General features: G+C 49.0%; 1 protein-coding gene and 1 pseudogene across 1 annotated transcript; both read right to left on the bottom strand.

Annotated features, from left to right (window-relative positions):
- Nucleotides 1-6,828: 6,828 nt before the first annotated feature.
- On the bottom strand, nt 6,829-75,434 carry FRMD6 (FERM domain containing 6). The gene is made up of 14 exons (XM_066640512.1): nt 75,385-75,434; nt 40,049-40,287; nt 37,064-37,154; nt 34,677-34,756; nt 32,530-32,606; nt 31,556-31,742; nt 22,833-22,988; nt 19,059-19,124; nt 16,463-16,531; nt 15,840-16,014; nt 12,888-13,223; nt 11,541-11,675; nt 10,117-10,208; nt 6,829-8,090 (listed from the first exon to the last, which is right to left on the bottom strand). Exons 2-14 carry the CDS (start codon nt 40,145-40,147, stop codon nt 7,806-7,808), a joined length of 1,848 nt encoding a protein of 615 aa, XP_066496609.1. The 5' UTR covers nt 40,148-40,287; nt 75,385-75,434; the 3' UTR covers nt 6,829-7,805.
- A 33,234-nt stretch (nt 75,435-108,668) lies between these two features.
- LOC136638315 (5S ribosomal RNA) lies at nt 108,669-108,785 on the bottom strand (annotated as a pseudogene).
- Between the last annotated feature and the right edge of the window lie 3,952 nt (nt 108,786-112,737).

Genomic DNA, 112,737 nt, shown 5'->3' with positions numbered 1-112,737 from the left:
GCAGCTGGAATCACATGGCCTCAGGACCAAAGGAAGATAATGCAGACACTGGAGCATGGGTGCAAAGTGCTGCTGGGTGGGGACTCACTCCCAGTAGAGGATGCCTGAATTGTGTTTGCATAACACAAAGCACAGTTCACACACTTTTGTATTCCTTATATAATTCCAGGATAGAGAGAGCTTCTGCTGGGCCAGGCTCCTGGCCAACTACTGCCATCTAGGGACCAGTGGTAGTATTACAGAAACTCCAGTGGTGCAGCCCAAGAAAGCAATTATCATCATCATAGAATCATAGAGTTGGAAGGGGTCTAATAGGACATCTAGTCCAACCCCCTTCCTTTTCCTGCCTAAGGAAAATCTTCTTAGACCATCTCCAACAGGTGCTTGTCGAGCCTCTGCCTGAATATCTCTAGTGAGGGAGAGTACACCACCTCTCTCGGCAATCTGTTCCATAGCCCAACCGCCCGGACCTTCAGGAACTTTTTCCTGCTGTCTGATCGAAATCTCCTCTCTTGCAGTTTGCACCCATTGGTGCTAGTTTGACTTTCAGAGACAGCTCAGAATAAATTATTCTTCCATATGAGAGCCCTTTAGGTATTTGAAGAGAGCTATCATATCCCCTCCCAGCCTTCATCATCATCACCTTCGTCATCACCATCATCATGATGCAAAAAAGGACAACAGTGATCAGAGAGCTGGAGCACCTTCCTTATGAGGTCTGGGGCTTTAGGACTTGGAATCGAGGTGATTGATGGGGAATGATTGAGGCTTATAAAATAATGCATGTGGAGAGACTTTTTCTCTCTCACACACAACATCAAGGGTGTAGCTGAAAAAGGCCAGAGCTCCAGGACTTCTCCTACAGCAGGGGCAGTGATGTCATCTGCAGGAGCACTGGGGTCACCTGCGGCCCTCGAGGTCTCTCAATGTGGCCCTCAGGGAACCCCCAGTCTCCAATGAGCCTCTGGCCCTCCAGAGATTTGTTGAAGCCCACACTGGCCCGACGCAACTGCTCCCAGCGTGAGGGCCACTGTTTGACCTCTTGTGTGAGCTGTGGGATGTGTTCCTCCACTGCTTGCTGTTTCATGTCTGTGATGCAGTAGCGGCAGCAAAGGAAAGGCCAGCCTTGCTTTGTGCAAGGCCTTTATAGGCCTTGAGCTATTGCAAGACCTTCATTCATTCATTAATTCATTCATTCATATAAGTTCATCTTTAATACATTCATTTATGTAAACTTATGTAAATTTATTCAAATTTTAAATGTAAATTAATTCTTCCCCCCCCCGGCCCCCGACACAGTGTCAGAGAGATGATGTGGCCCTCCTACCAAAAACTTTGGACACCCCTGGCTTAGAGCCTTAGAAATCAATGAAAACTACAGCCTTAGAATTCTCTCTGTCCTACCACAAGATGGCAGCAGACACCGCTTCTCCTCCCCAGAAAAGGCATTTAGCCCAATTCAAGCATGCAAAGTGTGGCATGATATGTGCTTATTATAATGCAACCATCATGGCTCCTTCACTGAGAATCTGGCATTCAAAGCAAATAGGCTTCCACATAGGCAGAGTTGAACCTTTTGTCCACTACCTCCCTGCAGCCCACCCCCCAAATTCTTCTGAAGAAAAATGCATGGGAAAAACTGTGGAGGATTCTGCACTCCCCCTCCAAATTTGCTGCTCAAATATGGTCCCCACCTCCCTCTTTCAACCTGAGAAAAAGAGAGCAAAAAGGTGCAAAAGAGAGTGACTAAGATGATTACGGGGCTGGGGCACCTTCCTTATGAGGAAAGGCTACGGCGTTTGGGCCTCTTCAGCCTAGAAAAGAGACGCCTGAGGGGGGACATGATTGAGACATACAAAATTATGCAGGGGATGGACAGAGTGGATAGGGAGATGCTCTTTACTCTCTCACATAACACCAGAACCAGGGGACATCCACTAAAATTGAGTGTTGGGAGAGTTAGAACAGACAAAAGAAAATATTTCTTTACTCAGCGTGTGGTGGGTCTGTGGAACTCCTTGCCACAGGATGTGGTGCTGGCGTCTAGCCTAGACGCCTTTAAAAGGGGATTGGACACGTTTCTAGAGGAAAAATCCATTATGGGGTACAAGCCATGATGTGTATGCGCAACCTCCTGATTTTAGAAATGGGCTATGTCCGAATGCCAGATGCAGGGGAGGGCACCAGGATGAGGTCTCTTGTTATCTGGTGTGCTCCCTGGGGCATTTGGTGGGCCGCTGTGAGATACAGGAAGCTGGACTAGATGGGCCTATGGCCTGATCCAGTGGGGCTGTTCTTATGTTCTTAACTACAATTCCCAGGAAGCCTTGCAGGTCTCTTGTTATCTGGTGTGCTCCCTGGGGCATTTGGTGGGCCGCTGTGAGATACAGGAAGCTGGACTAGATGGGCCTATGGCCTGATCCAGTGGGGCTGTTCTTATGTTCTTAACTACAATTCCCAGGAGGCCTTGCAGGTCTCTTGTTATCTGGTGTGCTCCCTGGGGCATTTGGTGGGCCACTGTGAGATACAGGAAGCTGGACTAGATGGGCCTATGGCCTGATCCAGTGGGGCTGTTCTTATGTTCTTAACTACAATTCCCAGGAGGCCTTGCAGGTCTCTTATTATCTGGTGTGCTCCCTGGGGCATTTGGTGGGCCGCTCTGAGATACAGGAAGCTGGACTAGATGGGCCTATGGCCTGATCCAGTGGGGCTGTTCTTATGTTCTTAACCTGGTTGCAGCTGCTCCATCTTTCAATGGATGGAATGATCTCAGTTCTACCCTGTTTGAAAGTTCACTACCATAAAGTGACAGAAATGGGCAGATCTTGGAAGAGAAATCCAGAGAAGCAGCAGAGGACCTGGGAATTGATAGTTTCCAGCACTCACCAGTGACTTATGTTGACATGGAACTTGAGAGATGACTGAGAGGGGGCAGGGAGGGCCAGAGGACGAGTCCTGCTGCCAGATGCAGAAAGCCACAGGAGAGGGCATATCTTCCCCCAGGAAACAGCTGCCATCAAAGCACTGGGAAGGGCCACTTACACCATGTGTTGTGACTCCTGGTGTTATTTCTGCACTGCCCCTCCCCTGGCTACACTACTTTGTGAGGGAACCCAGGGCAAAAGCCTCTAGCTTGCCACTCGTGTTCAAGCCTGAGGGGAGCTCTGAACCAGGGACTTGGGGGGCTCAAGCTTCTGATTGTCACATAGACTCCCGAAGGCCCACACACATACCCCACTTGTCACACAGTCCATCTCAACCCTTCTGGCCTGAGCAGAATGGTCCTGGTTTGTGTTCCCTCCACACCACCTGCTCCAACTTGCATTTTCATGGGCCCACTGGCCTGCCACAGGCCCACACTGGTGGTATTTTGAGAACTTTCCTTAACAAACTGTCCAGTGCGGGGAGGGGACGGGACGGACACACCAAAAGATGACTCAAATGAAAACCAGCAGAGACGACAGCAATGGAAATGGTGATTTTTATTGTCATTTCTTTGAACTGTACCGTGAAAGGCATACCACACGCTTTCTGCACCGCAAAACAAAATGGCTGTACTCCCTACAGACCCGGCTCAGGCCCTTGTGCGCCGCCACCCTGCCAGGGAAGAGCCTTTCACAGAAAGGATTAGTCGGCCTGTGTAGCGGAGCGCTCTCGGCCAGAGCCCAGCCCAACATCAACAGCAGCAGGAGCCTGGAGGCACCCAGGCCCACCCACAAGTCCCAAGAAATGCAAATATTCATGTTCATATATAGAAGAAAAAAACAGCTTCATATCATACTGCCTCTTTGTACAATGGTGCATAATACAACAGACTTGCTTCTCATCAACATCCCTGGCAACAGTTCCTGCGTTCTCACTGTGCATGGACCCGGACCATGGCCAATTCCCACGGCGCATGCAGCGGTGCACTAGCAATGGCGTGCTGGCAGCTGCCCCATCAAAAAGAGGCAACGTTGCGCTCTTGCACACAATACAGGCACCCCTGAGATATCTCAACATTTGGCCCACGCTAGAAATGATGGCAGCCGCTCCGTTCGTATACACGGTAGCGTAGCTATAGGATGGTGGTGGTATTATAGGCACCGTTGCATTGCTGTAGCTGCCCAGAACGGCTCCAAAGGCAAGTGGGAGGGGCTGCTTATACAGCGCGTGCAGTGCCTGCAATACTTACCGCCCCCCATAGCTACTCTGCTGGGTACACATATAAATGGGGTAGCTGGTGTAACTTTTACAAGAGGAACATGGGAGGGGGAATGGTGACCTCCACTCTGCTCCCCCACTTGAAACTAGCTGGATGGGGGAGAAGGCAGCCTGAAGCGAGAGGGCATGGGGGAAATAAGGTCAGGGAAGGGGGAGAATTCAGCTCTCCTCACCCAGGCGAGCCTTTTTGCAAGTGAAAGATTAGACCCCCTACCCTCACACTTCACAGATAAATGAGCAAACAATGTGAACATCCACGACCGCCCTGTCATGACTAATTTTGGCCCTTTAAGTGTAAAGCCAGCTATGAACACAAGGCAGCCCTCAAAGGACCTTCACCAGCCATTAAAACCACAGGGAGACCAGGAATGTTGCGCCTAGATACTGCGGGGGTTGATTCAGTCAGAGGCATTTCTTGGAATTTATGTCACGTCAGCTTTTGTGGGTCCAGTGAGACTGTTTGTGAGGCAAACCTGCCAACGCAGAAAACCACCTGGAGTTGTGAAGGCATGCTTTCATCTGCTTGGGAGGGTGTGTGCATGTGTAAAAAATTATACCCATGACTCCACTGCTCCTTTCCTTGCTTAGGTCACTAAGTAGTGGCATGGGACCTTATCTGTACTGGAATCTCTTGCTACGCATAACCACGACAATTAAGGTGGCAAGCACTGTGTGGGTGTGCGTTCATGCCCTCACAACTTGTTCCACAAAAGTCAACATTTTTTCTTAAGGAACATGTTCACAGCATACAGAACATTGACCACGCAGCTACAGTGGGGAGATTAAAAACAATTCCAAAAGTCATGACACCTCAGACCTGCAAATCAGTGCAAACAGCTCCCCAGTATTGCTCCCTCACTGAGCACCTTCGCTGCTACTGTTACTTGAAAGAAGATCTGGTCCATCAGTCAGCGGCCCAGATTCAGGAGGCATATCCAAGTCAACATGCTGGGAATGCTGGTTTTAGCCAAAAGTTTCTGGTTTACCTCAGAAAACACACTTACAACATGGCTGAAGCAGATTTACCATCATGGCTTAAAATGGCCGCTCTCCAATACCATAATTCTTCGCCCAACAGCTAACAATGATTGACCCATTTTGATACCAGAAAAGGAAAAGAAAATGCTCATGCCTCTTTATAAAAATATTAAGCTTTCAGCTTTATAAAATAATATATATCGTAAGAAAGTCTCCAGTTAGAAAAAGACAGTGTATCAAAAATACGGCAATGCTATGGCTGTAAATACAAAATCCCTCAAAAATATCTCTCTCAATCTGTGTTTTTAAAGGCATTGTGCTCTGAGAATATTTGCTTTTATAAATGCTTTCCCCATGTGTTGGCAGAAGGTTTTGTATCACCACAATTCCCTACAGGGGACAATATCCCAACCCATTTAGAAACAAACAAGTTCATGGCTGCTATCCTCCAAAATTCACAGGCTCTAGAATGGCCCCTCTGAAGACAACACAAGCATTCCAGAAGAAAGGGTGGGTCCACATGGAATCCTTCCATGCTCCCTGCGCAGTGTTAACAAATGTGAGTGAGGGCAGAACACTGGCCAGGAACTGGATTGCTCAGAGAGCACGGCCATGGGCTGCTCCAAAGAATGACTAAACAGCACATGTGTTTGCCATTGTCATGTTACCAATTAGGGATCCGCTGGCCATTCCAGCTCTCTGCAGAATGTAGTATCTTATGATACTTTATTTATTGGAGACTACAAATAAATACTGGTGTATATATATATATATAAGGTGGTCAGAAAACACAATGCACACATTACTGTTTAATGTGCGCATCAAATGTTTTGCATGTATTTGTAAAGACACATAAAAGAAGAAGTGGCCCTAAAGCACAGCTGCACAAAGGTAAAGGGCAAAAGCTTTTCTCCACACCTAATGGGGGGGGGGAGGGGGGGGAGATCCTCAACCAACATGCCAAAAGGGAAACAAGGAAGAAGTGGACTGCAGAAAAGACGGTGGTGAACATTTGAGGCACAAGTTTCTGACAGTTCCCCCTCCTGAAGCCAGCTGCGAAGAGGTAAGGCTTACAAAATTCTTTACACCTCACTAAACAGAGAACTGGTGGTCATTCCCAAGTGAGTTTTGGCCTATGGGACATTTGCTGCTTCTGTTGCACTGGCACACACTCAACCCCGCTCTGCAACTCTGAAGGGGTTGAGCCCACATGAACATCGGGGTGGGGACCCCAAGTGTCACATGTGCACTACGCTCCTGAAAAAGGGCCCCATGTTGAAGCATCCTTCACATGTCAGAGGACGGCAGCCAGTGGGAATTTGGATACAGGATCAATGGAAACAGGATCAGTAACAGTTTCAAAAGCCACACTTCATCCTGTTTCTATTGGATCGTGTTGGTACTTGGGGGGGGGGAGCAGGAAACATCTCAAGATAAAGGGAAGCTCCACTTTAAAGAGAAGGAAGAAGAAATACTACTGAAAAGAAAAGAACAGGCATACTTGGACTGCAGGAGCAAGTTCCTTTTTCTAGATAGCAAGAAGGGTGGCCTTCCCCCCCCTCACCACGCGTAAGACGGGCTCTTACACGATTGTCTATATATGTATCAGAAAGAAAAGAAGCAGAGTTAACTTTCTACGGAGGCATTTAAAATAGAAAACAAAACAGAAAACAGGGTCTATGAATTGCAAACATACATTATATACTCTCTCTAAACTTATATAGGTATTTTTATATAACTCTCTCTCTCTCTCTTTCTCTCTCTCACTCACTTAAGGTACTTTGGTCAGCAAATGTTATTGCTACATCCTTACAGACTATTTGTTCTTAAGCTTTTTTTTTTCCCCTACTGAAAGCAAACAAAAAAAAGCTTCCAGACACTTTCCAAATCCCATTCCTTTAACACTGATTTGTTTTTGTAAACTTTACAAAATATCAGATGGGAAATCCTCTGGGATTGTAGTCCATGTGCATGTTCTGGAGAACAGGAAAACAGCAAGATGGACCTATGGCAGCATGACTTGCTCTCGGCCTCCCGCGGCCTTCTCGATAACGCATAACGTCCTTTCTGCTTGTCACGGCCCGCAGCCTCTCTCTTGATGTCATCCATTTTGGATGTGTTCTTTGGCTTGACGCAGTGCAGCAACACACAACAACATTAAACGAAACAGAAAAGCTGAGGCAGAGCAATGTTCTCATATCTATCACACAACAGCAGAAACCAAGGAAGGTGGCAATGGCGATGCAAGAGGCCTCAACATCCATTGCATGGAAGACTTCCAGCCCCTTCCATGAGCGAAGGCAACAAGGTTGTATAGCTTTTAAAAACTCAAAACAAGAGCGAGCGATGAGTGTTCCGAATGGGCCAATGGCAAAGGAGACGGCAACTTCTTCTAAATCCATCCAACCCATTTGTATCAGCCACACATCACAACTCTCCATGCCAGCTCCACTTCTGGGACAGGCATTTGTAAAAGTGCCACAGTCTACAAGGCCTTGATTTTTAGTATCCAAGAGAAAAGACATTTGGGGGGGGGAATCCCTGCATGGCACCAGAAAGAATTCAAGGACAGCATGATGAGTTCTTTAACATCCGGGATTTGGAGGAGCACCCCAGAGGCAGTGTCAAACCACAAACTCTGGAATTTCTTCATGGGCAAGATCCAAAGAGAAATATTTGCTGGCCCGTTTGACGGGGAAAGCATCCTGGATGTTGATGCACTGCTGAGCGAGGCAGCCGTTGCAGTAGAGGCCCTCGTCTGCCAGTCCGTGGCCACACCCAAACGTGTAGCTTTGAGCAGTCTCCTGGCACAGGCTGGCCAGGCGCAGGAAGTCTTTTTGGTAGAGCCGGATGTCGTCCAGGCTCAAGCTGTGTCGGTCGGAAGACGTCTTTGGCTTTCTGCAGACTGACTGTGGGACACAAGAAGACAATATACGGTATTAGATCAGGCCAGATGAATTTCATCTGTCAGGACACTAAGACACAAAGATCAGCACCAGCTCTGACTGCACCACCAGAAGCACCCATTGCTGGACCTTGAGCCATGACACATGATACGACACCCCTACACAGTGGAAAGCACTTCCGGGTAGAAAAGTAGGCAACCTGTATTTTGACTCTTGCTTATCAGAGTTGTACGTTCTCCTGAAGTTGTAAGGCAGAGTCTGGGCTGTACCATTTTAGATTGCATGTAGAGGGCTCAGGTGGATTGCTGTTCACGCAAAATAAACTCCCTGCGCATAGAAAACCAGCATGTCAGGGGAAGGGTAGGCTAGAACTCTTCTCTCCAACATGATTCAGTGGGCAGGACTTGTGTCTAAACCAAAGAACATTTGATCATGTAAGCCCCCACCTACAGTCTGAAGTGGTACAGCCCTGGCACAACCACCTCAAACTAGGGCTATCCCTCTTCTTCCTTTGGCTCAGGGAAGTTTCTAAAAGCAGGTTAAGAACATAAGGTTCCCAAGAGTATCCTCAGCTATCCAGCTTACAGGACAACACGCACACACGCCATGTTGCAGCTCATCTTGGCTTTGTAGAATCTAGAAGAGTGTTTCTCAGTGGGTTGAGACCCACTGATGGGCCATGATGGGTCTGCCTCCAAAAGCCTTATCTGAAGTCCCCAGAGGCTGCTTCTGGGTCGTGCTGGCCTGCAGTCAACTCCCTTGGCCTCTGAGGGCCTTAGAATGCCTCCCAGACACAACCAGAAATCACTTCTTGTTAGCAGAAGCTTCTTTTGGTTTACTTCTGCAACTTCCTGTTGCATCCATTTGCTGCTCTATGCTCTTTTTACGTGACTACTTTTTATCTGACTACTGTTTTTATGATATGTGTTAATATGCTCTTATCTGTTTGTAAATTATGTTTTTTTAATTTAACCTGTTGTAAGCCACCTTGAGTCCCTTTGGGGAGAAAGGCGGGGTAAAAATAAAGTTTATTATCATCATCATCATCATCATCATCATCCAGGAGAGGTTTGGAGGCCACAGAGGCCAAGGGAGAGAATTGCAGACCTATATGACATGGAAGTAGCCTCCAGGGACTCCAAGTAAGGCTTTTGGGGGCAGCATTGAGCATTATGTCGCAACCAACCACAGAGCGGTGCTCAAAAGTTTGGGAGCCACTGGTCTAGAAGCAAGTTACCCCCCCCCCCGTCCAAAGGTGCTTTACACTACGGTCAGAACACTGGACCCTTTAGCACCCTTCATCTGACTGGCAGCAGAGTCCCAAAGACCAAGGAAGAGACTCCCTCAGCACTCCTGTTGATATCGTTCCCCATTCTTTGTAGCACAAAGTGGCTCACACCACCCTACATTCATCAAAGGCAACACGAGACAAAACCCCCACCACTGCAGCATCACGACCAGTATTTTAAAAACAATGCTGAGACCCTAGCCATATAACCTCAGATGCTTTGCAGAAGAGCCAAGTCTTCACCCAATGCAGGTAGGAGAGTAGGGACAGCACTGGGCGCTGAGGAGGAAGAGTGCTAGGGCCACTATAGGAAAGCTTTTAAGGAGAAACGCCAGGAACTTAGTCTCCCCTCCTGCTACAGCCCCTTCCAGAAAAAGGCACGAAACAGAACATCTTCCAGGCTACTTTCAAGTTACTCCATTACAGGTGTACTTGCTAAGCACACAGACGCTGCGTTTTTCTTCTCTCTCTGGCTGCAATGTTTCCCTCCCTGCCCAAAATGCCACATAGGTGGGCCATGTGGGGTGGCGCAAAAGACTCTAAATGAAATAAGTCCAGGAAAGGCAAATGGTTGGTGAGGAAGCATTAAGGGGGCTTCTCTAGCACTAATTTTGCTCCCTGATCTTCTTCAGTCCCCAGGACTACTGCACAACACTGTCACCTCTGAAGATAGGGCTGCTGCTAGCTGCCTGAGATTCTCACCATCCACAATCTTAAATCCACAGGCCACAATTTACAAACCTGAGGCAAGGAATCAATGCTCTGGCCCCGAAGCTTGACGACAGTCTCTGAAGAACTGGAGGAAGAAAGACTCACTTCTTTGACGACTAATCCTGACATTGAGCATAAAGGAAGAATGACAAAAGATGTGGGATTTATTGATCCATTCTTAACAGGGTTGTTTATAGCATGAAAAAAATGCAATCCCTCCACCACCCCTGGAAGGCATTGACAGAACAGGAGATGCGGCAATTCTGTCTGAGCTTGCCTGCTTCCTGGCACGCTGCATGTTGTGTTAAAAAACACAACAGGAATTTCCTTTTGCACGGCAGACATTCAGTGATTTCAGCTCCACAGCTGTGGTCTGAGGGAGACCAGCCCAGGCACCAGTTGATCACCTCAGTGGGAAAGATGCCAAATTGAGATTTTCCCCCCCTTTAAATAGCTTGGCGTGTTTCCACAGGAGTGACAACCAGCCCTGAGGTAATGTTTTGTGTCTGGACTCAAGGACAACCTAGACCTGGAAATCTTTGTGCAGATGTTCAGTATTCATCTTATCTGTTCCCTCAGCAAACACACCAGTTCACACCCTGGTCATCTCTGGCCTTGACCCCTGCTCACCCAAGCTCCCTCACCTCCATCCTGCTGCCAAAATCATTCTCTCTTGCTGCTGTGATCACATCACATACATCCTTAAATCCCTGCACTGGCTTCCTGTCTTCTTCCAGATCCAACACAATTTCCAAGTCCTTCTCTTCAAAGCCTTCCATGACCTTCCTCCACCCCACCGCCCGAATCCCATATCCTGCTCCTCTCCTGCTTACGACCTTCGCCCCTCCAGCTCTCCCACGCTCAGGATTCCTGCACCCTCAAGTAGTCCACCCCTTCTCTGTGGCCTGAAATTCCCTCCTTAATTGCCCAGCCGAGGGGTTCTTTTTTCCCTTCCTTCAGATTCCTCCTTTTCTATAAAACTTGTGATGGTGACAGCCTCTTTATATCTTGCTGAAAATAAGCAGAAAATAAGTCATCCTCTTCTTCCCTGGCAGTAGTCCCCCCCCCCCCAATTAGACTGTGACTCCCCCAGTTCAGGGAATTGTATTCTATTGAGAATCACCATGCATATCAATGATACTATATAAGCAAAACAACATTTTGAAACAATATGTTCCAAGATATTCGATCCCATTTACTGCTTACGATCATTTAAGTATCTAGTTAACCTGAATGCATAAATATTAATTCAGTTAAACAGAGTGCAATGGAGGGTACGCACTTCATTTATGCTTGTTGAGAAATACTAAGTTGGTACATACTGCATCATATTTACCAGTATTTGAAGAATCTTGGTTGCGATATACCCACTCACCCACTTGTATCCCTTTTGTACAGTTTAAATTCACTTTCACCTTCCTTTGCTTTTCTTTTGTTAAGCACTGGGATGTTACCTGAGTGCCCGTTCAACTTCCTGGCCATCAGCATATCCTCAGTGATATAGATGCAGACATCGGGGCTGACGTCATCCAGAGACGTTTCACTCACAGGCTCAATGTCTCGAGGGTCATCCACCAGCATCTCTATTTCTGAGTCAGAGAAAAAGAGAGAGTGAAATGACTACTGCATGGGCATGGAGTCGTCAGGGGTCAGCCAAGTGGCCTGTGGTCAGCCTATGGCCCTACCTGGAAGACCTGTGATGCTGCCTTGATAATGATAGATCTTTCACACCCCAGTTTTTTTCAGATGCTTCAGGGCCAAAATGAGCCTAGATGAGCAGGCACTCTCCCTTTAAAAATACATGCAGGAAGAATGACTCACGGGAGGAGGAGTTTTAGCAGAAAAATGGTCCAAAGGGTTAGGATTAAACATTAGTCCCTCTCTGCCATTCTGTCACTACTGACCATGGCTTCTTGGCTAAACTGCAAAAAAAAAAACCCACTCAGATGGCCTGCATCTTATCTAATTTGGCCTTCCATAATAGCCTACTGGAGTGAGGAAGAAATTCCAGTCTTTTGCAGAGGATCTTGGAAATTCCCTCCACCTTCCTTCCAAAGATGCTGCATTGTCTGGAAACACCCCCTCAGTTCTGGAAACACCCCCTCAGTCACATTCTCCTTGGGCCGAGACAGCAGACAGCGTGGCATCTGAGTGACTGCCATAATTTGGAAGGAATAACTCCGTGCTGTTTGGAGTCCCTGGTCTGTAAAAGCCAACAGTTACATTTTCCAGCCGAAAGGGAGTGAGTGCAAATTGCTGGCTTCTAGAGCCAACAGTTCACTTGAGGAAGTGAGCTTGTCCATGTGAGAAAACAAGACAGGAGAGAAGGAGCTCCTGCAGGATTCAGTTTTACAGGCAGCTTCTCCATACAAAAAAGTTCACAAAGCAGTTTATATGCCCAGCTAAACGAAAACAGAAATGGTGCCCTGCCCCCAAGGGGCTCACAATCTTCAAAAAGACAAAAGAGGAATCATCATCAGCCACCAGGAGTGAAGTCCTGCTGGTGTGAAGATGGAATTTGCTCTCCCCCCCAGTAGGCATACGAGGCCACTACTTTCAAAGGTGCCTCTGTGCTCAGTTGGGAGGGGGGAATCTTGCACTGAGATAGTCCTCCTGTCTTACTGCCAACTAACTTGCAGTGGCTCTACAGGGACTCGGGCAGAGAGGTGCCTTTCCCATCACTACTACCGAATAGCCTTTTTACACTGGAGAGCCCTCCCTGGACTGGATTCAGGAGAACGTTCCGCATCACCAAGGCTGGACCAGCCACAGGCTCAGTGGGAATCCACAGGCAGGGTTACCTTCGTCCTGAGAGTCCTCCTCCAGCCGCTCCTTCTCGCCACTCTCCACCCCGGAGGTGTGAGAGCTGCCATGGCTGGTCATGGAGCTGCAGGCCCTCAGTCGGCGGTGGACGGCGGCTGGCAAAAAGTCGTCCTCTGCGGTCCGGTCCCTGGGCTTGGGGTCTGCCTCGATCCCAGAGGTGTGGGAGCTGCTGTGGCTGGCACTGGAGTGCCGGGAAAGGCGCTTGTGCTTCACACTGCCGGAGCTGCTTCCACTGGCTCGGGAGCGCTTCTCCAGCTGGTCCATGTCGAGGTCCAGGGCATCACTGATGTATGACTCGCGGTACTGCTTCTTCTCTGGGGGGGAGGGGAGACGGGGAGAGAAAAGGCAACTTCTGAAGAGCCTGTTGGCATTTTTTGGGTGACCCCACTGTGGGCTGGTGGGCTTGGGAAGACAGTTCGGTTACACAGAGGCGTAGCCAGGGGTGTGTGTGGCACAGCAAGGATAACAGATGCTGCAACAAGCCATGAAAGCGGCCCCTCCCCCTCACCATCTGAGCCATTCTGGGCAGCGATAGCAACACGGTTGGCTCTGACAGCAAGGGGGAGGGACTGCTTATACTGCGCGTTGTGGAGCCTGCCGTACTTATTGTGCCACACCCCCCTGCTACGCTTCTGCAGCTACGCCACACCGCCAGCACGCAAGGGCCACCGCTGGGTTTCGACATGGTAACCCCAGGTTCAGACTCCCACTCAGCTATTACAGTGGTGAACAGAGGGCCAGATGGGTGCAGCGCATCGCAGTTGGTGACTGGCAGCCATCTCCTTACTCACCGTTTTTACTACTGACATGGGAAAATGCCTTTTTGGGGGGGAAGATAGTTTTTTGCTGCCATGACCCACAGCAAGAGAGCCCAGACAGAAGGCGGCTGGCTGCCTGCAGAAGCCTTCCCCAGTGCCTCCGTTTCAGCTGGCATTTGAGATGATCCGAGAACGCTGGGCCCTCCCCTCCCTGTTGCTGCTGGAGCCCGACCCATAGCAAGAGGGTCTCGCTAAAAAAGGGGGTTCACTCATTATGGGAGCAGGTGTTGTATGCCTCCAAACTTGGCTCTAGGGGGTGCTGGACATCTAACATGGCCTGGCCAGCTCATAAGAGCATTCACAGAGATGCCCCTCTCTTCTGAGGTTGTCTCACTACCCTGTTGGGTCTAAGACATAAACAAAGGAGGGCTGGCTTCGCATTCCAGCCTGACGCATGCCAAGCCCACACCCTTCATGCACTTGGGGAGAAGCAGCTTTCCTCAGTTAAGATGCAAAAGCGTCAAGAATTGAAAAGAAGAAACAGAACATTCCGATGCTCAGTTCACCCACCTCCTGCTCCTCCATTTTACTGGATAAACTGGGGAAAGGTAACCTCTGTTGCTGCCACCACCCAATGCAACGGAACCCAGACCGAAAGGAGACTGCCTCAGGAAAGCCTCTCCCCTAGGTTGCCAGGCAGCCCCAAATCTACAGAATTCCCCTTAAACTCTGAGCCACGGCAGCCTGCTCTCTCAAGTGCATTGAGATTAGACAACTGAAAGGGCAAAAATACAAGAAAGGCTGCAAAATATCAAAGCAAGGATGTTAAAATGCAAGCGGCAAAGAAAGAAAACCCATCGGCTTCAGCGGTTCCCTTCCTCACCCTGCTTATTCATGGCGTTCTCTCTAAGCAGAATGGGCAGCTGAGCCCCCCTGCAGCACAAGTCTGTCTTGGCACCCAAAAGGTTCACTCCAGTAGAGAGAGTTAAGCCTTTCCCCTACTCTGCACCCCTCTCCACCGTTCATCACCCCAGGCACCTTTCTCCCAGCCCAATTCCAACAACATAAATAAGCTGTGCCGGGGCTCCCATTGAGAAGGCAAGAGAGGTGGTGGGTGGATGCTTAACCCACAGATTCTTGACCGGGGTAACCACACCTCTTGGGGGCAAGGGATTCCTTCTCTGAATGATTAAAAAAAATGCCACTGTTGATAGACTATCAACAGGGATTGAGGCATCGTCTTTCTAGTTATCCATATTGGATATCCATATATCTATTAGGATATCCATATCCAAACCAAGCTATTGACATCTTTGAAGTCCTACTGGTACCCAATAGGATTGGTGGTGATGATTTCTACAATCTGGTGAAGAGGGTCTGGGGACAATATTGGGCATATAATCCATTGGGGGTCTGTAATCCTAGAAAGGTTAAGAACCCCTTCCCTTAACCCTTTCTCTTCCTGTCATTTGTCCACTTCACCACCACCTTCACCAATCTACTCTTCCCATCCACAGGGGGAAGACACAAAGCATTTCCCCTGGAGAAAGACAAGCAGCTTAGGAGAAGACCTTGAAGTGAAAACCCTCCAAGGCAAGCTTGCTCTGTGCCCTGCCTGCTTCAGCCCTGAATGTGCACAGAGCTTTGGTTCCCAGACTTTTTAGCACCGGAACCCACTTTTTAAAAACACTCTGTTGGGACCCACCTAGGTTTACCAGACTTTTAAAAAAAGGAGATCTAGAAATGTATTTATTTATAAGTAATAGCAATAAGAAAAAGACTCTCAAACATTTATCTCTCTCTATTTACACATGCTGGCAAACTGCAGGAGATGAGCTCTTTGCAGGGTAAATAGCAGCTACAGGATCTGAATTCTGAATACCCTCAGGGCTTGAAGCAATTAGTTATTTGATCTTTCCATCACCCTTTGGCAACCCACCAAACACCAGGTTTCGACCCACCAGTGGGTCCCAACCCACAGTTTGGGAAACACTGCAAGGGCAAGACTGACTCACTTCCAGGTGACCAGGCCAGGATGAAGGAGGGGAACAGATTCCCCACAACCTGTGTCATGCCGTGAGCTACGCACAGACCAAGTGTTGTCAGCTCATAGTTTGCAGGCTCATTTGCAGGCCAAAGCAAGGAGAGTCCAGCCGAGAGAGGGGCTGCTACCTTCATTCTCCTCCAGTTTTCTGATCTGTCGCAGGACCGGCTGCAGGTTCATGTAGAGGCGGTGGCTGTTGCTCAAGAGCTGCAGAAGGTGCCGGGAGCGCAGGGGGCAGCCGGTGTAGTATGTGAGCTTGCGGGCAGATGGCAAGCCGTCAGGCAGGATCTCAAACCTCTTGCCCTGTGGGGATGAGGAAGGCACAGAAAAGTCAGCCAGCACATGGCCCTTTCCCAAAAAGGTAAGTTTGGGTCTCCTACCTGCACTCTGCCTCTTAGCCAGCGCTTCCTGAGCAAATTCCCAGTACATCCCCAGTTGTCAAACTCTGGCCAGTTCTCTCCATCCTTGCCCACTGCCTCTGACACAAATTACAAGCAGGCATTTAACTCTTCCTCCCTGCCTGCTTCACCCTTCAAGCCCTGGACCCAGTTTGCAATGCTGTTCTGCTATCTGAAGGGTAGCAGTTTTTATTTAAAAAATTTATAACCTGCTTTTCCAATGGCAAAGCAAATGCCTAAGGTAGCTTAGCAAAGAGACAGAACGCCCAGTTCTGCCCCAAGCCCCAGTCGGTTTTGTGCAATTCTGCTCAGGAGAACACAGAAGGGCCAACTTCAGATGCAGCTGAACTCACCACAAACACCAGCTTTCCTACATTGGTCCACGGGAAGTCGTACAGCAGCTGCCTCTCAGTGTTCACGTTCTGAAGGAGGTAAAAAAAAGAGACAGTGCCATTTGCTTGTGAACTCAGTTCGGCTGGAAGGAGTGCAGCTTCTGCACTAAACGCATACCAAGCACACTGAAGCCAACCACGCTGCCTGTCCAGGAACAGAAATGAGAACCTGGGCTTCAGGCTGAGGAGCGCAGCCATTTACATCTTGCTTTCCAACCCACAGACTTCTCCTTATGACAGGACTGCCAAGGTGCTTGTCTCACTGGGCTCTTCAGCTATGGTGCTGCCACAGAGTCATTCAGATTGCCAGTACACCTAGCCCTGCACTGCCCAAAACTGACCTCATTCCCTCACTTGCTACTCTAGATCAGGGGTAAGAACATAAGAACAGCCCCACTGGATCAGGCCATGGGCCCATCTAGTCCAGCTTCCTGTATCTCACAGCGGCCCACCAAATGCCCCAGGGAGCACACCAGATAACAAGAGACCTCATCCTGGTGCCCTCCCCTACATCTGGCATTCTGACATAACCCATTTCTAAAATCAGGAGGTTGCGCATACACATCATGGCTTGTACCCCGAAATGGATTTTTCCTCCAGAAACTTGTCCAATCTCCTTTTAAAGGCATCCAGGCCAGACGCCATCACCACATCCTGTGGCAAGGAGTTCCACAGACCAACCACACGCTGAGTAAAGAAATATTTTCTTTTGTCTGTTCTAACTCTCCCAACACTCAATTTTAGTGGATGTCCCCTGGTTCTGGTGTTATGTGAGAGTGTAAAGAGCATCTCCCTATCCACCCTGTCCATCCCCTGCATAATTTTCTATGTCTCAATCATGTTCCTCCTCAGGCGTCTCTTTTCTAGGCTGAAGAGGCCCAAACGCTGCAGCCTTTGGGTCTCCAGGGTCTCCAAATCCTGGCCTGGGGGCCAGATGTGGCCCGCGGCGAGCATCTATCTGGCCTATAGCCAGCCTCTGATCCCCCGAGTGCTCTGACCCAGTTGACCAAACAGAACCAGAGTTGTGCTTGTGGGGTGGGGGAATGGGGCTCCATTTCAGTGTATATTTCTTGGGCTGTGTTGGTACTTAGAGACATCCTGGACATTTGAGCCCATTCATTCATTTATTCATTCATCTAAGTTCCATCCCTAATGTATTTATTTAAATTTTATATTTAATTTTTTTTCTGGCCCTCGACACTGTGCCAGATATTTGATGTGGCCCTTCGGCCAAAAAGTTTAGAGACCCCTGCTCTAGACCGTTTGCCAGGTTCCACCTGGGCTATTCCTAGTCAAAGCATGTGCTACATCACTGAGCAACTGCCCCTCCCCTGGTAATCTGTCTGGGCAAACAAAAGCTCAAAGCTCAGGCAGCTGGCTGGCCACTGCCCATGCTTAGTTAACACCAGATTAAGTGACCAAGACAAACGGGATGCAGGGGGGAGGGGGAAGAGAGGGGTTTGTGGGTATCAGGAAATTGGAGAGGAAGCAGTGGAGAGACAAACAGAGATGCCTGTGTTGGCTCGGTCATGTCGTGAGAATGGATGATGGCTGGATCCCAAAGGATCTCCTCTATGGAGAACTCATGCAAGGAAAGCGCCCTACAGGTAGACCACAGCTGCGATACAAGGACATCTGCAAGAGGGATCTAAAGGCCTTAGGAGTGGACCTCAACAGGTGGAAAACCCTGGTCTCTGAGCGGCCCGCTTGGAGGCAGGCTGTGCAGCATGGCCTTTCCCAGTTTGAAGAGACACTTTGCCAACCGACTGAGGCAAAGAGGCAAAGAAGGAAGGCCCATAGCCAGGGAGACAGACCAGGGACAGACTGCACTTGCTCCCAGTGTGGAAGGGTTTGTCACTCCCGAATTAGCCTTTTCAGCCACACTAGACGCTGTTCCAGAACCACCTTTCAGAGCGCGATACCAGAGTCTTTCGAGACTGAAGGTTGCCAACAAATGACCAAGAGAACAGTTATCTGTGCAAGCTACTGTACAGAATTATAGTGAGGCTGCCATAGATATTTTGTTCAAATGAATAATTATCTTCTCTCTAGGATTAAGCTCAAGAGAAACTGGTTCTGCCTCTAGGCACCGGAAGTCAGCTGTGCACAGTGCAGACTGGTTTCTGTCAGTGACCTCATGAACCCACTTTCTCTTCCCCTTCCCTACAGCAAAAAATTAAATTGTAGGTGCATGGATTTAGCACACACATACAACTGAGCAGTCAATTTAAAAATTGGCAAGTGGAGCTTTAAAAAATGATATAAAGACAGACAGGCCACCTGAAGTGAGGGACAAGCTGGGACATGCAAGGAGAGACCTCAAGAGTTGGTGAAAATCACTGATAAGCATGTCAGTCAAATACATTGCAAAGAAAGTGGAGACTGTACTCACCCCATGGGAGACAGAACTCCACAATCTCCTTCTGAAGGTCCAGTTACATGCATCCTAAATAACCTCTCTCCACCTTATGTCCCTCATCACAGTGCTACACCCCAAAGACCAGGCATTCCTGAAGATGCTTGCTCCATGCAACACACACGTTTTTTAGTTACACACCTGAAATATCTGTATTCCTCGCGTGGTAATCCCGAGGGTCAGAGAAGCTTCGATTTCCTTCTTGTCCTATGAGAAGGGAATGCCACATGAAACCATTTCCTCACAAAGCCACTGTTCTACAGAGCCCATCAGAACACTAACAGTGGTTTGGACGGGCTGCTTGCAGGAGGGGCTGCTTCTCCCTTGCACCAGAACAGGACTGTGCCCACGTGAGCGAAGCATAAACCTGTGGCAGAGTGGATCACAGCAGCAGGTGTGGAACTGTGCTCTTGCCATACTTGCAGGGGAGGTGTGCATAAACCCTCCCAGGATGGTGGATTCTGCCCTATAAATGACCCACGTGGCCATTCACTAAGCTAGGCCTGCACCTGGTTTTGTAGTCCAGCTGAGTAAAGCTAGCCTGAAGGAGCATGTGCAGGGGACAAGGGAGAAAAGGGGTTAAGCACTCCATTGCTGCATACTTGCTGGCAAGCCCTGCCTATAATAGCAAAACATGGGGACGGGTAGAGCATTTTCCCTGTAATGTGCAGTTCTGAAGTCAGTCACAGGAGCAGTAAGGAAGCCCAGGGACCTCAAGAACTTGCATGGCCAGGGCCAGCTAGGCAGGCAGAGATCAGGGGTCTCAATGTGTGGATGAGACGGTGGTGTAGGGAGGAGGGGTTTAGATTTGTTAGGCACTGGGGAATGTTTTGGGACAAGCAGGGCCTGTACAGGAGGGACGGGCTTCACTTGAACCAGAATGGAACCAGACTGCTGGCGCATAACATTAAAAAGGTGGCAGAGCAGTGTTTAAACTGATCCCTGGGGGAAGGCCGACAGGAGCCGAGGGCCATCTGGTTCGGGACTCCTCATCCCTATGGAATGAAGATGGGGAGGTTAGAGAACAACAAGGCAGGAACATGGTAGGAGTAGGAATTGGGAGCGGAAACATGATGGGATGTGATAGCCCATCCAGCAAAATGAGAGACTGCAAGGATAAAGGAGAGAATAAGCAGCCCATCTTGGGGGACTTTGTATACAAGTGCTTTTATGCGAATGCCCGAAGTCTCCGAGCAAAGATGGGGGAACTGGAATGTCTGGTGACTCAGGAAAACATTGACATAGTGGGCATAACGGAAACCTGGTGGAATGCAGAGAACCATTGGGATACCACAATCCCGGACTATAAACTCTACAGGAGGGGCAGGGGTGGAGGGTGGCCATTTATGTTAAAGAAGGTGTGGAATCCAGCAAAGTAGAGATCGAAGGCGATCCAACACCATAGAATCACTGTGGGTTAAATTACCAGGTTCAAGGAGCGATGTAATAGTGGGGGCATGCTGTCGTCCTCCGGACCAGAAACCGGAAGGGAACTATGAAATGAGGAAACAGATCAGGGAGGTGTCGAGGAGGGACAGGGTTGTAATCATGGGGGACTTCAATTATCCTCACATTGACTGGGTCAATTTGTGTTCTGGTCACGAAAAAGAGACCAGATTTCTTGACATGCTAAATGACTGTGCCTTAGAGCAGCTAGTTATGGAGCCCACCAGAGGACAGGTGATTCTGGATTTAATAGTGTGCGGTACTCAGGACCTGGTTAGTTACTCAGTGTTACTCAATGTTACTAAGCCCTTGGGGAACAGTGATCATACTGCAATCCATTTCGACATGCACAACAGGGGAAGAATACCAGGCAAACTGTCACAAAAACCCTTGACTTCTGAAGAGCGGACTTCCCTCAGATGTGGAGGTGGTTAGAAGGAGGTTGAAAGGGAAGGCAAAGAGAGTCCAAACTCTCCAGCGTGCTGCTTAAAACAACAGTAATAGAGGCCCAGCAGAAGTGTATACCGCAAAGGAAGAATGGCTCCACTAAGTCCCGGAGGGTGCCCGCATGTCTAACGAGTCAAGTTAGAAAGGCCGTAAAGGCCAGACTGCAGGTTTAAATGCCCCCAGCTGGGGAAAAACTTTTTGCAAACAGCAAACAAGTACAGCAGCTCAAGGATGAAGCTACAACTTAGCATTCTCTTGGAAGTATAGTTTTCCATTTGCTGGGAGGTTAAGAAAGGAAAACAAGGTGAGGAAGCATTCAAGAGTGGTCCACCCCTCACAGTCTGCAGTGGTATGGTCCATTCTACCACCTCTTTTTGCTGGATGCCCATCTCTAGAGATGTAGGACTTATCTGGCAGGAAGCTGGGCTAACAGAGGCTGCAGCCAGGGTCTGCTCACAGAGCAAAGCTTAGTAACAACTATAAATGTTTCCCGAGTGAAAAGAAAAGCACGGTGGTTATTCTAAAGCCTCTGAAATGGCCTCCCACTGGAGTTAAGAACAGCTCCTTCCTTGCCGCTGATTCAAAGGCGGGTGAAGAATTTTTTTGTTTGGGTTGAGCTCTAGTTAATTTGTTCCCCTCCTGCTGTAGTTTTTCCCTTTAAATTGCTGTACCATCGTTTAATTCGGTTTTTGAATACTGATGGTTTTATATTGAGTTTTTAACTTGCAAATTGCCTTGAGGTCCTTTTCTGGGATTGCAAACTTCAGTAGTTTGAATGTACATCAGTGCCCTGACAGTGACACTGAACACAAGGGCATGAACATGCTGATGTGACGAGGCCCAACAGCAGAGCTGGTCCAGCCACAGCATTTTCTGGGGGCAGCAATATTTCCAAAGGTGCCAATCAGGCCAGCAGCACATGAGTAACAAATTCATCAAGGAAAAGCATTTGTTCATTAGGATAGCCCAATGAATATGTTTTTATCTGTGAAATTATGTTTTAATTTGTTTTATATGTTGTTAGCCGCCCTGGGTCCCTTTTTGGGAGAAGGGCGGGATAAAAATAAAGTTTTATTATTATTATTATTATTATTATTATTATTATTATTATTATTATGAAGCCTCCATGTTCAGTAGCAGTATACCTTTGCATATCCGTTGCTGGGGACAAGCAACAGGAGAGGGCTCTTGCCTCCTAGAGAGCATCTGGTTGGCCACTGCTAAGCAGAATGCTGACCCTGATGGACCCAGCAGGGCTTCTGTGCTCCTGCCCGAGTAGTATGGGTCAAGAACATGTGCAACCTGGTGGAGGAGGCTGGTGCGTGGTGCAAGGATAGAGCGCGTCCGTTCTCTGCAAAAGAGCTCACTGACACACTGCAAAGTCTTGGGAAGAACGTATTGGGGGGGCTTGTCCTGGAAGGAGCAAGACACCAGGAGTTTGTTCCCAAAGCGTCTAACCCTGGAAGCTTCGTGTGCAGCAAAAGCAGTGCTACTGCTGCTGGGGTGGGTGGGGCCCTTTTGCCCCTCCTGGACTGCCAGCACCTGCCTGACCGTGTCATGTTTGGACACTGGGCCTGGACAGAGCTCTTTGATCACAGAGAGCTGCCATTTAAGGTAGCCAATTATGTTGGGCCTTGCCCTGCCCCAAAGCCACCTCTGCTGAGCTACCATGCAGCCATCTACTCTGAATCACCACCTCCATTTAGAAGAAGCACTGAAAACATTTGCTCATGAAGCCAGAGCCTGCGCATCCCAGCTGCATGGAAACAGATCTGGTGCCAAGCTGTAGAGCAGTCTCTAAAATCCTGGCTGCCAGACCTCCCCCCCTCCCCACAAATGACATAAGAACATCTCCACTTCCGACGAGCGCCATAAAAAGCAGCAGTTTCCCTTTGCTAATACTGCCACACTATCCCATAGGGGATAACGAGTGGGAGACATCTCAAATTTGCATCTCCCAGCCAGAACTGCTCTGCAGCTGTTGCCTCTCATAAAGATGCCTTTGCTTACGCCACGCCATACCTTGTATAACCTGTAATAGTGCACAGCTACGTCGTCCAGCCGCACAGCCTCCTTGATGTACTTGAGATGGGCTTCGGAGGCGGTCAAGGCGCACTGGTCCTTGTGCATGATTGGACTGTGCTTCAAGATGTAGTCCTTCCCTCTCTTAGCAACCACCTGGCAAGAGAGGAGAGATGCACCGGATGTTAGTGTGGGACTGGAATGCCAATCGGCCAGCAGCTGACATTCCACTGTCATTTGATAGGATGCCAATCAATGGCTCAATCACCACCCAGCTAGGGTCCATATGTATCTGCAGCCTGTAAGAACATATGAACATAAGAACAGTCCCGCAGATCAGGCCACAGGCCTATCTAGTCCAGCTTCCTGTATCTCACAGCGGCCCACCAAATGCCCCAGGGAGCACACCTGATAACAAGAGACCTGCATCCTGGTGCCCTCGCTTGCATCTGACATAGCCCATTTCTAAAATCAGGAGGTTGCACATAGTTGCACATACCCATTATGGCTTGTAACCCGTAATGGATTTTTCCTCCAGAAACTTGTCCTGTAACGTTTGCATAATGTGTCAGTGGCAGGATTCTTTTTATTTGACCAAGATCCAGGTCTACAGAGCTTTCGTCCTGAGTACACTTCTGTACTGCAGCGAGTCATGGACTCTTCGCTCACAATAGGAGAGGAAACTGAACGCTTTCCACATGCGCTGTCTCCGACGCATTCTCGGCATCACCCGGCAGGACAAAGTTCCTAACAACACAGTCCTGGAACGTGCTGGAATCCCTAGCATGTATGCTCTGCTGAAACAAGAGACACCTGCATTGGCTCCGTCATGCGACCACACCTGCGATACAAGGACATCTGCAAGAGGGATCTGAAGGCCTTAGGGATGGACCTCAACAAGTGGGAAACCCTGGCCTCTGAGCGGCCCGCTTGGAAGCAGGCTGTGCAGCATGGCCTCTCCCAGTTTGAAGAGACACTTGACCAACAGACTGAGGCAAAGAGGCAAAGAAGGAAGGCCCATAGCCAGGGAGACAGACCAGGGACAGTCTGCACTTGCTCCCAGTGTGTGGAAGGGATTGTCACTCACGGATTGGACTTTTCAGCCACACTAGACGCTGTTCCAGAACCACCTTTCAGAGCGCGATACCATAGTCTATCGAGAGTGAAGGTTGCCAACTGACTATTATCAACTATTGCCAACTGAGCTATTATCCAATAGCTCAGGGCAAGCTTTGAATGTGGAAAGTCTCTGGTTCACTTCCTGGATCCTCCTGTCCAGTTAAAAAAGGAACTTGGCAAAGGGCTGGAAAAGGTCGCTTGATTTTTTTATGCCAATCAGTTCTTGATTTTGCTCATCCTGGAAGAGGCAAGGCCGCCAATGCCAACCCATCTACCTCACAGCCATCAGGACCTGAAACTTTGTTTTCAGATGGAAGTCGCACTTCTCAGGAAGCCAAGTTCTGTATCCAGTATCACAGTCTGTGTTTTCTGCACCCCCAAAGAGTTATAACAGTGCACACCAACACCATCCTTGTGACCAAATGCTCAACCATGGGATGCGAGCTTCTTCTGTGCTGCCTCTCTCCAAGAGACTCAAGACAGCCCAACAAAAAATATAATGCACTATAATGCGGCATCAGCAGAGAACAATGCACAATGCAGAGGGAAGCCTGCTACTCACTGCATTCTGCCACCTGCAATCCAACGGCACAAACCAAACTACAACAATATAAAAGGGATGGACAAAAGCCCAGAGAATGAGGACAGCCCTGCAGCCAAACTAGACACAACGAGAAAGGGGTTCAAGCTGCGTTGCCACCTTAGAGCTGTTGATTCCTTTTCAAAAATTAATCAAGAGCAGTGAATTGGGACTGTGATGCACAGCAAAGGGCATCAAACCTCTCGGTGCAGCTTTCTGGACAATATCATTTTCTTCCTGGAGCAAACAAGCTGGAGGACAGGGGCTGAGGAGGGAATTCCATGCTCAGAGAAAGCCCTCATCCTGGTAACACCCCACTTCCACAGGCAAGGGTGCCCACAAAAGGGCCACCACTGACCATTCGCAGCCTCCATTCACAGGGAAGCAGGCAGTCCTAGGCCACTTTGGGCTTTAGTTTCAAAACCAGCACGTGAGCCCAGGAACAACCTGGGAACCAACGAGGTTCCTTAAGAACCTGTGCAACGTAGTCAGAACAATACTTGGCTGCCATGCTCCGAACCAGCTGAAGTTTCTAAAGACCACGAGAGCACCCATTTGTTGCTGGGTCAACTTCAGGCTTTCCCAAGGTGGCCCCAAGAGCCTAGATACCTTAGGGGGGACCCCCACCCATGCTTTCCCTCCCCCTCGGATTGGCAGCACAGGCCTCGCCCCCAAAAACCCCTTTTGCAGAAGTCAGAACTCTGAGGGCGCAGCAGAGCAGGCCCTTTGACTGGCATCATAAGAACATAAGAACAGCCCCACTGGATCAGGCCAGAGGCCCATCTAGTCCAGCTTCCTGTATCTCACAGCGGCCCACCAAATGCCCCAGGGAGCACACCAGGTAACAAGAAGACCTGCAAGGCCTCCTGGGAATTGTAGTTAAGAACATAAGAACAGCCCCACTGGATCAGGCCATAGGCCCATCTAGTCCAGCTTCCTCTATCTCTCAATGGCCCACCAAATGCCCCAGGGAGCACACCAGATAACAAGAGACCTGCAAGGCCTCCTGGGAATTGTAGTTAAGAACATAAGAACAGCCCCACTGGATCAGGCCATAGGCCCATCTAGTCCAGCTTCCTCTATCTCTCAATGGCCCACCAAATGCCCCAGGGAGCACACCAGATAACAAGAGACCTGCAAGGCTTGCTGGGAATTGTAGTTAAGAACATAAGAACAGCCCCACTGGATCAGGCCATAGGCCCATCTAGTCCAGCTTCCTGTATCTCACAGCGGCCCACCAAATGCCCCAGGGAGCACACCAGACAACAAGAGACCTGCAAGGCTTCCTAGGAATTGTAGATAAGAACATAAGAACAGCCCCACTGGATCAGGCCAGAGGCCCATCTAGTCCAGCTTCCTGTGGCTCACAGCAGCCCACCAAATGCCCCAGGGAGCACACCAGACAACAAGAGACCTCTGCTGTCCTCCCCAGAGAGCTCCTTTGTACAGGAAGTGTGCTGCGCTCCATCTTGGAATGCTCCTTGCTGGCAAGTCAAAACTTTTTACATAGGAAAACTTCTTAAACCGATATAGCAGGATGGCTGAGTGGAGCTTGAATTGAAACATTTAACTGCAGCTGGGTTTAAACTGCTGCTTGTTATATATGTTTTATTTTGACAAAATCGGCTGCTTTAATTCTTGGTCATGACTTTTTTTATCCTGTTTTTCTTCCCTCCAAGGAAGGGCCCCCATATGGCCCCTTCTTCATTATATTCTGTCAACTGCCCTGCAAGGTGAGGGTGATGCGGAGCCCTGCACTTCAGGGCTGAGTGCAGGTTTGGACCGCCAACTTTGGGTGTTTGTTTTTGTTATGAGATACAACATATAAGTTTTACAACAAATATTCACAATTCTCCAGCAATATTAATTTTTGATATCTTACTCTGCATGCGTTTCCATAATGTATTCTCAGGGTGCAATCTGCTTTTTCTCTGCATAAGATTTGGATTTTTGCAAAAGTGGTAGTGGAAGTAAGAGAAATCCGGTGGCGTAGCTGGAGGGGGGAGCACTCAGCCTGGCGGCGGGGGGGGGAAACGGAGCCAGGAATGGCTCCGACGGGAGGGGCCGCTTGTCCACCCTGCTGAGGCTCCCTGCCAGGCTGAGTGCTCCACCCCCCTCCAGCTATGCCACTGGAGAAATTCAATCCCATTCTGCACCACTTCCCTCCTCTTCTGTGGTCCCGTGTCCCACGCTGCTCAGAGACAGGAGAGGCTCTTGCAGCCCAAATCCTAAATGTGGGAAGCATTTCAACTGTGCTTCCATCCAGCCTGCTGTCCACTGGGTTGAAGAAGTTAGGATGATGCTGACGTGCTCACCAGACAGCGTTTTGGCTCTACAATGTTTCAGTGTTTGCGTAACGCTACCTGAAGTCTGAGGCTTTTTACACACACACACACAATGTTAAAACACTCCTGGGAAGAGGGGCTTAAAATGGAAACAGTGACTCAACATTGCTGCGAGCATCTAATCCTCTTACCTGGCAAGTTCGCACTGAGGGTTATCTTGGGAACTTGCAGAACATACAGCAGGAGCTCGAAACAGGTCAGTCATATCCACAAAAAAAGCCACCCTTTTGCTGTAGCCACACCTGAAGGAAGCCCTCAAAGCACACATGGCACTGCCTGATCCTGAGCCAGGCCACTGGTTTATCTGGCTTGGCCTAACCTGCACTGACTGACAGAGGCTTTCCAAGGCCTTAGGCCAGCGTTTTTCAACCGCTGTGCCACGCTGCACTAGTGTGCCGCGAGGCTGCCTCAGGTGTGCCACAAGATCAGAGCAGACAGGCAGCAGCCACGCACGCGGGAGAAGCGGTTGCTTTGAGCCTTGCGCACAGCAGAAGGAAAAGGAGCAGGCAGCCAGCCAGCGAAAGGGCTGGTCGAGGCTGCTTTGCTCCTGCTCTTCAGGGAGAGGAAGGCTGCAACCTGATCCTGATTTACCTGGGAGGAAGCCCCATTGACTATTATGGGGCTTACTTCCGAGCAGACACACCTAAGATTGGGTATTAAGTCCTTGCCTCCTCTGCGTGCTGATTGGGTGACCAGAGAAGCTTGGAGGAGTGAGTGGAGTGAGTCAGAAGCAGGCAAGCAGGTGTGAAGTGAGTGAGTCTGCTGAGGCCACCAGCCTAAGAACTGGCTGGCTCAAAGGGTCCTGGAGAGTCCCTTTTCCTGGCCACAGTTTGCCTGCAACTCCCCAAAGCGACCCTTCCTGCATTGCCTTTAGGGGAAAGGCACTGGGCCCCAATTCTCTCCATACGTACCTGGGAGTAAGCCCCATTGACTATAATGGGGCTTACTTCTGAGCAGACATGCCTAGGATTGGGCTTTTGGTCACACTTGTTTTTTCTTAAATACAGGAGCAGGCAATTGGCACTTCTCCCCACCCCACACCCTCCCACAGGCACTTGACCCCCCCAATCTCATACTTGCAGTCAGCCCCTCTCTTCCTGTCCCTCCCTTCACTCCTCCGCACCTTCCAAAGGTTCAGAATCACTTGCTTCAAGTTCTCTCTTCCCCCCACTCCAGCTGAATCCTGCAGTTGTCTCACTCATGTCTCTTCATTGCCCCTCACCCCACAGCTCTCCTATGCGCTCAGTCTGACCTCTTTGCCAGCACTTTCTCGCATAACACTTTAATTACATTTTTCATCCTTTTCACAATCACCTATCCTTTCCTCTCCAAGCTTCTTGTGAGTTTCTTTGTCATGTAATAATATAATTGTATTCATTATATTAACAATTAATTGTAATGTAGTGATTTAATGTAAGTAAAAAAAACTGGCAGTGTGCCCTGACAATTTTAGTGCCTTGTTGGTGTGCCCTGAGCTGAAAAAGGTTGAAAATGGCTGCCTTGGACAGAGGTCCTACTGAAGAACCTTTTAACTGAAGAAGACACAGATCAAACCTGGAGCCTTCTGCAAGCAAGGCACTGTCTTTTTCACAAATGTATGGTTCAGGGAGCAATGTCTGCCAAATATCCCTTGTTATCAGACTTTGAAAATAAAGGCTGTATGTGCATTCATTTTTCTGAAGCAGAGGACCATGAAAGGGAAAGAGAGAGAGAGAGAGAGAGAGAGAGAGAGAGAGAGAGAGAGAGAGAGAGAGAGGTCAGTGTGCTGCATCCTTCTAAGAAATAAATGCAGGTGAATCAGCTGAGAGAGAGAGGGTTAAGAAGGATTCTCCAGTCAGTGGTAGCAAAGGCAGAGCAGTGAGCAGAAGCTCTTCCATTCGGCCCCAGCAGAAAGTGAGAAAAACCACAAGCTAGAGCAGGGGTGTCCAGAGTTTATGGCAGGAGGGCCACATCGTCTCTCTGATACTGTGTCGGGGGCTGGGGGAAAATAGAATTAATTTACATTTAAAATCTGAATAAATTTACATAAGTTTACATAAATGAATATATTAAAGATGGACTTATATGAATGAATGAAGGTCTTGCAATAGCTCAAGGCCTATAAAAGGCCTTGCACAAAGCAAGGCTGGCCTTTCCTTTGCTGCTGCTACTGCATCACAGACGTGAAACAACAAGCAGTGGAGGGAGCCCTCATCCCACAGCTCTCGCGAAAGGTCAAACAGTCGCCCTCAAGCTGAAAGCAGTTGCGTCGGGCCAGTGTGGGCTCCAACAAATCTCCAGAGGGCCAGAGGCTCATTGGAGACTGGGGGCTCCCTGAAATCCGCATTGAGAGGCCTCGAGGGCTGCAAGTGCCCCCAGGGCCGGGGTTTGGGCACCCCTGAGCTAGAGGAAGAGCCGGAGCAGAGAAGCATGGTTTGAGTTCCTCTTGAGCCTAGAAGAGTCCACAGACAAGGCTCTGCATGTGGGACTGGACAAAGGCTACACAAAGAACAGTATCTGCACATGAACACACAGGCAAGCATTATGTGCTGCCCTGAGTGCTCTGGTTTCAGGGAGGGGGCTTTCCCTGTCCCACCTGGAGAAGCTGCACCCAACGAAGCAGCCGCTCTGCCACCGATGACAAACACCCTTCTCGCGATAAGCAATGAACCGGTTAACTGCTTGCTCCCTTCCCTGCCCCCACTCCACGTTTCCTTGTCACAGGCAAGAGAGATGAATGTCTCAGTCATGCATTCCCCCATGACATCACCTTCTTTTTATAACCATATCTATTCTGGGGAACCCCACAGCTGCATTGATAACCATTTGGACTGAAGGACCTCCAGCCACACACACCCCACAATGTGAAAGAGACCCAGCACAAGTGTCCCACAGGCAAATGCCCCCCTGGGGGGGGGGGGAGGAAAAGCCAAACCAAGGCAGCTCTCAGCTCCTGCTGCCCAACTTGTACCTCAAAGCCAGCACTCTTCTACTAGGTGCACAATCTCTTCCTCCCTGACCTCTAGAGCCCAGTTCACCCAATTTCCCAGAAAGCACTTGCCTGGCATCAGGGACCAGGAACTGCCCACACCCACCCATCTGCCCTGAGAATGCCTGGTGCAGTTTCCTGTTGGCAGCCATCTTGCAGGTACGAAGGGAAACAAGACCTAAGAATCTGGAGGAAAAAGTGGGATGAATGAAGGAGACCAGCCTGCCTTTTAAGATCTGCAGTTCAAGCCTTAACCAGCCCAACTGGAAACACTGGAAACCCAACCTCGCCTTTTGCCCAATGGCCTAGTTTGCCACCATCACCCCCTCTGCAGTATTACTGGTTAGGCATTCACTGGCCTTTGCAGTTCTTGCACAAGCCTTTAGTCCAAGGACATCATCAGCTACTGGCAGTTGCTATTGCCTGCAGTGCTAAGCAAGTGGTGTCAGTCACAGGAAGCCTTTTGGTGAGGTCAGTGATGGTGGACCAGTTTGCCTGAAAGTCAACTGTACAACCACAAGTAAACGTTCCGCCTCAGGGTATGGTCCCAAGAATGTGTTGGGTGTGCACTGTCGGCTCCTGGGGAAATACAATGAACCCTGGCCAACACCATGACACAAAGCGAATGTGCAACTAACTCTGGGCCCACTTCCCAGAAGCCTTTGCAACACACCAGGGTTCCTGAGTAGATGAGTCAATGTGGGAAGGGTTCTTGAAGTAAGGATATTTGGATGCCAATTCTAGATCAAGCATCCAGGCCCTCTGACTGGGCTCCTGGGTCTGGTCTGCCTGCCAAACAGGGCTTACGTCATCCTGTCGATAGGTGGTTGAGTTAATAACCCCCCCCCCCCAAAGCTTTTCCGGCCATTGGGACAGCTGCTGCAAATGCCACTATAATTCATAAAAATGCCGAACTGCATCAAAATCACCTCCCAAAAAGCACAAATCAACACATCCCCCCACTTCACAAAAAGCTCAAAAGAGGTCAGAGATGCAGCAGCCAAGTTTCCAAAAGAAAATCCAACCTGCCCCCAGCCCGGCTGGAAAGCCCCTTTGTCACCCTCTGCATTTTTGCCAGCTGACAGAAACACCCGCCCAGCCAGACTCTGACAGGATGCCTGCCGTCTGGCGTGGCTCAGAGCAAGGCTGCTCTGGATAGCGCTGGCAACGCAGGATTATGGCTGGTGCGCAGGCACTGCAGAGGACATCAATGCTGGGTGTGGTTGGTCTGTGGAACTCCTTGCCAAAGGAAGTGGTGACGGCATCTGGCCTGGATGCCTTTAAAAGGGGATTGGACACGTTTCTGGAGGAAAAATCCTTTATGGGTTACAAGCCATGATGTGTATGTGCAACCTCCTGATTTTAGAAATGGGCTATGTCAGATGGAAGGGAGGGCACCAGGATGAGGTCTCTTGTTATCTGGTGTGCTCCCTGGGGCATTTGGTGGGCCGCTGTGAGATCCAGGAAGCTGGACTAGATGGGCCTGTGGCCTGATCCAGTGGGGCTGTTCTTATGTTCTTAACTACAATTCCCAGGAAGCCTTGCAGGTCTCTTGTGATCTGGTGTGCTCCCTGGGGCATTTGGTGGGCCGCTGTGAGATCCAGGAAGCTGGACTAGATGGGCCTATGGCCTGGTCCAGTGGGGCTATTCTTATGTTCTTATAATGATGCGGCCTCAGGAAGGACGAGGCGGCCACAGGGAGGTCTCCTACCCAAGCTGGGAAGTAGGATCCGGGCTCAAAGTATTTCCCGTAGTGCTTGTTCCTCTTGAAGTTGCCCAAGTCGGCCTGCAGCGCAAAGGCTGCCAGCAGGAAGTAGGCCTCTTCGCGCAGCAGGCACTGGGAGCGCAGGACTTGTTTCCGCAGGTGCCAGTAGTAGTAGTAGCGGGCCGTTCGGTCACTGAGAAGAGGAGGGGGGAGAAACAAAATGAAGTTAACAAACCTTCAGGGCAGGGTGTGAGTCAGCTAAAAAAACAGAGGCCTGGAACCTAGAATTTGCTAGGGGTGGGTGGGGAGGGGACGACTCCCTCACCTGGCCACATTTTGGCTGCAAACGCTCCTGTGTAATCAAGCTGACTCCGCTGTAATTGCATGTTAAAAATGGTATTTAGGGTCCAACCAGACTAGACATTACATGGGATGCATAATGTGACCTTGTGGTTTGCATTTGGCTTTTTGGAAACAGCGCCCCGAGGCCAAGATGGGGTGAAACTGCAAGGGAAGGAGGAGGCTCAAGCATCTGCCCCACTGCAGTGTCCCAATTCCCCACAGGCTACTTCAACTGGGCAAAAAACTTGCACTGGCTTTCACTGGGCAGTTCTCCTTCCCATTAAAACACCCTGCAGATGGTGTGGCTCAGAACCATGGAGAGGACAGAGTCCTAAAGCCTTCTCCCCACACCCCCCAGCCTCTGCTTTGCTCTTGTGGCCTGGAATGGCTCTGAAGGGGGGGGGGGGCGCTTGCACACCATTGTGAGGCTCCCTGCAAAACGTTGCATCCCCTCTGGCTATGCCACTGATCTAACAACTCAAGTGATAACTACTCATTATCTTACAAGGTCCTCTTGGCTGAGGATTTGGCCAAGGGCAACCAAGGCTTGGACAAATGGCATGCCCGTGCATCAATCCCCTTCTCCCCCCTGCACATATGTAAGCCAGATATCTAGACCCCCCACCCCTCAAACCTACTTGATCAGGCGGCCGTTTTCCACATAGTACTGCACTCGGAAGTGAATGATCATTGGAGGACCAAACTGGTCGATGCCCTGCAACCAAAAAGAGAGACAGAGAAAAGATTCAGTCTTCTATTATTATTATTTTATTAATTTATACCCCGCCTTTTTGCCCAACGGGCACACAAGGCGGCTTACAACACCTTAAAAATACAACATTAAAAAACAATTTACAATAATTAAAAAAATCTAAAAACAAACAAACCCCGTGGATTTTCATATAAAAAGCAAGAACACCAGCCAGCCTGTCAACAATTAAAAGCTTTATGAAATAAAAAGGTCTTCAGTTCACGCCGAAACGTTAGCAACGAGGGAGCAGTTCTCAGTTCTAAGGGAAGGGTATTCCACAGTTTGGGGGCCACCACCGAGAAGGCCCTCTTCCTGGCCGCCGCCCCTCTCACATCTCTTAGTGTGCATGAGCAAGGGTGGGAAAGGAGGCACTCTTTCAGAAGAAGAGAATATCAGACATGCTTCATTACAGTGGACACGCTCAATTTTCCTTTACCCAACAGCATCTATGAAGCCCTCTGCCCCAATCCAGCTCAGAACCAAGGCAGAGGCAAAAGGTTACAGCCCCCTCTCCCATTTAAGGCAAGGTGAGTCAAGCCTGTGGAACTACTGATTTGCTGAAGGACCAGGGATGGGTGATGCAGGAGGGAAGGGTGCTGGGAATGGGCTGCTGGATATCCTAATCCAGGAGACTCCTTCTCACCACCCCATCTTGGTTGGCAACCTTCAGTCTTGAAAGACTATGGTGTAAGCCTACAGCACCCGGTATTCCCAGGCGGTCTCCCATCCAAGTACTAACCAGGCCTGATCCTGCTTAGCTTCCGAGATCGGGCATGTGCAGGGTAACAGTGTGCTGTCATAACACCTTTTACAGAAAGATCTGTCTGAGTCTGCTACAAGTAGACATCAGACTAGGTGAATTAATCCACTAGGGCTGCACTTTTGTCCCTATGACTTTCACTGGAGGAGCAGAAGAAGCCCCATCAGGAAAGAATGCAACAGTGCTCTTCTGAGCTTGGAAAAGAGTCTCAAGGGCACAAAATCATGGGCCACACAGGTTTTCCACTACGGGTTCCGCATCCACTGTAAAGTCCATTTGAAAAGATTCACTTCAGATGCCATCCTGATCAGTGCCTTTTAGTTTTTCATTAGCAGAAAGCCAGACGTGACCTTCTGCTATTTTGACCCACTGCCCATCTGTCTGGGGATGCTCGCAGGAGGCAGAGCTGACACTGGTGGCCAAAGCTGACTCCCGGAGGTCCTCAAAAGGCAATTTCCTGAGACATCCTCCACCCAACTGCAATTTGTCTCGAGTTTCAACATCAAATCAGCCCTGAAGGTGAAAGATGCTGTATATTTCAGAAGCGCCCGAATCAATTTGTGGCTTCCAATCCCTTCTTCTTTAGAGGGATAGTATGTGGATTTTTTTAAAAGGAATTGCAATTGGTTACAGATGATTTAGCTTTTAATTATAGCTCCTTTGCTCCAAGCTGACATCTTCATTTACAGCTATCACACAGCCTTCAAAAGACTGCCTAGAAGATATAACTGAAGATATAGCTTACTTCTTCCAGATTAACCCTGGTTTCAGGAAGCCAATCAAAATGGATTTCTCCTCCTGCAAGCACCATTTCCGAGATACATTGAAGGCCCCTTCCCAACTCACCACCACCAGATAGAGGAGGAAGGACGACAATCCCCAAGCTGAGTGCCACAACCAACAGCACTTCTATCTAGTCTGGGTTAAGCTTCAGCTTGCTCCCCCTCACCCAGTCTACAACTGCCACTGGAGGCTGGTTCAGAACTTCCACAAAGATGGAAACAGGAGATGGAGCTGGGTGCCACCTGCATAGTGCGGACACCCAAGCCCAAAGCAAGTTAGTTTGGAAGAGAGATCATTTTAATAAGTGAACAGGTTGTTGATCAATCAACAAAAAGATGCATTAATCTTCAGACAGCCTTGGGCCGAGTTCAGCAGAGGACACATTGTGAAGCAAGAAAGAAGTTACAGGAGCTTCAAATAAATTATGCCAGGGGGAGGAACAACTGCCTGTCCCCTGAACCAGAGAGGAGCAGCTACAGGGCTGCTCCTACCTTGCTTGCCTCCTTCTTCCATTCTTTTGGGCAGTACTTGCAGAGCTTCTGAGATAATTCCATATACACATGTTCATTGTCTGCAGTGAAATGAAAAAAAGTCTGGATTAGACAGTGAGCTGTTCCGGCATTCCTCTGAAAACAGTAACAATTCTAAAACTGTGGCTACAGGGAGCAACTTTTTAGAAGGGCCATTGTCAATGTGAAACTTTCTGCTGTAACGAAAATTCCCCCACAAGTTCATCTTTAGGAAACCACACTTATTTTTAAAAGTATAGGCATGCCCCCGTATCCAAGGGGGTTCCAGAACCCCCGGGTTAAGTGAAACTGTGGATACAGGCAAATGCCTAGCCCCCCCACCCACTGGAGCTGAAGGGAACTCAGCTTCCCTTACCTCTGGAGGATCTTCTGAGCTCAGCAGAGGCTGCAGATGTCCAACGGTGGCCTTTGTTGAGCTCAGACCAAGCTCAATGGTGAAAAAGATATCACATCCAGAAGTGACCTTTTCACTGTTGGGCTCAGTCTGAGCCTGGCAGAGGCCACAGACCGCCAGACTGTCCGTGGGTGGCCTCTGCTGGGCTCAGAGGACTCCCTAGGCTCCCTAGGTGGTGTGCATTCAGGATGCACGGGGGAACGGACCCAATCTGTGGATAAATGAATCTGCAGATACAGGATCCACAGCTATGGGGCTCCCTGTAGTATTTTATCCAGTTTAATCATTTTGCTCACTTAAAACAACAGAATGCTCGTAATTAGCACGTTTTACAGGCTCCGGATGCAAACAGCGTAAGAATACAAAACACAGACAAAAGGCCGACATCCCATTCTCTCAACCTGAAGCTTTGCACCGAGACCCAGAGCAACGGTATGCAGCCAAGACTCATACCCACGGACAGGAGACTAGGAGTGCCCCACTGGCTGCTGCCTTTCCATCCCTCAAATTCTACCTGCCCCTCCCACATTCAGAGCCAACCAATGGCACATTCATGCTAATACTAGTTAGTGCAAATATCGTTTGCTAACCACTCAACTGTGGCAGAAATGTGTAGTCTGAGTTAGTCACATTTCGCAAAAATGCTAGCGCTACCCTCATGCTACACCACCACCAAACTCTGCATTCAAGGTTTGCACTGACAATCTGGCTAATAAGCTCAAAACCCCATAGCCGTGGTTCGAAGCAGCTCAAACTACAGTTTGGAATGCCCCATGTACCGTTAGGGGACAGACATGGGGCCTCAGTGCAGAGCTTTGGTCCGGAGCTCCCAGCAACCTGGCACCAGCACAACTTTGCTGGCATTGCCCTGAACCGACATCAGAGTGAGGACAGAAGTAAGCAAGCAACATTTTCTTTCTGGACAGGACGCAACTTGCCCTCACCCAAAGACACTGAGAAATGGGGGGGGGGGGATATTAACTACTGCTTGCAGCAGCTGGAGTGAAAACATCACTCTGCATTTTCTTCCGGAACTGCTGAAATTCCCCCCCTTCTCCCAACATTGCAGCCTGCAAACACATCCCATTAGAGACCAGCTGCATAGCTAAGAGCTAACCAGGGGCCACAAACACACTGGGCCAGACCAGGTTGTAATGGAAGATCGGAAGATCATCAGGTGGATGATGTGGTGTTGACAGCGATTCCATGTTTTGACAGCTCTGGGCAGGGCAGGGCTGGCTCCACAGCCGTAATCAATCAAGGCCAATGGAGACGCTGATGGACACCTGAGCTTCATTTGACCTTGATGGGACTTTGAATGGACATGGACTGAAGAGATGGCTCACCTGAGCCTAATTTGGACTTAACAAGGGGCTAGCAAGGTAGCTCCCAGCTGAGCTGCATTTTGGATTATGAGACATCCAAGGATAAAAGGCAGCTTCAGAAGGACCAAAGGCTACCCTGACCCAGAGGGAGACGCCACCTGATCCAGAGGAGACCTGACCTTGGACTGTGACCTGGCATATCGTTTCTGGACTCTGCTTTGGCAATCTGCACTTATTGGACTGGAACTGGACTTTGACTTTTGCCTGCTGCACTTGTGAGTTTAACAAGGGAAGCTAATTAGCCTTAAGCGGGCACAAGGCCCAGTGGGGAGGAGCTGTGGCAAGACACAGGCATAGTGGGACCTACTGCAGGCAAATCCAGTGCCCCTCATTAAGCAGCAGCCCCTCCCCACAGTTTGGCTTTAAGCCTGAACCAACTGACTGGTGCCTGCTGAATGCTTCATCACCACATTAGAGACCACCACTCAAGAGCACACTGTGGCAGGCCTGTAATGCCAAACCACCGCTGGGCAAACAGGCACATCCATCCAGAATCCCCAAAATACAAGAGGGTGCAGCTGCCAAGCACGGCAGGGCCGAAGCTGGGAGTGGCTCCCTGGGACACTCACTCTGTATGACGCTGAGTCCAAAGAGATGGCAGTCCTTCAGTCGTAGCAAGTCACACACCTGGACCAGTAACTCATGGCACAATATTTTAACCTGCAGAAGAAGGTGGAAAACAGAAGAGGCAATAAACAGATCGCCGTTAAAGAAAGAGATTTCTTTACCCAGCATCCAATTAACCTGTGGAACTCCTTGCCACAGGACACTGTGATGGCACCTGGCCTCAATGCCCTAAAAAGGGAATTGAACACATTTATGGAAGAAAAGTTCATCATGGGTTACAAGCCATGATGACTGTACACAACCTCCTATCTCTGAACACCAGGTGAAAGAAGTGGAACCAGGAGTTCTTGGACCCAGGGCTGTCCTCTTCTGTTACAAACTTGCTCAGGTATGCCATTCAACTAGAGGAGTCTTACTGAAGATTCCTCTGTCACTTGAGGAAAAGTGGGCAGATATAACAGATGGCGCCTTCAGCACCTGGGTCGTGGCACACCCTCCCCAAACAGGCTGGCCTGTCTGCCTTGCTGTTGGTTTTTTGGGATGTAGCCAAGACTTGGCTTTGGGGAAAAACTCTTTGGGTCTGTAGACCCAAAATGTAGACCAATGTGGTCGTATTTTTGCTGATACAACTTTAAAAAAAAATTATTATTATTCTACTTTGTTATTGTTGGGTTGGTCTCAGGTACAGCAGCAGACTTCCTGGGTGTTTCCTCATGGAAAGATGGAGTAAATAAAATTCCTCAGTGATGGTGATGAAAGATGTTGCACCACCCTGATTTCTTAACAGGTCAACACACTGGCCAGGCCAACAGACCAGCTACACAAGGCACTTCAAGCTCTCTAGGGAACCCACTTCAGAGACAGGGACTCACAGCCAACAAAGCCCTCTCCCTGGATACCACTAACAACATCTGTCTGGGAAGGGATGATCATCTTAATGGGCAGGAGGTCTGGTCTAGAGGGTAGAGCCTCCGTCTGCCTGAAGATAACATCCACAAGGTCGCCAGTTCGAGGCCACCGGCACCGTGCGACCTTGAAGCAGCTGACAAGCTGAAGCCAAGCAATTCCATCTGCTCTGAGCGTGGGAGGATGGAGGCCAGAATGTGAAGCCAGATCGGAATGAAACACCTTGAATGTAGTCGTTCTTGAAAGAAAGAACCTTCTTTGAAATTGTAAAAATCCCTATTTAATAGGGATTTAATAAAGCCTGCCTATGTAAACCGCCTTGAATAAAGTTTTGAATAAAGACCAAGAAAGGCGGTATATAAATACCTGTTATTGTTATTATTATTATTAATAGCTGAGCAGGTTCACGAGGAAGCTGGTGGTTCTTCTATCCCACTAAAGATAAGCTCCAGTGTGGCTGGGATTCAACCACAGGTGTGTGGGGTGGGGGGTGGAAGAGAAGAGACTATGCAAGTTCAGACCAGGAACTGGTACCTCTCCAGCCACAGAACAGAAGCTCTTAAGTTGGAGAAATATAATATGCAGTGCATGGGCGAAACAAGTAAGCCTGAGGGCAGGCTTGGTTAAGGGAAACATGACTGCACCCAGTAACAGTGTCAAACCATATTCCAAGGCAAGAAATGCTCATTCCCTGTAATCCAACAATTTTCAGTGTTTTTCTACTTGGGGCACACTGTGCTCTTTGCCTCTTATGAGGTCACTTCCAGCTTCTGGGAGACTTTGCTGGGTTCTGCAGCTCTGCTTCTAGGGCAACTGTCTGTAGTAATGAATTGTCTGTCCCTCTTCGTCTGCTGGAACACACAATTCACTACTACAGCTACCCTCGAAACAGAACTGCAGAACCCAGAAGAGTTTTTCAGCTATCTTCATTTGCAGTGCTCCAAACTCCCAGGGCACACTGCGGACATTTCATGGCGCACTGGTTGAAAATTGCTGCTGTAATCTCTACTTCCCATCAGTAACCAGAAGGCAGGCAGAGAGATCTATCAAATCCATTAATATCTTGCGATTCTAAAGGCTCAATTTAGAGGAGTTTTAACCACGTGAGACCTCAGGGATTCTGAAAGACCAGAGAGATAGCACTCACTCATTGTAGTGAGGTCCCGCCAATTCTGTGGCAATTATGATAATGACACACAAATAAAAATATGCAAATCCACTGCGACAATTTCCGGCACAGCTCCTGATACGGCACAGCTCGGTCTCCTGCTTTGTTATGAAGGCACCAAGCCCAACTTCATCACAGAAACAGCAGCATAAGCTACTCTTCAAATGGATACTCCGTGTGAGGGGAAGAAAAAAATAAATAAATTGGCCCAGTCAAGATGACAAAAGGGAGGCAAAGCTCTAAAAATATCATCACTGGGAGCTTCTTAATAGGTTACTGACCTGTCAGGGGAAGCAATTTGGTGGAAAACTGGGGACTTTATCCAGCACAGATGAGCCAATACAGCACAGATGAGCCAATGGCTGCTGTTTCCCAAAGCAAATGTTATTCAGACTGCCAAGGTAAGCAATTTCATTAATTCCTTATGATTTTCCTGTTCAAGATTCCTTCGGTTCCCCCTTCCCCCACGCGAACTCTTCATCTTTTAACTTCTCAGGGAGAAAGAGTAGCCAAGGCTGGATTGTGAGCAGACAAAAAGCTAGGCAGGATTGGGTTCAATGGCCCTAATCCTCCACTCAACCTGGAGCACTCACAGCTGCTTCATTTTATACAAAAAGCTGCAGAATGAAGGAAGAATCACAGCAACATTGCGGCAAGCAACATCTGATATTCTCTGTTTCAAAGCCCGTTTCTGGTGATGAAAGACCAGTTTGAAAGCATTTGGAGAACTCAAGCAAGTAAGCCAAGCCACACACTCCTCACCCCCCAGACCTGGAGGGGAAAAACACCTTCCTGACTAAATATATTACACCGTTTCTGAAAGGATATTCACAAGAGTCCCCCGAGCCCTGTTTGTGACAGGCTCCAGAGAAAAGAGAGTGAGACAGAACCATCCTCCTGCCAACTCACTCACATTTATGATGATGTTGAGGGAATCGTCATTGGGGAGAAAGATACAGACGCTGCGTCGGTCTTGCATGACTCTGTTATTGTGGAAGTTCAGTTTGTTCATTGTGTTCCGGGCTCTCCCCGTGGACTTTTTAGCAGGCTGCTCCAAGGCCAGGTGGGAACTTCAGGCTCAGAGCACTCCTCTTCATCACTCGCGTCACAGTAGAAGGGACATCCCAGCATTGCTTCCCGCAGGTACCATAACTGGGAAGGACAAGAAAGACAGACCATGTTAAAGACGCCACAGGCCACATGGGGGTGGAAAGAGAGCTTGTTGTTGCCAAAACCGCGCTAGGACAGAGAACTCCTTTGATGCAGCCACCTCTGCCAGGAAAGCTGCACTCAGAATGAGATGTACCAAGGCTTAGGATGATTATTTGTGCAGCTATTTTGACATCTACGACTCCACACTTTCAAAGGTCCTGGGAATCAGAGCCGCAATGGACTCCCCAGTGCTATCAGGATGCAACTTCTGGATTGTCACCAGAGGCACTAGTTGTGGCTGCTTTACTCCCCCTGTTCCTTCTCTGTGGAGTCTGGGAGCCTCCAGAGGGACTGCAGGGTGTGTGAAGCTGCCAGTGCCGCCTCCTCTGGCGAGAACCTGAAGTGACCACCTTGCGCTGCCTCTCGGGCTCCACCTTAGTTACGCCTCTGCTGGGAAAGCAGCTGACTTTTACTTCTCCTCCTGACATTTAGTCCACGGTTGAGGACAAGCTCCAGGACATGACTGCCTCCCATTTTGCTTGACTTGTTAGCTTTCGAGGGGCATCAAGCTGACCACTGTTGGAGCAGCATCAGAATTTGAGCACTGGCTAAGGGCCCACCGAAACCAGTCCCTGAAACCTCCGCGCCGGTGGCAACACCCAATGAAACTTTGACTTGCCCTGTAAACCACTTTGCGAACTTTTTTTTGTTGAAAAGCAGTATATAAGTACTGCTAATTATCATAATCATGAACCTGGAACCAGTACTGGGTCGGAGGCTGAATGAAAGGGATCTTGGCCTGATGAGTCACAGGCTATTCTTATGTTGGCTCATGGGCCAAATAACCCACCCTTTCCAAAGTGCAGAACCATTTTCTGCCCCCAGGCCCCTCCTACAAGCAGGCACAGTACTAATAACTTAAGAAGAGCCCCACTGGATCAGGCCCAGGGCACATCTAGTTCAGCTTCCTGGATCTCACAGTGGCCTACCAGGTGCCCCAGGGAACACACAAGACCAGAAGAGACCTGCATCCTGGTGTCACTCCTTTGGATCTGGCATTCTGAGACAGCCTACTTCTAAAATGCGCTGTACAGATAAGCTTAGGGCAACACATTCTTGAAGGGTTTTTATTCCAAATGTATATTTTAACACACAAAGTGTATCAAAATGTACCAAGACACACTTTCTCTCTCTCTCTCTCTCTCTCTCTCTCTCTCACACACACACACACACACGCACACACACGGACACAGACGCACACACGGACACGGACACATTTATATGTACAAAAGACAGAGACCAAAGAAATAGTTTAAAGTGCTGAAACCAAAGTAAACAGGATTTCAAGACCAATCATTGATGCTACTGCAGGTACTGCACGAGATGCCCGTGAGATACTGCATTACAGGGTTCCAGAGATGGCAATATTTCTGAAATCGATCACCGCTGACTAGAGGTGTTCTTAAACAATTTTATTTTTTTTCACAGATTTTGTTCCCTCCCCCCAGAGGAAAAATGCAGAAAGCAACTTTATGTGCTTTTATTCCCAGAGTGCATTTTAATAAATTATAGTTATAAATTTTAATGACTTTAAAAGTGTACTAGGGAGGTGATATAGGTGGTATAGTGTCAGCAGATTCAGTCACAGTTATTACCCATACACCCTCACCCAGTCATTTTTTCACAATATCCTGGTTATTTTTTCATAGATTTTGGGTTTTGTTTGTTTGTTTTACAAACATGAGAAGTGCAGGAAGCCCTGTTATGTTTTTAATCAGTTATCATGGAAACAATCGCACATCTGCCTCATGCTGTGTGGTTCATCATTGATGAATTCCTGTTCAACTTTTCTTTAGTAAACACCAGCCAGGAGGGTACAGAGAGAAACTAGGCTTGGGTAGTGGTGAGACAGGTGGGTTTCCCTCTGCAAGGTATGATCTGCCCCAAGAGGGAAGCTTTCACTGGTGCCATAGAGAGCACCCTGGAATTATTTCCCAGTGGCCATCAGAGGTACAGGGAAAAGTAGGTCTGATCTGGATGAAAGAGCCACTTCAAGTGGTGACAGCCCATAATTCTGATGCCTTTTCAGAGGGCAACACATACAACACTTTTGGAATGCATTCAGTTATGATGGCCAGATGATGGACTGACTTATGCCTGGTTGAGCCTTCCCCTTCAAGGCAAAGAAGTGGCAGAAGGGAACTGCTGGCTACATCCAACAGTAAATCAATGGCTCCTAACAATGGACATTTCGGTCTCAGTTTAGTTTTATGCTTGCTGTTTTAGTGCTTGTAATATTTTATCTTTTTGATGCCAATTGCCTTATTTTTAAATGTTTATTGTTAAGCACCTTGGGTGCTTCTTCTGGAAAGCAGGACAGAAATACTTAACTAAACCAAACAAACAAACCACAAGCATCCATACTTAATGAACCGCCCTGAGCTCTTCGGAGGAACGGTGGTATTAAAAAAAAAGTGAAAAACAGTGCCTCTTAGAGTCACAGAGGCAAAAATCAACAGGTCTCTGCCTGCAAGGAACTCCCAATCTAAAAAAAAAAAAACAATGGCAGTGGTGGGGAAGATAATGTAGGCAAGTGTTGTTACACATATTTAAATTTGGATACAGTTGGCAATGAGGACTAAGTGGAATGAGCCAAGAGCCGCCCAAGAGAGATGGGTTCTTGGGAGGGCTCTGAAGGAAGGGAGTAGCACTTCCTCGTGGGCAGGCAGCAGATGCCTTGAGGCTGTCGCCAAGGTGGCGAAGCAGTCCCTACAACAACGGCATCATCATTTCATTTCAGGCTGGCTCAGAGCCGCAAATGCCTTCTTTCCTCAACAAGATGAAGGGTCCATCTGGGCATCAACTCCAAGGCTTTGCTGAAGCAGCCACTACACTGAAGGCTCTTTGTGCTACAAAGCCTCAAAACCCAGCAAGGGAAAAGCTGCTGATCAAGGCCTGGGCTAAGTTTGCACACACAGCAGAAAGAGGCAGTAGGTGTGGGCACTGAGTGGGCATTTCGGGCTATAGGATAAAAATGTTGCTCAGTTAAAAATTACCCTCCCACCAAGTAAAAAACAAGCACATTGGGGAGACATTATAGCCTAGCCTGCTCTTGATTTCCCATGTTTCTACTTGCAGGGCTAGGTTTTTTGCATGAGAACATTCAAAAATGCAGCACCCCCCATAGGCTAACATAGTGTGGCTCACTCTACTGCTTCACTTTACTGCATGCAACTTGGCAGAGAAGAATGCAAGGTTGTGCAACTTGCTACCCAAAGAGAGGCCTTTGCAGTGGTGGCTCCCACAGATTAGTGCACATTCACCTGGCACCTTCAGGCAAAATCCAACCTGTTCTCTTGAGTTGCAACAGCATAAACAACCACCAAATGCCATTTGTTCCCCCTCCCTTCAATGGAATTCATTGGAACAGATTTTTTTCATCGCTGGTTGCTTATTTTGCAATCTTTAATTGCTTTTATGGATTGTCGTTCCAGGTTTTGAAATGCATTTCATTGTGATTGTCGCTTTGGCAAGAAGGAATATTAATTTGGAAACAAACAGATTTGAAGCGGAGAAGCAGCAAGCAGGAAGAGCCTGCCTGACCCTCACCACCATCTTCCACTTTTCCCTGAGGTTCCAACTTACATCAATCAAGTACCAAGAGGGTTTGAGTCAGCACCAGGGTGCTATCCAAATAGAACTGAGTGGTTAGCAGCTAAAGCAGTTATTTTTTCTTCATCTCATGGCACACTGGCCTTCTCTATGGTCTCCATAAGAACATAAGAACAGCCCCACTGGATCAGGCCATAGGCCCATCTAGTCCAGCTTCCTGTATCTCACAGCGGCCCACCAAATGCCCCAGGGAGCACACCAGGTAACAAGAGACTTGCATCCTCTTGTGATTCACCTATTGCGATGTCTCCTCCAGCTTCCGGGAGACTCCTCTGGGTTCTGTGGTGGATCTGGCAGAGGAAGAGGTACGGACAATTGCCCTAGAAACAGAGCTGCAGAACTCAGAAGAGATTTTCAGTGATTTTCAACCACTGTACTCCCATGGCACACCTGCAGACCTTTTGCGGCACACACGTGCCACGACACTCCAGTTCAAAAACTGCTGAACTAAAAGGGTTAAAATGGCAGGCAGAGTATTAACTTCAAATCATATTTACCCCTGTGCCATGTAATTGTCTGGCAGAGACCTGGGCACCCAGACTCAATTATTCACTGGAACTACAGTCGTGGTCTTCGATGCTAACATTTTTGGTGAAAAGTTTTCTTTCACCCCTCCCCCAAAGACCACTGGTCACCAACTGGCTTATTTCACAAGGGCTGCACCCAGATCTGAGACACTGGGAAGGAATGCAGACTGGGCCCTGCAGACCAACACCTCCGGGCCTAGACATTAAATTCTATTTTAAACTTTCCTTGCACACATCTGTTCTATAAAGGGCAGATCCTGCCTTCCTGAGGATTGTCTTCATCTTTCTGTGTTTTACAACCCCTCACCGCCTCTCCCAAGGGCTGTCTTAGGTAAGTCAGCTTCCGATTACCTACAAAGGTGGAAGACAAACTGTTCTGCTGATCTCGTCTTTGTTTGTCGCTTAATTGCTTAGAAATGTCTGTAACTGATCAAACTGCCTCATTAGATATGACACCATTTAGCTGTTTCCCCCCCCCCCACACACACACACACAGGGTCAGAGGTTCACTGAAGCAAGTTTAGAAGCCACTCCAGTTTAGATGTGAAACAGGATGTCAATTCATATTTTGCAATGAAAAAAGTATTTGATAAAATGATTTCCAGAATGCAACATGATAGATGTTTTTGCCTGGTTCAGATCAGTGTTCAAGACTCGTGCCCCCCACCAAACCCCAAATCAATCTTGCCCCTAGTCCCTTCCTCTCCACTGCACAGCCCTCCCCTTCCCCCTAGTTCTACACAAGGTTCTTCCCTTGTACCATTTAATGAGTCTGCAGCAATATTAGTTTCCCAGAAACCATTTTTAGAAGGCATCGATTCGCTAGACATGGGGAGGAATCTAGAAAGGGGGCAGGGTATAGATGCGACACTGTTCCCTGTCCTGCTCAGTTTTACTGCTCTTTCCTTGGTGAGCTTGAGACCTGGAGGGAGATCACCTGGTGGGTGAGCGAGGGAAAGGGTAGCAGGGAGGCCTTTTATGGACATGAGTTGCAGGGATTGGGGTCCAGATCCCCTGCTGGCTCTGAGCAGATCTAACTTTATATAGGATTAACTTGGTCCATCCCATTTAAATAGGTCCCCTTCCAATTTCCCATCCCAGCAATTCACATCCTTGTACATTCTAGCCAAGGGCAACACTTCACATGTCAACATAATTTCCCCCCCTTCCTTTCAGAATTGTTCCCTGGGAGGGATTTATAGCTATGATTATTAACATCCTATTTAAATTCAAATCCTTATAGGGGTTTAGCCGTCTCAGTGCCCAAGTCTTGAACTGATAAGTGACTACCTCTATCCACGGAGTTTATCCTGAATAAGGCCCGACCAATCATTCTGTGACAAACTGCGTGGGTGATCTTGAGGCTCAAGGATGAGTCACCCAGGAATCTGGGCTTTTTCGACTGCGTCCTCCTGTCCCCACCATCTGATGGGAATGTAGTTGGTGTCATGAGCCACAGAGAAAACCCATCACAACTGAGAAGAAAGATACCTTAAAATGGTAGGGGTGCTCCACAGGGTGGCATTACATATCATAAAAGTAGGATCTTTTTCAGCTGTGCTGCCTTCTCTGTTGAGATTCTTCCAAAGACCCTTGAAGTGCTCAGGAAACAGCTGAAATTCTTTGCCAGGCCTTTAGCATTTAAGCCTGCTGATCCTGTGGGGCACAAATCCATTGACCAATATTGTACACAGCTGAAGTATGTTATCGCTGAGCTCATTTCTATGGTGAATAATATTTAAGGATGCTCATACTATTGGGGTGCATATTTTTTTATACTATAGAAAATTTCTCTTGGAGACTTAAATTAAGCTGAATGCCAGGCTGGAAGTACAGTTGTTTTTTCCTGGAAGTCATGAAAGCCAACAATTTGGCTGCTTTTAAAGGAACAAAAGCGGCGATTCTCAGAAGGTTGAATTTCTGTTCCTCAATAACAAATTACACACATATGCAGGACTGCAGAACACAGGTGCAGAAGTGTTCTAGCCATTTCTTCCCAATGTCGCATATACACAACAGGGACCAAATGTGTACACCCACCCACTGCTTCCACCAGTGCAACGAGCTAGTGGCTGGGGTAATCACATGGGAAGCCTTCTCTGGCTGTCTACCGCTGATGGACAGGATTACACAGGGGGAGATAAGGTGTGTCTTGGGAACCTTCAGTCTCGAAAGACTATGGGATCGTGCTCTGAATGGTGGGCCAGGCAAGACCCAAGCCTTGGACCCACACTTCCGAACAGCTAGCATAATGTAGGGGCCAAGAGGCTGAAAGGAGAATAAAGATTCCCCTGTTCAGATCTTACCCCAGTTATGAACTCCCTCAAGGGCCTTAGGCAAGTCACCCCACTCTCAGCCACTTCTTCAATATGAGAATAGCCCTCGCTTAACCCGACAGGGTTGCCGTAAGGACAATGTCAAGATAATACACGTGAAGTTCTTTGCCCACCCACAAAGCCCCGTGCAACCAGAAGCATTGTTAGGAACCTCCTTTAGAAAGGAGTCACGTGTGTGTTTCGCATTTGAGAATTTCCATCTACCTTCCTGCATTCCCCATAGCTCAGTGCGCAAGAGGTTAGCAGAACCCGCATCCCCCCTTCTCACTGCAGCATGTTGTTGTTGGCCACCTTCAGTCTCGAAAGACTCTGGTATCGCGCTCTGAACAGCATTCTGTTCTGGAACAGCGTCTAGTGTGGCTGAAAAGGCCAATCCGGGAGTGACAGTCCCTTCCACACCGGGAGCAAGTGCAGTCTGTCCCTGGCCTGTCTCCCTGGCTATGGGCCTTCCTTCTTTGCTTCTTAGCCTCAGACTGCTGGCCAAGTCACTGCAGCACGATTCAGATAAAAGTATTACAGCTGCCTCGAGAGGGGCAACAATTCCATTCTGCAGGCAAGAATGGCCTCCGCAAGCCATGCCTTTCCAACACATGTCCGGCACACTCTGCCAACAGAGGCCAGGCAGCCCTTGATCAATTCCACATGGAGGAGGCACCCGGAGAAGAACAGAGGGCAATTCATCTCTCCCAGCAGCCCCGGAGCTCAGAGCCACTCTCTGGCTTGCAATGCACTGCCACGCAACCAAGGAGCCACTCCAATGACTGCCTGTGCCTCTGCTCCAGCAGCTCTGCTTTGTGGGAGAATTCGCCACATCACGCTGGAGGCAGGCTCCAAGGTCTCTCTCTGTCGGCCCTCCTTGGGATTCAGGTGGGAAAAGGCTGCAACTGAATGGGTGAGCTGCAGTGAGGCCTGCGGAAAGCCCCAGATTCAGTCCCTGGCAGCGTCTCCAGGTAGGGCTGAGAAAGACCCTTCCCAATGTAAGACCAGGAGGGCAGCTGCCAGTCCGTGCAGGCATTCTTGTGCTAGACAGAGCAGTGCTCCAACTCAGAAAGCAGCTTCCTGCTTTCAAACATTCACCACCTTCCTCTGCTGCCACGCCTCCTCACCCATTCCGATGGTGCGCCCTTTGTTCCTTGAAAGTGCCTCTACATACCAGGTGCAGGAGACAAGCAGTGGTGGATAGATGGCTGATACACCTGTGTCCTGCTGCCAGGAGCAACCTTGGTTGAAAAGAAAGGACAACCAAGACAAAGTCTCCAGGAACCACATACTGCTCAGAAGCAGGTGCTGGCCCAAGGCACAGAGAGGGGCCACTGCCTTCAGGCCCTGCTTGGCCACCGGTCAAGACAGATTCTCAGATAAGAAGGACTCTTGGCCTGACCCAGAAGGGCTCCTTTTATGTCTGAGTGCCTGGTGTCCAAATGCTCATCCATTCTCCAAGAGTCACTGCTTGTGGAGCAAGTGGGAAGAATTCAGCCTGTGGGTTCCTTCAGGTGGGTAACTAGAGGCAGGAACTTTCCAGCGACACGGGGGAGCCTACTTTATGGTGCGGAAAACCCTCCAATGAAAGATTCCTGTGAAACACTCACCAAAGGACCAAGAAGGTTGAGCATATTCATATAAGAAGAGCTTTGCTGGGTCAGACCAAAGGCTCATCCTGTACCAGCTTCCTGTGACTCACAGTGGCCCACCCTCTGGGCGCACACAAGACCCCTGCATCCTGTTGCCACTCCCTTGCATCTGGCACTCAGAAAGAGGCTACTTCTAAAAGCCAGAGGTTGCATATAGTCTTCATGACCATAACCTGTGATGGACTTCTCCTCCATATATTTGTCCAATCATCTTTTAAAGATAACCAAGCCGTCAGGAGCCACCTCATGGGGAGATTTCAGGTAAATCTCAAGGGGCAGGGAGTTTCTCAATCTAGGTGGTACAGAGAAGGCCCTTCTCATTGCTTCCACCAGTGCAACGAGCTAGTGGCTGGGGTAATCACATGGGAAGCCTTCTCTGGCTGTCTATACCTGATGGACAGGATTACACAGAGGGAGATAAGGTGTGTGTTGGCAACCTTCAGTCTCGAAAGACTCTGGTATCGTGCTCTGAATGGTGGTTCTGGAACAGCGTCTAGTGTGGCTGAAAAGGCCAATTCGGGAGTGACAATCCCTTCCACACTGGGAGCAAGTGCAGCCTGTCCCTGGTCTGTCTCCCTGGCTATGGGCCTTCCTTCTTTGCCTCTTAGCCTCAGACTGTTGGCCAAGTGTCTCTTCAAACTGGGAAAGGCCATGTTGCACAGCCTGCCTCCAAGCGGGCCGCTCAGAGGCCAGGGTTTCCCACCTGTTGAGGTCCACTCCTAAGGCCTTCAGATCCCCCTTGCAGATGTCCTTGTATCACAGCTGTGGTCTACCTGTAGGGCGCTTTCCTTGCACGAGTTCTCCATAGAGGAGATCCTCTGGGATCCGGCCATCATCCATTCTCACGACATGACCGAGCCAACGCAGGCGTCTCTGTTTCAGCAGTGCATACGTGCTAGGGATTCCAGCACGTTCCAGGACTGTGTTGTTTGGAACTCACCTGGCAGGAGATAAGGTACCCCTGTCTCAAGCCACCTTCACTGAGGCATTTTAAGTTGCTTTTCCCCATTAAAAAATCAGGTCGTTAGAGGTATTAAGCAACACCTGCAAGTATGCTCAGAAACAGACCAGCCACTAGTGTTGCTCCCCAAAAACTGGCTCCAGCTTGCAGAAACGTCTTGCTCTCCAAGGGGACGCCCAAACAGAGCATGTTACAGCAGTCCAGTCGCAAGGCAAGGCACATGTAACAGTGGCAAGGTCTGTTCTCTCCAGGAGCAGGCATAGCTGGCACAGAAGTCAAAGGTAGGCAGCAGAAAAAAAAAACAAAAAACAGCTGCCAATCTAGCAGCAGCAGCCCACCCCCACATTCCTGTGACGCTCACACCTGTCTGAAACAGGCCTACGTGTCAAATGATTTGCAGTACAGAACAACCTGAGAGGTGAGTCAAGTGGCAGTGCTCCTTTCAGAGCTGGGGGGGAGGGGAGAACTGTCACCTGCAGCTGCTGCACCTTGAATGGTGTTCCTGTCATGTCTGATCAGCTGAAGCCGGGCTTAAAAGAGATGTGGCCACAGAGGCAGCAGCTCAGAATGGCCAAAGCAGAACCTCCTCTGCACATTAACACACCAGCGCGGAGGAGAACCCGGAGTTGAAACAGAACCAGCCAGTGCAGCAGGATACAGCCTGCATGAGCAAAAGCCGCGAGTCATAAGGCAGGGAGGACCAGACATTACGGCTTTGGGAACTCTCAGCACGTTTCCATGTGAGACACACAAAGAGGCTGTGTGGTTCTTTTACAACAAAAAGTACATACCTTTCACTTCACCGTTTATTGCTGTCTCCCTTTCCTCCAAGGAGCTCAGGGCGATATGCTGCACCTACCCTTTCACTGCATCCTCCCAGCAACCCTGTGATGTAGGCTTGCCCGAGAGAGGATTACTGGCCGAAGTCACTCCGTGAGCCTCATGGCTGGGCAGGGATTTGCGCTCTCCAGGCTAGCACTCTGCCATGCTTGCTCCCTTGATGGTCTTCTCCCCACTCTCCACACCTGCACTGTAAGCTCCTCCAGGCAGAGAGTAGCAATGCTTCACTATGTGTCTGTTTCCAGAATAAGCACAGGCAGGCATTTCACACACTCCAGGTTCCTTGACAGACAGGTGGCAGGCTCTTGACATACAGTAACAAAGGAAACAGGTCCTGTGATTAACACAAGCTAGATCCAATCCAAAGGATGAACTACACCGCACCTTCTACCACATTTAACTAGCAGGTGGGAAAAAAAGAACCAGAACTCACAGCTCATTCCCCCTGAAGCAGCAATTGTGACCTCTATTTCCACAGCATTTGCCCTCATATTCTTCACTGGCTTAGGGTCAAGACAGATGTGGCATTGCCAACATTATTTGTCCTGGCCTGGTTACTCTCTCTTGTGTGAACAGCACATCTGAGGTATGATCCATATACAGACAAAAGGGGCAGGGAGAGGTCAGGGGGCATTAACTCTACCCTGTTGCACTCCCCACCTGGACGTTGAAGCCTTGCACATGCTTTTTACGCAAGGTGACACACATTCACTGGAGCCAATGGCACGCACAGGGGCCTGATCGGAATAAGACGGCGGAGGTCAGGAAGGGTCTTTGAGGCAGAAGATATTTCAGGTACAGGGAAAAGTCACCATCCAAAGCTAGGGGCAAGAGCCATCCCAAGGAGCCCACAAAAGGTAAGCGTGCACTGCGCTGAAGAAATGGGGACATTCAAACGCACTGTTTGCAGCACCAATTCAAACACTTGGGAACACAAAAAACTCACATACACACATGACTGTGCACACGAGTTGTGGAACTCTTTGCCACAGGAAGCAGTGATGGCATCTTGCCAGAATGCCTTGAAGAGGGAATTGGACAAATTTCTGGAGGAAAAGTTCATTACGGGTTACAAGTCACAGTAGGTATGTGCAAGCTCTTGGTCTTAGAGGTAGGCTGTCACTGATTGCCTGATGCAGGGGAGGGCACCGGGACGCAGGTTGAGTCTGTTGTCTTGTGTGCTCCCTGGGGCATTTGGTGGGCCACTGTGATATACAGGAGGCTGGACTAGATGGGCCTTTGGCTTGATCCAGCGGGGCTCTTCTTATGTTCTTAAGTTCTTATGAATATGATACAGTTCTCTTGAAACCCTACTACACCTTGTCTCAGAGTTATAGACATCTGAGTTACAGATGGCTATGTTGACACTTTTCTGCTTTTTGTGAAGGCATGATAGTGCTGGGCCAGCAAGCTCCACCTACACACATTCCAGCTCTTCGTATATTCAGCCAGACCTCTTCGTATATTCAGAATGCAGGTTGGTAACTCAGTATTTGAAAACTCTCCAGTATCTAAACATGTTCCCCGGCCTGGCTACCCCTTCGACCTGACAGACTAGCTTTCCACAGGCAGGGTATTTTGATAGACAACCAGGCAACCTTCATTAATTTTCACTGTTTGTGGTTTTACTGTTTTTAAATACTGATTGTTAACCGCCTTGATTTTTTTGGTTGTTCAAATAAGAAGGTGGGCTATAAACATTTTAAAAGAATCTGCATACTAAAGTCCGCCAACTCCCAGGAGGAAAGCTGACACACTTTTTTCTAAGTGGTACAGTCCTCCTCTGCGAGACCTGCTCAAGTTAAGATTAAGATTAAGAACATAAACAGCCCCAAGCTCAAGTTAAGATTAAGAACAAGAGCAGCCCCACTGGACCAGGCCATAGGCCCATCTAGTCCAGCTTCCTGTATCTCACAACGGCCCACCAAATGCCCCAGGGAGCACACCAGATAACAAGAGACCTCATCCTGGTGCCCTCCCTTGCATCTGGCATTCTGGCATAGCCCATTTCTAAAATCAGGACGTTGCACATACACATCATGGCTTGTACCCCGTAATGGATTTTTCCTCCAGAAACTTGTCGAATCCCCTTTTAAAGGCATCCAGGACAGATGCTGTCACCACATCCTGTGGCAAGGAGTTCCACAGACAAACCACACTGAAGTAGTGACTTCAGTGACTAGTAGTGACTTCAGTAGTGACTGCCTGGTTCAGGATTGCCAGCCAGCAAGCACAGTGTTTCATCAGTCTCCAAAGCGGAGTGACTGGCATTTCACCCAGCCGACGGCTACCAGTGTTCTCCCCCTCTTGCCAAGAGAAAGGGAAGCACAGCAGTGCACCAAAAACGGGTTGTGATGGCCACATGTCATGTTTCACTCTGCAAGGCCTGAACCCTCCCCAGAGAGATCTGAGAGTGGCCTGCCCAAAGACTGACCCCTCTTGCCTTCTCAGGACAGCTAAATGCATGTTTCAGCCTCCCAAACTTCCTTAGTGCACAATGGGAACTGCCCATTGAGAGTCTAGTGCTCTGGAAAACCCCAGTCTCCATTAACAAAAAAAAACACCAAACCCAGAAGGTAAGTTCAGACCCCTCATGGCTACTGAAGCTGTACCTGCAAAACTGCATGTGCCAGTTGCTCACCAGGCAGAGCTCAATCATGCCGTCTTGTGCAGGCTGCAGGGGCATTTAGGGCCAAACTAGATGCAGCATGGGAATTCCAGGACTGGAGCTTGAAGTGGCAAAGGAGTGGAGATTAACCCTTTCCTCATCTTGAATCAGCCTCCCAAAGCCATTAGCCAAAGAGAGAAAAATTTAGTCAAATTTAGCCCCCCACCCCATGGCTAACAGCAGGATCAGGGTAGAGGAATTTGGACTGGGGCTGTGGAACAGATGGCAGGGTCAGACTTCCCTCCCTCAACTGCAGCCCTGATTACAACAAACCCCCCCCCCCACTCTCTCTTGGAAAAATCAGTGGGGAGTTCCCAACTGCAGAACTCCCATGTCCCATCTAATTTGGCACCAGGTTATCCTCTTAAGTACCAGCAGTGATTGCCAGTCCAGGGCCAACTGCTTCTTCCGGGCTTCTCCTGCACTGCAGGGGAATTCAGACCTGGGAGACTCTTGACTCCTTGTGCTGCAATGGAAAGGCAGTGGGAACAGACTCAACGCACTGATTACAAAGCAGCTACTTTTCAGCGTTTGTTGGAAGCAAAATCTCATGGTTCCAGAAGGTACATCTGGCTCAAGGTCAGAGGTGTGCCTGAACGGCAGGCTGCAACCAAACTGCACATGAGTTCCAGCAGGTTTAAAATGGCTCCAATTTACGGCGAAATCAGGCAGAGCTGGTTTTGTTTTGTTTTTTTAAGTTATGTCATTTGATGCACTTCTAGCAATGCGTACCCAAGAGGGGGTAAAAAATGCTGGAGTCAGGGAAAATTCTTTGCAGCCATCTGCTTCTCATTCCCACAATGAAATCTTTGATTCTTTTGCAGCACACAGAGAACGGCCAGGATGCCAAGTTCTCACCCTCGGCACTGTACTACATACAAGCAAGCAACTTTGCTGGAAAACTGCCTGTTATCCGACTGCTTAAGAAGGAACCTGCAAGTTTAACACTTATAATTCCATCCAAAAATGGATTTGTCATATCCAAGAAGAAAGTCCTACTTTGATCACCTGCCCTGGGACAGGCAGACGCACAGGATCACCTTTAGGCCCAAAGGTGACTCTCTTTTCCAAGGCCACTATTCCTGCACCAACACAAGTAAAAAGGCCCCCCTCCCCCCTGAAAAGCAATGAGGCTCTGGCAAAGCCTTCTACAGTTCCTCCTGCGTGTCACCAGTGTGTGTCACCAGGGCTTCACCAAAGGTTCTCCTGTTGTTCAGACCAAGGAGAAGAAGATGGTTAGGGAACTCTTTGTCCATCTCTCAGCTCATTGAACCCGTTAGTCAGTGCAAAAGATGACTCTTCTAAAAAACAAGTTCCTGAAAAAGGGTCTGTGAACCTGAGAACACAAACACTAAGAGCAGCAGAAGATGCCAGAACCACCAGACTGAAACCACCAGAACCTGGCTTTGCAGCAAACAGAAGAACACAGAGCAGAGGAACCTGGGTCTCTTCCCAACCCTGATTAGGATACAGGGCATCTCAGGAAGGCAGGCAGGCAGGAACAACCAAGGACGGCTCCCCTACAGCCGGCTAGAATCCCTGTCCCCATAGAGCTTGGGTGGACCAGCTGTTTGGTATAGCGGTGGTGCTGCCAGAATATCAACTCTACCTCTGGAGGAAATGTGTCGACGTGGCCTTTAGCATCCAACGCTCCGCTTTGCTCACATACAAAGCCAGCAGGCAAAATAATGAATGCATCATTTTTAACGCTGCTGATATGAAAGCAGCATCAAAATGCAGACACCTGGGTGGCAAAGGAGATTCAGCGTAAGCCTGTGGAAAATTATTCACACCGGGGCGCACACACACAAAAATCCAAATTTCATACACACTGTAGCTCAGCCATTTTCAACTGGTGTGTTGCCAGTTTGGATTTTGTTTGCCAGGATTACAACAAAATTACAAATTACAGTTTGTTTGCCAGGATTACAACAAACCCTCCCCCCCACTCTCTCTTGGAAAAATCAGTGGGGAGTTCCCAACTGCAGAACTCCCATGTCCCATCCAATTTAAAAACTGCTCGAAAAACTCTTTTGGGTTCTGCGGCTCTGTTTCTGGGGCAACTGTTTATAGTAATGAATTATCTGCCCCTCGGTCTCTGCAGGACAATTTGCGACTACAGACAGTTTCCCTAGAAGCAGAGTCACAGAACCCGGAAGAGTCTCCCGGAAGTGACATCACAAGAGGCTAAGAACATAGAGAAGACCATAGAAGTGTACTGCAAGACAAAAACATTGAAAACTGCTGCTCTGGCTCTATGTGGTTGTTTGTTGATGATGTATGTGCTTAACTACCCTAGAAGAACTTCACGTGGCCCTGGACTCCCTCACCTCTGGCAAGGCACCTGGGAAAGAAAGCATCCCTGCTGAAGTCCTAAAGTGCTGCAAAGATATCATCGCCACTGAGCTGCATGAAATCCTCTGCCTCTGCTGGAGAGAAGGTAGAATACCACAGGACATGAGGGATGCAAACTTCATCACGCTGTACAAGAACAAAGGCAACAGGGGTGACTGCAATAACTACCGCGGCATCTCTCTCCTTAGCGTTGTAGGAAAGCTGTTTGCCCGAGTTGCACTAAAGAGGCTCCAGGTACTTGCAGAGAGCGTCTATCCAGAATCGCAGTGCGGATTCTGAGCTAACAGGTCCACCACTGATATGGTATTCTCCCTTAGACAACTGCAGGAGAAATGCAGGGAACAACGACATCCGCTCTTTATAGCCTTCATAGGTCTCACGAAGGCTTTCAACCTGGTCAGCAGGGACAGCAAGATTCTCCCCAAGATCGGATGTCCACCCAGGCTCCTCAGCATCATCAGGTCTTTCCATGAGGACATGAAGGGCACTGTAGTCTTTGATGGCTCCACATCAAAACCCTTTGACATCTGAAGCGGAATGAGGCAGGGCTGTGTTCTTGCGCCAGCCTGGTTTGGGATTTTCTTCACGGTCCTGCTGAAGCAGCCCTTTGGAACTGCATCTATCGCTGGACAAGATCAAACGGAAAGCTCTTTAACCTCTCCAGACTGAGAGCAAAGTCCAAAGTCCAGCTGAAATGTCTGTGTGACTTCCTCTTTGCCGACGATGCAGCTGTCACCGCCCACTCTGCCAATGATCTCCAGCAGCTCATGAACTGTTTTAGCAAGGCCTGCCAAGACTCTGGATTGACGATCAGCCTGAAGAAAACTCAGGTCATGGTTCAGGATGTGGACTCACTTCCCTGTGCATGAACTGGAGGTTGTCCATGACCTTGTGCACCTTGGCTCAACGATCTCCGACATTCTTTCGATACCAAGCTAAACAGACACATCGGCAAAGCAGCTACCACATTTTCCAGACTCACAAAGAGAGTCTGGTCCAACAAGAAGCATACCAAGATCCAGGTCTACAGAGCTTGCATCCCGAGTACACTTCTGTACTGCAGTGAGTCAGGGACTCTTCACTCACAACAGGAAACTTGAATGCTTTCCACATGCGCTGCCTCCAACGCACCCTCGGCATCACCTGACAGGACAAAGTTCCTAACAACACAGTCCTGGAACGTGCTGGAATCCCTAGCATGTATGCACTGCTGAAACAGAGACACCTGCGTTGGCTCGGTCATGTTGTGAGAATGGATGGTGGCCGGATCCCAAAGGATCTCCTCTATGGAGAACTCGTGCAAGGAAAGCGCCCTACAGGTAGACCACAGCTGCGATACACGGACATCTGCAAGAGGGATCTGAAGGCCTTAGGAGTGGACCTCAACAAGTGGGAAACCCTGGCCTCTGAGCGGCCCGCTTGGAGGCAGGCTGTGCAACATGGCCTTTCCCAGTTTGAAGAGACATTTTGCCAACAGTCTGAGGCTAAGAGGCAAAGAAGGAAGGCCCATAGCCAGGGAGACAGACCAGGGACAGACTGCACTTGCTCCCAGTGTGGAAGGGATTGTCACTCCCAGATTGGCCTTTTCAGCCACACTAGACGCTGATCCAGAACCACCATTCAGAGCGCGATACCACAGTCTTTTGAGACTGAAGGTTGCCAAGGTTTAAGGTTTAAAGTGCTTAACTTCACCCCCTCCAATCCTTTCCTTCCCACTTTCTGCATCGACAAGAACTCTGATCACAGGGAGAATTGCTCCTCACAATCACTCGGATGAAATGTTTCAAGGTGGTACCCATGGCAGAGTGGAGCAGAGCAGGCACAGCACTGGGGTCCTCCGGAGAAGCCCTTGGGTAGTCAATTCCCATTGGAAATGGACAACTGAATTTGGCTGCTGTGCACCCTCCATGACCAGTGAAAATGCTGAGCATTGGCCACGAGAGCCAAGAGAGAACCAGTCTCTGGTTCAGAGACTGAAGACCAGTTGCTGGGGAGGCCTCTTGTCTTCTTGCCCAGCTTGTGGGCTTTGCAGGAGCTTCTGGAAGACTCCTGTTGAAAGCCAGATGCTGCAGAACATGGGCTGTGATCTGACCCAATGAGGCTCTTCTCACATTGTTCTTATTTTCCCACCCAGTAGGCAACATTCAAGAGGCATGGAACTTGTGAGAATTCCAGAGTCACTATGGCAGTGGTGTAGTGGGGAGGGGGACTATCACTGCTGCCCAGAATGGCTGACAGTGAACGGGAGGGGCTGCTTACACAGTGCGTTGTGGCATCTGCTGTACTTAACACAAGAACCAGGGGAGATCCGCTAAAATTGAGTGTTGGGAGAGTTTGGACAGACAAAAGAAAATATTTCTTTACTCAGCATGTGGTTGGTCTGTGGAACTCCTTGCCACAGGATGTGGTGATGGCATCTGCCCTGAATGCCTTTAAAAGGGGATTGGACAAGTTTCTGGAGGAAAAATCCATTACGGGTTACAAGCCATGATGTGTATGTGCAACGTCCTGATTTTAGAAATGGGCTATGCCAGATGCAAGGGAAGGGCACCAGGATGTAGGTCTCTTGTTATCTGGTGTGCTCCCTGGGGCATTTGGTGGGCCGCTGTGAGATACAGGAAGCTGGACTAGATGGGCCTATGGCCGGATCCTGTGGGGCTGTTCTTATGTTCTGAAAACCCTCATTCTTCATGCCTAACAATCCAGTTCAATTGTATCAATCGCCATTGATTTTAATGGGAGAGCTAGTTGTGCCGTTTTACTCTTTTTATTGAACTAGAATGAGATATTCAGGAAATCTACTGCCTCTTAAAAGGTATATCAGGCCAAGTTTAATATAGCATAGAGAAAAGGTCCCCATTTTTCAGACAAAATAAAGTTGCGTATCACCTAAAATATATCTGATAAGTCCAAGTCCTGGAGATCACTCAATCACAGACAGCAAAAGGGGGGAAAAAAGGGATTCATTTAAGGTTCTAGAGACTGGTGTGCAAGCTTGGTGATGTTCCAAAGTCTTGAGGAAAAGCATCTATGCAGCCTCAAACTCTGTCTAACCAAACTCTGGGAAGGTTTCTTTATTCAGCCCAGCATAAAAGCTAGAGTTTCCCCTGCAAGTCCTGGGGCCAGGCACATCAAGCCGACATGCCCCCTATTTTGGATGTGCCCTTGGGTTTTTCCTAGCACACATGCTCAGTTCATGGGAAGCACAGATGGAACCCAATAGGCCAGTCCAGCAGTTTACATGAGGAGCTGCACATTACACATGCCACAGAATTCTCTTTCCAAGCACCAAAGGGTTCCCTGGGAGAGAAGTTGTTGCAGAAAGGATTTTGTGAAGGTTAAAAAGTTTAAATGCCAGAATATTATCCATCTACCCCAATACTGCCCCTCTACTTGCACCTGCACATCAACCCTCCCTGCATATGGAAAGCCAGCATATTAGGAAAAAGGTTAAGTAAAATTACTTATCACCAATATGCTCATTTTCTACATGCAAGAAATGGGTTTCCTACAGAGGTACATTCAGCTGTGATCCTCTACCTGCATTTGGACATTGTACAGTCACAGGCAAGCTGCACTTTTCTACCACAGCCTTTGGCATCTCTAAGACTGCAGAACTAGAGCCTCTGGGCAATTACCAGCAACCCACAAGTCCTCCTTACATGTTCCAAGCCTCTCATTTCAAGATCAATGGATCAAAAGCTCTGCAAGAGATCCAGGAGCTCTGGTTAATACCAAAGAGTTGTAATTAGGCAATTAGGAATTAATGAATCAAAAGAGCTTTGCAGAACAAAAAGAGGCAGATCAAGAAACACAAGAACTAAAAACACCCTTCTTGGGAAAGTCAGAGGCACTTGGAATTTTGCTATGGTAACTTCAACAGAGGTTTGCTGCCTGCCTAAGCATTTTTCCCCATCTAAGGCAAAGTAAAATGGGAAGTGAGATGTTAAAAAGGCATTTATCTCTAGTTACATAGGAAGCTGCTACAGTGGTCCGGCTAGCCCAGGACTGGCAACACGGACTGGCAGTAGCTCTCTAAATCTCTACTGCGGATGAGTGTTTCCCAGACACATCTGGAGACGCCAAGGACCTTCTCTATCCAAAGAGTATAAGAAGAGCCCGGTTGAATCAGGCCAAGGGCCCATCTAGTCCAGCTTCCTGTATCTCACAGTGGCTCACCAAATGCCCCAGGGAGCACACCAGATAACAAGAGACCTGCAAGGCCTCCTGGGAATTGTAGTTAAGAACATAAGAACAGCCCCACTGGATCAGGCCATAGGCCCATCTAGTCCAGCTTCCTGGATCTCACAGCGGCCCACCAAATGCCCCAGGGAGCACACAAGACAACAAGAGACCTGCATCCTGGTGCCCTCCCTTGCAATTGGCATTCTGACAGCCCATTTCTAAAATCAGGAGGTTGCACATACATATCATAGCTTGTAACCCTGATGGAATTTTCCTCCAGAAATTTGTCCAATCCCCTTTTAAAGGTATCCAGGCCCAATGCCATCAGCACATCCTGTGGCAAGGCGTTCCACAGACCAACTACATGCCGAGTAAAGAAATATTTTCTTTTGTCTGCCCTAACTCTCCCAATACTCAGGAGAGGAGGACAAGAGCTCTTCTATCAATGTCCTCCTGCCTGTGGGCTTACCAGAAGCCAGAATGGGGAAGCAGCAGGCTGGACCAGATGGACTCTGGCTGGATCCAAAAGGCATCATTTGTGGGAGCCAATAAGAAGAAATCCACCCAGAGAACAGTGTTCACAGACAGAGAAAAGATCTTCTTGAAACATAGATTTCCCCTCCCCACTACAGACGCTCAAAAATGTTACTAGAGTTGTGCTTTTTTGGGTTCTATTTTTTTGCAGATTTCATTTTTTGACAAAAATGAGAAGTGCAAGAAGCAGTGCTATTTTTTTTTAATTTTGTTATCACTGAAAACCCATCTCTAACCATCACCCAACCCAGAAAAGAATTAGTAGAACACCCTGGAGAGAACAATTTCCACGTTTGTAGCAATTCAGATGAGAACATTCTGTTCAACTGCCTCACCCTTGAATAAGTAAAATTGTCTTATACCGACTCAGGCAGTCGGTCCATCTTGCCAGCAATGCCTTCTCTGCAACTCGCAATGGCACCTGGGATCTCTGGCAAGGATCTCCCCCCAACCCTGCTGCGGGCAAAGCTTCACCTCCAAACAGTTTTTTTATTCTGATTTCCCCCAAAGGCATTCAAGCACACATCTGCTTTCACTTCCGGAAAAGTCAACAGCAAACATCTGGAGAGCCACGTCCCTCCCTCATCCTGAATTACACTGGGAGTGGATGCCATACTTCTGCCTTTGAATCAAGGCTCTGGGGGCTATCCCACAAAAGCTAAAATATGGTTGGAGCCTGCTTTATTAATTGCCTGGGTATGTCCCAAAGATATAGAAAAGAATTCTCTCTCTCTCTCTCTCTCTCTCTCTCACACACACACACACCCCCCAGATGGAAGAATCCTTCTGGAATTTTGCTTCTCTGAGGTCTAAACTAGACAAACCCACCCACAAACCGATGCTTTCATTAGCCCCCCACCCCACAACTAATGCCCACTGCTTGAAGGCCCTGCTCTACCTTTCTACCTTCTCTATGCTGTGCTCCTTTATTCTGCAACCTCACACTTGCCACCATTTTGAAAGTATGTCCATTGGTTAAAAATTAACTAGAAAAATTTAACTTTCTTTAGAGCAGTTTATCACCAGTACAAAATATACCCGAGCAACATGAATGAACTGGCCATATACTGCATGCCCTCCTGAGATGTGGCTGAAAGATGTAAATTTTACCAAGAGAAGGAGAACTGGAGCTTCTGGTTGGGGAGGCAGTGGAGCGGAGGGAAGGAATCTTTCCCACAAGACTCCTAAACACTGTAGCAAAGATTTTCCATTCCTCATCCTCATTAGGAGCCACCTGAAATAACTCGGAAGAGTCTTCGGTGCTCTTTGACCGAGCCTTTGCTCCCCCTTAGCGAGATCCCCTTGTTGTGTCACACAACAAAAGCCATGAGCAATCCAGAGTGCCTGGACGGGACACGCACACAAAGAGAGTTAGGAGAGCTTCGGAGGGTTTCGCAATCTTGAATCCATTGCGAACTGCGCAGATTGATTTTGCAAAAGGAGATGCTGGGCATGTAATTACCACACACTACCCAGAACATTTCCTTCCCTCCATGGAAAAATGTTCGCTTGATCCCGGGGGATTACAGAAGAATCTGGTCAGGACTGCTAGTCAGAGAGACCGCAAGTGCTGATGCAAGGCCAAAGTTGCCTTGTGCTTCCTGTTTCAGACTAAGTTTAGGAACCTTGTTTCCCTGGGACTTGCTGCAACTACAGGCACAAATAGCAGGTCAGCCTCATTCTCATGTGGCATCTTTCAAAGCTGAGCCTCTGCATTCCGTTCCTGAGCTGCTGGCCGTGGGTTGCATCAGAAGCATGAAGCCTCCCCAAAGCTCCTCACACCCCATCCCCTCATTGCCATTCACAACTTCCCCTTTGCTCACAGTGGTGACCACACAGAAGGTCCCAGTGTACAAGCCATGATGTGTATGCACAACCTCCTGATTTTAGAAATGGGCTATGTCAGAAGGCCAGATGCAAGGGAGGGCACCAGGATGAGGTCTCTTGTTATCTGGTGTGCTCCCTGGGGCATTTGGTGGGCCGCTGTGAGATACAGGAAGCTGGACTAGATGGACCTATGGCCTGATCCAGTGGGGCTGTTCTTATGTTCTTAAACTACAATTCCCAGGAAGCCTTGCAGGTCTCTTGTTATCTGGTGTGCTCCCTGGGGCATTTGGTGAGCCGCTGTGAGATACAGGAAGCTGGACTAGATGGGCCTATGGCCTGATCCAGTGGGGCTGTTCTTATGTTCTTAACTAAAATTCCCAGGAAGCCTTGCAGGTCTCTTGTTATCTGGTGTGCTCCCTGGGGCATTTGGTGGGCCGCTGTGAGATACAGGAAGCTGGACTAGATGGGCCTATGGCCTGATCCAGTGGGGCTCTTCTTATGTTCTTATAATCCCCAGCTGCAGGGTTGGAAAAGACCTCTTCAGCCCTAGATGGTGGAAAGCTGCTACCCAACGGGGTGAACAGGTCCTAGGCTTGAGGAGTAGAGGAAGACTGAGTCAGGCTATTGGTCTGTCTAGCTCAGTACTGACTACACAGACTGGCAGCAGCTCTTGGGGTGACCTTCCCAGCCCTACCTCGAAATGCTGCCAGGAACGGACCTTGGGATTGCCTGCTTGCAAAGCATGGCTCTACCACTCAGCCCGCAGGAAGACACCCTTCCTTCTGTCAGTCCCGAGACTCCTGCCAGTCACCTTCACTAGGTGGCCCCCAATTCTGGTACCTGGTACCTTCCCTTACAACACAGTCTCTGGTTGCCCGACAGCATCACAGAGAACGGGTCAGAGGTGGGCTGGGTCCGCAGCAGCCTGCCAGGCAGGGTGCATCGACTTGAAAAACAGCAAATAAGAAAAGTTACACATTACACCTTTGAAGGACACTAGGAGGGCTGACGCTCCAAAGCATCCCAGTGCAGCCTTTGTAAGGGGAGGAGGGAGAGAAGTCGACAGAAGAGACATCTGGGCTGTAAATGTCAGCGGAAAAAGCCACACAGTTATGCGGTGAAAGAATTTGGCTCTGTGTTCCTGGGAACGTTCTTTGAAAAGAATTCATCTGAAGGCGATTGTTTGAAGCAAGGGCTATTTACTCCACGCTCATGCCAAAATGTCCTCATTCCACTTTTGCTTTTTCTGAGAAACAACCATGGCAAAAAAATATAAGCACCACCCAACTTTCCTTGAGTAAAGTCAATGGCCACCCTCTGCTGACCCAGCAATCTCCTTGGGAAGGAGAAGGACAAGCCAAGCAGAAGATGGAGCTGATTGCTTTGCAGGGAAGGGGGGATCCACTCCTGCAGCCTTCGAGCCAGCATCTGGGGCTCCTCCTAGCTCTCTGCCATGGATGCTGGGCTGACTTCCTTCTCCTGAAGCAGAAGCAGAAACAGGTCATCCAAGCACTCACACCGTCCTCTCCACAAGTGATGCAACCTCCCGCTGCAAGGGGGCCCTGCTCCGTCCTCCAAGGCACAAAAATATCACTTAAATGACCAAAATGACCCTTGACCAAAAGGCTCCACACCACACCACAAGGAAAAGCAGCATGAACTACCTTCTGGCAGAGATTTCCTGGAGCCACCAGGCAGACATCTGTTACCAGCCCTTCTGCCCTCTGCTTGGGCACAGTGGGAAAAAGACCCCACACGACACCACCACCACAATCCCCAAAGCAAGCAAGGAGAGGCTTCATTGTGGATTCTCACCAGCCTGTGATGAGCACGGCTGGAATATGGGAGAAGGGCAGCAGGGAGCAGTCTTCTTCTCTCCCTTGGGGGGGGGGGTTTACTGCTTATAACCCCTTGGAAAAGTCCAGCACACACAACTCAGACGAAGCTGCAGGCAGCCTCTACACCACAACCCTGTGTGTATACACTCAACAGTAAGTCCCAGTGTGTTCAGTGGTGCTTTCTCCCAGGTCGGTAAGTACTGTTCAAGTTTTCACCCTAATTCAGTCAGACCTAGGACTGTTCGGTTTTGTCCTCTCCTCAGCATCCTGAATCACACAAAAGTTTGCAACAAAACTGAAACTTTCTCTCCAGTTCCCTCATGTGGCCTCTCTCTTCCTGAGGCCTTCTAGACCAGGGGTGTCCAAAGTTTTTGGAAGGAGGGCCACATCAGCTCTCTGACACTGTGTCGGAGGCCGGGGGGGGGGGAAGAATTAATCTACATTTAAAATTTGAATAAATTTACATAAGTTTACATAAATGAATATATTAAAGGTGAACTTGTATGAATGAATGAAGGTCTTGCAATAGCTCAAGGCCTATAAAAGGCCTTGCACAAAGCAAGGCCAGCCTTTCCTTCACTGCCACTGCTGCATCACAGATGTGAAAGAGAAAGCAGTGGAGGGAGCTCTCATCCCACATAAGAACATAAGAACAGCCCCACTGGATCAGGCCATAGGCCCATCTAGTCCAGCTTAGGCCCATCATAGGCCCATCTAGTCCATCACAGCCCCCCAGTGATTCTTCTCCTCCGCACGGTTAAATTACCACTTGCCAACTTGCTGATCAACCATCTGGTCCTACCTCTCAGACCAGATAACAGCACAGGTGACAGCACAACACCTGTTGGGGTCAATACTGTCCTCATCACAGACATAGTAGATTCCAGAGGCTCCAGCACTTTCTATACATTAAGAGAGGCACTCTGAACATGACCAGAGGTATTTGAACATGACCAAAGCAGTATAAGAACATAAGAACAGCCCCACTGGATCAGGCCATAGACCCATCTAGTCCAGCTTCCTGTATCTCACAGCGGCCCACCAAATGCCCCAGGGAGCATACCAGATAACAAGAGACCTGCTTCCTGGTGCCCTCCCTTGCACTGGCATTCTGACATAGCCCACTTCTAAAATCAGGAGGTTGCACATACACATCATGGCTTGTAACCCGTAATGGATTTTTCCTCCAGAAACTTGTCCAATCCCTTTTTAAAGGCATCCAGGCCAGATGCCATCACCACATCCTGCGGCAGGGAGTTCCACAGACCGACCACACGCTGAGTAAAGAAATTTTTTTTTTGTCTGTCCTAACCCTCCCAACACTCAATTTTAGTGGATGTCCCCTGATTCTGGTGTTATGTGAGTGTAAAGAGCATCTCCCTATCCACTCTGTCCATCCCCTGCATAATTTTGTATGTCTCAGTCATGTCCCTCCTGAGGCGCCTCTTTTCTAGGCTGAAGAGGCCCAAACACCGTAGCCTTTCCTCATAAGGAAGGTGCCCCAGCCCAGTAGTAATAATAATAATAATAATAATAATAATAATAATAATAATAATAATAATAATAATAATAATAATAATAATAATAATAATAATAATAGGTATTTATATACCGCCTTTCTTGGTCTTTATTCAAGACTTTATTCAAGGCGGTTTACATAGGCAGGCTTTTATTAAATCCCTATTAAATAGGGATTTTTACAATTTCAAATAATAATAAAATAATAATAAAACTTTATTTTTATCCCGCCCTTCTCCCTAACGGGACCCAGGTTCTTTCTTTCAAGAACGACTACAATCAAGGTGTTTCATTCCAATCTGGCTTCACATTCTGGCCTCCATCTCCCACGCTCAGAGCAGATGGAATTGCTCGGCTTCAGCTTGTCAGCTGCTCCAAGGTCGCACGGTGCCGGTGGCCTCGAACTGGCGACCTTGTGGATGTTATCTTCAGGCAGACGGAGGCTCTACCCTCTAGACCAGACCTCCTGCCCTAAGTAATCATCTTAGTCGCTCTCTTTTGCACCTTTTCCATCTCCACTATGTCCTTTTTGAGATGTGGCGACCAGAACTGGACACAATACTCCACTATATACTCCACTATAATTTCTGAAAATAAGAAAAGGTAGTAAATCCTATACAGGATGTTCCCTGATGTACAGAGGTTGGCATGTCACTCTATTCTGGGTTAGAAGCATAATTCAGAACAAATGATTTTGAATGAAACCCTTGAAGGTAGAAGATCTTGACCTGCCCACAAAACAAGGTCTCAAAAGGGTCAAGATTTGAGGTAGGAAGGAATAACTGGGGCTGCTGTTTATATATAAAGGCCAGATGGAAAGTTTTTGAGCAGGAACAGAACGTTTGTCGAAAGATGAAGCTCCCTTATTCAGAGTCAGCCCATGACGAGTAGTACATGACAGGCTGTGGCTCTCCAGGGTCTCAGGCAGGGGTCTTCCCCAGCTCTCCCAAGAGATGCTGCCAGGGACAGACCCTGTATATACAAAACATGCACCTTACCCCAGCCCCATCCTCTGAACTGTTGAGAACATTCTCTTGCTTGCAGGAAGACTGGCAATGGTGGAGGACAAGAGGTTGGTCCTGGATGCATTTGTGTCTTTTGCAGTAAGTTTCAATTTAATGCAAATTCTGACTCCTGCATCGGACTCCTGCCTCCCACAAGAACCAGGCCTGCAGATCCTACAAATCTACAGCAGCTCTATACCTGTGCAAGTGTCCCAGATCCTCTCCCCAAAGAATCTTGGGAACTGTAGCTTGGCAGGATGCCGAAACCTCTCTGCAGATCCTTTTGCCTCGTTCACATAAATGCAAGTGTCTGAGTAGCCAGGGGAAGTCTGCGCTGTAGGTACTCCCCTCGAGGGGCAAGTTTTTCCATCGGAATTGCAGGGTCCACTCCAAGAGGGCACAGAATTTGATTTCTTTGCCTGAGAACGTGCCATGTCGCAAACCCTCTCATGTTCTGCGTGCCCACAGCAGTGCAATGAGGTAACGGGACACTTAAGCAACAAACGCAATTAATTGGAAGACATTTGCCAGCTAGAAAAGATGGTTGATCTGGACTCCAAGAGGGGAGAAAAACATTAAATGGAATGACTCAAGTTTCCCGGGAATCTTTTTTTTTTTTTTTTTTTTGCTGAAAAGTTCATTTTACTCCAGCTGGCCAGAAGAACCCCACCTTCCAGCCAAACTCGTATGGTTGCCCAGGCAACTGTTCACATACACTATCCTTGTAATGTGGTTTTTGTAAGGAGGTATAACTTGTTCCAGAGGGTCCTCAGTCACCAAGCAGGGCTGCACGCTGAGCCTCATCTCTGCGGTCATGAGAGTTATGAAAGACCACCACATGGGACAAGGGGGGGCAGCAGATGCAGAGTCCTCTTCTCCCAAGAGCAAGGGCAGACGTACAGCAAAACATTTCAGCACCCTGCGGCCCCCACCCCATAATGCATGATTAACATTATGCACCTCCAGGTTTTCCCAACCTTGCAAGCAGGAGCTAATGAAAGGGCAGGGAAATTCGGCATGGGAGGAGGCTGTACTATGCATTTTCACTTACTCTACATATTACACAGGCAAAAGAGAGACGGAGGGGGGCTCCTGTTTAAAAATCCCCCACATGTGTCTCAGAACTTTCCATTCTACCTTCAGTCATCACACAACCAGTCCCACCCACCAGAGATTCTGAGATAGTGAATTCTATCAAGCAATTCTGCACTGTGCAAAGTACTTCCTTCCATACCAAATCTGTGCTGGTCAATTTCACTGAGTGACTCACAGGTCTAGCCCTAAGAGTGGGAGAAAGACCTACCTCTCCAGGAGGTATCATATCATGTCTCCTGGCTTCTATCCTGACACCTGGCTTCTCTGATGACCTGCAAGCAATAGACGATGCACGCAAAACAGCTGTCATCGACATGGAGCTGAGCAGACTGCAGATGGACATCGTCGCCCTTCAAGAGACAAGGCTGCCAGATTCCGGATCGGTCAAGGAGCGAAATTTCTCATTCTTCTGGCAGGGAAAACCACCAAACGAAACCAGGGAACATGGTGTTGGCTTTGCGGTCAGAAATACCCTGCTGAAATCCATCATCCCACCTACTGTGGGAAGTGAAAGAATTTTGTCCCTGCAGCTCCAGTCATCAGCAGGACCTGTCACTCTCATCAGTGCTTATGCACCGACTCTGTCGTCTCCAGCAGAAGCCAAAGACAAATTTTATGATGAGACACTTGGCCAACAGTCTGAGGCAAAGAGGCAAAGAAGGAAGGCCCGTAGCCAGGGAGACAGACCAGGGACAGACTGCACTTGCTCCCGGTGTGGAAGGGATTGTCACTCCCGGATTGGCCTTTTCAGCCACACTAGACACTGTTCCAGAACCACCTTTCAGAGTGCGATACCAGAGTCTTTCGAGACTGAAGGTTGCCAACTAACTATCATGTCTCCCTTTGAGATGCCTTTTTCTCTTCTAAACTGGAGTGCCATTGCATTAGGCTGTTCTTGTAACAAACTGCAACATCCTTTCTGAAATGGGGCAAAGTACTCACTGCAAACTCTCTTGCTCTGTTCAAACTGCAGAGGCTGTTCCACAAGTATGAGTGCTGCTCTCAGTCAGGAAAGCTTTGCCATCTATGAATATGTGTCTTACATCTGCTTACATCTCCCTCCTGCCCAGCCCTCTCTGTCACCTCTGCTCCTGAATCCTTTCATTCAGAGTCCTACCAAGCCAGTGTCCCTTTGGCTCTTCTTGATAGCACTGGCTTCTGTGGTCTTCTCCCTTGTTTACATCCTGTTGCCACAAGAGTCAGACAACTGGGGCCTCCCCTGATCCAGCCTTCCCAGACGGCCTTCCCGTCTCTCTGCTGGACTTGACCCAACTGAAACCAAACATACACTGAGCTCTGTGCCATGCAAGTTGTGTTCTCCCATCCAATGGCATTCAAATCCATTCTGGGACATTTAATCCAAACAATGAAGGAGATTTAAAGCCTTCTGGTCTGAAGGATGCAGCAGGGATGACATTGCTGGACATCTTACCTGTGACCGGCTGCACTGGGGTCTACCCCAAGAGATGGAATTCATTGATATTTTTCCTTCCCTCTGTTTTGCCTTGTCAAAATTTAGGTTGTAAGCTCCTTGGGGCAGGGACCTGTCCACTTTCAATTATTAAACTTTAAGCATTCTGCACCCTAATACTTCTATTCCCCTTCTATCAGCTGGTCTTTTTGAGATCAAGGGTGCACCTGCAAAAATGCACTTAAATCAGAACAGGGGTAAGTCACAAGCCCCTCGGAAGGCACACATATCCCCCAGATTCTGCTAGTCCATACAGGGTAGTAGTGATTATCACAGAAGAGAAGACTCATTGATGCACCAGAACCACCAAGCTAGCTCTCAAGCTGCACCTCAGGAAGCACGACTTCAGCGTTTGTCCCTGTCATATGCACAATTCCAGCAGAATCTAGAATTCATTACGTGGGCACGTGCTTCCTTGTTTGTGGGAAGGGGAGGTGCCAAAGAAAGGGTCAGAACTGACACACAACAGCGCAACCAATGCAACATCACCCTAGAATTTAAGCTAGATATTCATTCCCACCCAGAACAAGGCCTAAGTATGCCTCTCTCACCCAGCCCAGTTCCTCTCATCGTGGCAACTGGCAGCTTCCCAGGGCTAGGGCCTGCCTCTTGCTCACAGCTCATGCTCTCCAGCTCCTTGGCACCAGTGCGCACTCCCACTTCCCTGAATGGTGGGTCATTTCAGGGAAAAACCTTAGTCCTTTTTGAGGACAGAGCACTGAAAACTTACGGAAAGTGCTATGCAAATACAATGCATTTAATCATAATATTAAAACTCCAGTGGCTCTCCCCTTCCAAACATTGTGAGTGAGATCTTGATGCCAAGAAGCCATCTTATAACAATTCACCCCCATAAACCCGTAATGCTTACATTAATACAGTACATTAACAGCACACCATAAGAAGCAAGACACCCCAGACACGACAACACTTGTGATCAAGACACTATCCTCAAGACACCTGCAGAAATTTCAGTGGAACTCTGCTTGGAGTGTCAGGATTGCAGTTAGAAGCCAGCCAAGTGCCATAAACAAGACTGCTGTTTTTCCTGCAAGGGACTCAACGCCACAGTTCTTAAATAACCCTCACTTAATTATTTAAGGCCCATTTTAATGTCCACACGCTCCAAGCTACATTATGGGCGGCTGTATTTTTTTCAGTCACAAATCACACCGCCAGACAGCAGCTTCAGACTGTACATTTATGCATTGAACTTTACAGCTCATGGCTACAAACATTTCACAAGCTGCCTCTTCCCAGAAGAGGATACAGAACCCGTTTAGCATCCAAAACAGGGTTTTCTCGGCCTTATCATTTGTAGACTCCATCCAGTTTTTAGCACATTTGGAAAATAAAAAAAGGGGGGGAGGAAGGAGTTGAGATCATCTGAAATTTGGAATTCACATGCATTTCTACATCTGGTCTGAATTACGCTTTTCATAGAGCTGCCTTCCATATAATAGGATAATTGCTTACAGATTTGGGTTTTTTTTCCATCTTCAACGCACTCGCTCAAAAACATGAGTTTTAAGGGAAACGAGAAAACATACAAACACAGCCCAGAATCCTCTTGCAAATGGATATCAAAAAGAGAAAAGGCAATATGAATCACAGGAGGACATTATCCTGTAACATGAAGCTGAATGAAGAGAAAGATCCATTTTAAGGACATTCTCCTGAAGTCAAAGTCTCCTGTTGTCTCCTGGACAGACAACACACAAACCACAACGATTTCTCCACTCAGAGGACAGCTTATTTTGCACACTGATCAAAACTAAGAGGGGAAAAAACCAACACAGGCCTAGTAATGTAGTCAGGAGGCTGCGTTTTTTGCAAGATGGAAGCAGGGAAAGCTTTTTCTGCAATGAAATCCATGTGCGGGGAACTCGGCTCACAAAGTTCCAACATGAAACACATGAACATTCTTGTGCTGCAATGGAAGAGCTTTTCCACTCAATCCACTACAGAGCTGCGGAAGTGTTACAGCAAAATCCTGGATGCTTCCTCTGCGAAGCCCTCCCAGCTCTTGTGAGCATCTGTAGCATCTAACCTACAAGTCAATTAAAACACACACATCTTATTTCCAGGTCTTGAGCATTTGGTTGGCAGGCTTTGGATGAAGTTTCCTGCTGGTAAAATAACTAGTTATTAACCATTCTCCACAGGAAACTTTCCTTTCTATTAATCTTCATCAAGGGCCCTTTTTATCATGGGGCCCTTTTACGCTTTTATATTTATTAAACCAATCAACCTGCAGTCCTCAATTATGCTGGCTTTAGTAAAGTCCCACTGAAGTCTACTATAGAAATGGAAACAGTTTCAGAATCTTAGGGCTCACTCATAAGAGTTACATTTCAGTTTATGTAAGACGAAGTTTGGAACACAGCACCATGTAGTATACAGAGATGTGCAAGTAGGTGGGAAGGCAGGTGAGGCAGAGCCTCCCCATGGAGCGCCACTGCGTGCGAGGTGTGCACATGCTTGCACACCTCATACATAGTGGCACTTTTCAAAGGACTCCGGTGGGGAGGCTCTGCCTCACCTGCCTTCCCACCCACCGCATGTCCCTGGTAGTACATGTATATCCCTGCTAACTGGGTAAGAGTCCCTTTTTCAAGTGGGTGCTCTCTTTAATTTAGCAGGGGGAGAGTAACTGGCCCTCCTCACCCCAGCAGTGTCTGTTCTAGTGGTTGTCTGCTGGTGTTGCATCTTATTAGATTGTGAGCCCTTTTGGGACAGGGAGCCATTTAGTTATCTTTGTTTATAAACCGCTTTGTGAACTTTTTGTTGAAAAGTGGTATATAAAACTGTTATCATCATCATCAATAATAGTAATAATAGTATCCAATGACAGTAGCCCATTCTCCCACTGAGAAAACCATCAGTGACAGTGATGTAAGTAGCCACAGCACCAATTCCTCTCAGACCTATGTGCACAGTGAAAATACAAGACACCTAGCAGGGGCGGGGTAGGAGGATTGAGTGCTCTAAAAAGAATTATTTAAAAATTATGAAATTGAATGCACCCAAACAACTCCACTGCCTTAAAAAAGTGTTGGGGGGGGGGGGAAGTAGAGAAATGTGTTGTTTGTAATGATCAAGGTACTAAGAGCAAGATACTTTCTCAAAAGATGAGAAGACTATCTGCATAGATAAGATTAGTACAAACTGGTGTTTATGTGAGCTCTTAAAGGCACAATCCCTTGGGAAATGAATGGGAGCAGGAGAACATCCCAGCAGATTGCATACAAAGTCTTCTTAGAATACATCACCCTATTCACCTTTGTAAATCCAAAGAGGGTTGTTTCCCTGCACTGTCTTGAGGTTCATGGACTACTTGTGGTTTCAGATTTCTCCACCAGCATCTTTGCAGGTTGGCTTTTATTTTATCACCTGCTGCAAGAACAAACACAGCAGCATATGTTGGCAACCTTCAGTCTCGAAAGACTCTGGTATCGCGCTCTGAATGGTGGATCTGGAACAGCGTCTAGTGTGGCTGAAAAGGCCGATTCGGGAGTGACAATCTCTTCCACACCGGGAGCAAGTGCAGTAACTTGCTTGTAACACAGCAGCAACACAGGTAGATTGCAAGAAGCAACCGGAAGGATTTGTAGGCCCCAGAAGAAAACAGCAAGGCTTCCTCCCGTTGGCACTAAGCCCATCAATGCCTTTGAGAAGGACAGGTGCTGCAGGTACATCACTTGCGCCACACTTCTACGAGTTCTCCACTTCTCCTCCTTCTCGTATTAAGGAGCACAGCTGGACATACAAAGTTGCCCTAGTAGATTACACCACTGGACCATCTCCTCAGAATGACAGTCGTTCTCCAAGGTCTCTGGGAGAGGTCTTTCCTGGCCCTCGCACTGAAGATCCTTTGGGGTAGCAACACAGAGACTGAATCTGGGACCTGCAAGGCAGGTGCTTTAGCAATGAGGGATGCCCTCTTGGCCAATAAGGTTGCTTACCTGTGTTTTCACATGAAAATTGGGGTAGTATCCCCAGTATACCCCAATTCAAGATGCAGCACCTCTGAACAAGGTAAAAGCCATTGACAGAACTATCACACACAAGCATGAACTTTGTCTTTCATGCCTTGACAGAGGTTTGGGAAGTTCGCAAAAATCAAAATAGTGGATTGTGCCAGTGGCAAATTTATATCCTGCTCTATCTCCCTCCTGGGCATTCAAAGCGGTGAATCACAATCAGAAGCAAACTGGTGTGAAATATCATTCCCCATTTATGCTCTGATGTAAACCTGAAAATCTTTTTGTTCTGGCAGGTCTGCTGGACTCGATTTGTTCTGCAAATCAACGAAGTGCCTCTCATGCACCTCAGCAGCCAAAACTGCTGACCCTCCCACAACTGGACACTTGGCTCAATCTTGCAGGCACACACAGGCATCACAGGAGCTACGAAAGGATCCAAGTTGGTTCAGGCCCCTGTGCAAGAGACTTTCTTGGGCCCTCTTGCCCCCAGGATCTCCAAGGGGGCAAGGGACTTGCAGCACCTATCCTCATGACAGCCCACTCTTGGCTTCCCTACACGCATTCACCCTGCTGTTCTTCTAAGCACCTGGAAAGCAGCTTGATGGGGGATTAGGGATTGCACCAGGTCTAACAGCCAGCCAGGTTGGTCCTCCAAACACCATAAGAACATCAGAACAGCCCCGCTGGATCGGGCCAAAGGCCCATCTAGTCCAGTTTCCTGTATCTCACAGTGGCCCACCAAATGCCCTGAGAAACCATCGGACCCCAACAGGATGGCTGAAGCCGTAAGGAAGGTTAGTCACAGGGAAGACAGCACTGCCCATAAGCAACCAGGGAAGCAAACACTACTGGAGCCACATCACAGAGACAAATTTCAGCGCAGCACAGTTGAAAAGAGAACAGTATACTGTATTGGGAAGCCCAACGTATATGGAACTTGCACACAAAGGTATTATACTACAAAGGAGAAAGAGCACTTCACTGGCCATTACAGAAGCCCGGCTACTGCTTCCAAGGAGTCAAAGACATTAAAGTTAACATGTGGGTCTCTCAGAAAAAAAATAATATTGCATTTCTTGTTTAATATTTTTAAGTGGTTGGCAACCTTCAGTCTTGAAAGACTATGGTATAAGCCTACAGCACCCAGAATTCCCAGGCAGTCTCCTATCCAAGTACTAACCAGGCCCGACCCTGCTTAGCTTCTGAGAGCAGACAAGATCAGGCACATGCAGGGTAACTGCATTTTTAAGTACGCTCACCACTTCGAGAAAATTTTAAAAGCCATTTACACATGCATATAATAAAGCAACCCTGTAAGGTAGAACAGTTCATTGCCCATATTGCAGAGGCTCTACGGCAGAGGCAAGATTAGAGAAGAAACCTCCATTATCCAAACCTCTGGACCTGAATTAAACTCTCTTTCCACCTATACTGACATCTGGAACCCACAAACCTAAACCTCTGATCAATCAAAGGCCAGATATGCAGTTATGCCCACTTCTCAGCCATTCCGGACTCTATCCTGTCATCAACTGGTTGACTGCCAAAACCTAAATGGGCTCCAGGAGGATGCACAAAAGCCCTATCTAATGGGAGGCCTTTTGCAGGAAAAACTTTAACTGACCAGATTGGACCACAGCACTGCCCAATGAAACAGCCAGAGCCCTGATGGACATCATCCATCTCCCTAATCAGGTGGATGACAAGGTGTCATCTAGTCACCCTGGTGAAAAGTCCACAGGGGAAAGGGCTGATGTTTTCTACGAGACCAGGGTCATGTGGTGAGTGGGGAGGCAGGTGAGGCAGAGCCTCCCCACTGGAATCCTTCAAAAAGCACAGCCGCCCCCATGTGCGGTGCTCAAGCACACTCAACCCATGTGCATCACACAGTGGTGGTTGTGCTTTCTGAAGGATTCCAGTGGGGAGGCTCTGCCTCATGTCACACGTGTTTCAAAGGACTCCAGTGGAGAGGCTCTGCCTCACCTGCCTTCCCACCCACTGCATGCCCCTGTACCAGACTGAGGGAGAAGGAGAAGGGGGCATATATGCAGTGTCCGTCCATCCGTCCGTCCCCCCGCGACTTGTTGGGAGTCTGGCCTCACAAACGGTCAGCCACAAAACTGACTTTCAACACACGCGGAAGTCTGACACCGAGTGCCTCTGGGCATGTACAGAGTGTCGCCGCTAGGAAGCACTGGGAGCGAAGCTGGCGAGGCACCTGGCCCCGCGGACCTCCAAGGAAGTCCGTGCCAGGGCCGCCCCGCAGGGACCCCCCACCCCCGAGCGGGTCTGCCCGGCCCCGGCTGCCCGCGGGAAGCAGCGAGGTGCGGCCGAGAGACGGGCACACGGACAGCCTGGCCCAGAGATCCCGGCCAGGCGGTGGAAGGGGCTCCCTGCCTCCAGTTCTGCCCCCCTGGCGCTCGCCCACCGGCTGGACCCCCAACTCTGCCCCGGAGCCCAGCCGCTGCCCCCACCCCCCAGGAAGGAGATCTCCCGCAGCCCCCCAAGGAGACTCGCCCCCCGGGGCTGCACAGCCCCCAGCCAGCCTGGGGGAGCTGCCCGGCTGCAGCCCCGAACTTTCTCACCACGAGGACCTGCTCCGCAGGAGCCCCGGCGGCGGAGGGCTCGGCCGGGCGGCGCGGCTCTTACCGGACGGGCTCCCGAGGCGCCTTCGCCTTCCTTTCCTGCGCCGGCCGCTGCCTCCGCTCCGCGCTCCTCCCCTCGCTCGGCTCTGCCCCGGCTGGAGCCGCGCTCGCAGCACATGGAAGCCGCCAGCCGGGACCGTACCAAGCGCCGCCGGCGGGGGACGCCCCACGCCGCGCCTCCTCGTCCCGGCGCCCGCAGGGCACGCAGCGCGCCGCCCGCCCGGGTCCAGCCGCGCTGGCTGGCTGGCTGGCTGGCTGGGCCAGGGGGAGGACGAGCGCCCCCTCCCTCCGTAGTACGGCCCCTCCCGCTCCCTGCCTCCGCTCCCACCGGCTGGAGGGAAAGGCACTCTGCACGTGCTCAGAGGCACCCTCCTCCTGCTCACCTTCTGGGAGGGAACAAAGGGACAGAGGGGACTGTCAGCCCGGGCAGGAAACCCGTTTCATGAGGGCCCATCCCAGGGCTGGCCAGCAGGTAGGCGCAGCTGGCCAGCAGGCAGATGGAGAGCCCAAGCCTTGCATGTCTACTCAGAAGTAGGTCCCATTAGAGTCAATGGGGCTTACTCCCAGGTAAGTGTGGAGTGGATGGAGGCCAGAGCATGCTGTTGGATCACTTACACCCAGTGCTGACCCGCACAGTGGAGCTTACTTCCGAGGAGACCCGCCTAGGATGGCACTGTTAGGCTGCAATCCTATCCACCCTTTCCTGGGAGTAAGCCTCACTGAACACAATAGAACTTACTCCTGAGCAGACATGCATAGGCTTGTGCCCTCAGTCCACTACTGCAGTGGTTCTCACACATTTAGCACCGGGACCCACTTTTTAGAATGAGAATGTGTCAGGACCCAGCGGAAGTGATGTCATGACCGGAAGTGACATCATCAAGCCAGAAATAACAATCCTAGGCTGCAATCTTACCCACTCTTACCCAGGAGTAAGTCCCATTTACTGTCATTGTTAAAAGAATATACACAGTAGCTTGTCAAAACTACAAGTCTGTAGCATTTCCCCAAATGCAATCACATCCCATGGTAGCATCATCTAATACAGGGGTCTCCAAACCCTGGCCTGGGGGCCAGATATGGCCCGCAGCCAACCTCTTTCCCCTGAAAGCCTCTGGCAAACTCAACCAAACATGACTCAAGCTATGCTCTGATTGTGTCTGGAAGGCATTCTGAGGACCAGGGAAGTTGAATGAATGGGCCCATTCATTCAATTATTCACTCATCTAAGTTCCATCTCTAATTTATTTAAATTTCCTGTTTAAATTTTTTTTCTGGCCCTCAACACCATGCCAGATATTTGATGCGGCCCTCTGGCCAAAAAGTTTGGACCCCCGTGATCTAATATTTTAAAAATAACATATTGAAACGAATGGGGACCCACCTGAAATTGTTCGCGACCCACCTAGTGGGTCCAGACCCACAGTTTGAGAAACACTGCACTACTGGAATTGTGTGAGTTTTTAACTGAAGAACCCTGCATATGAACTTCCGGGGTGATGCCTACCTATGTCCTGAAAGAGGCATCCCCCAGTATGAGAGAGGAAGGGGAATGCCTTTTCCAAGATGATACTTGCCACCCATGGGTTGTAGTCCTAACCACACTTTCCTGAGTGTAAGCCCCATTGATCAAAATAGAACTTACTTCTGAGTAGACCTGGTTAGGATTATGCCCATGGTTTTATAAGCACTTTCAAATGCTATTCAACAGCACAGTAGCGTAGCAAGAGGGGGTGCAAAGCACTAAGCACTGTTTGTGTCACATTGTATCCCATCATCCTAGTCATTCCATGGTGTCCTGGTCTCCCCACTGTGAGAAACAGCCTAAGGGAGTCCTGGGCTTGCACACTTCCCTAGGAAGAGAGTGAAGACATATGCCTTTGCTTTTAAGAAAGCAGTTTGTAAACTAGCTAGAAGCAAAGCACACCAGGGGATCCAACCAGGATCCAACCAGTATCAAATGTGGTTGCAGTAGCATAGCTAGAGGGGGTGCAAAGCATTAAGTTTTGCAGGTACCTCACCCTGGCACACAAGCAGCCCTTCCCCTTCAGAGCCAGGTGCATGCCTAGAGGCCCAGAATGGCTAGAATGCTCTAGATTGGAGCATTGCTCTAGATAGAATGAATAGAATGGCCATTTTGCTCTAGAGGCCCAGAATGGCTCCGAAGGGGAAGGCAAGGGGCTGCCTGCAGGCCACAGTGAGGTACCCTGCAAAACGTCCTGTGCACCCCCTATAGCTATGCTACTGCAACCTCAGTTGATACTGGTTGGATCCCCTGGTGTGCTTTGTTTTTAATTAGTTAACCAACTGCTTCCCCTGCATTTGTACGCACTGCAGAACTGCAGTTTGTTGGTAAAAGCAAAGGCATACCTTTTAACTCTCTTCCTAGGGGAGTGTGCAAGCTCAGGGCTCCCTTAGTGGGATGCAGTGTGACACAAACAGAGGGCCTCAGAACCGTGAATCTCCCCAAAGAATATCCTTCAAAATGAGTATATTTGGCATGTATTTCTGCTTCCGCTTGAGCATTTCACATCCAAGGATGTTGCCGCCGCAATCAACATTTGCAGTATTTGACAGCTGGAGTATTGCAGCAGAGCCCTCGCTTTCTGACACTGTTTCACCACCGAAACGCAATAGCAGCCAGGCAGCATTTGACAGTGCAGTCGTGGGTAGCTGCTCTGCAGAGTGGGGATGAAAACTGTCAACTCTGAAATGTAAATGTGACATTTTGAGATGATGAAGGTTCAAATTCTGAATTTTAGGAACTGGGCAGGTTTTGAAACTTTGCAGAATTTTGTTTTACTTCAGGTGATTCAAGCAAGTAAGCCAAGCTGCACTGAAGGCAACAACAACTAGTGGCATAGTGAGAGTGCATCAAAGCACTAAGGGCCCAATCCTATCCAATTTTCTCGTGCCAATGCAGCTGTGCCAGTGGGGCATGCGCTACATCCTGTGGTGGTAGGGCAGGCACAGAGGCCTCCTCAAGGTATGGGAACAGTTGTTCCCTTCCCTGAGAGCTGCATTGTGGCTGCACAGGTGCTGGAAAGTTGGATAGGATTGGGCCCTAAGTTTTGCAGGCACCTGAATGCGCTCTGCATGTGGCCCCTCCCCTTTGGAGCCATTCCAGGCAGTGGGAGCAAAATGGAGGAATGCCTCTATTTTGCTCCCACCTCCCAAAATGGCTCCAAAGGGGAGGGGAAGGGGCCACTTGCATGGCATGTTCAGGCACCTGAAAAACGTAGTGCTTTGCACCCCCTCTCACTATGCCACTGACAACTGCATTTATGGCATACATTAGAAAGCTGTAAGTGCTTCACATGTTACAGCACAATCCCATGTGTGTGTACTTGGGAGTAAGTCCTGCTGACTTACTTCTAAGTAGACATACATAGGATTGTGCAGTTAGGGTTGTATCTTAAGTGACTACTTATCTTTCCTGACTCCACCTCCCTAGGAAAGCCCCTGAAACTACCATAAAGCCACTTCCAACAGGCCAAGGACACTCAGGAATGGTGTAGGATGCAGGGGAGGGCACCAGTACAATGGCTGTGTCTTGTTTTCTTATGTGCTCCCTGAAGCATTTGGTGGGCCACTGAGAGACACAGGAAGCTGGACTAGATGGGCCTTTGGCCTGATCCAGCGGGGCTCTTCTTATGTTCTTTTGATGCAGTTGAGCACACTTGGACTGAGACAGCAGGAAAGGAACCTGAAAGAATTTTTTGTATTCCATCTGGAACAGGCCTGGACAACTTGTGATTCAGGCAGTCAAACACTCCCTAGTATGGTGTGTACTATATGTCTGGGGAACTGCCAGGGACTTGATAAACCTCCCATTTTTGTTGAGTTTGAGTGGGGGGGGGCATCTGGAAGTACACAATTCATGGCTGGAATGCAACATTTGGCTTGATCTATAGTAGAGGTGTCAAACCTGTTTGGACAAATAGCTTTCATGATGCCTACTGAGGGTTGGAAGTGACACAATCAAGCAGGAAGTTATGCCATTAACCCATTTTTGCCCAGCCCACTGATGTACCCATTTGAGCCCTGTTGCTTGTATGCAGCATTGGGCAGAATTGGCCCAAGCAGGTCATGGCCAGAAATAAGCACTTTTTTCTCACTTAGGAGCTCATTAGCTGCAAATGACAGGACAGGCAAAATATGCAGATCTTGACCATATTTTCAGTTGACCAATTACCCTTTCAGCAGCTGTGAGCAGCTGATGGTGGTGTTGGGGGAGCCTGAGGGCCAGATAAAGAGCTTCCATGGGCTGCATCCGGCCCCTGTGCCTGACACCCCTGCTCTGCAAAGTAAGGCTGGAGTTGTATGTACTGTTGTATGGGGAACAAGGCCTCGAAGCCAGTAGTAGTTTCTGAGTAAACCTGCATAGGCTTGGGCTGTGACAGTCTCATGGGAGTAAGGCCCCCTGAACTCAGTGGAACCTGCTTGTAAGTAAAGATGCAAAGAGAGCTACATGATGGAATAGGCCCACAGCTGTCCTGTTTAGTAAAGGCCAGGGATGAGTGGGGAGAAGAAAAGAAGTGGTGTGTTTACAGGAAGGAAGTTTTAGTTTAAAATTAGAAGGGGAAAAAATCCTGGGCTGTCATCCAGCCAGCTCTGCCATGTTTGTGCAGCATGGGGGGGGGGGGGCTTTTTTCCTTAAACAGCCGCTCCCCAGCCCCACCCCCTACACATTGCATCAAGTTTGCAGTGGGCCAGAAAAGCTGCAAGAGGAAAGGACAAAAACAGCCACATCTCTGGGATGTGGGTTTGAGCATTGTGGGACAGCACATGGAACACCAGTGATGTAAAAGGAGTGCTGCTGTGGGGAACAAGCAAAGGGAGGCCCATTTATAAGCAGAAAGGCCAAAGGTATTTCTTCACTGGCTATTGATGGCTGCTAGCTACAACCTGTACCTATCTTGTCCTATGGCAAGATTTGACACTATGACCATATGCATGCTTACCTGGGAGTAAGTTCCACTAAATTAAATGGTGCTTAACTCATTTATGCTTAACTCATTTATATATTGTTGCTTAACAATTTATATATTGTTGCTTATATATTGGTGCTTAACTCATTTATATATTAATGGTGCTTAAATGGTGCTTAACTACCCCCTGGGGGCTGGGGATAAGAATAGGCCCTCAGTTTGGCTGTGCTTGTCATAAGAGGCGACTAAACAGCCACCGGGTAGATGGGGCTCATCAACCTGGGAAGGCAGCTCATCTGAGAGAAGGAAAACTCTGATCCCAAACCTCCACTGCCTTGTGGCTACATCCAGTTATGGAAAAGGCTTCAGGAGTCAATCTCCATGCAAAATCTGGAGTCCCTGAGGCAGTTCATGGCTGAACACAGTTACGTTCTGGCAACTCCTGCGACGCCGCTGGAACCAACTGTATTGGCCTCTGCCTTTCCATTGGACCATTTCAGCGATGTGGAGAGGGGGGATTTGCTGCCTGGGTAACAGCCTATCCTCCATACCTACTTTACCCAGGCTTTGCGCACTGGAGAGGACACTCTGTTCCAGAACCACTATTCAGAGCGTGACACCATAGTCTTCTGAGACTGAAGGATGCCAACAACATGCTCAACTCAGTTCAAAGCAAGTATGTTTAGGACTGCAGCCTGAATATAGCCAGCAGAGAAACCAGAAGTCTGAGATGTTGCAGGGTTAGGGTCTCAAGAGGGGATGGAGTTTGCTTCTTAGGGTGCTGATCCTGCCAAGGAAGTTCCTGGAGCTTCTGACTGTGGACATGAAGAGCCATGAAAACTGGGGCATAAGCTCTGCAGCACCAGTGCCTCTCAGGGAGAGGTTGTTTAAGTCTGCTGTTCTTAGGGCCAACCTGGGCATTCTTCTAGCTGCATGGGTGACTACAGTGCTTGAGACCGCCCATGTCTTTTTTGCTTTGCCAAAAGCTGACGCAACCCTTCTCCAACTGGATGAGGACCCTGGTGGAAGCAGGGATGGGGAGAAGATTTAATCATTTCCTGCTGGAAATCCTCCCAGCTACTCTTTCCCCCCAAGCTGAGTCATCCAGTTTAGCTGCCACTTCTAGGATTTCACAGATAATCCTAATTCATGCAGTTGCGACATAGTCTTAAGGGCACTAGATACATTATTATTTTTCAATGGACAGAGTTTTTGAGAGTGCTGAATACTGAAACCGGTGTTTTCCCCAGGATTGTCAAACACTTCAGAGGGGCCTCTTTAACAAAGGCTTGATCTGCAGCCGTTAGCAGGTGTGTGCTGAGAAAAGCTTCCACCTGCTGAGGTCTGGAGCTCTCCAGGTGCCATTGAAGAGGAGACCAGACTTTTCACTCGCCCATGTGGCAAAGCTGGCTTGCCCAGATATCCAGCCATGGAACATTAGAACAGATCCTCTGGATCAGGCCAAAGGCCCATCTAGTCCAGCTTCCTGGATCTCACAGTGGCCCACCAAATGCCTCAGGGAGCACACAAGACAGAGGTTTTGAGAATGGACATAGCAGCAGCTGCACTCGTAGAAGGGGTGCAAAGCACTAAGTTTTGCAGGGAACCAGTGAATGCCTCCGTTTTGCTCCCAGTGCCCAGAATGGCATTGAGGGGTGAGGCTCCTTACAAAACCTAGTGCTTTGCACCCCCTCCAGCTACATCACTGCATAGCAGCTTCCTAAAACACAGGTGCTGAATCCATGGCAAAAATCAAACTGGAACTCAGATCTCCAGGGTTAAATAGGACAGGCCTAGCCAATGGGCAACCCTTTATATACCTCAGGCTCTACACCTTAAGAAACAATCCTATGCATGTCTACTCAGAAATAAGCCTCACTGTGTTCTGTGGGACTCACTCGGTGTGCGCAGGACTCTTTAAAGGCTACAGCAGCATTTGGGCCTCTTCAGCCTAGAAAAGAGCCGCCTGAGGGGGGACATGAGTGAGACATACAAAATTATGCAGGGGAAGGAGAAAGGGGATAGAGAGATGCTCTTTAAAGGACAGACAAAAGAAAATATTTCTTTACTCAGCATGTGGTCAGTCTGTGGCACCCCTTGCCATAGGATGTGGTGACGGCATCTGGCCTGGATGCCTTTAAAAGTGGATTGGACAAATTCTGGAGGAAAAATCCATTATGGGTTACAAGCCATGATGTGTACGCGCAACCTCCTGATTTTAGAAATGGGCTATGCCAGATGCAGGGGAGGGCACCAGGATGAGGTCTCTTGTTACCTGGTGTGCTCCCTGGGGCATTTGGTGGGCTGCTGTGAGGTACAGGAAGCTGGACTAGATGGGCCTATGGCCTGATCCAGTGGGGCTGTTCTTATGTTCTTAACTACAATTCCCAGGAAGCCTTGCAGGTCTCTTGTTATCTGGTGTGCTCCCTGGGGCATTTGGTGGGCCGCTGTGAGATACAGGAAGCTGGACTAGATGGGCCTATGGACTGAGCTACTGGGGCTGTTCTTATGTTCTTAACTACAATTCCCAGGAGGCCCTGCAGGTCCCTTGTTATCTGGTATGCTCCCTGGGGCATTTGGTGGGCCGCTGTGAGATACAGGAAGCTGGACTAGATGGGCCTATGGCCTGATCCAGTGGGGCTGTTCTTATGTTCTTATGCTCTTAACTCTTCAATGTTCTATCTAGCAGATGAGGACAGAAGGCTTACAGCAGAGCTGCTCCTCAAATAGGCCCCGGCTATCCTCTGAATTAAAAACACACCCACATTTCCCTTTATGGAATTTGGAATGAAATGTATTTTGGGAAAAAGAAGAAAAAGCCATGTTAGGGGCGTCCCAGGGGAAAAGATAGTGGGCTGCAGTGAAGACAGCCTGTGTCTCGACACTCAGGAAATGGAACAGAATCTGCCATTCTCCTAAAATACAGCACCCCCCTCCCTCCCTCCCTCCCTCTCTCTCTGGGTTTGGTGCTATGCTAAATCTGCACAGTGGAAGTGAGCAGAGTGGAAGTTTTTCTGCAGGAGCAAAGCAAGCAGCTGCTGCTGATAATTTGGGGGCTGTGTGTCATTCGGATTCCTTCTGCAACTGGGTTTTGGCAAGGGCAAGAATGGCCATGCAAAGGCAGGCATATGGCGGGGGAAGGTTGACCCCTCCACCATCCGTTTGGCACACTAATATTTTCTGATCATGCTGAAATTATCGTTCCCGTGTTAGGCTGCAGTCCTGCACACATTACGCTGCAGTCCTATACACACTTACAGGGGAGTAAGTCCCACTGAGTTGACTATGGCTCACCTGAGTAGACACTAGTGGGCAGGCACGTGTGTTTCAGACCATATATGAATATTTCTTTGGCTCACCTGGTCTATTCTACACACTGACTATAGTGATAAATAAAATGAAATTCTTAACTGAGAACTTTTTGCTCACAATCTTGGTTGGCAACCTGCAGTCTCGAAAGACTATGGTATAAGCCTACAGCACCTGGTATTCCCAGGCGGTCTCCCATCCAAGTACTAACCAGGCCTGACCCTGCTTAGCTTCCGAGAGATCAGACGAGATTGGGCATGTGCAGGGTAAGGGGAAAAAGGGAAAGCACAAAACCAGATTGCCTTCCCATTGGTTTTCTTTCTTTCTGCTTTGTTCCAAAATAGTGGCAATGACATCCCCCCCCCCCCCGCTCTCTGAGCAGGGCTAGCCCCAGGGCTCCTGGTGTAGCCAAGTGCTGATCCCCCTGGCCCAGCAATACACTAGCCACTCTTCCTCCTCCCAACTTTCCCTTCATCAGAATAGGAGGAGGGGAACAGAGCATAATGAGCCTGGCTGGATCAGATCAAAGGCCCTTCTAGTCCAGCAGCCCACCAAATGCCCCAGGGAGCACACCAGGTAACAAGAGACCTGCAAGGCATTCTGGGAATTGTAGTTAAGAACATAAGAACAGCCCCACTGGATCAGGCCACAGGCCCATCTAGTCCAGCTTCCTGTATCTCACAGCGGCCCACCAAATGCCCCAGGGATTACACCAGATAACAAGAGACCTGCAAGGCTTCCTGGGAATTGTAGTTAAGAACATAAGAACAGCCCCACTGGATCAGGCCATAGGTCCATCTAGTCCAGCTTCCTGTATCTCACAGCGGCCCACCAAATGCCCCAGGGAGCACACCAGACAACAAGAAGACCTCATCCTGGTGCCCTCCCTTGCACCTGGCATTCTGACATAACCCATTTCTAAATCAGGAGGTTGAGCATGCACATCATGGCTTGTACCCCATAATGGATTTTTCCTCCAGAAACTTTGTCCAATCCCCTTTTAAAGGTGTCCAGGCCAGACGCCATCACCACATCCTGTGGCAAGGAGTTCCACAGCATTCTTTACATGCTGAGTAAAGAAATATTTTATCTTGTCTGTTCTAACCCTCCCAACACTCAATTTTAGTGGATGTCCCCTGGTTCTGGTGTTATGTGAGAGTGTAAAGAGCATCTCCCTATCCACTCTGTCCATCCCCTGCATAATTTTGTATGTCTCAATCATGTCCCCCCTCAGGCGTCTCTTTTCTAGGCTGAAGAGGCCCAAACGCCGTAGCTTTCCTCATAAGGAAGGTGCCCCAGCCCCGTAATCATCTTAGTCGCTCTCTTTTGCACCTTTTCCATTTCCACTATGTCTTTTTTGAGATGCGGCAACCAGAACTGGACACAATACTCCAAGTGTGGCCTTACCTGTGATGGACTTTTCTGGAAGAGGACTTTTAGTCCATCTGGATCTGTCTAATCCCCTTTTAAAGGCACCTAGGCCAGACCCATCACTACATCCTGTGGCAAGGAGTTCCACAGATCAACCACATGCTGAGTAAAGAAATATTCTACTCCTGACGCTCAATTGTGGAGGAGTGTACTGAGCTAAAGCATCCCACTCTTTTCTCCTCCAGGCTTCTTCTTTAGCTCAATTCTCTGCCAGTCCAGTGACCATGCGAAGAAGAAGCTGTGAAGGTGGGTGGGCACCCCTGTCAGTCTGTCACCTGAGGCTCTGCCTCAGTAGCCTTACGATTGGGCCAACCCTGCCACTAGGAGGTGCTGCTCATCACACAATATACTTCTGAGGGAGCTGCTGGGGGGAAAAGAATGGCAGGAGCCACTCTCAGGGTGCATGTTTTCCTGGGAGTAAGCCCCACTGAATACAATGGGGCTTACTTCTGAGTAGACAGGCATAGGATTGTGCTGTCAGTGACTTGGATGTTGCTTGGAGCAGGGAAAAGACTGTCAAGGCTACCATTATATGTATTTGTATGTAACATGTAATGTGTGTAATAAAGTGTTGTTAGGCCTGCACACAGATGTGAGGGATGAATAACAACTGGTGTTTGGACACCCCAGGAGATTATTTGGTAATCAAGCTGCAACCTGAAGACAAAATCAAAACTAGATGCATGAGAAATCTATTCCCCCTTGGTAGCATAGCTAGAGGGGGTGCAAAGCACTAAGTTTGGCAGGGAGCCTCACCACGGCATGCAAGTGGTCCCTTCCCGTCCCCTTTGGAACCATTCCTGGTGGTGGGTGCAGGACAGAGGCGGATACAACTGTTTTGATATTACAGTTATTGGGGGGAAAATTTTGAAGGAAGGAGAACAAGAGAGGCTTCACTAGCTGCTTGTCTTCTTGGAGAAGATAAAAAGCAGCACCATTTCCCAGAATGAGAATGGAACAAGCTTCCCCCCATTTGTGCGCTGAGCAAGATGGATGGAGAGGAAGGCGTGGGGCTGAGAGGGATGGGTGCCTCCAGGCCAGCGCCAGAGGAGCCCCCCAGGATTGCCTTTTTACAGCCCCTTCCATCTCTCAGTGAAGGAAAGTGCAAATGGCAGCCAGGGGAGCTGTTTTGGACTGGTGGAGACTTGGCCACGGACTGAATTTAGGGGAGCACTTAGTTCAGCTCCACTCGATCCATTAGCTAAGCCCCTGGGGGTGTTAAAAGTAGCACACAGCCTAGCAGCACTGCCTCCAAGCATAGATTAAACAAAAAACCCCACTCCTTTCAAAATGCCTGTGATTTCAGCCCAGCTCTGCCAGCAGGGGCCGGGGCTCCATCTGGTGACCTCCTGGTGTGCATCCCACTGCCTCTTTTTGGCTGGCAAGCTGTAGAAAGGAGGTTTCAGAAGAGTTCCACCCACAGAGAGCCCATCGGTGTGCCCAGATCCAGCCTGGCTACAAAGGCTTCTGGATCAGCCCTGATCTTTCCTCAAAGAGATAGGAAAAGGCTGCCGGTCTGCACACCCCAGAAAAGTGGAAGCTGTTTTGGGCTGGTGCTATATTGGTGCAGATACGTGTTGCATCTCTATGGTGCAAGGCCCCCGGGCTGCCCCACTCATGGAGGCAGGCACCTCAGGCAGCACGTTGGGGAGGAACATCTACCCACTCACCTTCCCTGCTCCTCTAAATTTTTTCTGGCCTGTAAAAGAGAGGAGAGGATGGAGCAGAAGGGGAAGTGTGGAGAAGGAGAGGGGTGGCATGGATGCTCCACATGCGGGAGCAGAGGCTGTCACATCACCAGGGAAGTGAGGACAGCATTGGGCATGCCACTTCAGGCTCCAGAAGGTCTTGGAGAAGGGCCCAAACAGCCTGGACCCTTTGCTTTGGAAAGGAAAATCAGGTCTGCTTTAGAAGCACCAGTGCAGACTGTGTTGTGCGTGATTTGCGTAAGACACTGCAGTCCCAGGTTGCTTTGATAGCTGTTTCCTGGCCCTGGGAAACCCTAAGGGGTCTGCATGCTCTTGTTTATTATATCTTTGAAGATATTCCTGTTGTTGCTGTATTTCCCAGGGTAGTGAAATTGCTAATGAACTGTGCGATTTATTGATGCTGGTGTTTGTGATGGTGTTGTGATGTGTTTAGGACACTGTTTGTCATTCTGTTTTGATCTGTTGTGAGCCGCCTTGGATGTAATTATGTGAAAAGACAGGTGCAAAGAAATGGATGGATTGATGGCAGTTCTGGGGTGGGGGCTTGGGATGCCAGCCCTTTCAGCAAAGGAAGGTTCCCAGCATGCTTTGAGGGGATGCTTTGACAGTGAAATTCGTATGAAACCAAGATGCTCTTTGGTCCAATCCTACTGAAAAGCAGCCCCAGCGGAATGCATGTTCTGCAGCTGCCGGAAAAATGCTGTAAAGCACTTTGTGGCAGCCCAGGGAGCTGGCATGCCAGCGGGAAGGCTGGAGCCTTCCTATCTGTGCCAACGAAGCAATGGAGGTCTACCAGAGCAGGTAAGCTCAGTGTGAGGGGCAGAATGGGGAGGAAATGGGGGGGCAGTCACAGATGACAGTGTTTGTTCCGTTGCCTTGGTGCTGGAAAGTTGGTTAGTATTGTGCCCTTAGTGTTTTGCAACCCCTCTACACCACTGTGTGTTGGGGATGGAAAGGAATATTGCAGTGAACACTTGTGTTTGTGCACAAACAGATGTAAAGTAGCATATCAGGTGAGGTGCTCCAAATGCCAGGCAGTGTTCCTTCCATGGGCTGGATTTTGTATTTTGCAGTGCCAAAAGCCACCTGTTTTATCCTATGTGGAGGGCTTACCACCGAGAATGACAACCTGTCTCACCTCTACCACTGAGAGCAGACTTTGATGCCTAAATCTTGACAAGGCTCATAAGTTTTTAGATGGAGGTGGAAAGAAGTCATGGTGATTTACCTGCATGTGCCAGAGTCTAATCAAGTCCATGAAAGGGTCCTCGAAGACCTGGATCTTCCTTCTTGCTGTCCAGCTAACTGGGACAACCTGAGCACCTCTTCGGCTTCAGATGGTTTTACTGCTTCTCCTTTGCAGCGGTTGTTCTGTAGAACAGTGAGGAGCAGGGAGACCAGGAAAGGCACACCCCCCTCTGAGGGGGTGGTGAGGGGTAGACTGTGGCCCTGGCGTGTGGGCCCCACGCGTGGATCCTCCTTTCTTTAGTTCTTTCACTCACCCTGATGTCACCAAGAAGCTGTGTGAACAGAAGAAAAAGTTGCTGCTGTAAGTAGAATCCAGGCTGCCTATCAATTTAAAAACGTTGATTTAACTGCCTTGCTTTTAAGACGTTCACCCTAAATGACTTTGCATACTGCCCAACCTCCTGTGACAGTGCTTTTAAAAGTTATTTGCTTAAACAAAATGTATCCTACCCAGTGGCGTAGCTAGAGGGGGTGCAAAGCACTAAGCTTTCAAGGAGCATGCAGCAGCACCTACCCCTCCCCTTTGGAGTGCTTGCCTCCATTTTGTTTCCCTGCCCAGAATGGCTCAGAAGGGGAGGGGGAGGGGCCGCTTGCATGCCAAGGTGAGGCTCCCGGCAAAACTTAGTGCTTTGCACCCCCTCTAGCTACGCCACTGATCCTACCTTTCAATAAAATTTTTGACAGCCCAATTCTATGCCTGCCTACTCAGAAGTAAGGCCCATTACAGTCAATGGAACTTATATCCCAATCCTAACAGAAGTCCTGCACTGCAGTGCAATGGTGCCAGAGACTCTGGAACAGTCTGGAACAGTCTCTGGAACAGAGACTGCTGGAGGTCTCCCCAAGAGAAGGGCACATTCATCTTCTTTCCACTGGGGTAAACTCCAGCAGCCTTCATGGTGCTACTTAGGCATGCTCCAGCAAAACTGCTGGTGCAAATTCAAGCAGCCCCGTGTTGGGGACTCAGACCTGGGAGGTGAGATAGGATATGGTGGTTGCCACTGCCACCATTCCTGCCCCCTCCTGGGACCAAATCTGCCCTCCCCCATTCTGTTACACTCCCTCCTCACCCTTTCCACCAGCTTAGGTCTGGGCTGTCGCTTTCATTAGAGGGTCGCAGCCTAAGGTGGCTAACAAAGAGATGGTTTAAAATAACCACTTGGTTTGAATGTTAAAGCCATTTAGCAGAAGGTTAATCAGGTAAAAAAAAAAATTAATGAACTGAACAAGTGCGTCTGATTAATTGGGCAGCAGAGTGACTTGATGGCAAAATCAATATTTTTAATACAAATAGAAATAAATTCTGCCGATGGCAGGCAGCATCTTACAGCAGACCTTCTTCTGTATGAAAGTGGGACAGCCTCTGGTCTGTCAATGCGCGTTCATCATCTGGAGACAATGGCCGCCTGCTTCTTGCATCAGAAGAAACTATTCTTTTTACTCATGTGCACATTTATGCAAATTTAAAAGCTTGGCCAACTAACACACCTATGATAGACTCAGGGCAAATGCTGAGATTGTGCTGGGCCAGCATAAATCCCTTACACTGGCCTGGGAGTGTCGCAAACGTGCTGTAAAGCATGTTTGTGTCTCATCTGGAGTCAGCCAGGCTGGTGCGCACAGAGGTGCGCTGGCCTGCAGAGGCCACATCCAGCCTTTGTGGCAACAAGATAGGGTAGGTTCGTGCCGGTAAAGCTTTGCTGGTGCAGGGGTCTAGGGGGAGTGGGGAGGGCGGGGAGGAGGTGTTCTGGGCCAGGGGAGGGTGGGAGGTGGGAGAGTAGGGGGTGGGGCCAGGATCAGGCAGTTGTGCCAGATCCGGACCCTGTTCCTGGGTAGCCTAGTGCAGTTCCAGGCTGCTCGGATCTGCGCCACCTCTTTAGGTGGCGCAGATCTGAGTAGCCCTGTTGGGGCTGCTGTGGCTTTGCCCAGAGTAAGGGAAAGTGATTCCCCTTGCCCCAAGCTGCACCGCTTTGGGCCCCAACCTCACACTGGATACGGGGCAGGCCAGCCGGCATCCCCATTCCAGCGCAAGTTAGGATTGGGCTGTAAGTGCTCTTTAACTGTATGAAAGCCCAAACTAAGGCAATAAAATATTAACAAAATACTAACAGCAACAAATTGTTGGCATCCTTCAGTCTCGGAAGACTATGGTATCGTGCTCTGAATGGTGGTTCCGGAACAGTGTCCTCTCCAGTGCGTGAAGCCTGGGTAAGGTACATATGGAGGATAGACTGTTTCGCATGCAGCAAATCCCCCCTCTCCATGTTGCTGGAATGGTCCAATGGAAAGGCAGAAGCCAATACGGTTGGTTCCAGCAGCGTTGCAGGAGTTGCCAGAACGTGACTGTGTTCAGCCATGAACTGCCTCAGGGACTCCGGCTCTGGATTTTGCCTGGAGGTTGACTCCTGAAGCCTTTTCCTTAACTGGATGTAGCCGCAAGGCAGTGGAGGTTTGGGATCAGAGTTTTCCTGCTCTCAGATGAGCTGCCTTCCTAGGCTGACGAGTCCCATCTACCCGGTGGCTGTTTAGTCGCCTCTTACGACAAGTACAGCCAAACTGAGGGCCTATTCTTATCCCCAGCCCCCAGGGGAAGCAACAATTTGTGCAATAATGACACCAGGAAAGAGAGAGAAACAGTAGGATCCTTGCCATCTCCATGTTGGGAGGATCCTGAAGAAGGGATCGGTTTCTCTGCAGTGTTACAGGACTTAACTAAGTGAGGGTGCAATCCTATCCACACTTTCCTGGGAATAAGTCCCATTGAACTCAATGGAACTTACTTCTAAATAGATTTGGATAGGATTGTGCTGTGAATGACTGGCAGCTATCAAGCGTTCTTAGACAGGCAGGCTATTCTGGATCCTTCATCACATTCCCTCTTTTTCTGAGTTTCAAAGGAGGACATTTTGCCCTCAGCATTTTCCCAGGTCAGTCTCCTTACGTGGAGAGAATATGGGAGATGTGGTGTTTTTGTAATGTCTGTTCATTTTCAGATATGCATACTTAGTATGGAGCAAAGCAGGCAAGTACCCAGCGAGATCATGTTGGTTTGCAAAGGAGCATCAGTTGTCCTCCAAAGACATGGCCTGTAGTTGAGACTCCCCCCATCCCCCACCTCTTGGCAGCTCATTCTTGCCAGCTAGATTTTTGTCTCCTTCACTGGCTAAATTTGGATTGCTTAACTGTTTCTCTCCAGTGCTTATTCAGGGCCCAATCCGATCCAATTTTCCAGTGCCGGTGCAGTCGTGCCAATGGGGCGTGTATGGGAACTTTTGTTGCCTTGCTACTGCATTGCTACTGCACCAGTGCTGGAAAGTTGGATAGGATTGGGCCTTCAGGCAGGTTGGTAGCAGCATGTAGTCACCACCCATGAAAAGCCATCCATTTTCATTTCATCAAACACCCTTTTGCCATCGGTTCCCACTACAGAATTATCTTTTGTGAGTATGAAGGTTGAACAAAAAAGGACCATTGCCTCACCTGAGGGCTGTAACAAGACTTGTCTTCACTAAATACAAAAGGTCAAGACCTATCAGGGGAGATTCAATTAATTGTTGTTTTTAATAAACACTGATTTCAGCAGAGGACTTGCCAGTTCCTCTTGTCTTCTGTGGCTCTTCTGATAGACTTGTATTGGCAACCTTCAGTCTCGAAAGACTATGGTATCGCGCTCTGAAAGGTGGTTCTGGCACAGCGTCTAGTGTGGCTGAAAAGGCCAATCCGGGAGTGACAATCCCTTCCACACCGGGAGCAAGTGCAGTCTGTCCCTGGTCTGTCTCCCTGGCTATGGGCCTTCCTTCTTTGCCTCTTAGCCTCAGACTGTTGGCCAAGTGTCTCTTCAAACTGGGAAAGGCCATGCTGCACAGCCTGCCTCCAAGCGGGCCGCTCAGAGGCCAGGGTTTCCCACTTGTTGAGGTCCATCCCTAAGGCCTTCAGATCCCTCTTGCAGATGTCCTTGTATCGCAGCTGTGGTCTACCTGTAGGGCGCTTTCCTTGCACGAGTTCTCCATAGAGGAGATCCTTTGGGATCCGGCCATCATCCATTCTCACAACATGACCAAGCCAACGCAGGCGTCTCTGTTTCAGCAGTGAATACATGCTAGGGATTCCAGCACGTTCCAGGACTGTGTTGTTTGGAACTTTGTCCTGCCAGGTGATGCCGAGGATGCGTCGGAGGCAGCGCATGTGGAAAGCGCTCAGTTTCCTCTCCTGTTGTGAGCGAAGAGTCCATGACTCGCTGCAGTACAGAAGTGTACTCAGGATGCAAGCTCTGTAGACCTGGATCTTGGTATGTTCCGTCAGCTTCTTGTTGGACCAGACTCTCTTTGTGAGTCTGGAAAACGTGGTAGCTGCTTTACCGATGCGCTTGTTTAGCTCGGTATCGAGAGAATGAGTGTCGGAGATCGTTGAGCCAAGGTACACAAAGTCATGGACAACCTCCAGTTCATGCTCAGAGATTGTAATGCAGGGAGATGAGTCCACATCCTGAACCATGACCTGTGTTTTCTTCAGGCTGATTGTCAGTCCAAAATCTTGGCAGGCCTTGCTAAAACGATCCATGAGCTGCTGGAGATCTTTGGCAGAGTGGGTAGTGACAGCTGCATCGTCGGCAAAGAGGAAGTCACGCAGACATTTCAGCTGGACTTTGGATTTTGCTCTCAGTCTGGAGAGGTTGAAGAGCTTTCCGTCTGATCTGGTCCGGAGATAGATGCCTTCTGTTGCAGTTCCAAAGGCCTGCTTCAGCAGGACAGCGAAGAAAATCCCAAACAAGGTTGGTGCAAGAACACAGCCCTGCTTCACTCCACTTCGGATGTCAAAAGGGTCTGATGTGGAGCCATCGAAGACAACAGTGCCCTTCATGTCCTTGTGGAAAGATCTGATGATGCTGAGGAGCCTGGGTGGACATCCAATCTTGGGGAGAATCTTGAAGAGGCCGTCTCTGCTGACCAGGTTGAAAGCCTTTGTGAGATCTATGAAGGCTATAAAGAGTGGCTGTCGTTGTTCCCTGCATTTCTCCTGCAGTTGTCTAAGGGAGAATACCATATCAGTGGTGGACCTGTTGGCTCGGAATCCACACTGCGATTCTGGATAGACGCTCTCTGCAAGTACCTGGAGCCTCTTTAGTACAACTCGGGCAAACAGCTTTCCTACAACGCTAAGGAGAGAGATGCCGCGGTAGTTGTTGCAGTCACCCCTGTCACCTTTGTTCTTGTACAGCGTGATGATGTTTGCATCCCTCATGTCTTGAGGTACTCCACCTTCTCTCCAGCAGAGACAGAGGATTTCATGCAGCTCAGTGACGATGATCTCTTTGCAGCATTTTAGGACTTCAGCAGGGATGCTGTCTTTTCCAGGTGCCTTGCCAAAGGCAAGGGAGTCCAGGGCCATGTGAAGTTCTTCTAGGGTTGGTTCACTGTCAAGCTCTTCCAGCACAGGCAGGCACTCAATGTTGTTCAGTGCTTCTTCGGTGACTACATTTTCTCTGGAATATAGCTCAGAGTAGTGCTGCACCCAGCGTTCCATCTGCTGCGCCCGATCCTGGATGACCTCTGATAGACTAGCAACTTATAAAGTGGATGGCGTGGCCTCTTCTACAGTGGCAGTCCTCAGCAAGACACTGAACTGAAATCAATTCACATGCACAGCCTTGCTTTTGCCAGCTATTTCTGGTGCTGCCAGGATCCCAGTGCTTTCACAGCGGCAAGGCTGGTTGATGCTTCACAGACGCTCTGGTATATTTCAGCACTTGACTCATGGCCACCCCCCTGGCAGTCTCTCCTGGGCCCAGACCACAAAAAAGCATGTTTAACGTGCAGAAGATGAAGCCACGCCAAGAATGGCTGCTGTGTGGCAGACCAGACGTTAATGCTGACTGGGCATGTGAGCATCCACTGTGGCATCTTACCACAGTGTTTTCATAGCCTGTGGAGGTTTATGCAGCAGCATTAACATTTCCCAAGAGAACGTCCCTAAACAAGGCACGATGGCGGTGGCGAATGTTTTTTACAGAAGGAACTGATAATCACATGGCAAGTTTTGCAGTGCTGTTCCCTAAGCCTATAGTGTTCATCTTTCTGGAACACTGTGTCCTATTCTAGATGCCCCATCCCAAAAGGTTATTGCAGAACTTGGAAAAGGACCTAAAAGGGCCACCTAGATGATCTGGGAGTACCTTCCCACTGAGGAAAGGCTAGAAAGCAAACACGCCAGGAAGCAGTGGTGTAGCTAGAGGGGGTGCAAAGCACTATGTTTTGCAGAAAGCCTCACTGCAGTGCGCAAGGGACCCCTCCCCCTTGGAGCCAGGCATATGCCTCTGCTTTGCTTCCACTGCCTGGAATGGCTTGGAAGGGGAGAGGCCCTTTGCATGCTGCAGTGAGGCTCCCTGCAAAAGTTAGTGCTTTGTTCCCCCTCTAGCTACACCACTGCCAGGACAAAAAGAGCCAGACCTTCAAATTGCTCCCAGTTGTACTTCTGGCCATGACTTCGGACTGTCCTCCCAGCCTCGACATTGCGCCTGCAGCATGGGAGAAATTGTACTGACGCATCCTGCAAGTTTGAAGTAAGGACTACAAGAGCATATCTATGATGTGCTTTGCATATTCAAACCGTTCTATGAATATATGCAACACATTCTTACTAATTGGACATAGGGAGGTGTTGATGGGGGGGGGGTATTGAAACAGGAGATTGTCCCACTGGCACTCTCCAGCAGGGTAGTCTGGAAAAGGCCTGTGCCATGTTACTGCACATTTGCAGTGGCCCGATGTCCATGTGCAAGCATTCTTGGTTTGGGACTGGGGTTAAAACAGCAGGACTCCATGTGTTTTGCTTGGCTTTGTTATGTGGCAGTGTGCCTGTATGTGTTGACTTTTCATTACTTACTCGCCTTAAACCAGCAATTTTCAACATTTTTCTTTGCTCAACACACTGATCAATGTGGTCTTCACCTCTTGTGATGTCACTTCTGGGAGACTCTTCCTGGTTCTGTGACTATTTCTAGGGCGACTATAACAAAAAATTGTCTGTGCCTCTTCCTTCTCTGGCAGAGTCAGCAGAGGAAGAGGGATAGATGGTTCATTATTGCAGACAGAGCCACTGCGGTGGCGCACCTGCTGACCTTTTGTGGCATGCCCATGCGCTGTGGTTCACCAGTTGAAAATTGCTGCCTTATAGCTTCAGGACATAAGCCGCAAGCTCAGCATCTCTCCCTTCCTGCCCTCCAAAGATTTATTTGCAACTGCTTTAAACATTATTATGGAAAAGTGGATTGTCAATATTTTAAGTTATTACAAAATAAGAAAGGAAGTATTAGCTGCCTTCCACCGTGGCTTTTCATTAAGAAATAAAGACAGCGCACATTCGTGGGAAGGTACATGGAGCTCCATGTTGTGCACAGTTTGGTAGGAACAGGCTGGAAGGTGAAAACACAACCCACGACAAATTGGCCTGATGTTCTGCGATGCCGGCCTTCGTGTACCACTCAGACCCCCCATAAATATATCATGCCTTTCACAAGAAGCGAAGTGCTGTGATGTTCAGGGAAGGGAGCCAGCAGGACTGGGAGCCCCAGTGCTGCTTATTGATCCAGCACTGCTGCTAATTGGTAGTCAACAAAACAACCTGTTTTCTCCATGGTTGGTTAGGGAGAACTACACCATGTGCTGTCAGCACTTGTTATGACGACTTTTAAAAATTATGTACGTGTGGTAAAATTATGTCCAGCTTTACACAACACAAAATTCAGTTACGTTGAATCGAAATGCAATCAGGCTTGAACAGTGGCATAGCTAGAGGGGGTGCAAAGCACTAAGTGTTGCAGGGAGCCTCGCCACAGTGTGCAAGGGTCCCCTCACCCTCAGACCCATTCCAGGCAGTGGGGGATTCACCTCTTCCCTGGCGTTCACCTCCATTTTGCACCCCTCACCTGGAATGGCTCTAAAGAGGAAGGGAAGGCGAGGCTCCCTGCAAAACTTAGTGCTTTGTAACCCCTCTAGCTATGCCACTGTGTTCATGCCTGGGTTAAATGTATATTTGTAGGAGGTTGACAATTCACCGCGTGCCTGTGTGTGTGCGTTTTCCTCTCCAGTTAAAGCTGTCATTCCAACACATCTGTCTCCCAACTCCCTCCCCCCCCACCTTTTAACACTGTTTGAACTGGGCCATGTACCAGGCAGGCAGGCAGGCAGACACCTGCATCCGCCTAAGCTGTTCTTTCCCTGCTGGAGTTCTTTACCACAAGGTCAGTCATTGCACCACATTCCAAAGGCAGGTAAAAATAAGTATTTGGAGAACTGTGATTCTGCCAGAACAATGACTCACTGTACACATATGAACCCATCTGCTTGTAGGTCACTCACATGGCAGCCAGGAAGGAGGGGGGGGGAACTTGCCATGTCAATTCTCAAACAGTACAGAAGGACACCCGGCTCGCTCTTCTCCTGATTTCAGTAATCTCCTTGGACACTTCCAAAGACCAGTCTCACTGGTCAGTAAAAGTTCAATGAGATCTTCCATGTAAGCACATTTTAATTGGTGCTCATTCTATATAAGGGGGAAAAGGCAACTAGCAGCTGGTGAGTCCAGACCCCTCCCCCAGGGCAATGCCAGCCCATTTGGGCAGGCTGCATCAGTGGCAGATAGAAAGGGGTGCAAGAGGGTGGCAGATTTGGGGTGCCTTTCACCCCAAGTCTGCTGCCTCCCTCCAACCTGCTGGCAATGTCAGCTTCAATGATCTGCTTCCCACTTGCTCAAGAGAGATGCAGGTCAGTCTCTTTAGTCTTCCTTACATGCTTCTGTGAAGTCCACACTTCCAGGTTTCATGGCGGTGTGTGAGGAGCACATGAAGGGTTTTGGGGTCATTTTGTAGTGCAGAGGTGGTGGATCCAAAACAGCATCTGCTGGTGCATTCTGCACCGTGCCCCCTCCTCCTTGCCCAGGGACTTCCTGTCTTGATGGACACTAACCGGCCACCCCATAGAAGCCCCTTTGACACCATCTTCCAACTATGTCCAAATTGATCATGGGGGAAAATTAGGGCAGTGCCCAGCCTTCGCATGTGGACTATGTTGCCTCCCCAACCCCACATGTATTGCACATAGCTGGAAGATGGTGCAGAGGGCAATTCATGCTCACTGCCAACAGGCACCTTGGCTGCCTTCTCTCAAGAGCCTTTTATAAACAAGCAGTCCAGGTAGAAGGGTCTGTATATAGGTGAGGACCTGGGTCTTTATTATGCAGATGGCACAGAGGAAAGGTGCCAGATCTCCCCTTCTCCATGAAAGACAGTCTCGGATTGCATCGACCCTGTGGCTAAACAGCCTAGAGAACTTATGCCCACTTTATTATTATTATTAATTTATACCCCGCCTTTTTGCCCAGCGGGCACACAAGGCGGCTTACAAACACCTTAAAAATACATTAAAAAACAATTTACAGTAAATAAAAAATCTAAAAACAAACAAACCCCATGGATTTTCATATGAAAAGTAAGAACACCAGCCAGCCTGTCAACAATTAAAAGCTTTTTGAAATAAAAAGGTCTTCAGTCCACGCCGAAACGTTAACAACGAGGGAGCAGTTCTCAGTTCTAAGGGGAGGGTATTCCACAGTTCGGGGGCCACCACTGAGAAGGCCCTCTTCCTGGCCGCCACCCCTCTCACATCTCTTAGTGGCGGCACAGTCAAAAGGGCCCCCCCAGATGATCTAAGAGCACGGGCAGGATTGTAGGGAAGGAGGCGGTCCCTCAAATACCCCGGACCCGAGCCGTAAAGGGCTTTAAAAGTCAGAACTAGCACCTTGAATTGGGCCCGGAACAGAACTGGCAACCAGTGTAGCCGCCGGAGCAACGGCTTGACAGAGTCAAACCGACGTGCCCCAGCAACCACGCGAGCAGCCGCGTTCTGTACTAGTTGTAATTTCCTGACCGTCTTCAAAGGCAGCCTCACGTAGAGCACTGCAATAATCTAACATCTAATCTAATCTAGATGTCACTAGACATCTAATCTAGATGTCACTAGGGCATGGGTTACTGTGGCCAGGCACTTCAAGTTAATTAGCCCCCCCACCTTGACAAAAGCTACCTCTAGCAGTATGCAAAAACTACCACAGTACCCCAGCACCAGTAGAAAAGGTAGTTTGCCTTTGGGCTGCAAGGTCCCTCCTCCCACTTCCTAGGGCAGCAGTTCTTCCAGGTGCAGTAGCACCACCCCCTCAGTTCTCCACCACCCAGCAGTCTCTATCTGATTAGTCCATCAGTCAGCGTGTACCAGCTCATTGTCCGTCCACCAGCCCGTCAGTCAGGGTGCCAGTTCATTATCCAACTGCCAGTTCATCAATCAGTGTGCACTGTCTTATCCACCCATCAGTATGCCAGTCCATTAGTTAGCAAGCCAGTAAATCAGTTAGCCAGAAGGTCAGTCCAATAAGCCAGCCAGTACCTTCTGCCTGATCTCCCTCATGGATCGTTTTAGCAAGGCCTGCCAAGATTTTGGACTGACAATCAGCCTGAAGAAAACACAGGTCATGGTTCAGGATGTGGACTCACCTCCCTGCATTACAATCTCTGCGCATGAACTGGAGGTTGTCCATGACTTTGTGTACCTTGGCTCAACGATCTCCGACACTCTTTCTCTCGATACCGAGCTAAACAAGCGCATCAGTAAAGCAGCTACCACGTTTTCCAGACTCACAAAGAGAGTCTGGTCCAACAAGAAGCTGACGGAACATACCAAGATCCAGGTCTACAGAGCTTGCGTCCTGAGTACACTTCTGTACTGCAGCAAGTCATGGACTCTTCACTCACAACAGGAGAGGAAACTGAACGCTTTCCACATGCGCTGCCTCCGACGCATCCTCGGCATCACCTGGCAGGACAAAGTTCCAAACAACACAGTCCTGGAACGTGCTGGAATCCCTAGCATGTATTCACTGCTGAAACAGAGACGCCTGCGTTGGCTTGGTCATGTCGTGAGAATGGATGATGGCCGGATCCCAAAGGATCTCCTCTATGGAGAATTTGTGCAAGGAAAGCGCCCTACAGGTAGACCACAGCTGCGATACAAGGACATCTGCAAGAGGGATCTGAAGGCCTTAGGGATGGACCTCAACAAGTGGGAAACCCTGGTCTCTGAGCGGCCCGCTTGGAGGCAGGCTGTGCAGCATGGCCTTTCCCAGTTTGAAGAGACACTTGGCCAACAGTCTGAGGCAAAGAGGCAAAGAAGGAAGGCCCATAGCCAGGGACAGGCTGCACTTGCTCCCAGTGTGGAAGGGACTGTCACTCCCAAATTGGCCTTTTCAGCCACACTAGACGCTGTGCCAGAACCACCTTTCAGAGCGCGATACCATAGTCTTTCGAGACTGAAGGTTGCCAATACAAATACCTTCTGCCTCATCTACTCACTCTCTCTCCAACTCTCAACCCACCAGCTCTCCCTGCTTCAGGTGCTGCTTATATCCCTGAAGACCTCGCTGCCTCTAGTGGCTGCAGCTGTGCAGCACATGCCCTGCTGGAAGCCCAGGATTTAACCCCATGTCTCCCATACTCACCAGAGCAAAGGGCCACTGCAGACACCACATCCTATCTCCTTGCAATATCTTCCATGATTCCAATACAGTGTCATGGAGAGGTCTTTTAATGATGGGATTAAAACCCAAGAACTCTTGGCTACTAAGCCCAAGATCTGCCAAGATAGCCCAAGAGATCATCAGCAATACAGGGTCATCAGCAATATAGTGGGGTTCCCAGAGGGGGGCAAAGCACTACATTTTGTAGAGTGCCTCAATGTGCTGTGTAAGCTGCCTCTCCCCCTCGCTGTTCAAGCCATTCTGGGTGATGAGAGCAACAAGGAGGCATCTCCCTTGCATTGCTGTCACCACCAGAATAGCTCTGACTGCGAGGGACAGTGTACACAGTGTGCTGAGGCACTTTACAAAGCTTAGTGCTATGCTCCCCCTCTGGGAACACCACTGAGCACATGCCTATTGGCATGGCTGCATCAGCGCTGGAATGTTGGATAGGATTGAGGCCTAAGTCTGGGCAGGGGGCAGTGGCAAAGCTAGAGGGGGTGGAAAGCACTATGTTTTGCAGGGAGCCTCACTGCAGCATGCAAGCTGACCCTCCCCCTCTCCTTTGGAGCCATCCCAGGCAGGGAAGCAAAGTGGAGGTGACTGCCTGGTGCTGAGGGAGAGGGACTGCTTGCACACTGTGGTGAGGCTTCCTGCAAAGCTTAGTGCTTTGCACCCCCTCTAGCTACACCACTGGTGGGGGTGAATCTGAACTTTTAGAGGACAGATGAAATCAAAGAGTACCATATTAGATAAATGAGCAATCTCATGTGCCAATGATTCGGTTTGGGTTAAACAGCCCTTTGTCTTCATTTTAAGTTAATGAAGGATCGAAATCATGTCCTTAGCTGACATTTGAAGTGACGGAGTTATTCCTCCCTTTTTCTCTCTCCCAGAAGAGCGATTGTCATGCGCAGACTTCCTAGAGTTTGCAATGATGCTGAAATGATGCAGTAACTTCCAGGAATAATGAGGCTGCCACATCTGGTGAATCCAGATGAAGGATTCAGGCCCAAGAACAGCAGAGTCTAATTCTGGTTAGACTGGTGAAAATAGCGGGCGTGACAGCAGGGGCACAACTGGCACCTCAGAGAAGGCCGTTTAAGAACACAGCGTAGCCCTGAAGGCCCATTAAGAGCGGGAAACAAGGACATTCAGTTAATGACAATCAGTCTTCCACCGACTCCAATGAGGAGCAGATTTGTGCAGTTGCTGGGGCTTTGGGGAGTTCTCGATCTTCCAAAGCGCAATGTTTTAGTTCAGTTTCCGTGCTCCTATCAGTGGCATAGCTAGAGGGGGTGCAAAGGGCTAACTTTGCAGGAAGCCTCACTGCAGCGTGCAAGCAGCCAGTCCCCTTTCCCTTCAGAGCCATTCCGGGCATTGGGAGCGAAATGAAGGCATTCACCTCCATTCGCCTTCATTTTGCTCCCCCTGTCTGGAACGGAGGGGTACGGGCTGCTTGCATGCAGTGAGGCACTCTGCAAAACTTAGTGCTTTGCACCCCCTCTAGCTATGCCACTGGCTCCTACTATATTACTCAACATGCTGCGGAGAACCTACACATACATAGGTACATACCACCTCCGCCAGTGTTTGGAACCACTACATCACAAAAGTTGCCAGCTTTTGATCCAGGATCTGTAGCTGTGCCTTTAACAGCCGTGAGATCTGTAGCAAGGAGCAAGTGAAAAGATGTCCATGCTGTGAAAAGCATCACTTGCTGGTTTTGACAAGTTAGTTAGGCCCTCCTGTTGCCAGAGATCCTTGGCTGAGGGTGATGGCAGCTCCAATAGGCTTTAAATTAAATTTAAGTCATTTCTGTCCAACGTTGCGTATACGCAACAGGGATCAAATGTGTATACCTGTTGGCTGGGCAGAAATGGGTTGATGTAGGTTTGATGTATTCATATTCATACCTGCAAATGTTTATAGCACCATCAGTGTGCATGGCACTAATTTGGTGGGCCGCTGTGAGATACAGGAAGCTGGACTAGATGGGCCTATGGCCTGATCCAGTGGGGCTGTTCTTATGTTCAAGAGTAGCAAAGAACCGAACAGCTCCCTGCCCTGCAGCTCAAGCCAGTTCTCAAATGTGCAGTTGGTTTGCACAAGACTCATGGCGTGGGGTGAAGCAAGAATGCACTGACATGCAGCCTCCTGTCTGCACCAAGGTGGAGCCTTCCTCACATGAGTTCTCCTCACTCAGGTGAACTCATGCAATGAAAGCCCTTGTGCATCTCGCAAAGAGAACAGGTGCAAACAAGACAGCCACACCTAGGAGCCTTCAGACGGATTGTTGCAGTCGAGTTGCCACAGGGACTGACAATGTACTTCAATCCTGATTGTTAAAGTCAATGAGACTGTCAAAGTACAATTTTGGCTGGAACATGTGCAAGAAGAATGACAGTCAAGGAAGGAGTCAGAGCTGCTTCCACTGACTGATGAAGGGGAAACATCTTCCTCCTGGAAGGGACATCCCTAGACAGTGTGCACCCCAAACAGCTACACTTCAGAGGCTGAGCCCCTCACCAGCCCAATTTCCTTGCAATATTGTAAAACAGCATTTCTCAAACTGTGGGTCAGTGGGTCGTGAGCCAATTTCAGGTAGGTCCCCATTCATTTCAATATTTTATTTTTAATATATTAGACTTGATGCTCCCCTGGGATGTGACTACATTTGGGGAAATGTTACAGACCTGGACTTCTAACAAGCTGCTATGTATATTCTTTTAACAATGATAGTAAATGGGACTTACTCCTGGGTAAGCGTGGATAGGATTGTTAAAAATGTTCCTGCTTGATGATGTCACTTCTGGTCATGACATCACTTCCGGTGGGTCCTGACAGATTCTCATTCTAAAAAGTGGGTCCCGGTGCTAAATGTGTAAGAACCACAGTTGTAGAAGATCCTGCAGCACACCTCTTGGAGCAGGACTGAGATAATTACCTCCCCCAGTGGAGCTCCATCTCCTGGTACTTATTTCCCTCCCTGTCCCTCAATCAGTGGTGTAGCTAGAGGGGGTGCAACACACTAAGTTTTGCAGGTGCCTGAACATGCCATGTAAGCGGCCCCTCCCCCTCCCCTTCGGAGCCATTTTGGGTGATGGGAGCAAAGTGTAGGTTTACGCCTCCATTTTGCTTCCAAATGGCTCCAAAGGGGGAGGAGAGGGGGAGGGGCCTGCTTACACGGTGCGTTCAGGCATTTGTATGCCTCTGTTTTGCTCCCACGGCCCAGAATGACTCTGAAGGGGAGGGGCCGCTTGCACGGCGTGTTCAAGCACCTGCAGAACTTAGTGCTTTGCCCCCCCTCCAGCTACGCCACTGCCCTCAGTTGCTAAATGAAGTTTCCTACTGCCTCCTCTGTTTCATGTTTCAAGTGGTCTGGGATTTTTAATTAGATTTTGAAAGGCAGCTCTTAATATGATGCAAAGCGCTTATTTATTTTTGTTATTTTTAAAAAATAATGCACACCCATTAACAATGGAGCAGCAACTTGCAGGACCTCGAAATTAAATGGCAGACCTTTGTTCATTACTTTTAATAAGCCATTAGTGCCTAATTACCACGCAAGCGGTGCAATTAGCTGCAGCTTTTTCAGCTCAGCATCCTCCAGGAGCCATTTGCCAACTGCCTTTCTTCATGGTGCTTTTAGCAGGGACTGCTTAGTAACATTCAGGCACGATCAACCAGGATTGGGAGCCAAACAACTTGCGGTGATTAATGCATCATTAGGAGATGTGCTTAGGTCTGGAACTGCCTCTTCTTAAGCACAAAACCCAGGGTGTGTGTGTGAATGATCTGCACTGAGACCATGGTGCGCGGGAAGGAGGGTGTTAACCCTTCACCCTATGCCGGTTCCCCCTGAAATCAGGTTCTCCAAAGTGGCTATCCCCCCCTCCACAAGTGGCTATTTGCTGCAAATTTGTCCTGGTGGGATGCATGCAAGCCTTCCCTCCTGCATTGCTGTGCACCCAGCACTACTGCAAGGACCACTGCATCCCAGCCTGCTGCAAATCACTTTCTACTCCTGATAGCTAAATGGAACCTCTGGGTAGCCACAAGCAGAGCCATAGCAAGGGCTGCTTGCAGTGTATTGTTAATGCAACAGATTCAATTCTACAACCTATCAGAATAAGCTGTAATATCAGTACATTGCACTGATGCCAAAATGACATACACATTGTATACGATCACACTCAAATGTAACTCTCAGTCCTTTATCAAACAAGCCACTTTAAATGTTGGTGGAAGCACCAGAATGCCAGATGCAAGGGAGGGCACCAGGATGAGGTCTCTTGTTGTCTGGTGTGCTCCCTGGGGCATTTGGTGGGCCGCTGTGAGATACAGGAAGCTGGACTAGATGGGCCTATGGCCTGATCCAGTGGGGCTGTTCTTATGTTCTTATGTCTGCATTTCTTTCAAAAGCTACGATAATATCAACCAAAGAAATGATGAAACTTCATTAGGATGCTGTTTATGCAACAGGAGACAAGCAGCCACCCCCACCCGCAAGACATGTTTGCAGGATTACTCAAAGATCATTTTAGACAAGCCAGCATGATCTTCAAATGTTTGTTTTTTTTGGAGTGCTGATGGAACATACAGGAGAGAAAACAAGTCAGGCACATTCACAGCGGAACAGCCTGTCAAGTTCTAATGACTCTACTGAGCCTCCATGTTCAGAAGCACTGTACCACAAAGCAGTGCATGCTGGGTTGGCTACAACAGGCGAGAGCTGTTGCTTGCAAGTTCTGTTGGAGAAGCATCTAGTTGGCCATTGGAGGAAACAGGTAGCTGGACTAGACAGCTTTTGCGTCTAGTCCAGGGGTCTCCAAACCCCGGCCCGGGGGCCAGATGCGGCCCGCAGCAAGCCTCTTTCTGGCCCGCAGACAACCTCTTGTCCCCTGAAAGCTTCTGGCCCACTCGACTGAACATGACCAGAACTGTGCTCTGATTGTGTCTGGAGGGTGTTCTGAGGGCCAGAGAGGTTGAATGAATGAGCCCATTCGTTCATTTATTCACTCAGCCAAGTTCCAGCTTTAAATTTATTTATTTAAATTTTATATTTAAATTTTTTTCCGGCCCTCCACACCACGCCAGATATTTGATGCGGCCCGCTGGCCAAAAAGTTTGGAGACCCCTGGTCTAGTCCATCAGGGCTTGTCTGATGTCCTTATGTTCAGGTCATCCTTTGCATTAGAAGAGACAAAAGAAAATATTTCTTTACCCAGCATGTACTTAATTTGTGGAACTCCTTGCCACAGGATGTGGTGATGGTGTCTGGCCTGGATGGCTTTAAAAGAGGATTTTAATGGAGGAAAAGTCCATCACAGGTTACAAGCCATGATGCGTATGTGCAGTCTCCTGGTTTTAGAAGTAGGTCATCTCTGAATGCCAGATTCAAAGGAGTGGCACCAGGATGCAGGTCTCTTGTTGTCTTCTGTGCTCCTGGAGGCATCTGGTGGGCCACTGTGAGATGCAGGAAGCTGGACTAGATGGGCCTGATCCAGCAGGGCTTTTCTTATTGTGTCCCAGCTGGAGCTTTATTGGTACAGTTAGGAAGATGGAGAATCAAGAACCCCAACAGCGCAAAAACCATCAACAGCTCTTTGAGGTCTGGGGAGTTTGTTATAAGTGGTGTAAAGAGAAAGTGTGGGTGGAGGAGCCACTCAAGAGCGGAGAGAGAAAAATGGCCTAAGGCTGGAAATGGTGATTGTAGACTAAAGTTCCACACACAGAGATGGTGTCCTGCCCCTTTCTTCCTTTTTTTCATGCAAGGAGCAAGAGGAGGAAGAGCAGAAGTGGGAGCAACTGGGCCTGTGCAGGCGGTAGCATAGCCAGAGGGGGGTGGTGCGGTAAGTACTGCCATGTGCTGTGTAAATGGTCCCTCCCACTTGCCATTGGAGTCATTCCGGCAGCGACAGCAACACACAGGGTCACCTGCTGTATGTGCCATGCTGCCCCTTCTCTGGCTATTCTACCGAATGGAGGTGGGTTCCCCCCACAAGTCTGTTGGCTGAGATGACTAACTCATGGTTCAGGGGTGAAAAGTCCCTTCTTTGCCCACAGAAGATCTTGTGTTCAGGCCTGACTACGGATGGGAAGGACTCCTGCTTGAAACCCTGGAGAGCTGCTGCTGGTTCGCAGACCAGAGCAGTGGTTTTCAACCCGTGTACTGCGAAAGGTCTGCAGGTGTGCTATGGAAGTTCGGAGCCCAGCCATGAAAATTGATGAAAAATTCTTCTGGTGCCAGTGGAGGAAGAACAGACAATTGGTTACGACAGGCAGTTGCCCTGGAAACAGAGCCACCGAACCTGGAAGAGTCTCCTGGAAGACGTGACATCACAAGAGACAAAGACTATTGAGAAAACTATAGAGATCAGTGTGCCACGGGAAGAAAAACGTTGAAAATAACATCCAGAGCTAGGCAGCCCAGCGTCTGACTTCCTCTGGATGTTATTTTCAACGTTTTTCTTCCCGTGGCACACTGATCTCTATAGTTTTCTCAATAGTCTTTGTCTCTTGTGATGGCAGCTTCCTCTGAAGACAAGGACGGACCCCAACCTATGAGGCCTCCATTCAGCACACCTCACTCCTGCTGCAGTCACAAAAGTTCATGCCAAGGGGTAGAGATCAGCTGGAACGGAAATCATTTTCACTCACTGCCTGACCTATATTTAGCAGGCATCCTATTGATTGCCCTGTTAGGCGTCTTGTTACAATTGTCTTGTTACCTTTCCTAAACCTTCAGGAAGGCGTAACTACGCTGCCAACATTTCCAGCTCAGAGAAGAGGAATGCACCTTGGTCAGTCAAGCGGGAAGCATTCTCAAATGATGCGTCGCGTTGCGCTGTCATAACATTACGTCACTCACGTCTCGGACGTACTAAACTTCTTCACAAATAGACAGGGAGGGGCAAATATGCCTGACAGAAGGGACCAGACTGGGTTTGGTTTTTTAAAAAAACAACTAATTGGATTTATCCAGTGGCGTAGCTAGAGGGGGTGCAAAGCACTAAGTTTTGTAGGTGCCTGAAGGCGCTGTGCAAGCGGCCCCTCCCCTTTGGGGCTATTCTGGGCAGTGGGAGCAAAACTAGCTACACCACTGCATTCATCACTAGAAGCATCGTATATGTTTCCAGACATGATGGGAAGCCCAGCTGCCGTGGTGCCGAAAATGGCTGCCGCCGCATCCTAAATGCAACTGGGCAGTTGCCAGCGGCTCCTCGGGGGAAGGGGACGTCCCCTTCCCTCTAGGTAAGGAAAGTAGCTCTGTAGTGGGGCTACTGGATTCTGTGGAGCTGCCACAGAATCAAAGAGTTCTGTGCGCACCGACATTGAGCTCATGATCCAGTGGAGCTGAGCTCCACTGATCCCACCTCCTCCAGCCCCACCCCCTCTCCCCAGCATGCCTCCTTCCCGCCCTCCCCCCACCTTCCCCTGTCCCAGAATGCCTCCTCCCCGCCTCTCCCCGCACCCCCACTACCTCTCTGCCGGCCCGTGGTTTGGGCGACTGCCAAGCTGTGGAGCACCGCCTTTCCACCAGCGGTAGCCCAGAGCTCACTCACGCTGGGCTAGCTCTGGCGCTGGGCTGGTGCTAAGCCCTGCAAATGTGCCTTATGGCATGTTTGCAACAGTATGCGCTGGCGGTAAGCTGGTGCGCAGAGCTCAGGATTCGGCTCAAAGGCTGCAATTCTAAAAACACTTACTGGGGAGTAAGCCCTATGGAAGAACATGGAATTTACTTCTATGTTTAGTGTTTTGCTGTAACTCTACTGCTACACAAGAGTACATTTAGAGGAGTCTAAATTTAAGTTCAGGTTTAGACCTGGAACCTATTTTTGGTGCCAGGACCTGGTTCTGGAACATACATATGGAGCATGTGCAGAGGAAGCTCCCCATGGAAGCTGATCTGCGGCACTATTCCTGAAACGGGACCATCGAATACTGGATTCGGTTTATGCTTGGAGCAGGATGAGGTGGCTTTGTCCTGAGGTGGTGGAATGAACTGTACCACTGACAGACAGTAATATTCAGGACAGACAGTAGACAAGATCTCTTCACACAACATGTAATTAATGTATAGAATCCACTGCCACAAGATGTGGTGAAATTGGTCACTTCAGTGAAATCTGAGTGGTCCATAATGTCTTTAAAAGAGGATTTGAAAAATTCAGGCTGCAATCCTATACATATTTACATGGGGGCAAGTCCCATTAAACTCAATGAGACTTACTTCTGAGAAGACATGCCTAGGATTACTGTAAGTTGTAAGAGAGGATGAATGGTTATTAGCCACAATAAGCATAGACAGAGACAGCAGACCAGGGTTCTCAGATGTTTTAGAACTGGGACTCATGACTCCATTGTGCTCTCGTCGCCCAGAATGGCTCTGAAGGGGAGGGGCTGCTTGTATGCTGCTGTGAGGCTCCCTGCAAAATTTAGCACCCCCTCCAGCTATGCCATTGATTCAAGCAAACAGGCAAGGCTGGGGTTTTATAATGGGATGCAAACAGAGCAAACCACGTTTATTAAATTTTCACAGCAAGTTCAGAGTATTGCCTCTACTGGGATTCACTCTGCTTCCAGTTCCTCTTGGTGCACCAATGGTGCAGACACATTGAATAAATAATGCACCTTTAAGGCTTTTCTATGGCTCCTGTCGAGCTCAGTGCTGCATTATTAATGATCCCAACGCCTGTTGATTAACACGGAATGGGTGTGTGTCTCTCTAAATCCCGGGGAGATGTTTGTCTCTCTATATCCAAAGTTAATTTTGTGCGCACTGAACGCAGACAGTGATTGATGGAGATAATGGCACCTTGAATAGGTCGTAACCGATTCCCAGGCACACAATACTGCATGCTTCTTTCTTCCCATTCATTTTCCGGCATCATCTAAAATAGCAGCGTCACACGACTGTGTCTGCTTCCCAAGCCTCCTGTGTGATTTCTGTTGCCAAAACTTGTTGAAGTCATCAGAAATCTCCAGTCTTTTTTTGTTTTGTTTTGAAGCATCCAGACCCCAAGTGTAGGTTGTGATTATCTCACTGCAGAAGTGATGATTGGCAACCTTCCGTCTCGAAAGACTATGGTGTAAGCCTACAGCACCTGGTATTCCCAGGCGGTCTCCCATCCAAGTACTAACCAGGCCTGACCCTGCTTAGCTTCCGAGATCAGACGAGATCAGGCATGTGCAAGGTAACAGTTGCGGAAGTGAAGCTCAGGACTTTCCCAGGTGCTCCCCTTCCTGCCTTTGCCATGACCAGTGCTGCCTGGATGCAAGGATGCAAGACCACAGGCCGAGCCGCTGCTCCAGGACTGCACTTTGCGCATGATCTTGGCTGTAAAAATGTTTGCCTCGGACACTAAACATTTTCAGCCAAAAGAGCTCAAGAAGCTTCTCTGAGAAGAAACTATTTTAAGTTGGTGATGCAGGTGAGAGGAAGACTGAAGCCCAAAGTGTCAGAAACAAGGGAGTGGCAACAGGATGCAGGTGTCTAGTTGTCAGGTGTGCCCCCTGAAGTATCTGGTGGGCCTCTGTGAGATACAGGTAGCTGGACAAGATGGGCCTATGGCCTGATCCAGTGGCTCTTCTTAAATTCTTTTTCTTAATTAAAGTTTTCAGACTATACCGCAGCCCCACCACCAGTTTTCCTTCTGACAAGCGATGCCACAGATCAAATCCCGCACCTTCTGCAAGCAAAGCACGTGCTCCCTCAATGTACATAGGTGCACGCATAGCTCACAATCAACTAGCAGAATATCCACGGATTTCCAATTTTAGAAGTAGGCTACCTCAGAATGCCAGATGCCAGGGAGGGCACCAGGGTGCAGGTCTCTTGCTGTCTTGTGTGCTCCCTGGGGCATTTGGTGGGCTGCTGTGAGATACCAGAAGGTGGACTAGATGGGCCTATGGCCTAATTCAGCTGGGCTGTTCTTATGCTCTTATATTCTTATGATTTGTTTTTAAACTATATTTATATACCTCTTTATATCTCCCAAACTCAGTTTTAAAGCAGCATCCAATAAAAAGAAAGCAACCACAACACCATTCCAAATCCACATCAGCACAAAAGCAGCTATATTCCCAAGAAAAGTGCTGGCATCAGCAGAGATCCAAGAACTGGAACCAGCAACCCAAAGTACACTGGAGAAGGAAGGGCTTTGACACTGGTCCAGTTGTCCAGGCCATTGAATGCTGAGTCTGAACAGGTTTCTTTCTTTCTTCCAATCAGAATCAGGACCAGAGCATATGGGGAGGGGGTATTTAACCATTTCCCCTTAGATCTAATTTCCCCTTAGATTGCGAGTCCAACAAAAATGCCTCCCCCCAGCATGGGATTAATCTGTGGAACTCCTTGCCACAGGATGCGGTGATGGTGCCTGCCCTAGATGCCTTTAAAAGGGGATTGGGCTGAACAATGGAGGAAAAGTCCAGCACACATTACAAGCCATGAAGGGTATCTGAAACCCCCTGATTTTAGAAGCTGGACTAGCTGGGCCTTTGGCCTGATCCAGCGGGGTCCTTATTACGTTCTCATATTCAACATAAGGCGTTGCTTGGCCCTTTAACCTGCTTGCAAAATGCCCAGAGAGTTGAAGCCATAAGGCACACCTCACAGAGGAGTCTTCCAGTGTTCTGCGGCAGCAATCAAGGAGATGGTGCTTCTAACTGAGATGTCAAATAGTCAAGAGCCCTGGACTCCACTGCCTTGCACTGCTGCCCACTAGATATGTGTCTGAAACAGAGACGCCTGCGTTGGCTCGGTCATGTTGTGAGATTGGATGATGGCTGGATCCCAAAGGATCTCCTCTATGGAGAACTCATGCAAGGAAAGTGCCCTACAGGTAGACCACAGCTGCGATACAAGGACATCTGCAAGAGGGATCTGAAGGCCTTAGAAGTGGACCTCAACAAGTGGGAAACCCTGGCCTCTGAGCAGCCCGCTTGGAGGCAGGCTGTGCAGCATGGCCTTTCCCAGTTTGAAGAGACACTTGGCCAACAGTCTGAGGTAAAGAGGCAAAGAAGGAAGGCCCATAGCCAGGGAGACAGACCAGGGACAGACTGCACTTGCTCCCAGTGTGGAAGGGATTGTCACTCCCGAATTGGCCTTTTCAGCCACACTAGGCGCTGTTCCAGAACCACCTTTCAGAGCGCAATACCATAGTCTTTCGAGACTGAAGGTTGCCAACAATGGTGTTTTTTATTATTATTTCTTTTCAAGAAGAGGTGGGAAATTCACTTTCTAAGTGAAGGAGCCGGGAAGGTGGGGAAGGCTGGTATCAGGTCTTTAGGCAACATTTTCAAACTGCTTTGAAAAGGGAGTATTTGTTTGTAGGAGAAGCCCCTGCTTCCTGCAGAGACCCATCTGGCCTCTGAAGACAATGGAACCTAAAGCTGGGCCTCCTTGGCTGCTCTTAGACGGACACCAAGCTGGAAAACCCACTCCTAGGGTTCTTATTTGCAGCTTGGTGTCCAGCCTGCTACTGCTCATTGATGGTCATCAATGACTTGAGTTGAGATGCGGACACTGTGCCCACCCCTTGCAGTTCCCAACAGAAGCAGCTTCTTTTTCCTGCCGTGGTTGGAAGGCTCTTCTTATCAGTAGCGGCCAAATTGGTCTGCAGAACAAAGAGTGCCCGCAGGACCAGCCAGGCAGCAGAGACATTCCAAGTGTTCCTGGCGTGACCATATTGCTTTCAAGTGGTAGCCCACCCTGCTGGTGTTTACAGGGCAGATCTCTCCGAGCTGGTGGGTTTGCAGACACAACAATAACAGCAAATGCAAAGAGAGCAGGAGGGAGACAAGTCCCCAGCACATGACTAGCAAAGGCACCTGGTCACCCAGGCAAGTTGCTCATTTATTGCAGGGTGATGTGATGTTGACATCTCAGAAATGATATGGGACCTTCCTCCCCAAAGGGCTCCTGTGCCCAGAACAACATTTGGATGGGTCAGGAATGCATGGGGTGGCTGGTTCCAATCACAGAAAACAATCTGGGCCAGGCACTTGGTGCTGCTGTGACCTCGCAGGATCCCAGGCAGCCTGGCAGAGCTTCCAAAAGTGTGGTGTCATCATCCTTGCTCTCCTCCTCCTTTCTGCTCAAGTTCTTTCATCCTCTCTTATCTTCCTTTCGAGAGTTTGAAATCCTCACACTTGCTCAGTTTGCTCCCCATTTTTATCTCTCTCCACTGCAACAGAGCAAATGAGCAATTAATGTGTTGCTCATATTTTTTCAGGCCATAGATCTGAAACACCCCATCCTTGGCATTTTCAACATCCTGCAGCTCGGCTCTGGCTGCCGTCTGCTGAGTCAGGCCTTTGGTCCATCCTGCTGAGTTCTGCCTTCGCTAACGTGCAAAAGCCCTCCAGGGTTTCAGGAAGAGAGGGCCATTATTATTATTATTATTATTAACAGTATTTATATACCGCTTTTCAACTAAAAGTTCACAAAGCGGTTTACAGAGAAAAATCAAATAACTAAATGGCTCCCTGTCCCAAAAGGGCTCACAATCTAAAAAGATGCACATGAATACCAGCAGACAGCCACTAGAACAGACAGTGCTGGGGTGAGGTGGGCCAGTTATTCTCCCCCATTTCCAGGCCTGCCGAGATGCCATAGAAAGAACGCTGGACCTTTGCATGCAAAGCGTGTGCTTTACCCACTGAACCCCCCCTTCAAAACCCGCTGTTGTACAGCTGATCTGTGATGACTCCAGGTCGGGAGTGGAAGACCACAGAGGAGAGACTGGGCAGTTGCACCTGAGCCAGCCAGGTCAGGGCCACAGCACCTTGGATAGCTCCATGGGGTCAGAGGTTGGCTGATGCCTTAAATCAGCCTTTTTCAACCACTGTGCCATGGCACACAGGTGTGCCGTGAATGGTCTGCAGGTGCGCCACAAGAGTTTGGGGGAGGGGGGTCATTTGTTAATAGGGCCAGTGGGGATGTGAGCCCCCCCACCAGCAGCATGGTGTGCCTTGTCAGTTTTCAAAAAGCAGTTTTCAAAAAGCAGATGGTGTGCCCTGATAATTTTAGTACCTTGTTAGTGTGCCATGAGATGGAAAAGGTTGAAAATCACTGCCTTAAATCAACAATTTTCAGTGTGTTTCTTAAGAATGTAAGAACAGCCCCTCTGGATCAGGCCATAGGCCCATCTAGGCCAG

This window comes from Tiliqua scincoides, chromosome 1 (genome assembly GCF_035046505.1).
Source record: "Tiliqua scincoides isolate rTilSci1 chromosome 1, rTilSci1.hap2, whole genome shotgun sequence".
Lineage (NCBI taxonomy): Eukaryota > Metazoa > Chordata > Lepidosauria > Squamata > Scincidae > Tiliqua > Tiliqua scincoides.
This window is presented reverse-complemented; position numbering and strand designations above follow the sequence as displayed.

Coding starts and splice junctions, on each gene's coding strand:
- FRMD6 (XM_066640512.1), bottom strand. CDS start 40,147: ATGAACAAACTGAACTTCCACAATAACAGAGTCATGCAAGACCGACGC. Junction 16,532..19,058: donor GAGGAATACAGATATTTCAG/GTGTGTAACTAA, acceptor TACCTCCTTCAG/AACGTGAACACTGAGAGGCA. Junction 10,209..11,540: donor GAAGTTGAACGGGCACTCAG/GTAACATCCCAG, acceptor GCTCAATGTCAG/GATTAGTCGTCAAAGAAGTG.